This window comes from Cibotium barometz, chromosome 20 (assembly GCF_041138505.1).
Source record: "Cibotium barometz isolate CiBa-2024 chromosome 20, ASM4113850v1, whole genome shotgun sequence".
Classification (NCBI taxonomy): Eukaryota; Viridiplantae; Streptophyta; class Polypodiopsida; order Cyatheales; family Cibotiaceae; genus Cibotium; species Cibotium barometz.
The window spans coordinates 6561823-6694317 of NC_141065.1; the positions used below are offsets into that span (position 1 = coordinate 6561823).

Here is a 132495-nt window from a genome sequence, read left to right on the forward strand (position 1 = left end):
AGTGCAGCTTCTTCCGCCTTGGTGAGGTCTTGAGCAATAAAAACTGGTTTAGACTCCTCACCCGGATCTGCTAAGTCTATCTCCTTAACTACCGCAGGGCCATCGTAGACACTGCTACTCCCATTGGTAGGCGTTCGTTGGGCTTTTGTGTAGACTACTTTACGTTCCCCTGTGGTGAATGATTTGAAATGCTCGGGTGCGGGATGTAAGTCTACTGGTTCTTGTTGTGCCAGGCTTTTTTCTTTCAATTCCGCTTCCTTTTGTTGTTGAGCCAACTCTTGGTTTTGCCGCCTTCTTGCAGTACGACTTAGTTTCGGCTTCTCTTTGATTTCTAATTGGGCGACGTCATGAGGTTGTGGAATACACCACATGATACTTTGGAGGTATTGTCCCCAATTATCCGCTATCTTTCGATGAGCATCAATGGCTCCTACATAACTGAGCCATTCTGCAGTGGATCTTTCCTTATTTATTGCAGTTCGTACATTAGCTCGATAGCGTTGGCGCTTATGTCTCGTTTTCTTCTTACCAAGTTTTTGATTTTTGTTTCTATCAGATTCGGACTCACTTGGTTGATCTTCACTTTCGGATGAACTGCAGGAGGCCACTGTCCTAGGCCTTGAGCACCTTGCTTCCACATTTGGGTGAATATTTGATTTATCCCCCCCATCAGGCTCAGAGTCAGTTTCTTCTTGAGATTCATACTCAGAGTTGCATTGGTCTGAGTCTTCACTACCGTCAGTGTCAGTGGAGTTCGCCACTTTCTTGCCATCAGGAGTCAAGTGCATAACACCTATCATGTTTATTGGCACTAACGGTGGCATATCTTGCCCCTCAGGTGTTACCCAACTTGTGCCTCTATTTCCCCATGTGTCTATGGTTGCCGCTAGGTGTACCCAATCCACGTTATCCGACTCAGTCATACCCGGTAGGACATCCATATAAGGAGAATCTTTCCCATCATCAGTCTCTTTTTTGCATGTATAGCAATACCTTAATGGGGCGGAGTGAATAGTGGTATCCGATCGATTATCAATGATAACCTTGCTTCCTAAAGGATGTGCACGGCCATTCTCAAGATCAACTCGAATGACAGAGTCCTGGAATTGTAGGTAGACATGGTTTTTCGACCAGTCATGTACCATTTGTGCTTCCCTCATGAAAGGACGTCCTAAGATCATTTGATATGACATAGGATGCTTGGAGAAATCCATTACAATGAAGGTATGTTTTACCTTGTATCCCAGGACCTTGATCTTGAGGTCCCTTAACATTCCAATAGGTTTAGCTATGGTTCCGTTTGCCATCTTAACCACTATGTTTGTGACTTCAAGGTGAGGCCTTCCCATAGATTCCCAACAGTTTTTAGTCATAATGCTCACTCCAGCACCACCATCAAGGATTCCCTTTAGAGTTAATCCCTTGGTAGTAATGTGGGGAGGGTGGCATTAGATTCGTCCCCTTCAAAGTACTGTCCCAACTTGTTAACAGGTATTTCAACGACCGAATCTTCATCTAAGTTGGGTTGTAGATCCCAATGTTCCCCTTCATCTTGAAGCGTGTCGGGTCTATCCATATTTGCAAATTGTGGTAGCCCCGCCTTAAGTTCTCCATTGAGAAATGCCCGAAGAGCTAAGAATAGCTCAGGATCTCCGTATAATTTGGATATGATCGTGGTTCTGATTTCAGAGGACATGAAATCCATTAGCTTGGACACATTCAATGGTACTTTTCGAGATATCACCCCTTGACTAGGGACTGGTGAAGATGGAATCACTTCCTCTTCAATGGGGTCAGGCATTCCCTCACTAAACATTCTTTCCAGCAAGAAGGGTGTTTGCCCACTTCCGGATGTCCTATCCTCACTTTCTTCTCGAATGATACTCGGTATAGCTAACGGTTTATGGTTCCTGTGAGGCTGAACTTGCGTAGGAAACACTGTGTCTGGAATTTTGATTTTTCTCGGGTTTGGCTCCAGTTCTCTTTGTGTTTCTTCCACCAAACCCCTTAAGTGTTGCACTTGTTCAATCTCCTCAACTGGGTTTGGGTAAGTTCCAATCTTTTTCTTAAGGGTTTTTGGTCCACGTGGCTTGTCTTGGGGAGTCTCAGTCAGTTTGGGAGGTCGAGAGGGCATTAACTGACTTGGTTGTGGGGCCGAGGAAGTTTCCTTCTGTTTTCCCTTATTTATGTACTCGCTTGATTCTCCTTCGTTGAGCTCTTGAGTGGGTTCCTCCCTTAAGGTAGTGGCTTTGGTCCCCATGGTTTCTATTGAATCAGAATCATCTTCAGGATCATTCATATACACGGGGTCGTCTCCTGTCCCTATGTTAGTCTTTGAACTGGGCTTGGAGCTCGTGGCATTAAGCGATCTCTTTCGTCGTGTTTTCTTTTTCTTTGCCTGAGTGATTGATGCAGTATCCCTCTCTTCAAGAATGTAGTTTTGATTTTGAAGCATTGACCGTGTAACTACATTCGCGGGTACAACGGGTGTGGTTCTTCGTGCTTGGTTGGTGACCTCAACCAAATTCAATGGCGTAATCTTGGGGGCATTAGGATTATGTGGACATTGAGCGATCAAATGATCTATGCCACAACGATTACATGTAAGTACCGGCATTCCTGATGTGCTCCCTTGATTTGGTTGCATCTGAGTAGCGATCTTTTGTAGCCTATTAGGGCACTCCGCTATACGATGCGGTCCACCACACTCGTAACATTGAAGAGGTGGTCTCCTTGCCAAGGTATTAAGGTTTTGCCCTCTTGTGGCGAGAGCAGCCGCTTAATATACAGGCTTGACTTGCCCGAAATGATCCTCCATGTAGTACTGGGGAATCATTTCAAACGTATCAATTCCGTATGGAACAATGGGGTCTATCTCCTCTTCATAATCCCCACATGCACTATGTGACTCACAACCCATCTGGTTTACAGGGGTAATCCTTGGATGTGGAGGTTGTGGTCCTAGCACTGGCGGTGGTAACGGCACAGACTGGACTACATTCGGATTCCTTGGAACTATGTGATGTGACGGTTGCTCGATAGGTTGTGCAGGCATTAGCGCGGGTACTTGAGGTGTGTTTGACCAAGCTAGTGGTGCCTGGTTTGCCAACATTCGCTTAAGTGTTAGGCAATCTTTAGATTGATGGCCATACTTACCACATGCATTGCAATTCCCATTGAATTTGACTCTGAATGTGGGACATTCACTCGTGCTATGTGGTCCTAAGCACACCGAACACCATTGTTGCTCTCTTCTTGGGTACATATGGCTATTCTGAGGAGCTCGATTACCCCTAAAGTATTCTTGGAGAGCCTTAGTAAGGTCGGTCACAGACATTTCAGATATCTTGGGCTCCTTGGCAATAGGTTTCACCGTCATTGGCTCGTGCCCAGATACTTGCGAACTAACGGATCTTGTTTCTGAAGACACCTTTTTACCTGCAATCATCAAGTTGTCTTCTAACTGGATTGCATTGGCAGTGACTGCTTCCCACGTTGTAAGACCTCTAATGACTAGGCCATTGTAAATGTCCTCGTGGCGCAATCCTCGGATGAATCTATCGAGGAGTTGGTTGTTATTGAAGCGTTCATCGGGAGTGCAGCGAGAATTTAGATGCTTCAATCGACTTATAAAGTCTCTCACTGACTCCCCTTCCTCGCGTTCAGCTTTTTGGAGTTGAGATGCTACTCCCCAAAGCACACCCTCACGTATGTATTCTTTCAAGAACAATCTCTTGAGAGTGGGGTAGTGAGTGCGCTCTTCAACCCTTAAGGTTCGATACCAATCTCCGGCCTTCCCACTCAAGGTTAAGCCTAGGGCTTTACACTTATGCAGCTCATTGTGCTCTTCCAAGGAATCACACACGTGTTCAAAGACTTCAATGTGCTTCCTAACATCCTCGTTACCACTGAAGTTTTGAGTGAGCTTAGCCACTTGTACTGCCTTGCTTCTAGGTTCTCTCTCAGGAATACCCCGCATGTTTTCTGCAATGGATCGTCCGATCGTCTGAGCAAATGCTGCGAGATCACCTAAGTGAGCAGGCATAGTTGGTGGAGGCACTTCTGGGATAGCCTGGCTGATAGGAGTTGGCGTTGGTCTGAGTAGGTTGGCAAATGACGTAGGATATGATATGTGACTAGGCCTAGCTCCCCTTGGATAATGGTTATGATAAGGCAGTCTTGGAGCATACGCCATTGGCATACTAGGAGGCGTAGGAGCTACATGGGCATGAGTAGCAATAGGTACATAAGGCCGATAGGCACTACCATGCACTATTGTAGGTACTGTTCCACTAGGTAGTGGTGTCGTACTAACTACAGTGGTAACAGGTGCACTTTCTGTCATGCTCATCATTGGGGTAGGCATTGTGGATTCCCTAATGGAAAGTTGAGCCAAGGTTGGAAAGGTAAAGTTACTGCTCGTGGGCTCAACCTACATTGAGACTCCAGGCGAAACAACATATGAAGGGTCTATGGGACTCACCGAGGGGGTCTCCAATTGTGATAGGGTTGGTTGTTTGGCCTTGCCCATATCCAAAAACCTCATAGGGCCAGTGGAAACTAGGTCCACTCCCCTATTTTGCCTCTCAATTTGGATAATTCTATGAATAACATCACATATCATTTGCTGTTGCTCCTCTAGATTAGTGGCGCTAGATGTAGATCGTAGGACTTCTAACCAACCTACATGGTATGTGTAACCCGTGTATAGGTCCGTTAGAGTCTCTGTGTGTAGATCATATTCCCAATTTTCATTGAGAAATACCCCATCCAGACTTGGTGTGCCAAACGGTTCTCTTGAAGTGGACGCAATGTCACTTCTTATGGGTTGGCTTCTAGGGACCTCTACTTTAGGAAGAGCATCGGAAGTTGGTAGCTCAGTAGGGCCCTCATTAAACGAAGTGGGTAGAATATCCACATGGACACTCTTTGGGAGGGTAGGGTCTACATAAGATGTGAATGGTGAATCTACTACCCCTCCTTCTTCATTTACTTCGCTTGTCGCATGCTCAGAGCGTGTAGCTCTACTAAAGGTCTCTATTAGACGACTAAACATGCTAGATCCAGGTTGTGGGGCCCACATTGGCATGTTTTGGCTTGTCTCCTCAGGATTCTTGGTAGGGTGCCCTTCCATGGCTTCTGAGTCAGAGGACGAGTCACTATCCACTATTCGTGGATCTTGGGTTGCACTCCCTTGGGTTCCAGCCGAAGGCCAAGATGCCAACGTAGAGGGATGGTGTGAGCCTGCGTAAACTGAAACACTTTCTAGTGGTTCAGGCTCTAGCACCCGACCAGAACGTAGATGCATGTGACGTGGGTACCCTACGTGCGTTGTAACTACCCTTGAAACTCACACAAGTGGTTTCTTAGGTGTTTCGCACCCCATTTTTACTTGTTTTTGTGTTGTTTTTAACCCGTTTTTGACCCCCTTACTTACGGTCGAACTTGGGCTAGGACGTGTGATAGCTCGAAACGAGCGTATCGTTTAAAGGGTCCTAGTGTGCTTTACAGCACCGTGTTCGCCTATCTAGAGCTCCTGTAGTCCTCAAAATAGTCCGTTTCCTTTGGGGGGAAGGGGCAAAAGCCTATTTGCTTGTGGAGGAAAGGGTGAGGGCTTTATCCCACATGCTCACTTTACTCCTTGGGGAGTGGGCTACATATAGGGCACGACTTCCCATAAGCTCTCACTTGAGAGAAAGCTATGGAGGCTCACTCTCCTATATATATATATCAAAAGACCGAGACCGAGGCCGGGGCCGGGGCCGGGGTCGTGGTCGTGGTCGTGGGTCAATTGGGGTTCTTTCTTTTCAAATTTTTTTTCTCCAATTAGAAAATCTTTCCTCTCCACACGTTCGGTTCTTTCTTTGAAAATAAAATTTAATTTTTTATTTTTTATTTAATTTTTTATTTTTTATTTTCTGGTTTTTTTTTGTGAGATAAGTTTTCTATGGTTTCCTTAGGGTTCAGCCTTGGCCGCGGCGCAGTTCGCACACACAGCACAGATCTGGGGATTTAGAAATCCCTCTCGCACGCAGAAACCAGATAACAGAACGCACGCCCACACGCGGAGCGGAAATATAACAAAAGAAACAGAAATGCAGAAGACAAATTGCAGAAACAGATTGCAAAATACAGAAACACCTCAACAACAAACACACAGTCGCTTTCCTGCAGTGTAGATTAAACTTCACGCAGCAGCCAAGCTGCAAACTGGAGCTTGGTGCAGGGCAACTCCCCGGCAGCGGTGCCAAAAATGTGCGCTTTTGCCGCACAGGTCGTAGCTAGGGACTTGCCGGACACCGTATGCGAGCCACGAATGGCTGCAAGCATACAACCAGGAAGGCAAGCTCAAAACAGAATGCAAAAGGTGTGTCACTCACCGCTTAACCGCTGCCTTGAAGGATTCCCGCGTCGCAGCCGTCAAGGAGGAGCCGCCGTCGCCGCTCTACCGCCTCTCCGCCGCCTCGCCGTGCCGCTACACAGTGCGCTCGATCGCTCTCTCACTCTCTCTCTCTCTCTCTCTCTACACACACGCAGGAGAAGGAAACCAAGGAGGGCAAGAGCACTCTTGTATTCACAACACATGAGAATGAGGATTTTAGGGTTACATTTGACTCATATAGGTGACTTGGCCGTTCACACTTGGGCGCCCATACATGGCCGGCCGACCCTAACCCTTATCCTACTGATATCCAAGGTGCGCCTCTCATCGGCGATCACCCAATCCCTTCATCCTTAACATATGGTGCCGACAAGCCCGGCCCATGACTCAGAATATTTAAATTAATGACGTAAAATATAGTACGTCGCCATGTCCGCCATGGGTTAACACTGTGTTATCCTCACCTCCCAGTTTTCCTTTCAATCTATTGATATGAAAGACTGGATGAACTCTAACATGTGGAGGTAGTTTTAAGTTCAAACGCAACTGTGCCAATCCGATGTATAACTCAAAAATGGACCACAATATCTAGGAGATAAATTAGAGCATTTTCCCATTGACAAAGTCTGAAAATCTTTAGGAATATTAAAATAAACCAATGCTCCTAGTTAAAAAGACCGAGATGAGCGTCCCCTATCAGCATAAAATCGTGCCCTATCTTGAGCACTCCTGATAGAATCCCGAGCTTCGATCAGCATTTCCTACATATTACGCAAGAAATCCCTCGATGCATCAAGCTCGATGTCCTAAGACCGACATCAATAGGTGCCCTGGGTTGATACCCATACATAAGTATGCACGGACTAAAACCAATAGCCGTATATTTAAAACTGTTATAGGCAAATTCCATCATTGGAAGATATTTTTCTCAATATGATGATTTTCTAGAGACATATGCACGAAGCATATACACTATAATCTGATTCATACGCTCTGTTTGCCTATCAGACATGCCCATCAGACACTGCGGATGATCAGAGTAATTCACATTCAAAGTAACTTCCTCAGTGTAAACCATTCGGAATAAAGTAGGAAAACATGGCATTTTAATAGCAGAAACCAGGGATTCATCGGCGCCCCGATATACCCACATCTGCATATGGAATAATCGACGTCTCGAGTTACCCATATCAACATAGAGAGTCATCAGTGTCTCGATGAGTCACATATGTCCATCCGTAAACAATCAAGTTGACTATATAAATCACCTAAAGTACAGAACTAGAGAAAGAAATGCCAACAAAGGAAGAATCCAAATTTCCTTATCCGAACACAACAAGATAAACTTGTTTGAACTCTAAAGAAAGAGATTTCAACAAGTGAAAATGTCGATGAGATTACCCTCATCAAAACATGCAGGCTATAGATAAAAGAAATTTATCTAGAGAATGCCCACAATATAACTTCTAGTGAATTTAGAAAATAAGATTGTCTTTGAATGTTGAGGTCAATATGCCAAGTGATGTAAGCAAAGCAACAATCTTGAGCCCAAATTATCCCATAAGATAATATATGTGAGGGATCACTAGTGTCCCATACCACCATGATACCACCCATACATACCTTAACAATTTGAAAACTCCCTAGTATGCTATCTAGAAAATATGAATAAAATCCTGAATAAAAGGAATAAGATGGCCTTATCCAGACTTTCACATACTAAAACCTGTCTCTATATACCTGAGACTACATCAAAGAATAACTCCTTCTGAGTACATCATTAGAAAAGAAATTGAATTATTGGCGCCTTTCTAATGATAACTACCCAAAACACAATAAAGTTAGGGTAGAAAATAACTCACGTAGATATATAAGCAACTAGGTATCCGAGTTGGAATAACTCACCTAGATATATAAGCAACTAGGTATCTGAGTTGGAATATGTACAAGAGTACATATTCCGAGTTGGAATATGTACAAGAGTATAAGAAATATACTCCAAAATTACGTGCAAAAAACGAAGGCAAATGCTACCTTCAAAGCACATGTAATTATTCAAAAGATCAAAAGATCCTTTTATAAAACCATGGATAAAAACATAGAAGCTCCTTAAATCCAAAGAGACCATAGTTGATCATAAAAATCAATGCATACCATCTAATGGACATTAATCATGCCAAAAGAAGCATTAAAATTGGTGGCCAACTCATCATCCGGAGTATATGAACATTGTGTCGTTCAAGCAAAACTCTAAAGTAAGCAAGTGAAACACATGTGTGTAGCACTCAATAAGAAACCCCTAGACAAAGTGATCCAGGCAGAACCTGATGAGTCTATATAAAACTTGGAAAACATCCAATAAAAATCCACCAAAATAAACCGATCAACTAACCCATGATAGAATTTGTCTTAGGCTTAAGAAATTAAGCACAATCCACACTTAAATAAGTGCAAAATAAATTATCATGGAAAAGTGTCAAAGGTGAAACACACTTTGAACGCAAATTATAGCCATAAAAAGAAATTAAGGAACGTGTCCAAAAAGAATGGCTAAACAATGGTAAAAAATCATGAATACATCGTTTAGAATTAATCCAAACATAAATATCCATTAATACGAGATATAATCGTATTAATAATATGCGAATAACCTGCATCTATCTAATGTCAGCACAAGAAAATGTACTTCAACATTAAATAACGCTTAAAAATATTAAATTCTCGAGAAAAAGAATTACCATGATTTTTTCCTAATTTTCCCTAGTTTTCTAGGGCCTCAAAATATGATAATTTTGAATTCCACCAAACCTATCTTATAGCATTCCAAACCTATATTTTTCCAGAATATTTTTAGCAATTTAATTTGCCAAAATACCATTGATATTTTAAAAATATCAAATTTTTAAGATTTCTAAAAATAATATCTAGAATATTCCTAATTTTTCTTGAGAATCCCATCGTTCACGAAATTTCCAATTCCGCCCGACAATTCTCAAATCCAATGAAAATTTTTAATTTTAATGGATTTTTTAAATTTTTGGGTCAAAAAAAATATTTTAAAGGAATTTGAATGGTCACACAGGCGCCCGAATGGACACACCACGTGCCAAACACCAACCCCACATTTTTTCAAAATTCAAAATAACCTTTGTCTAATTTTTCACTAATTTTTAAGAATTTTTTGAAATTTTTAATCAACCCCGAACGCATTAGAATACGAACAGTCAAAAAATTTCCAAATTCCAACGGTTTTCCCAGAATACAGAAAGCCAAAAGTTTTGGGAAAATGAAAAGACAAAAAAAATCAGAATGTGAAAGGTCAAAAGTTCCCGGAATATGGAAGGTCAAAAGTTTTTCCGGAATTCGGAAAGCCAAAAGGTTTCGGGAAAACGGAAAGCCACAGGTTTTCCGGAAGATGAAAAGCCCCCCCATGGAGGTGATGGAGAGGAGAGGGAATCCTCCCTCTCCTCTGTCTCTCCTTTCTTTCTCCATCCAAAATACAATCCTCCTCTCCTATCTCTCCTCTGTTAACCACAAGGATATTAACTTTAATCTTTGATTAAAGTTTTTAATTAAACAATACTTAATCATAATCATTAATTATGATTAATGTTTAAAAAATCATTTTTAAGAGAATTTCTCACGAAAAAAAGAAGAAAAAATCAGATTTGAGAGGTGGAGAGAGTCCCATGCACACGGGAGAGCATTTCATGCATCAACACGCTGTCCCCTACTGAATTTAGATAGAAAATCGACAGAAATTTGATCGCATACCCGCGGAAAAGACCCGCAAAAATGTATATAAATACATTTTTAATCATAAAAATGCTCAAAAAATTTCTAAAAAATTAGAAAAAAATTCCTTAAAAATCCAGGAATTTAGGAAATCCACTCTACCAAAAATATCCACAATAAAATATGTGGTAATTTTGTAAAAATCTCCATTAATGCTTATTTTAATCCATAAAAAATAGAAAAAAATAGCATTAAACTCACGGAATTCCCCCGCAACGTCGATTCGTCCATTGAATTGAAGTAACACGCATTCCAATCGCCATATCGACGATCCACGTGTAATTCATCAACATAAATCAATAAAATAACATTTTTATTAGTAAATATTAAAATTTACTTAAAAAATCAACAATAATTAAATAGAGATTGCTCTGATACCACTGTTAAAACCCTAAGATCTCTTTAGATAATTGTTATGCATAAACATGCATAAATCAGGCATAAACTCAACCACCCAACCACCCCCGAGCCCAAGGGATGCACACATGAATCATAAATGAAATACATCATACCTCTACCTTGATGTCCCATATCATCAAGAGGTATAATTCCAATCCAATAGCATGTAGCTATAGTGTGAAATGGTAGATGAGTAGATATGGACCTCTACACAAGAGACCATAGCATAGGCCTCCATGTCCCCCAAGCCCTCTTGAGTGTGCCCCATGCCCCTATTATATAGGAGGGCCCTCAAGTAACTCTTGACTTTCCATTACCCATGTGTGACCCTTGGATGCCTGACCCTAACCTTAACCCTTAAGATTAGTCCTAACCCATGCTCCACTAGAGCTTGTTCCCATGCTCCCATGCTCACAAGCCTAATGTGGGTTAGCCTCCTAGTATATGCACACATAATGTGCATATAACATAGCACACATAATGTACATATAACACCTTTCCCAAGGTGAGCAGAGATCTCTCTCACGCATTACATTCCCCTCCCTTTCTGAAGGCAAGGGGAGATCCATTGAAGAGCACTAACTCTCATACCCAATAAACTCTAGATCGGAAGATCTTGCTTGTAATCATTATCATTGTAATATGGATATTGAGGTAGTTGGCAAGGTTGTAACCAATATATTATACATAGAGAGTGCATTGTAAAGAGTCGTCTCCCCCCCTAAGAGTAAGGGGTAGGATATTGTGTAGGTTACATCTCCTTTGTGAGAGAGAGGAAGATATTCTATGTATGTGGACCGTTTGTTTGCAAGCCTGAGATGATTCTTCTTTCAAGTATTTGTAGCACATTAGTGCAACATCCTCCAATAGAAACCTACACTTTCTACCTCATGTGTAGTACATGTATGTGTGCACTTGATATCCTCTAGCATAGAAATATATCTTTTAGTGAGTCTTGGCTTCTCATTAGTAGTTGACACAAGATCACTAACAAGGAGATAATACTTAGATTTAATAACCGATGAATGACCATGTGTAATCCTTTGAAATTTGAAAAGGGATTTTCATAGTAAGCAGAAGTTTTTGTTATTAGCTCAGCTAGATTAATCTTGGGATTGAATATTTCTTTGATAGCTAGAAATCTTTTGTTTGTCCCAACTTTGTAAAAGGAAACCGAATAGCTTCTCCCTAGAAATATCTTCTTCAACATCCTTTGACTGCATCGTGTGTAAAGCAATGTAGTAAACCTGCATTTAAATAAATTTTATATATTGTTAATATCTCTTTGTTGTTAAAGTAGGTGTCTTATCGTTCAAAAAGAAGAATTTCAAAGAACCCATGGGTCTTCTCTTTGCTGCAAGGTAGAGTACTAGGGTTATGCCTAGATGGATTAGAAGCACCTTGCATAAGTATAGAAAGTTGTATGCTCCTTTGTAGAGTAGAATGAGATCTAGTGCTTGAACCACTACTTCATCAGAGATTGCTGAGTTTGCTTGTCTTAGTTTGCTACATGATGTAAATGAACCTGAGTCTTTTGAAGAGACTCAAGGAGATCCAAATTGGGTGAAAGCCATGCAAGATGAAATTCATGTCATTTAGACAAATGGTACTTGGGATTTAGTGGATCTATCACTTGGCACTAAGTGGGTTTTCAAAGTCAAGAGAAAGGTAGATGGATTCGTTGATAGATTCAAGGCCAGACTTAACAAAAGGTTATGCCCAATAGAAAAAGGATTGATTATGATGAAACTTTCCCTCCCACTTTTTGTTTGACCACTATCCGATTTGTTATTGCTTTGATAGCCCATCTTGGATGAAAAGTGCATGAATTGGATATCAAAATAGCGCTCTTGAATGGTGACTTACATGAAGGAGTTTATGTGAGTCAACCAGCACGATTTGCCCAACCCGATCAAGAATAGCAGGTATGCAAGCTTAAATAAAGCTTTATGTGGTTTGAAACAAGCTTCGAAAGCTTGGTATCAGAAGATTCATGCCTATTTAACTAGATAGGGATGTCAAAACAGTTGTATGAAAAGCACTCTATATGTGAAAAAGGATGCGTAAGATTTGCTTGTTGTCATTCTCTATGTAGATATGACATGCTAGTGATAGTCACACCAATTAGGATTTCATTACAACCTTCAAGGTTGACCTTGCCTCAAATTTTGAGATATTAGATCTTGCTTTCTTTTGCACTATTATTTAGGTATGTAGTTTATCCAGCAAGATGATGGCATAGTCATTAAGTAGTCAAAGTACATCAAAGCATTACCCAAGAGGTTCAACATGGAAAGTTGCAAACCAGTTTCTACACCAATAGAACCTAGTGTAAAACTTAGTCTACAAGATGTTGGGAAACCATTCAACATAACCAAGATCTTGGATGCCTAATCTATTTGTGCAACTCGAGGCCAAACATCCAGCATGGTGTGTTACAACTTTTAAAGTTCATGCATTGCCTAGGTACTAAGCATTGGCATGTAGTTAAATCGTATCTTCAGATACTTAAAAGAAACTCAAGATCTTGGATTGTTCTATGCCAAGGGGGTGATTTAGAACTACAAGCCTTTAGTGATTTCAATTGGGCATATGCGAGGACAATCCACATTTGGAAAACTTCTTCTTTCTTTGAAATTGCATATCTTGGCTAAGCAAGAAGCAACCTATAGTGGTAGCATTGTCTTTTGAAGCTGAATATAGGGCAACATTCCCTGTGATAATTAAATATATATGGTTGATAAGATTGATGGAGGACCTTTGTGTCTCTGCAAATGCACCTCCTATTCTCAATGACAATCAGAGTGCTATCGCAGTTTTACAAAGAATCTTGTCTTTCATGCTAGGACCAAGCACATTAGAGTGCATTACCACTATGTCAGAGAGAGGCTTCATGTAGAAGAGATCAATCTTATCTATTGTAGCACACACGACAATTTGTCAGATATTTTCACTAAAGCTTTATCATGTGAAAAGTTTGAGGCCTTTTCTGTAAAGCTTTGGACCTCTTCCCTATCAGAGAGACTGATCTCCAATCTCTCTAAAATTCACGTGTACTATAGGGAGGTTTGTTAGATATTTGGTAGTACTACACTGTGAGGTCATGCACTCATGCCATGGGCACTTTTATCCCACTAGGTTTCCCCATGGTCATCTAGGTGTGAACGGGCACCTTAGGGTTAGCTAGTTTAGGTTTGCTTACTCATAGTTTAGGTTTGCTTACTCTTTATACATGTAGAGAGCTTCATCTCCCTCCTTTGAGCTTACCATTCTCACTCACACTATACACCCTTGTGTTCTTATCTTTGAGCATTATGTGTGTGTGAGTTCGGCTCTCCATTTTGTGTGAGCTAATAGGGTACTTATAGATGGCTAGGAAGGGTCAAAGGTTTCTTTGAGCCTTTAATGTAGCATTGTATGGATAAAAAAAGGGGCCATGGATGGTGCTCAAGTGTGGGCCCTGGTGGATTAGGGTTAGGGAAAGCCATAACCCTAGGTTTTTATATAAAAAGTCATTATGAAATGGAATGAATATCACTTTTTTTAGCCTCCACTTTTGTCTCTTCATTGTTAGCAATAATTAATATTAAGCTCTTATTATTTATTTAATATTAATTAGCATGCTTTATTGGCTATAAATTACATCTTTTCACATGGATTAGTACTTTTCTTAGTACAAATTTAATTATGTTTTTCATTCATTAAAGGAGAATTAAGGAGAGCATCATGTAAGGCTTTCTACATGGAGGAGAAGACACACGGGCAGACACCTTTGGCCCTCATAACCCATGCATCCTGCTTGCGTTACTCATAAGGGATTCGTACTTCACAAGAACATCTTGTATAACATAGACACTCATAATAGGTAATAGCACATGTGTCAAACCTCTTCTTCAATAGCCATCCATGTACATCCCTGATAGGGGGCCCATGGTGGGTGAAAGCTTGGTCCATGCCGTGAACCATCGCTTGAATTCTCTTCAAATTGGTTCTTTGATTGTGCTTCAATTGATTGGTTCTTTGATTGTGCTTCAATTGATTGGTTCTTTGATTGTGCTCTTTGATTCTGTAAGAACCTCTAAATATCTTCAAAGAAAATGTTAGAGGTCTCCATGGACCACAAATTACCTTCACCATGACAACAAAAACCTCACCACTAAAGATGCAACACATAATACATAATGAAGCAACCCAATCTCTAGTACCACCATGAGATTTGAGATTCATACCTCACTATGCTAAAGGATTTTAGACTACCATCATTAGTCTTAGCCAATCAAATGAAGGTGGTCTTAGTGCACGAATCCTCAAAGCAAAGCAATGGGTCCTCTTTTTTGTATGGGCCTAAACACTCAACCCCGGAGATGACATCGCATCAAGCATTTTTACACCCACATAACACCACATGGAGCCTTGAAATGCTTCCTAACTTAACCAAACTCTATCTCCAATAAGCCGCCCTAAAGCACGCTCTCTCTTGCTTGGTTGAATCTTTGCATAGCTTGATGGTTTGCTTGCTTAGATAGGATTGAGTGTAGGGTTTTCCCTTGCTTGAAATGAACTCCAAGTTCAGACAAGAACATATATCCCATCTACGACCAGTGTTGGAAAGATGCTGACTATACAGATTATGTTTGAACCCTAAAAAGTGCACATTCATGGTTATACAAGGTGTAATCTTAGGAAACGTGGTGTCTAAAAATGAAATCTCCATAGAAGACTTGAAATACCTAAAGCAGTCCAAAGATTCATGGGTCACACAGGGTATTATAGAGACTTCACATTTATGTATGAGCAGAGGTTACTAGACCATTGTATGCCCTGTTGGTATGTTCTGTGTGGACTGAAGGGTGTGAAGAATCATTCCATAAGTTTAAGGGGGCCCTGACAATGATAGCTCCAATTCTCAGAGCACCAAGGTGGGATGCCATCTTTCATGTATACATAGATGCATCAGCTTACGTTATAGGATGCATTTTAGCTCAACTTGGTGAAAAGAACATGGAATTTCCTATTAGATATGCAAATAGACAATTCAATGGCCCTAAAAATAATTATATAACCACAGAGAGGGAAGCCTTATTAATGGTTTATGTGGTTAAGAAGTTTCACCCATTATCTTTTGATAAAAAAATATATATTAAATGTAGACCATCAGGCTTCACTCTACCTTATGAACAAACCATGTGCCCCACAGGGTGAATTACTTGATGGTTATCACTTCTTGTTGAGTGCAATTTCACAGTGTCAGTTCGTAAAGGAATGTCGCATGTAGCTGATCACCTGTCTAGAATTTTCAAAATGGGGAGGTACCAGTAGGGATTGAGGACAATCTTCAAATAATCTTAGTGCTAAGGTGGAGTTATAAAACTATTGAATACTTGAGCAATGGGCTTTCCTTAGATGAGACTATGTCAAAAATACTAAATACTTCAAATGCATCTCTATTTCAAATAAGCTTAGTGCCAAGGTGGAGTTATGAAATTGTTGAATACTTGAGCAATGGGCTTCCCTTAGATGAGACCATGTCCCTAAGAAGAAAATGTGAGTTAGTGAAAGTAGTAGATGCTAGTTAGTGAAAGTAGCAACCTCATACACCCTCATTTCAGGATAACTTTATAGAAGAGGGAAAGATGATGTCCTAAGGCACTGCATATGTGAAGCCGAGTCCATGGATATTTTAGAAAAATCTTATGCAGAAGTTGTTCGAGATCACTTCAAAAGAGACATCCAAGCAAGAAAAGTCCTATATGTAAGACTACGGTGATCGACACTCTTTGGCAATGTAATGGAATATGTCAAACATTATGATGAGTGCCAGTACTCCTTGACAGTGGAGGCATCTAAGCAAATGGAATAAATTAACAAAGCAAAAGAGAAAAAAACGTGTTTCCATGCCAACATCAAAACCAAGAGGTTCAAGGAAGGAGACCTAGTCCTACTTTATACCCTCAAGAAAAATAAAAGTTGTGAGGGGACCTAGTCCTACTTTATAACCTTAAGAAAAAATTTAAAAAATTGAAGTTGAGAGGGATGGGTCCTTTTAGGATCTACAAACTCACGTGACTGGTGGGGTCACATGCCTGAAACCCCTGATTGAGTCTAGATGGAAGGAGTCCTCAATAGAAGTAAACTTAGAAAAAATACTATGGGCCGCTATCCTATGAACAACTTCAAGCCATTCACAAGGCTGAAGAAAAGAGAAAATAGGAGGTTGAGGACAAAGAGGCGAGCGCCTAAAACTTGGGCAAAAAAAAGGAAAAAAAAAGAGGTATTATACCTATCCACATGGCTGAAATGCATAATGATCATGAGGAGGATGGGGTCAAACCTGCAAGGATTTCCTTGTGAATAAACAAAACATAGCCAAACTTGCTTTATTAGATATAGGAGCAGGAAGAAACTTAATGTCATCATATGAGACTTGGGCCTCATTAAGAAAACCTTTACTTGAACCAACTTAAGCTATGCTCAATTATGGTGATTGGACCCTAGACCCTAGGGATTAGACCCTGGACCAACGATTTCACTTCATAGGTCGTCGACGATTAGACTTTTCAAAGAGCAATTTTTGCCTGTTTTTTCCTACACAGTTTTGCCTCTACTCTTTTTTTAAGGCTTTATTTATCTCTTATACCCCTTGTTGGATGGATCAAAGCTCTACTTGATTGCACAATCCTATCAATCAAGCATTAAACACCAAAAAAGTCAAGAATTGAAAGTTCCTAATTAGCCTAGTTAAGAAAAAATTGGATAAAATTGAAGTAATTGATGATGAAATTGGGTACCTAAGGAGGGACTTCAACCTAAGAACTTGGAGGTTTTCTCTTTTTTTTCTTCCATTACCCATTGATCAAAATCAAGAAAACAAGGAAAAAGAAGATGGTTAGAGTTAGCAAAAGTCACACAAAACTCCTACTTTAACCATATGTTCACCACATTAACCACTCTAAATATCACTCCAACTTAATCAATTTACCATAAGTTTTGCAACTCATGGGCAAACTAAAACAAACAATGGATTAATAAAATACTTCTATTTTACTCTAGCACTAGTTCTACTCCCTGGTAGCATGCCTCTTATTTAGGAAAGTTGTAGCTTCACAACAGGCATTGTCTACACCAAGTACAACCCATCTAGAGCATAGCATTGTCTACACTAAGTTGTAGCTTCATAACAAGCATTGTCTACACTAAGGAGTATAACCCGTCTAGATCATGAAAGCACATTGAATGCGGGAATGGAAACCTCAAGGCTGGTCATGCCCTCAAGCTCTACCAATCTAATGCTTGCACCGCTGTAATCTAATCACTCATAAGGGAGAAGCTAGCGAAATTTCTCTCTTCTCTCTCTCTCTCTCTCTCCCTCTCTCTCTCTCTCTCTCTCTCTCTCTCTCTCTCTCTCTCTCTCTCAATCAATCAATCAATCACATTCCACATCTAGTTAATTAACAAGCAAGAATCAAGCAAGCTTACCCTCAAGCACAAACGCACTCGAGCACTCACACATGCAAGAAAGCACTCAACAAGACTCCATAGCTAATGATAAACATAAACATGGAAGCATGCAAAATTTAGGAAAGGGACAAGATATGTAAGAAGGAAGAAGCTCCCAAGCTTGAACTCAATCATATATTGTATTATGAAAAGTGTCTTTACACTCCCATAAGTCACTTATATACAAGTAGGCTTTGCCCAGTGGCCCACACTGGTGGGGTGCCCAAAACATGTTCTCATTACATATACAAGCCTTATATAGACAACTTCATTACAACAATGGGCCTTTGGCTATGACAACTAGGGAGGAGATTACAAAGAACGTATGGAAAAAGGAGTGACACATAGTTTCACTTCCTTCAAAGATAGTACCCTAAAGCATGCCTCTCTTGCTTGGTTGAATCTTTGCATAGCTTGATAGTTTTCTTGCTTAGATAGGATTGAGTGTAGGTTTCTCCCTTGCTTTATATTCTCCTCTATCCCCCTCTTGTGAAAGAAAACATAGGCAAAGGTTATCCTCTTCTTGCCTCCATCTAAGCAAAGAGCACTAGATTCTACCTTCACTCTCATGGCCATGGAGTCTTGTCATTGGTGTAACAACAAGGAGAGGATATGAGTGACATGCTACTATAGCCACAAGGGAAGTTACATTTTTATCTATATGATGAAGTACTGAACAACTTTGCCATAGGCTAAGGTAAGCTCTTTACTTGAACATCAATAGAGCAGGAGCAGGTGATAAGAGCATGAGTTACCTAAAAATTCACACAGATAAAATAACAATTATTTTTGTGGCAAGAAACATGTGAAAATAACTAGGGGGAAGTCTATCAAGTATTTTTGTGGCAAGAAACACGTGAAAATAAATAGGGGTAAGTCCATTTTATATGTGCCTATGGAATTATGTGAGATCAAGAAACATATGAAAATGACTAGGGGAAGGTCCTTTTATAGGTGCCGATGGAATTATCCATGTTTAATAGGAAACACATGTGATTTAAATAGCATAAGATACATGCACTAATTAATGTCATACTGTCACACTTTACACACTATTTGTGAGAAATAATGCATGTTTAGATGAAAAATATGGAAGAGAGAGAAAGCTCTTAGACAACCCTTTTGGTGCAGATCTTGCTACATTCTAAGGTTTAACACTCAATACTCATATGGTTAGAACGACCACACCAACTCATGTCTAAGATATATATGCAATTGTCTTAACTGGTCTCATACAAGGCCAACATAGCCATTATTGTGTCAACTGCTACAAGCTATCCTACTAGGGACTTTTACTTGATTTGGAAGCAACAATGCTAAATGAGGGTTCCGATGTCCCTTCAAGTAATACGTGTGCATGAGTCTCTATAATTTGGAAGCAACAATGATAAATGAGGTTTCAGATGAAGGTCCCTTTAAGTAATATGTGTAAAAATGAGTCCCTATAAAGGTATCACATTAAAGTCAATTACACTCCTATATTTAAAGGACATATGTTTTGAGCATTTAAATGCATTGTGGAGCGTAATGTCACAAAGACCTTTCAAGAAATTATATGTTGGAAATCAATGCTCCACCCCATCATTGTTACTTATTGAGTGACGATTGAGTTGCTCTAATTTGTAAGGCCCATTATATGAGGACTAGTTGTTGTGTTGAGCACACCTAGGCACTCATAAACAAGTCCTCAGTTAAGACATTGGACGTTTTGGCCATGTGTGTTCGAATGGATAGGAGACAGCTTTTGTAGACTTGGCAGCATACCAAGTAGGGACTCAATGTAACCTCGAAACCTTTTAGCCCCAAAACATTTCACCTCAAAATGGGGCAAGAAACGTCGAAACATTTCACCCCTTGACAAGTGCTTATTGAAACATTGGACCAAAACGGCTATATATACACATACATATACATGTATACATACATACATACATATATATATACATGTATACATACATACATATATATATATAGATATATATATATATATATATATATATATATATAGATATATATATATAGATATATAGATATATAGATATATAGATATATAGATATATATATATATATATATATATATATATATATATATATATATATATATATAGTGTATGTGTGTGTGTGTGTGTGTGAGAGAGAGAGAGAGAGAGAGAGAGAGAGAGAGAGATGGAGAACACGAATGGTGTTTTAAGGTTTCACGAAACACAAAACATGTTTCAGCGTTTCAAGGTTTCAAGGCTATTGAAATGCGTTATATGGTGACCACCATGAGTAGGGTGCATGTTAGTGCAAGTGATTAAGCGAACTCTTGGGTAGAAGGATATCTTCTTAGGGATACCTAGTCCTCTAGTTGCAAGGCTCGTATGGGTGATATGGTTGGTTCAGTCCATACGGACCACTCCTAGGGTGGCTGGCTAACCGATGATACAACTAACCCTAAATACTATATATAGACTAGTTTGACAATCATCAAGAATTTTAGCATTACCTTTTGAAGGTAATGTTAAAATTTTAGCATTGCCTTTTGAAGGTGGGTAAATTTTTCATGACTATACATAGAATGTCATAGAAACCAATAGATTAAAACTCATATCCCTTGAAAATATTCATGAGCACAACATCGGTATTCCCTTTGAAAATTATAACCTTACAAGGCTTTTACTAATGATAAATAATACCAAGGGAGTGGAATTTGGATTTTCACCGTATGACTCAAGTTTGTTTGTGATACATTTTTTCATGATATTAACAAAAATATTAGGTTTATATCTCATGATCAAAAGTATGGTGTTTCCTTCACCTTGAAAAAATGTGAGCAAGAAACAATAGGTTTGGCATTATATTCGGAAACAACAGAGGAAGGGGTTTATGGAAAAGTAAAAGCGTATGGCATGTAGTTAAAACAAAAGGCATAGAATGCACTTTTGCCATATCATGTCCCAATCAAACTTGAGTGATCTCTTAGAAGAGCTTGTTGTTTGGGATCTTAAGGAGGAGAAGGTGGTAGTTTTGAAGACACCAAGCAAGGATATTGAGAGTGATGATAGGAAGCATTTTATGAAGTACATCTCAAGCTTGTTGAGATGATATCATAGACCCCTATATTAACTTTTATGTTGTGAGGTTTAACTATGAGTACTTTTGCTATTTTGTAATGATAGAGTTAGATTTTTCAGACACTGATTTTAGAATTTTGTGAAACTTTTGAGAGGTTATCTTGCTTCTTTTGTTCTTTGTCAATTACTTTTCTTGAGAAATTTCCAAATTGAATAATTAGCTTCCTTTAAATTACTTGAACCAACTATATAGTGAAGAATCCTAAGTGTCAAAACACTTAGGCAATTTTTGCTGAAGTCCATGCACACACATGCAACGGATGGGTGGTCATCGTTGCTTTACAGACAAGGGCTAGGTCCAGGGGTGAAAGAGAATTGATAATGCTTTTGATTTTAGGCTAGGTTGAGGACTAGAATGGCACTAAACTTCTCATCCTATTAAGAGAGAATCTTCCCAACTTTTGGGATTGGTGTGTATGTTAATCATAGAAGATAAGTCTTTGAGCGAAGACTCTTATTCTTAGCCATATTTGGTAGTGATGTGTGTCAACAGGACTAGCTAGGGTACTTTTTTCCTCTTTAGGAGATTTTTCCCCCCATGCTAGTATACACACATCTTAGAGTATGCTTATCATCTTTGTACATCACACATTCATTCTCTATCTATTATCTCATTGGATGCTCCCTTGAGCTTCTCTAGTGTGTGTGTGTGTGTGTGTGTGTGTGTGTGTGTGTGTGTACATTTCTACAACCCTGTTTCCAAGAACATTCTGTATTAGAGTATACGCTCCTCACCCTTGTTGTTGTTGATGCATGTTGGTTTAGTGGTTCAGTTTGTAGATGATAGATGTATTGTTCATAATCATAGTGATGGTAATATAATTGTTGCTTCTATTACTTTGTTTCATGCCTTTACAGGCTAGATGCATATGAAAGATAAAAGCATATTGTATGTACAGTTTCTACCACAAAGGAAATGGGTGATGCTAAGTTGTGGCACGTACACTTTGGTCACTTGAACTTTGGCAGTTTGATGTGTTTGCATAAGCATAACATGGTGTCTAAGCTGCCACATCTTGAAGCCCCTATCAAACAAGTTTCTGAGGGCTATATTCTTAGAAAAAAATAGCGAGCATAAGCATGACATGGTGTCTAAGCTGCCACATCTTGAAGCCCCTATAAAACATGTTTGTGAGGGCTATATTCTTAGAAAAATACAGCGGGCATCATTTCCCAAAGATGGTTCAACTAGAGCTGTCCAAAAAAATATAGTTTATAATACATAGTGATGTATGTGGTCCTATGAGGACACCATCTATTGGGCCTATCTCTATTTTATCACATTCATTGATGATTATTCTAGACATACTTGGGTATATCCATTGAAACAAAAATCGAGGTTTTTATGTGCTTTAAGGACTTTGTTACTTCAGTTGAAAATGTTTCTACATGTAAGATTGGTACCCGCATATTGATCAGGGGGGAGTATATGTCTAAGGAGTTTCATGCATACATGGGTGATCATGGGATAAAACATCACAATGTATTGTGCCCTATACACCTCAACAAAATGGTGTAGCTGGATATAAAAACAAGTCTCTCATGGAGATGGCACGTTGTATGGTCCAAAGTCAAGAGTTACCTCATGGTTTCCACCTAGAAGCAGTCATGTGTTTTGAATAGGTGTCCTATAAAGGCTTTGCATATAATTGCACCTTATGAAGCATGGAATGGTAGAAAGCCCTCTGTGGCTCTCACGCATTTTTGGTTGTCTTGCTTATGTACTTGTGCCTCAGCAAATTTTCAACAATCTTGACGATAAAGATGTTATATGTATTTTTGTGGGATATAGCTCTGAAAGTAAAGGGTACCATCTCTATCATCCTGCTACCAATAAGTGGATTCTTATAAAGTAAAGATGTTTTATTTATGGATGATACAATTATGTTCTTGCTTTCGTGTAAAAAATAGCAAGATGTATGTTCACATGACATATTTGACACTCCTTCCATTACTCACTGGCAGGACACATTGATGTAGAACATTTGGGTACTCAAAGGAATGTTGAAAATCAGCCCACACAAGTTAAGAATTAGCATGTTTTTAGCCCACATATTAGCCTATTGATGAGGCAAATATGGATGATACAATTGATGAGGAAATAAGGAAAATTAGGGAGTTAAAAAGTATACCAAATGGCTGGTGCAAACACTACATAACAATAAAATGGCTAGCAGAGCATGTGCACGCTCTCATCATACATCTCATGTTGACGTAGGAGGTCATGCTTTTGCCAGTTTATGTAATGAAGAGGAACCTATCTCCTTTGATGAAGCAAAGGAGTCAAAACAATGGATAAGTGCTATGCAATATGAATATGATACTTTACTAAAAAATGACACTTGGGAGTTGTCTAATTTGCCTCATGGTGGCAAGAAGGGCATTGGCACAAAATGGGTTTACAAGCTTAAGCGTAAAGCCGATAGTAATGTCAAGCAATATAAAAGCAAGTCTTGTTGCAAAGGGTTATGCATAGGAAAAAGGCATTGACTATGGTGGGACCTTTTCACCCACGTGTCGTATGACTACCATGTAGAGTATCATTGCATTAGCAGCACATAAAGGTTAGAATGTACGTCAATTGGACATCAAAACTACTTTTTTGAATGGATATTTGCATGAGGAGGTGTATGTATCTCAGCCTCATAGTTTTGTTTAGAAAGGTTGGAAATCAAAAGTATGCAGATTGAAAAAAGCTTTGTATGGTCTTGAGCAGGCTCTGAGAGCATGGTATGAGAAGATATATGCATACTTAGTTACATAAGGTTTTTACAACAGTCCTAATGATAGTACCCTCTACATTAAGACTAAGATTAATTTTTGGTCATTGTGCTATACGTTAATGATGCTGCTCACATGTCCTAATGCTGATCATATTTTAGGTTTTATTATTTATAGAGGTCTTTTGAAATGTCAGATCTTGGTCCGTTGCACAATTATTTAGGCATTAAGTTTCGCCAGCGTAATGATGGCATCGTTATGCTACAAACACAATACATAGAGACATTGTTAAAGAGGTTCAATCTTAGAGACTGCAAACCTGTTGCTACACCTATGGAACCCGGTCTGCAACTTAGTCTTGAAGATGCATGTGACCCTTTTAATGCTAGCCTGTATCAAGAAGCTGTTGGATGCCTTATCTTCTTATATAAAACTAGGCTTGCCATGCAATAGAAAGCTGGAATGACTCATCTACTCATCAAAATAAAGCAGTAATACACTTATAGTGCAAACCATACACTTGCTTATTGGTTAACTTCTTCTACTACCATATTGCCCATCATGGTGTATACTTATAGTGCATACCATACACTTGCTTATTGGTTAACTTCTTCTACTACCATATTGCCCATCATGGTGTATACTTATAGTGCATACCATACACTTGCTTATTGATTAACTACTTCTACTACCATATTGCCCATCCTGGTGTATGCTTTATGCTTTCATTTGCCACCCACTTCTATAGCCCGTCATTGCCCATAGTCCACCATGCAGCTAGTAGGCCAGCAGTAATACACTTATAGTGTGTAACTTCTACTACCATATTGCCCTTCATGGTGTATTCTTTATGCTTTCTTTAGCCACCCCACTTCTATAGCCTGATGTTGCCCAAAGTTCACCACATGCAACTAGGTAAGTTGGCATACCTTACCCATACATAGGGCACCCTCTTGTCTCACCGTCCTTTCACTTATAGCTGTAACTATCTCACTTTGTGTTTACAACCAATCATATAAATCACTGTGCAGATGATTGTAGCACTTTGGATATAGTTGCCCAAGTGTCACCATTTGCAGTTGTGAACTGGTGTGTAGGCAAGTTTCACACACACTATGGTCATCCTCATTCTATCATCTACACAAGGAGGGTCTCTCTAATTATCTATCTTGAAGGTCACATAGCCCAATCACCTATTTGTAACCAAAATATAGGAAATGGTGTCAAAAAATGGACATTAAGATCTATGTCATCCCACCTTTATATATAGGGCAATGTGATGTCTATGTTTTCCCATGCTCGAATGGCCTAGTTGCACACCTAAATCAAGCCCCTGAGCCACACTTTTCCACACAAGGAAGGTGTGGGTATATTTCATGAAAGACAAAAGTGAAGTGTTTACTTACTTTCAAAATTTTAGAATGTGTGATTGAAAAGCAAACAAGTTTACAGGTTAAGTGCCTAAGGTCAGATGTAGGGGGGAAGATTACTTCTTCAATGACTTCATTGTGAGTACTTGAGAAAGCATGGAATTCATAGGCGATTCACATGCAAGTACACTCCGCAACAAAATGGTGTTATTGAGAGAAATAATAGGTACATTGTAGAGGTTGCTCATGCATTGACGATGGCTGAGAAGAGCATGCCTCACCATTATTGGGCTAAGCCATTGGTGATTGTAGTTTACATTATGAACAGGACCCCCCACAGTGTGGAACTGCATGGTGTGACTCTCGAGGAGAAGTATACTGGTAGAAAACCATATTTGTCACGCTTGAAAGTGTTTAGATGCATTGTATATGTACACATTTCTGATGAGCTATGTAGTAAATTGGATCCAAAGGCTAAAAAATGTGTGTTCATTGGTTACTCCTTGAGAAAAAGAGGTACAAATATTATAACCCTGTCACACATGAGATGAGAGTGAGCATGGATGTTATCTTTGATGAGATGAGCAATTTGTATGCTACTGTAAAAGCCTCAATTAGGGTTGATGCATAGGATCAAATGGTTATGCAAAATATAGGTCAACAATCACGGTCATTGAGTGGAAGAATTAGTAGGTACAAGGCAAGATTGGTTGCCAAAGGATATGCTAAGACCTACAACATTGATTATCAGGAGACATTCAGTCTCGTTGCCAAGATGGCAACTGTGAGTTGTTATTATAGTGGCTACATCAAAAGGTTGGGTTTTGCATCATAGATGGATGTAAAGAATGCACTCTTGCATGGTGAGTTGCAAGAAGAAGTATATTTGGAACAGCCACTTAGTTATGAAAATTTGAGTCACCCAAACTATGTGTGCAGGCTACGTAAAGCCTTGTATAGCTTCAAGCAAGCCCTGAGAGCATGGCATGATAAGATTTCAAAGTATCTTATCATCATTGTCCTTCGTATGACAGATGATGATCATTCACTCTATGTGTGAAAGAGTGATAAGGGGATTGTGGTCATGACCATCTATGTGGATAACTTGATTGTTTGGTGTCACAATGAAGAGGAAGTTGAGAATGTAAAGGGTCTCCTCAAGAAGAAGGTTTGATATGAAGGATTTGAGTGAGATGAGATACTTTCTTGGCATTGAGATCATCAAGCTGCCTAAGGGAATATAGCTATCACAGAGACAGTATGCATTGGGTGGACATGTCCAAATACGGTATGGCTAGCTGTAAGCTCATTTTTGTACTATTGGATTAAAAAATGACAAGTTGAGTAAAAATACAGGTGAGATTTTGGAGAATGCCACTATGTACAGGAAGATCGTGGTGGGTAGCTTGATCTACATGACAATCACCAAGCTGGAGAGCTAGTTTACGCAGGTACCTTGGAAGCAGCATTTGGATAGTGTGAAGCACACACTATGCTACATGAGATCCATAATGGATTATGGCCTCTTATATGAGGCTAGTATACAGTTTGCAGGTGTATGGGTACACTGATGCAGGTTATTGGGCTAGAAGTGTCTTGGATAGAAGATCTACTAGTAGCGGGTTTATGCTCTCCTGTGAGAGTGATGATGGTACATGGATTATGGCCTCTTATATGAGGCTAGTATACAGTTTGCAGGTGTATGGGTACACTGATGCAGGTTATTGGGCTAGAAGTGTCTTGGATAGAAGATCTACTAGTAGCGGGTTTATGCTCTCCTGTGAGAGTGATGATGGTACATGGAGCAGTAAGACAGAGTACAAGGGTGTTGTGATGGGATCATTGGTTACGTAAGCTACTTGGAGATTTGGGGTTGCATGTGGATAGGCATGTTGTCATCTATTGTGACAACCTTAGTAGCATATATTTGGCCAGGAACCAAGTGTTTCATGCACGGACCAAACATATAGAGGTCCATTATCACTTCATCAGAGAGAAGGTCTTGGAAGGAGATATTAATCTTGTGTACATCAGCATAGAGGAGCAGGTAGCTGACATTTTTACCAAGGCCTTTAAAGTAGAGAATCTTCGCAGATTCTACACTATGCTTGGAGTCTTGAAGATGGAGTTGGTCTTAAGGGGGATTGTTGAGATGTCAAGCTCAACACGAGTTGACACTCATGACGTGCTTATGGATGATCGTTCCACCTTTATACCACTGGCGCATTTGGTAGCTAACATTATGGATCTTTGCCAGTGATTCTATAGTTGGACTACACCTACCTAGCCTAACCAAGTTATGGCATACTTATCTTGCTACCATCTCACCTACTTAACGAGTTCACACTATGGACTTATAGTACATAGTACTCTAGTAGTTATGTTTTTACTTAACTTTTGGAGACCTCTTTTGAGAGTAACAAGGAGAAGAAGATTTCAACCTTCCATCTTTGTGTGTGTCTTATCTATTGTTGTGTGAGTGTGTGTGCTTGCAAGAGCTCAATCTCTCTCTCCTCCCCCAATCCTTTCTTATACTTTTAGTGTGGTTCTAGAAGTAACTAATAAAGGTGGTAGTACTAGAGGTGGGTATGGTATTGGTGGAAATCTATACATACCCCTTAGTATAGGGTTCTAATAAATGGACACTAGTGGATTATCTGTCAATTACGAAGCATTTGGTATACATGATAAATGGACACTAGTGGATTATGTGTCAATTACGAAGCATTTGGTATACATGATAGAGTTAGTAGTTACTTTGGTACTAGAAGCATAGGTTATGGTGTCAAGTTTTCATAGGACCAATAATGAGTTATATTATTTCTCTCATGATGCTGGCAATGAGCACAATACTATTCTAGCCCTTAATAATGGACACTTCATTCTTGTATAGTTTTGATGGATAATTTTAAACCAAACCATACATCTCTATGGAAATAAATATGGGTGTCTTGCCTGAGGAACTTGCTCAGGCTAGCCTTGGGGTACCCTTGGGGCTAGCCCTACCACTACTGGCCTAAACGGTGGTTGAGTAGATTTTTTACCAACTCTTCCATGCTCATGTCCTTGACTAGGACTCTATCTAGTACTAATTGAGCACCCTTAGGCATTGAGTCTTTGGATGATATGTCCCATATCTCTTGGTTTGGGTAGATGACTTCTACATCCTTACCTTGTAGATTGTCTACTAGATCAATTGTCTCACGGATAATACTTATCAAAGATGAAGTGTCTAGACCTATAGAGATTGTCATGAATCCTCTCGCTCTCTTGAGCCCAATCATAAATTGATTGGTGATGGTGAGAATTAAGTCAACTAGTCTCTTGTAGGGGGTTGCATCTCATGTGGAGATACTTGGTTCTAACAATGTAGTCCTGCATTGTTTCACCCTCCTCTTTCTTAGATTTATATGATGGGGTTCTATCTAGCTTTATTAGGTAAGAATCCCACCAGGAATGTGTGTCTCAAGTTCTCATAGTAGTAGTTGGACTTTTCAATTAGGATGAGAGACCTAAACCACTAGCTTGCTTCGCCTCCAAGGCAAAGTCTAAACGAACATTTTTTTGTGAGATCGTCAATCCTTCCCATGGCTTGACAAATCTAAGCAAACTTCTCTAGATATTGAATGGGATCTCTAGATCCATCAAATTTAGTCATCATCCTTGAGATGTGGATCGGCTTTATTTTTCCCAACTCTGAGCCTCTAAATATTATGTTTGTGGAAACCCCCTTTTCCATTTTAAATGCCATCCTAAGCATGTATTCTTCACGTGGTGGTAGAACATAAGGGAGTGGTTGCACAAAAACCCTATGTTTTAGGGTTTGAGATTTTTGCCCCATGGGTTTGGCTGTGTGGTTTCCAATGGCACTTGTTCTCAATTGATCTGCTTTGACGTTGCAAGCCCCCACTCTGTTGGGACAGGGTGAGGACATGTTACGTGAATGCCCTTGTGGATCCCTTTGGTTTAAGGTAGTCCCGGACATTAGCTCTTCCCTGCATTTTGTGTTCCTCCTCCAAAACAGAGAAGAGCTAGAACTTGGTTCCATGATGAAGAAGCTTCTACAATGAGCTCCTGGAAAATGGGACTCCTACTTGTACTATGTGTGCTTGCTATTATGTATTTTGAAAAACAATTGTCTCTATTGGTACATTAAAGGACACATGTACTGATTGTCATAAGCTATGGTTGTTATGCTACTTATTGGTACAGTAAAGGAGACATGTACCGATTGCCATAAGCTATGGTTGTTATGCTACTTATTGGTCATTGTGTGAACTTGCAATAGTCCAAGTTACACCAACTGTTTGAAACATTGTGGTGCCCAACATGGTTTGACCACTTCCTAAGGAAGAAAACCTTAAGGTTCTTGATCTTGCTCCCACTTCGTCACTAAAACTTCGTCCAAAGATAGGACGATTTAGTTCCCTTTTTATGAAAGCCAGTTGGTGAATCTGGGGCTCAAAGGACTGTGGGGCAGCTCCTGTTTCCAGGGGTTCGAGTGTTCCTCTACTCAAATTTTTGTTTAGTTGGTTCATTTCATTCCAAATCTCTTCTTGTTGTTGTGTGGAGAGGTGGATCCGAAAGATTTTTGCCTTCTTAGCAAGAAAGTGCTCTTCTTAGCAAGAAAGTGCTCTATTGAGTGACGGTCGTTTGTTGGGACTAAAGGTTGGTGTACACGGACAAGCTGCCTTCATTATCGGTGCACTTCACACCGTTACTCAGCAGTCTTCTTTGGCTACCGCCGCTTTCACACCAACTCTCACCGATCAAGCTGTATCTCCTCCCTCCACACCACCTACGTATGGGCTCAACCGCTACAGATCCCTCTCACCTCTCTCTTGCGCTTATCCACCACACTATCACCCCCACCTTGCCCATATCACCGGCTTCTCGCCCTATCACCCCCTACCACACCCTTGCCTTCTACCAGCCACACCCACTGAGAGTTGATGACAAGCCCAGGTCCGAATTGCAGTTTGCTTGCCTGCTGTTGCAGTTTTGCAGGTTGCACACTGTTACAGAGCCGAATCCGCCATTGCCAATTGAGTTCCCCCCGAGGTAGCCACAAGCGAGGACCAGTGGACAATGTTGTGTTCATCGGGTGGGTGTACGTTAACACAGCCAGGATTCCACCCAGCGCAAGTTCTTAATTCCAGGAATTTGTAAAGACCACCACTCACCCATTCAACAGATTTTGAGGTGAAAAAGAAACAGTTTTTCAGCACACAGCTCCAAAAAGTTGAAATTTGGTAAGGCAAGCCAAAGGCAGGTTGGGGAGGAGGTTGCTGGTACCAAGGAAGAGTGCTTGCCCCGCAATGGAGTGTCTCAGCGACACCTTCTCTTGAACAAGGACATCGGGCTTTCAATGGCTTCTTGGGTGAAATTTCATGTATTCATTTATGTAGCTTTTCATTCGTGTGTTTGAGGTTTGACGTTATGTGGATGGGTTTATCCCAAAGTCAATCATCTATGTATGGAAGTAGTAGGAGCCATGTGTGGCATGGTGCATCAGAGTAGGAGCCAAGGGGGCAGAGGGCTTGACCCGCCCTTGGTGCAATAGGGGGGACGGTTTGGTCTGTGGTGATGCAATCCTGACCCCACCTTCTATTTCTTTAGTTTGGCATTCAGTTCAGCTATACAATTGGGTGGATCTGAGGAAATGTAGTTTGATGTACTATAGTCGACTGTATTGTTGTTTCCAATAATCAGTTCAAATCGGGTTTGCATCAAGGGTTTAACTCAGGTGAAATGATCTCTAGAAGCTTGGAATGGACAGATGAAAAGAGTTAAGCCTTAGGCTAGACCCCATCGGCGGTGGTACCAAATATGCTCAAGTCAAGAGCCTTGTGGAACCATGTGATCTCGGTCCTTGCCTTCAAGCCGCAAATGCAACTTCTTGGTGGTGGTGCGCTAGTTCATCTGTTGCATCCTCACACCAAAATGCTCCTTGCCCCAATGGGGTGAAGAGAGCTATCTTCGCCGATGGAGGCAAATAGAGATGGTCCTTCATGATGGTTCTCTCTCACACAAAGAGAGGGAAGAAGAAGAAGCTAATGCAAGAGAAAAACCTACAAGTAAACCTATTCAAGTGTGCATCCATCTAACTGCATGAATTTAATAAGATATGTTCAAGTCAAGGGATTACTTTAGCCTTGCCTGAATGTGTCTTTGGGTATTGCCTTCTAGCAGCGAATGCAACTTCCCATTGTTGGATACACTAGCTCGTACATCACATCCTCACTTTATTGTCACATTGGAATGCTCCTAAGAGAGCTTAGCAATACCTAGATGGAGGCAAGAAGATATGATCCTTTACACGATGGTTCTCTCTCACAAAAAGGGGGGGAAGAAGAAGCTAATCGAAGAGGGAAGCCTACAATCAAACATATTCAAGTATGCATCCAAATTCAAAAGCATACAAGCAAGCAAGAAGAGGGAAGGAAGAGATCTCACAAGAAAACTATTGTAATCATTGTGTATTTATTATTTTCAAAAATGACTCATATACAAGTGACTAGTTTTCACACTAGGTCAGCCAAACTTAAAAATGGTCCGACCTCTATTACTAGTCTTAAGCAACTATGTAGACTAAGTCCATAGAATTTCCCTACCTGACATTAAGCACATATTAAGGCCACTATATATGTTCCAAGGCCGTCTTAATTATCCATTCTTGTGTGGATAAGATAGCAAAGTGCCTTAAGATAGGTTGAGCAGGCAAAACCATGTTAACCAATGAAGTGGTTAACATACCCCCTCATGTCACCCAAGTTGGTGGTAAAGCTGATGCAAAGTAGTAGATGGTGTGGATGGTCTACGATATACCATAGAGTTGGTGGTTGAGGTCAAGTGGTTAGTTCAGGATCGATCCATAGCCAGATGATAAGGCAAAGTGATGGGAATCTTTGCGGTACCACCATGATGTGGCAGACACCTTGTCAAGGCAGCATGGAAAGTGATACGTAATGTAGAGATACATCATGCTGATCTCTATTGGTTGTGAAAGTGGTGCGGACCCCTCAACATGAGATAGCTAGTAGAAGCGGTCTTTGTACCCTGTGTGATTGGCGGAAGGAGTACAAGGAGCCCATGGAATGATGAGCATGGGTAGATAAAGGTTCAAAAGTCTTGGTGTGGCAAGGTATTGTGCCTAGATCTCATAGCATGATGCATAGAGATGGGGCATTTGCTTGATGAATACGTCGACCAGGCGAGGTTTTGTTAGCGGTGATTAAGGTCAGAGTAGAGGATATAGGCATGGAAGCTCGAGGGAGGTGCCGACAAGGACGAGGAGGGGCTAGGCTTACGATGCTCCTCCCATCCATAGATATGCCTAGAGGGTGGACGAGGTTAGTTAAACAGGTGTATGTGTTTGAGAGTGCCATGAGATGCGAGAAGTGAAAAAAGTTGTGATGCACATTGTGCAATATGTAGGTGACATGCATGGGCAATGGGCAAAAAGGTGGGCCCATGTAAAAGCTTCTTCTGGTGAAAACTGCAACATAAGGACTTCTCCAACACAACTACTTTCTTCAGCCTTTTTTGCTGCTTTCTTCAACATTTACGTAACATCCCTTTTCTTGGGGAGTGAAGAGCATTAGCTTGTGATAGGCATGGCAGCAGATTTACGCATAGTAGTGCCCACAACTATGCAAGGGAGTTGTGGCTCAATGGACTTGGCATTGTCGAGTATGTGTGGAGTTGTTGAAGATGAGGGTCCTACTATTTGTAGGAAGGTCCAGGGGCGATGGGTCATTACCATGGGCTAGGCTTGCGCCCCGCATCCAGAAATGTATGTGGACATTTGTCGACGATAAAGCTCAATGCAAGTCCATGAAGGAACAATACCTATGTGTCTATTACATGAAGAGCCTATGGATATATTACAGGTGGCGTGCATAGACATTGGGAAAAAGGTGGGCCTGTCCGTATAGAAGCTAGTTTGGTGAAAACTCCAACACTCTACTTCCTTTTATAGTTATTTATCTTCTTTCTTCAACTCTATTGGAATGCCAGACACTACTGACCTTGGTATGCGATGTTGTTTTAACCTTTTTTGGGAAACTTGACCTCACTAGATTAGCATGGATGGAGGTAAATGCTGTGGCTTGGAGAGAGATGAAAAGCGTGCTTGATGGAATAACTATTCAATGTGAAGATCTCCATTTGGATGCATGGATCCGACAACTCCATAGACCACAATTGGGATGCCCCTTTGATTGGTCAAGATGGAGGATTCTCCAGTGGCATTCTCACGTAGTCTCAACGATGCCAATTAAGGCTACCCATGTAACTAGGTGGTCCTTTTGGGGAAACTCTAACTCAAGGCAAGCATGTTCCATTGCTAGTTTTGTCTCGAATGTATCTTGCGAGCACGAACAAGGATATGATTTAGTCACTATCCAATCGTGCAAACCTTATCCCAATCTTCCGTGGAAGAGTGTCCATGGTTGCAAGAATTCAAATCTAGTCCTCGAAGTCGACAGGCTCCGAGAGAGGCTCATATTCGTGGTCCTCTTATCTTCACCATCCAATATCTTGTTACAAGAAAAGAAAATATCGTCTCAAGCGGTCCGAGCACTTGTGTTTGACTTATTGGTAAGAATGCCTCGTCCCATGGGATGAGTCTTCCTTGTTCTCAAGTTTATCTTCAAGGACTGGTTGCCTTTGTGTATGTAGATGCGATTGCTTCTCTCATGTAAGGCCTTCTGAGGATCATGCTATATGACTCTTCTTTGAAATCCATCACCACAAATGTCTCGTGAAAACTTAATCCACAGGTCTTAATCTTTGCATCCTGAAGGAGGTCCAAAGCATTAGCTATGTTCCCATCGGTAAGCTTGACCATGAGACTCATGCCTACGAGTGGTGGACTTCCCCAGGGCTCCCAGCAATCCTTGGTAATTATACTGACACCAGCATCACCATCCAAGATTACGGAGACCCCGTTCCTTAATGTCTTGGGTATGAAAGGAGAGCACTCACTGTGGCACAAGTCATCCTCCTCTTCTTCATGTTTAAGCTCACCTATGTGGGCTCTTAAATTCCCATTCATCCAATCAATTAAGTCTCTCCAAAGTTGAGAATTCCTTTGTAAAATAGAACTTATCGAGACTCGGAGTTCCAAGGATAAGAAGGTTGCGAGGCCTGCTATGTCCCTTGTGCGATATTCATGCTCACTTAGCCCTTACTCACTCAGAGGTGGGCTAAGACATGCCAATGTGTAGGGATGTACATTGATCCTCCCCTAGGGGGTGTTTTCTCTGATGGGATCAAAATAAAGTCATCACCTATCACATCTAAAAAAAATATTATAGTGATTGGGATAACCCATGGAAGGCCAACTTTCCCCTCCCACCAGTGAGAAATCCTTCATTGCATCTAGCGATGCAAAATCTGGTCAGATTGGCTCCAGACTCACAGCTCACATGTCTAGGCCTACAACTCATGTCTTCAAGCTCACAGCTCACCTCATGGCTCATGGTGCATGTGTCCAAAATCACGTTTTTTTGCACGGGACTATGGAGTCACGTCGCCTACCTAAGAGCTGGTTTGGCTTGTTTTTTATGATTTTTGTGATTTCTAGAACTTATAACATGTGTTTAGTATTTTTAATCTTAATTAACAATTGTGATAAAATTAATTAAGTAAATTTATATTATTTTTAGATGATTTAACATGCTTCTACTATACCAATTTATGAAAAAATATAAAATTCATGACCTAAAATTGACTTCTTGATCTTAATTCAACCTAATGGAGTTCAATACTCATGTTTTTAGAGTGGATTCCACTCCTAATACACTAATTGTGGAATCAAAGCAAATAAATCTAAACTTCTTGGACTCCAATTTCATGCAAACCACCAAAAAACTAAGATTTTACCTTATCAATAGATGAAATAAAATACCCTAATGTAAAAATAAACCCAAAATCAAAATAAAACACAACAAATAAGCACATTAGTAACCTCCTAATCAACACCGCACAATATTGGGTGATCCTAATACCATGGAGGAATGGACGAAAAAAGGAGCCAAGTCCTGGACTAATCCCCGACAGAGCCGTGCCAAATATCAAGAAGTTGAGAACGCGACAGATGAGCTAGCACACCCACAAAGACATTGAGAGCTCTCTTTAATCTTTTTGCAAAGGAGCATTCCAGTGTGACAATTGAGTGACGACACGATGGACGAGGTAACGTATCCACAATGGAAAGTTGTATTTATGGCTCGAAGGCAAGACCCAACGACACATGCTTCAACAAGGCTAAGGTACTCCCTTATCAGTCTGGAATGCTTGTTTTGCCAAATGAGTGAAAGGAGAGCTCTCAATGCCTAGATGGAGAGAAAAAGAGATGGTCCTTTGCAATAGTTCTCTCACAAAAGCGAGGAAAGAAGCAACTAATCGAAGAGGTAAATTTACATTCAAGCATCCATCTAGCAAGCATAAATTTAAAAGCATATAATTAAGCAAGATGAGGAAGGGAAGAGAGCTCACAAGAAAACTAGTACAAGGAAATGATTGTGTATTGCTTATTGTAAAAAGTAACTTAAAAATGGTCCAACCACTATTACTAGTCTTAAACAACAATGTACACTCGTAGACTGTCCCTATTTGACATTAAGCACATAATACAACTTTACATGTTCCAACACCGTCTTACATACGTCAAGCGAACGAAACCATGTTAAGCAACGGAATGGTTACCAACATACCAGGAAGCAAAAGTCGAGAAGAAGAAGAGCTCACAAGTATTCTAATGCAAGGGAATGATTGTGTATTGCTTATTGTCAAAAATCACACATATGCAAGTAACTAGTTTCTACACTAGACCAACCAAACTTAAAGATGGTCTTACCTCTATTACTAGTCTTAACCTAAGTAGAAATGTTGGAGTTGATGATGCCAAAGCATCTAGGTAAATCACTAATGTGCTTACAAAAAAAGTTTGATTGCTATTGATCATCCAATGTGTTCTACTCAATACCATGGATTGTGCCGTTAAGCTGTAGATGTATCTTCTAGAGGTAAAACGTGCTATTGACTTGCTTGGAGTGCTAATGCTTTTGAGACTGATGGTCATAAAATAACGACAATGGAGGAGTGCAGATCTCTTTCATGTCTCCCCCAAAGATTGAAATGAAACTCATTCCTTTCCACTCACACAAACACAAAAGACGCTCTTTGCCCCAAATCCACCACTCAAATAGCGCCAATGGAGGAGTGCAGATCTCTTTCATGTCCCTCCCAAAGATTAAAATGAAGCTCAATCCTATCGACTTACACACAAAAATATGCTCTCTTTCCTCTCCCTAAGTTAAACCATAAGCCCTAAATCCACCACTAATCTCCACATTAATCTCCTCCATCCCACTAAATAGGAGTTGTCAGGATACCATGTGTAAAGTCATGGTGGATCAAAGCTAATCATAAGCAACTCCATAATAAACCGAATAAGGTAATTAATCAAGAAGAGAACTGAAGACATGAGCATAACTTTCTTTGATGTGCCTAGATATTAATGGCTGCCGTGGATGAGTTTCGTATGAACAATAAACTTATAGTCAACGTGCAAAAGACCCAAAAAAACGGCACTGTGCTGGGCCTAGAACGTTATCAAACGAGAGAGGTCAACGATGTGTCTTACCTAAGAAAGATGAATGAAAACGCACATACTATATACACATCTAACCAAGTTGAAATTAAATTGGCTTCGTAAGTACATACCGGGATACCATCTCAATGTCTACTTGGCTCAAGATTGAAACAATTCACAAGAAATTTCGCACAAACTTCTACGAAGTAACAAATTAACTGCTCACTTCTTCAAGTTGAATCGAGGAGCTTAACCCATTGAGATCCTCACAAAACAAAGGATGGTTAGTACATTAACGAATCTTCAACATAAAACCTCAACAAGGCCACCTCAGATTTCATGGGGCAAGGTTTGGAAGTCGCACAAATGTGGACTCTCGAGCTTGAGGTGGATGATGGATAAAAATCGACAGTGTGCTAAATGGGATGCCCGACGCATTCTTACTGATCCTTCCAAAGACCCTTCTCAGATTCCATGGGTAAGTCACTTGCAAGGTTCAAAAAACACACAAATGTAAACCCTAAAACTCGAAGTGGATGATGGATTTAAAAAACAACTGTTAGCTACATGGGATGCCAAAGCATCTTATTCATCCTGCCAAAGACCTTCTTCTCAATGAAGCACTGGGAAAGACAATGTTTGTTTAGAACCAGCTATACACCTCACACATAAGCCTATCACACAAATTCTCCTTTGCAAAAAGAGATTGTAGAGCACCCCACTGCTGGATAGAACCAATGCCACAATATGCATATGCAATCCATACCTTAGCTACCATCCAACTAAGCATAAAACTTTTGCTACTATTTGCACATGCATCCCTCGCACCCTTGAGCATGTCTTTCACTGGAGGACCATTGCCATTGCTGCTTTATCAAGTGTTGCATCACAGCAAAATACTCACAGGAGAAGACAATCACACAACCTTTTTTTTCCCATTTTCCTAGAGACATGTACTCGCATGATTGGGTCTATACTCCTCTCTCTCTCTCTCTCTCTCTCCTGTGAGCGCTACATGTACCCATGTACCTCAAGAAAACACGTCTGCTAATGTTTGGTGAAGCAAAAACTTACACTGGTATCTTTTAATCAAAATGGAGAAGTTTTTCTTTCTTCCTATACCTGGCTATATACCAGCTTGCATGCTTCAACAGCCCAAGAGCAACTGAGGTTTTGAGTGTGACCAGAAAAAGGTATGTCATGATAACATAAAGAAGCATAAATAAAAGCCGCCACAAGAATGCTCCCGGAAGATAGGCTGCATACAGAGGGATCAATACTCGAATAACCTGCAAAAAGAAACCCAACTTTTAGTGTGACCACCAGTTCCAGTACCTTGTGCAAATTAGTGAGCCCATATATCTCTAGTCACATTCTACTTAATATAATTCTGTAATTCTGGTGCATGACAGAAGCTTTGAAACTTGTTGAAGTCATGCGCATTCTAAGCCTCAAAAAGCAGACACTTCCATGCTATATACAAAAGCGTGGCAGTTTCTAAGATGTTATCTGGCTTTCCAGCTTGAATGCCCTTTGCATCGCACAGCAAATTGGACAAAATCACAGCTCTTCGCTCCAGTCCATATGCTTTGCTTTGCATTTCTGATAGCTAGCACGCATGAAGACATGCTAACCAAAGCATATGGACTGGAGGGAAGAAGAGTATGGTTCCTAAAACCTTGGAGAGACATATATTCAACCAGTACCAATGGTAAGAGCCTTTCAAAATCCCTGAGGTTGAGAAGTTTGTATGTTTCATTCTCTTTAGCTACATTACAAAATCCCTGAGGTTGCCAAATTTCTATGTTTCATTGTCCTTAGGCACTAACCACATTGATACACCATTAGAAGCTCACCTACCAGTCTAGCTTCAATGTCGTTACTGATCACATTGTACTTGGGAAGGAACACTTACCACACAAGCAGGTGCAAAGGGGACAAATGACATTGTCTTATGAACCTCATGTGACTGCGAGTTCAATGTCTGCAACACAAAAAACCTAAGTGTAAATTTAGCTGTAAAAATCTTATATGCAAAAAAAGCATAGACTTCTCACGAAAATAAAAAGCAATGGGAAGACAAGACAAGCCTAATAGTAGCCAATAACTTCCTTGTGCCACAATGATGGCCCTCATTCACCTTTCAACATCAGTGTGATTCCCATCACAAGAAAAATCATTGCTACAGAATGGACCCCTCTCTTGCTGACATCATCTATTTGTCATTGGTATTCAGCCTAAATTGTCTTTGTTGAAAGTACAGTTGTTGAAACCTCCCAAGTAAAGAAATGGCAGCCCCCAAACGTTCTAAAAAATACAGGAAATGAGAAGGAAAACGTCAAAAGGAAATAAAAAGGGAAAAGTCATTGAAATATGAAGGAAAAAGTCATAGGGCTAATAAGATTCCAAACCTCACCGAGCCAACGGCATAAGCAGGACCAAGATGATGAGTGTGCAAGGCTGTAAAACGAGTACGAGATAGGTGAAGGGACAACGTAATGGCAAAGACATAATCGGAGTTACAGTATTGACTGGCTTCTCATCATAGTTGGCTTCCCAGGCCTCCGAAGGGCATATATGCCCCTCCAACAGTCGATTGGTCAATCGATTGGACAAGTTCTGGAACCCCCCCAGACGGCCGCCTCCGTGGTGGCCAGGACAGCTGGGTTTCCCCATCAGAGTATGCATTATCCCCCCAAAGGCTCTCTTGTAGGTCATCCTGTTGTCTAGCCTCCTTCAAGAGGTGCCGATTCTACAGCGCATGGAGTATTCAGGTCTCCTCCCCCGGCAATAATGCATTTGCTGACAAATGGGACACCTCGCTAGAGCCTACCCTCGGCGTCAAGTCCGCAAAGGTCGCCCTGCAGACCCGCACCCAAACCCACTCTGAGTCCCGCAGATAAGAGCAGAATAGCCCAGCTGCCCAGTGGCCAACTCTGCCCCTCTCCTCAGCCAGATGTACATGTGCCTCTGGACAGGTGCCTGGCTACGCAGACCTGGTGTCCCACCACCAGAGCCTCCCCACGAACAGGCCCAACACACAGAGGACACGCCGCTAGCAGCAAACAGCCTGCCGGCTGCAATGGCAGAACTAACCCCCCCCCCCCCCCCCCCCATTGGGTGGCGGCAACCAGAGGGCCACGCTGGCGGGACCCCAGGCAATGGTACCTATTGGTAATGTTATGAGCATTAACCTCGAGAGCAAGATCTAGATGGCGAGGCGGCCCCACCAACCTTGCAGAAGGTTCAAGATTCCTCTGTCCAGATGCCGTTTCTCCTCATGTCGTTGATATATACACACCCCCCCCCCCCCCCCCCCCCCCCCCCGCAGCTATTGAGATCCCCCCTCCCTCCTCCTCGCTCATAGACCCACGGGGTCTTGTGAAGACATTTGATATAACTTTCTTTCTCCCTCCACGACCCCACCGGCCCCATTCCCTCTTCTCCACCTTCCCCCCGCAGTCCTCCCCCCTACTCTCACGCTCTCCCACAGCGCCTGATCCTTCCCGGCAAAGGCAGCCCTGCTCTATGTGCCACCTGATTCACCCTGATTCACCAGTCCTCTGACCAAGTGGAGATGACAATCACAGCGCCCCACTGGCTGCCTTGCTGCGGAGGTCGCCTTGCAGACCCACACCCAGATCCACTCTAAGTCCCGCCGACAGGAGCGGAAGAGCCCAGCGGCTAACCTCGCCCCTCTCCTCAGCCACAATGACACGTGCCTGGCCAAGCAGACCCAGCGTTTGGCCACCAGCCTCCCCACCGAGGCAGACCCTACACACAGAGGACACGGCCGCTACTAACTACAGCCCAGCGGCCCACGACGGCAGAACTATCTCCCCAGATTGGGTGGTGGCAACCAGAGGGCCAAGCTGGTGGGACCCCCAAGGCAATGGTACCTACTCGCAACCGTTATGAACATTAACCTGGAGACTAGGATCTCCACGGCAAGGTGGCCCCACCCACCCTGCAGGAGGTTCAAGACTCCTCTGTCCAGCTGCCACTTCTTCTCAAGTTGTTGATAAAAGGTCCCTCCCTACCACCCTTGCGCACATTCCCCCCATTGTTGCCCCTAGCACACATGGAGCTAGGAGGGTCAAGGCACCGGAACTACGACGGATCCCTCGCCTCCTCAAGTCCAGAGGTGGTCTTGTTTCTCTATCTGCATGTATCTGTGGCGGTCCCCCTTACGTCCGCCTATCACTACCTTTATTGTAATGGATGGAGCCCCAAGTATGCATACCTCAAGACAAAAGACAAGGGGATCTTCATGGAAGGCCAGATCAAGACTCACCTAGCTCACCTTTTACCATGGACAGAGAGCGACTACTCCCCCTCAAAACCGTCCCCAAAGACCCTCCATGTGTAACAGACCTTTGCAAGGGTTGTGCCATGTGTACCTAGCTTATCTTCAAGAAAGCGATAAATTCACGCATAAAACCATGAGAAAATCTGAAAATAAACAAAAGAGAGAGAGTAGAGACAGAAGACACCACACTATGGGTCGGAATAGAGTTGCCCCCACCCACCCCCCCCTCTCTATGAGTTATATTTGATAAAACCACTTGGAGGAGTCTTGAGTTCAAGTTCTTAGAGCTAGAGAGCTCTCTTATCTTTTTGCATGTCTCAACAATGAGAGAATAGCTGAATTTATAGTTCTTGCCCAAAAGCACTTGAGAAAAGCGCCTTAAAACTCACTTATAGCCCGAAAAGCATCTTTTTAATAATAAAAGCTCGTCTCTTTTTAGTATTTAAAAAGCTTTTAATCTTTTTCTTTCCAAAAAGCTGGTCGAATCATTCCAAGCCTGTAAGGTTGCCCTACGTTGCCATCCGACCATGTGGTAGCACCATGTCATTAGTGCCACATCAGCACTGCCACATCACCAACACCACTCTTTTTTTAAAACCTTTTTTTTTGTTTTTTTGGCTGCATTGCATTTTTACACATCAGCCACCTGTATTTTGATGCTTAGTTGACATCGCCCCCACTTATTAAGCATTTGTCCTCGACTAATAGGTCTAGCTTTGTCTTAGCTTTTCCTTGCTTATCTCTACTTTTTCTTGCTATGGCCTAGCTCCTCTCTCTGTGGCTCTTGAGACATGGTTCTTCATGCGGAATGTCCTCCTCTTCTCTTACCCACAGAAGGGGTGTTCCCACACGCGCAAGAGATAATTTGATGGAAAACTGCGATGAGAGATAGAAAATATGCCTTCGGGGAACATCTTGTCCTCACAATTTTCACCCTTCACATCAAGTGACATTGGGATTGACCTCTCTAGCAAATTTTCCCACCCCTTGCACCTCTAGGGTCGCCCTTGGTTAGGAATTTCCAAGCATGATTCTCTTCTTGTCAAGATCAACACACACCTGAAGACACAAACACGTGCACACATGCTCGTCCTTGGGTTTAATCGGGCGTCCCCAACCCTTGGCACACATACACAAATATGCTCACAAGCATAAATTAAGTGCACAAACAATTCCTTGGTTTTGACACCAAATTCTTGGCAAATTCAGCCATATTGGATTTGTTTAAGTGCTATGTGGCAGAACAGAAAACGGAGTGTGAGAAGTATAAGGGTCCCGAACCTTTGGAACCAGTGAGCGAGGGATTTACCAGAAGTTGAAGAGCTAGAGGAAGTTCTTCAACTAGAGCAAATTGCCTTTTATAAGGAAAGAAGGGGATCGCATGGCAAGATTACTAGAAAGTACCTTCTCAAGTTTAAGAATTATTGGACTATGGATGCCAAGTGGGTGGATGAGAACTTCTTTGCGGAGTATCCACAAGTTTTACAAGCATACCAAGAAGCTTTTTAGTTGAGAACAACTGATTAGAAGCCGAGGGGATGTCACTGGCCTTTGTATTTTGACATCCAAGAAATCAGGAACAAAAGAGAATGCTAAAGGTTTATATTCCACTGCTGGGAATTGAGTATTCTAGAACTCGAGGGTTGTTGTCCAAGTTGTATCCAAAAGAAGCACCTATGAGATTGAAACACACTAAATCTTTTGTACAAGAGTAATGGGACTAGCCATCTCATGGAGGCATTGTTTATTAGTGAAGGAAATCAGAATTGAGTACATGGATATGAATACTATTAGTCTACCATAGTTAAACATTGATATGGGTAGTTGTACTACAGTGGAAACTGGTGTAAAAGGCCATGAGACATATGTGGGAAGTACTTCGTGGATGTAGTGTTTGGATGCATTGAGTGCTTTCATATGCTCATGTTGTACCATCAGTCATGGGTCCTGCGGGATGCCCATGGGCGTAAGGCTTGCGAGCAGCCCTTAGACTGTTACTTTGGAGTAGGTAGAGCATTTTGAGGAGCATATTGTTTGCGAATGCATATATGTGCCATATGTAGAATGATGCATGATTTTGTTTTTGGTTAACACAGTTAACGTGTTTCCATTTGGTTTTAGACTTTTGCTGTAGGTTCTGAAGGAACAAGCAAGAGGTGTTTGTCACTTTGGCGTGACAGTGTGGCCTATTGTGCAAGATGATTGTTTTATCACTCAGATGCATTGGAGGGCCATTGTTTTTGTCATATGGGGAGCCTTTGCTCATAAGATGCCTTATTGTGCCATTGAGTGCAATCGAGGACGCTTGCCATTTTTCAAGAGGGGGGTATGTCACGACCCTGTGTTTTCTCTGGACAGTATGCGGGTGTGCACGGGGACATGGTGGACAGTGTGAATGGCATCAAATTGGAGTTAAAAAGGAAGCCCATGTGTGGACAACCCCAAGTGTGAAAGGGCCAAAGATACTTTAATTTAAAAAGGTTTTATAACCTTTGGTGGGCAAAAAAATTAAAGATATAAAGGTTTTAAAACCTTGGGAGGCCTATTGAGGCTGCTCCACTTTTGGAGGCCCACGACTCTCTTCTTCCTCTCTCTCTCTTGCTTTTGGGGAGGAGGCGTGCAAGCTCGCTGTGTGGATGAGAAGGGAACCACACCTGCGTAGAGAGTACCCATATATTGAACTGCTGGTCGTACAGAACAGGCTGTTGAGAACTGTACGGAACAGGCGGCTGCATGCTTACTGGCGGCTGGATCTACAGGCGGAGCTGACGACCAGGGTACGGGTGCTGCAGGACGCCTACTGTGCAGGTTTTGGCTGACGGCTGGTACAGGCAGTAACTGCAAGCCTGTACAGACAGCAGGTACAGTCAAGTACGGAGGCTGTACGACAGCTGATCCAAGTGGCAGCTGCACACTATTTGGTATGGGTGGCTGCAGGTGTTGACCTGTACGGAGAGGTGGTGCAGGTGCATCGTACAGGTGGCTGCAGGTTGAGTACTGTGCGGGCAGCGCATCGTATAGGCGGCAGTGCATCTCACAGGCGGCCAGGTGTGTACTTTTTGGAGGATGCCGTGTTTTTGCAGAAAGGAGGGGCTGGTTTTTCATGAACATAGACATCATGTCGATGGCGTTCAACTGATGGAATTTTCAGCTTCTCTTTGCTTTGGGTTCGGGACTGTTTTGAGATCAGTTTAAGGACTGTTCATGGGCTGTTTTTGTTTGGTAGCAAATTCAGCTATATGCTTGGGTTTCTGGCTGCAAGTACAAGTCACTTGGTTATGTTTCTTGGCATGGGAGTGATGCAAGCTCACATGGCTGTGTGCTCATGGAGTAGATTGTTTTCTTCCTGCTAGAAAGGAACAGAAGGACCTACAGATATGGGCATCTCTATGTTGCCAGATGTTTCATGAGGGAACAGGTAACTAGATGTATGTTGTTGTTGGCACTGTTGTTGAATGGTGCCATGAATGGTTCTGTATGGAAACAGGACAGAAGTTTCAAAGGGAAACAAGCCTAAGGGTTTCATGTGGAAACTGGTCGTAGGTTTCTCGAGGAAACGTGTTTTTGGGTTTCTCCAGGAGATAGGTCACATGCAGGCAGAATGTACAGGAATGGACACATGTTTGGTACAGCCTTGCTACTGATTGGGCAGGGGACAGGGAATCCATAACAGAGATGGATAGTACCCTTGGAAGCTAGAGAGGGTTGGTACAGGTGTGTCGAGTGTATGGAATGTTGTGCTATGATACGAGATCTCTTTTGAGAGACAGTTTGGGAGTCTGTGTTGTGATGCAGAAGCACTGGATGTGTCAGGGTGTGATGCTGTTCATAGTGTGAGAGGCTATGGATGGTTGTGGTAGCCCTGATCATGGGAGAAAGCTTCTGTATGCAAACTAAATGTGAGAGAGTCTTTTGATGTGAACAATGGTTGGATTTGTTTGTGGATGCCGAGTGGACAAGAAGCCATGATGCAGGTTCTTTGCAGGCTTCGGGAGTTCTACTATGACGGCTGAGTTCCCAGCCTTATTGTAATCAAAGCCCTTATAATCAATTAAAGAAATACCGCTTTGCAGAAAATTAAAGGGGAGCCATATCTATAAATATAGATATATATTCTCCTCTTCTTTAAAATTGCGTTGCTTAGGAGCACTCTAGCTCCCCCTGTTTGTTTTCCTTTTCTAGGTCCTCAATGGCGTTGAAGTGTTCTATGTGCGAGTGTTTGTTTCACCGCCCGTCAGGCCGGTTTCAAACCATGCCTGTCGGCAAGTGGCAGGTAGTCAAACGGGTGAGTTTTTTTTCTCTTCTTCTTCGTTGTTCTTCACAGGTGACGGGCGTGTTGTAGTCGATAGGTGGCTGGCAGTTCTGAGTACGCTGCTTTTTTAAGCCCACGTTTTTTTTAGCCTTGAGATTAGAGCTCCTCCGCCAATTTTAGCTCCCACTGGTGCTTTTTAGGTCCAGATGGGAGCGCCTACTTAAAGGAGGCCCAAATAATATATATATATATATATATATATATATATATATACCTAGATGAATCCAGGAACATGCCCAAATTCACCTTTTAGTAACGTGCATGTTATATACTCATGGTAGTCAACCCACAAGACTATATAACTATCAACTCCATTATGCATAGTATGGACTAGATACTACAACATCCCCACTAACGTCATCAGTGCCCAATAGTGGGTGTAGAACTCTGTATCAAGATATGCTCTCACATACGGACTCCACACGCGCACACACACACACACATAAGAGCATATATTCACACAAAGCCCTTTGTACTGAGTTTCTATCAAACCTGCGGAGATGCAGGGCAGACTCAGTCATAATGAAGCCTAACACTAAGGGAAGTAGCAAATAGAAAGAATTAGTATAGCAAATAAGTAGTTGATAGGGGAAATGCACCGCTAAAGATAGAAAGAATAAGCACAATATCAACTGGCCGCAGCTTGGACGAAAACTTCACAATGTGAAATCTGCATGTCCACTAATAATGTCCAGTGCCCAGCTTTTGGCCGCCACGTGTATTAAATAAGTCCTGCTCAATGTGTACTCACTTATAAGTTGTCCGGTCACTTATAAGTGAGTGTGAACCTGCACCAATAATTATTAGCATGTAAACTCATAAAGCTGTAAATTGAGTTTTTGGGAATACTTACCACCTGCAAAACACATGTAGACCACCTGTCAGTCCCAAACAGGTGTGCACATACACATCCACAGGGTGCCCAGGCATCCCCGGCCCCATGGACAACGCAGGCAGAAATCTCAAGCATTGTCCAGGCAAACAAGACAAGTCATCCAAACATAAAATCAAGCGAGACTGGAAGAAACACCCATATGCTCAGTTATATCTGATAACATGTCTAGGCCTCATGATCCTTCCGGAACCTTCCCAGAACATAAATACAAAAGTTGTCCAAGATAGCTAGTCCCAGAGAATTTCATCATGTCAGGCTCCATGGGCCATACATGTACACCATGTCAAGCCCCACAAACCACACATGTACTATCATGTCACGCTACACTCGCCATACATGTAGTGTCATGTCAGGCTCCATATGCCACACAGACACACCATGTCAGGCTACACCAGCCATACATGTATGTCATGTCAAGCTCCACATGCCACAACTAAAAAAAGCTGTATGGAATTTTGTGACATCCCCCCCGGCTTCTAAGCAATTGACCGCAACTAAAAAGCTTCCAAGTAGGCCTTCAGAAGTTCTAGATAATCTGCAAAATAATCCTCGTCCATCCATTTTGCATCCATAGCCGAATAGTTTTTAAACTTCACAAGATACTTGCGCACTAGCTTGCCACCTGCATGCTTGCGCTCTTTATGAAAAACTATCTGCTAAGGTTGCAATACCTCAAGTTCATCCACTTCTGGTGGATCTTCCAAAATTGGTTCCATAGGAGGTGGTCCCACATAAGGCCTCAGCAAACTGACATGAAAGGCATTGTGTATTTTCCAGTGATCGGGCAATACCAATCTATATGCCACTTCATTTATTTTCTACAAAATTTGGAATGGCCCATAAAACCTGTTTGAGCGCTTAGGAAACTGGCCTTCCTTACCTGGCCGCTTCCGAAGACGTGCTTTCTCAAACTTAAGTAATACCCAATCACCTTCCTTGAAAACCACCTCTCGCCTGTGTTTGTCAACTGCCTTTTTCTACTTAGCTTGAGATCTTTCTATGGCTGTCCGAACTTGTACAAACGCAGTATCCAAATCACAGACATACTCATCTACTGCAAATATTTCATCTTTTGTTCGTAAGATAGGTGGAAGCACCACCTTGCCATAGACTATCTCAAATGGAGCCTTATTAGTTGAAGAATGCACTATGTTATCATATGCAAACTCAACCAATGGCAAATACTTTTCCCAATCTGACTTCTGCTCAGATACATAACACTTGCGCAAGTCAAGCATAGCTGAATTTGCAATTTCACTCTGAGGATGATAGGCTGATGAAAAACTCAATTTTGTGCCCATATTATCAAACAATGCCTGCCAACATAAACTGGTAGTCCGAGGATCTCGATCCCCCATGAATGGGAGATTAAAGAGTTAGGGTTTCATTAGGTTTTCATGTGGGAGACATACACACAAAGAAGAAGGGAGAGAGAGAGAGAATTGTGGGGATAAGTCAACTCATGAGAATGATGAGTGTGTGACTCCCCTATCACACATGTATATTGCACTAGTACACATAGTGCACTTAGTACATTAAAAGTACTAAGTGTACTATGTACTATAACTTATGGACTTGTACACACTATAAGGGTGGGCATAATGCCTTTACCCCAACAACCTCCCACTTAAAGGCAAAGTGCCCTTAAATGAAGGAAAAGAAAAATCAGCATGTACATGATAATATACAAGGCCACTTAAAGGCAAAGTGCCCTTAAATGAAGGAAAAGAAAAATCAGCATGTACATGATAATATACAAGGCCATATCATATCAAGGCTGAAACTGGCCTCATCCAATGCCCATCAAGTGTCTGCAATGAGCAAACCGCTCCGGAGGCAAACTCTTTGTCAACAGATCAGCCGGGTTGTCATCCGTGTGAATCTTAACAAGCTGACTTTGCTTGTTCTCTATCACCTCTCTAATGAAGTGATACTTCACATCCACATGCTTCGTCTTTGCATGAAAGACAGGGTTCTTTGCCAACTGGATAGCACTCTGACTGTCACAATGCAACAATGGAATATCCCCTGTATAACCCAAATCAACCACTAACCGAGATAGCCATAATGCCTCCTTGCAAGCCTCTGTGGCTGCAATATACTCGGCCTCTGTAGTAGATAAGGCAGTGCACTTCTGCATCCTGGATATCCATGACACAGCACCTCCTGTGAATGTAAACACATAACTGGTAGTAGACTTCCGGTTATCTGGATGACCGGCATAATCCGAATCCGTGTAACCATGCACTAATGCATCCTGTTTGCCAAAGCAAATGCACATATCTTGTGTGCCCTTCAGGTATCTCATGACACCTTTCACTGCTTCCCAATGCTTCTTGCCAGGTTTGGCCATGTATCTAGAAACCACTCCCACTGCAAATGCAATGTCCGGCCCTGTCACTATCCGACTGTGGGCTGTCCATAGCACTGAGTTTCACATATGGAGGCAAAGGAGTACTAGTCTTCTTCCCCCCGTCCATATTGAACCTCTGCAAGACTTTGCCAATGTATTCCTTCTGAGACAAATACAACACATGTTGATTTCTGTCCCGAAGTATCCGCATACCCAAAATGTGATTTGCATCACCCAAATCCTTCATATCAAAGGTTTGATGCAGCCTCTTCTTCAAGGCATCCATCTCTTTACGAGATTTCCCGACAATCAACATATCATCAACATACAAGATGAGGATCAATAGACTGCCATCCAAAGCTTTCTTGGTGTATAAGCAGTGATCTATGTCACTTCTCCTGAAATCCTGGGATTTCATGAATGTATCAAATTTATGATACCATTCCCTTGGTGCCTGTTTGAGCCCATAAAGACTCTTTTTCAGCTTGCATACAAGCTTCTCCTTTCCACTCACTGCATAACCCTCTGGCTGTTGCATATATATCTCCTCATGGAGATCACCGTGAAGAACACTGAGAATGTATCACTCTTCAAACGAAGAGGATAAACCCACACCTTACGTGTGGCATCATCAATAAATGACACAAAATATTTTGCCCCTCCCAAAGAAAGCTGAGGCATCTCACATACATCTGTATGCACAAGCTCTAACTGAGCATCTTTCTGTTCAAGAGCTTTCTTGTGGGGGCACTGGAGTTGCCTGTCATATATGCAATGCTCACAAAACTGAAAACTTGAAAACTTTAGAGAAGGCAAGTAACCCAAACGAGACAATTGCTCCATTCCTTTGACACTCATGTGTCCCAACCGGCTATGCCACGTAGAGATTTCCGGCAGCTCGGTTGCATTTACATTAGCATGGTGACAAACACCAGCATGCATGAAATAAAGAGTGTCCACCTTAGAGCCTCTGGCAACAACCAGTGAGCCCTTACTAATCTTCCACTTTCCACGACCAAATGTGGTAACATAATCAGCATCATCAAGCTGTCGAGTAGAAAGCAGGTTCTTGACCTCAGGCACATGCCTGACATCATGGAGCGTAAGCTGTGAGCCATCTGAAAACACAAGCCTCACATCACCTCTGCCAAGAATCTTGCATGCATGGTTGTCACCCAAATAAACTACTCCTTCATTGCCAGCAGTATACCTGACAAACAAGTCTCTGCAACCTGTGACATGAAAGGAGGCACCTGAATCAATGATCCATGAGTGCATACCATGACCATCTCCTGCAAGAAGTGAATGGGCATCAAGTGAAGACGTGAATAGGACCTCATCCTCACTGTCACCTGCATGTGACACATTGACTTCTTCAATCTTGACTCCACTTTTGCCCTTTGGCTTTACATCTTTGGCTTCATCTTTGTCTTTGTCCTTTCCTTTGCCCTTTTCCTTTTGATCATTCTTCCATTTGTAGCATTGCTTTTTGATGTGTCCCTTCTTGCCACAATAATGGCATTCCAAGTCCTTTTTGGAGCGGGACTTGCTCCTTCCCCGTTCTTGGCTTTTACTCCTTTGCTGGGATCTCCCACGTGCATTCATTGCATTGGACTTTCCAACAGAGTTGTTTTTCCTGTTCACCTCCTCTTGAAGGAGAGCACCCTCAACATCTGCATATGACAGCATAGCATTCGAATTGCTAGTGGCTGTCCTGAATGTGTCCCAACTCTCTGGCAAAGTGCATAAGAGAAAGGTGGCTTTGAACTCATCGTCCATTGCCAACTTTTGATTTATAACTTGGCTGACAATACCATTAAACTCATTTAGATGGGCTGCCATAGACGCCCCTTCCTTCATATGAAGACCTATGAGTTTCTTCAACCAATACACTTTGCTTGAGGCACTTTGCTGGGCATACAAGTCCTGCAATCTTTGCCACATTCCCCAAGCTGTTTTCTCTTCACGAATGCTGAAAAGTAAAGAGTCCGACACAGACAACATGATAGTAGATCTTGCCAGCTCATCCATATCTTCCCACTCTTCAGCAGTAAGAGAAGCGGGCATTACACCCCTTTCTTTGATAGGCTTGTGCTGCTTCTTCTGGAGCAACACATTATAGCACTGGGTTTGCCAAATATCATAGTTATGTGAGCCTTCAAGCTTCTTGATGTGAAGCAATGAAGAGCTCTCACCTGTGGTTGCCATAGCAATATGCAACCTGTCAATGCCTAACTCCCTGCAAAATGTGCAAACACTGCACCAAAAGCACACAAAGTGCTCACAGTTGTTCTCCCAAAGTTTATCTCCCACTCCGGAAGCACAAATGCAACTCTACTCCCACTGTATGTGATGAAATCACCAAAATCTGGTTGCTGCAGATTTAGGACAGCACCTTAAATGTGCTCTGTTGCCCTTCCAAAGTACTCTACAGCAGTACTGAGTGTTCACCAATGATGTACCAAACCTGTACCGGCAAGTACAGCAGCTGAAAATGAGCCTTTTCCTCACTCAAATCAATGTGCAGCCATGCCAAAACTTGAACAAAGCTGTACCAAATCTGTACCAGTAAGTACAGTAGCAATAAATGCTCTCCTGGCTGTCCAAATGAGTGAAAATCAGACTTTTACAGTCCCGACCACTACATACAACACTCCCGAACAGAAATTGGGCAAAAGCCCCTTGACTGCAAGCTGATTTCTGAGGATTCAAGGCATAAAAGTCTTGCCTGCTGCTTTGCCAAGCTCAACAAGCATAAAATCTTGAAAAGCCCTTTGATTTAAGATCAATTGCTGATCATACATGGTACATTGACGCACATGAAGGCATCCAGAGTCTTCACAATGCTTTCCCCTGGCCACATATACATCCAGTACATAAAAGCCCCTTGATTTACAGGCACATTGAGTGCTTGACAAGCATCAACACATTGCCCAAAGCATCAAATGCGAGTGCCTGCATGCAAATCAACCCAATTGGCACAAAAGCCCTTTGATTTGCACTGCAATTTCCTGCAATTTTGCCCAAATGTAAAATTTCTCACATCATACAGCATGTATGAATGCTTAATTGCACAATTACATCAAAAGCCCCAAATTGCGACATCCAATTTCCTGCAAATTGATCCTGAATGTGACCAATGTCACCCAATTTTGCCAATTTTGCTCAAAAATTGAGCAATTTGGCACCTGTACCTGCTCAATTGATAATTGTACTTGCTCAATTGCAAATCCCAAAAAAAAATTGAAGCATGTACCTCTGAAATTTCTGATTGCAGAAAAGGGGGGGTCGAATTTGCTCTGATGAGGTGCTGCTGCAGAAAAACTGTGTAGATGGAGGGCTCTTCAGGCGTACTACAGAAGACTAAGCCAATGGAGTGCTTCTGTTTGCAGCAGCTGTGGAGAGAAGTGGTCGAGATGCCACTTCACGGTCAAGCACAAAGGATTAGACAGCGCTGGTAAGGGCTGGTCGAAGGCGTGGGCCCTGTTTGGGCACTAGGCGCACAGACTGGTGTAGCGATGGCCACTAGGCGCACAGACTGCGCCCAGCACACGAGGACCAGCACACAAACCAGCTCGCGGGTGAATTTGCCCGTCACTTCAATCCAGCGCGCAGTCCGGCAAACAGTCTACGCGCAGCTCCGCTGATAACTACCGCGTTTGCCTCACGGAAGGGCGACGATAGTGTTGCAAACTCTGTAGCCGCCCGTTATTCTTCCGTTTGAGGTCCTGTCGCCCACGAGGCGGCGTCTAACGCTCAACACGTTTGCTGCAAGCGCACGAGTTCAGCTACGGTGACTTCCTGCCTCGCTTCTTTGTTACGCCTTGTGACCACCAACGCCTTGCTTTGCTCACACTGCCTACGACTGGTTCAACAGCTCTGCGCACAGGCGACTTTTATCGCTGCAATTCTGCCCGTAGCTCTTCCAGGTTCGCTGGCCCACTGTGCAGCTACAGGCAGGATTTTACAAGCAAACACAAGCAATTCTGTCCATCCACAAAGCAAAGATAGAAGACAGGTCTACACAACACTGTCGATCTGCTCCCGCGAGCTCCGCCTCATCCCCCTCCCGTCTACCTTCCCCGTGCTGCTTCTCGCCGTCGCGCGCCCCCCTCTTCCCCCCCCGCTTGTCCCCCGCCATCTCCTCCGCCTCTCCCCCCCATCTCCTTCCTCGCTTCCTCCCCCGCCATCTCTCCCCCCCCGCCTTCTCCTCCCCCGCCTCCTTCCTCGCTTCCTCCCCCGCCATCTCTCCCCCCCCGGCCTCCTTCCTCGCTTCCTCCCCCGCCATCTCTCCCCCCCTGCCTTCTCCTCCGCTTCGCGGCTCTTCCCCCCGCCTTCTCCCTCACCTCCCCCTCCGTCTCGCCCCTCCTCCCACCGCTAGCTCCCCCGCCTCAGCTCCCCCCCCCCCCCCCCCCGCCTCCGCCCCCGCTATCCTCTCTCCTTCCGCCTCTCCGTTTCCTCGTAGGGCTGTGTCCCTCCCGTTGGTGACCCCGGTCTTTGGCCCTTTCCCTCTGGAGGACTCCATGGAAGCCGCTCCGACTACCCCTCCCGATTCCGGTCTCCGTCTAGAGTTCACAGATGCAGATCATCAATTGTTTGTTTCCACAGTATCCGCTCTTGAGGCCTCCTCCTTGGTCTGCAAGATGGTGGGTAGCCGTCCGATGCAGAGAGAGCTTCGCGACCTTCTGCAAGGCAGCCTCGTTGGCGTGCCTGCCAAGATCGTCAGCGTCGATTTTTTGGGACGTGGCTACTACCAGGTGGATTTCGAGTCCCCCCAGGCAGCTCAGACGGTGCTGGCTCGGAGCCCCATTGCCCTCCGCTCATCCCGGGCGTTCCTGGCGCGATGGACTCACGGTTTCGACCCCGCCTCTGACCCGCTAGCAGGCGCGACAGGTTTCCCCATCACTATCTGCTTTCCTGGACTCCGCAGGGAGTACTTGCCCCTCTTGTCATCCATTGGCAAGGCGTTCGGGCAGGTGGTGGAGACGCCTCAGACAGCGGCCTCAGTGATAGCTCGGGCAGCCGGACTCCCGGCCATTCGTGTTGTGGTTCCATCACCGGAGTCCCTCCCGAAGACGATCCGCCTCCCTTGTCTTTCTGGAGGACATCTGATACAGCGCGTGGAGTATTCGGGCCTCCCCGGCCAGTGCTACATCTGTCGGGAGATGGGCCACCTCGCACGCGCCTGTCCCCACAAGGGGGTTCATCCTTCACGCTCTGCCGCCTCTGGACCCCCTTCAGGAGGCCAGAGGGGTGGCCATCCACCTCAGAGACCGGACATCCCTGGCTCGTCTCAGCACGCGCCATCATCTGACGAGCAGGCCCCGGCGGAGGATGCCGGGCAGACCCAGGAGGCTGGCGGATGGCAGGAGGTTCGCCGGTGGAAACGCCCGGCCCGCAGGGACCGTTGCAGACGCCAGCAGGCAGCACAGGCTGGCGGACAGGCGACTCCGGCTGGCGTCCAGGCACCTACCCGCACTTATGCTCCAGTCAGGGATAGGCGGCCAGCAGGTCCCACCCCGATGGACGAGGATTCAGTCTCAGTGCCCGTTGAGGCCGCCGGTGGAGCCCCCCACGTGGAGACCCCGCTCCCGCCTCCCCCCGCGGGGGGCCCCGCCCCCTCCATGGAGCATATTCCTGAGGATCCCAGGCCGCACTCTGCGACCCCCGGCCCCTCTTCCCCTCACTCGGAGAGCACTCCTTCCACCCTCCCCTCTCCCCCCCAGCCCCCCCCTCCCGCCTCCCCGGCGGCCCCCCCTGACACCTCTCCTCTGGCAGATGCCTCTCCATCCTCTCCTCGCTCTCCCCCCTCCTCTCCGCGAGCCACCATCCCTCCCTCGGCCTCTCCAGACCACCCACTGCCCCGGGGCAGCGCAGCTGGGTAGGCCAGAGTTCAGTTCAGCGGCTGTTCCACCGCCACTCCGGGCCGGTGGAGATGGCGATCCTAGCTTCGCCCGCCACAGAGTTCTCTCCAGCCTCCCCTGGGGGCCCCCGCGAGTGATGGGGCTCCCAGTGGACTACGGTTTTTTCAGGTGTCTTCAGCTGGATGCTGGCCCGTTCGAGACACTGGTCGCGCCCTTGCGAGTTTGCGTGGTGTGCCATCCCTCTCGTTCTCCTTCAGTGGTGAGCAGCATGGTGGCCTTCTCCTTTCCTCTCAGTGTTGCACCAGAAACAGCATGGGACTGCAACTCTGTAGAGGAAGTTTTGCGTGATCAGATACTGGAGTTTTCTCACCACTTCAGTGACTTGGGGCTTACGGACCTATTGCAGACCCGATTACACTCAGCCCACATGAGCTTGTTTGGTATAGGAGATTGGCGGGCGGATCCGGTCCACACCTCAGTGGAGGCGGTGCTACTGATTCTCCTCCACGCCGCCCCGAGGATGCAGCCTACCTTTAGAATCTAGATACATATATGCAGAGGATTGGTCTCACGCCTATGCCCTGGACAGGGCGAAGGTGGAGTGGGGCTGGACACAGAGACAGGTCACCCGCTTTTTGGAGAGACTCCGCACCCGGACAGACAGTGACTATTCTCCCTCCAAGCCGGCGCCCAAGACTCACAAAGTGGAGGGCAGCTCATCCGGGCCGGCTGAGAGGGGTGAGCCAGCGGCGGCTGCTTCACTTGCCATAGCTCATCCATGAGGATCCTCTCATGGAACATCCAGGGTCTTGGTGGACCTCGCTGCTACATTGGTCGGGGCAGACTTCGCCAGGAGATCCAGAGGGGTCTCGTTGGAGGACCCATAGATATCCTTTTCATCCAGGAGCACCACCTTTCTGCCGGGCGTACCCGCACCTGCGGGAAGATCTTGCCAGGCAGGAGTCACACTTTTTGGTCACCGGCATATGGCTCCCAGGGGAACCAGGGTGGAGTATGCATCTCAGTCAGCGAGCAGCTTCTATCCGAGGTTGTGGATTCTGGCACTCTGGTCCAGGGTCGAGCGCAGTGGATCATCCTTCGGGTTGGGGAAGACCGCATTGGCTTCCTCAACTTCTACGCCCCTAATGGGGCGACCGGGAGAACTGAGTTGTGGAGCACCATTAGGCAGTCCCTCCCCATGGCAGACCATTGGTGCCTAGGGGGGGATTGCAACATGCTGGAGGATGCAGAGAGGACAGGATGGGGGGCAGCCAGGAGACCATTCATGGGCCGGAGCTCGTTGCCTGGGAGGAACTAGTGCTGCAGGTGAGAGGCCAGGATCTGTGGGCTCTCTCAGAGTTTGGCAGGTTGCAGGGGAGTTTATCTTTCTCGCGCTCGGATAGACGGGCCACAGGAGTTAACCTTTCCCGCATCGACAGGTTTTACATTGATGAGTGGGCTTGCGATAGAGGTGGCACTGTGGGTATATACTTGCAGGCTCCTCGTTTTCAGACCACTTTCCAGTGCTTCTCCAGATCGAGGACCCTACGAGAGGAGAGCGAGGCCAGAGCGTCCGGATTCCAGATTGTCTCATAGAGGAGCCCGAGATTGCGACCAGAGTTGAGCAGGTCTGGCAGGAGCTTCAGTTCAGGAGAGGATCGGCAGCCAGCGATCTTGACAGGGGTTTGCAGGAGATCAGTAGGATACTCAGACAGGCTGCCCTGGACCGTCTGGAGGCTTTCAGAGAGCAGGAGAGGAGCCTACGGAGGAGTCTAGCTTCCCTTCAGAGACTTCAGGAGAGGGATCCTACGAGCCCTTGGATTTCAGAGCAGTTGGAGTCAGCTCGCACAGAGATCAGATCCATCGAGGAGAGGAGGGTGGAGTTCCGATTCCATGCTCGGGCTTCTTTTTGGACACAGGCTGGAGACAGAGTGACTCGAGATTTCTTTGAGGCGACAGGGCCTCGCTTCAGACGAGAGGGTCTCAGGCGTCTTCGGCAGGCTGATGGCCAGGTAGTGGTGGATCCCCCCAGGGTTCGGGCGATCGCCACAGATTTTTACAGGGATCTGCTCTCTGCTGAGCCAGCAGATGACAGGGTGAGAGAGGCTCGGGAGGCAATCTGGAGCTTCACGAGACCGGTTGTGCTGGCCCATTTGCAGCACTCCCTTCTCTCCCCCTTCTCGGATACGGAACTGGAGGCGGCTCTTCAGGCACTTCCTCGGGGCAAATGCCCAGGAGAGGACGGTCTCTCAGTGGCTTTCTTCCAGAGGTACCGGGGTCTCTTGCATAGGGGTTTTAGATTGGCATTCCAGGAGATCATGGAGTCGGGAGACATGCCGGACAGCATGGCAGAGGGGTTGATTCACTTGATCCCCAAAGAGGGAGGAGACAGACTGGAGATTAGACAGTGGAGACCGATCACCTTGCTAGGCACGGCCTACAAGGTCCTAGCTAAGGCGATCAGCAAGCGGCTTCAGCCTCACCTTCCGGACATCATCCACTCCACGCAGACAGGCTTTATCCAGGATAGGAGCATCCTGGATAACATCTTCTCTTTCTGGGAGGCTACGGCTTTTCGGCAGGAGGATCTGGCAGTGCTCCTTCTCGATTTCGAGAAGGCATATGATCGGGTGGACTGGGCCTTCTTGGAAGGCACTATGGAGAGGATGGGCTTCCCCCCTCAGTGGATCCGTGGGGTCTCTGCACTCTACACATCGGCTCATAGCCAGGTGCTGATACAGGGCGTGCGCGGAGAGAGGTTCCAGCTCTCGCGCTCGGTGCGGCAGGGGTGCCCCTTGGTGCCCTTTCTTTTTCTTTTTGTGGCGGAGGCCATGAGCACTTTCTTGACGGCACAGGATACAGGTTTGCGGGGCCTCCAGCTCCCCATCCGCACCTCGGAGGAGCTCCTAGACTCGGAGTTTGCGGATGACACTGCTGTCTATCTTCAGGGAGGGGAGGAGAACCTCCGCTGCTTCGCCTCAGCCATGGATAGGTTTTGCAGAGCTTCGGGCGCTTTGATCAACTGGCACAAGTTGTGTGGGTTGTGGGTCAGTTCTGTGCCCCCCCCCCCCCCCCCCCCCCCCCCCGACTTGGAGGCCAGTTGATGGGTTTCAGTGACTGCCCCCCGGCACTACAGTGCGCTATTTGGGATGCTATGTGGGCATTGACATATCTCCGGAGCAGCAGATAGCCCCCCTTCTTCTGAGCATTCGGAAGAAGCTTCTGTATTGGAGTACCGCTCGTTTATCTCTGGCTGGCTGAGTGGTTGTGGCCAACCAGGTTCTGCTTGCTACCATGTGGTACATCACTTCTTGCTGGGCCTTCTCTCGGGCGTGCATTGGCCAGGTGCAGAGGCTCATTAGGAACTTTCTTTGGTCCGGTGGCGACGGGCGGCCCACCAGGGCCAAGGTGGCATGGGCTGTGATCACTCAGCCGAGGGAGAGAGGCGGTGTAACTCGTAGCAGCGGTGCCCGGGGGACTAGGGCCTTTGACACACTTGTTGATACCATCAATGCATATTAAAACATTTAAACATGGCCACAGCCTTAACACATATCCATCATCACTTTGCATAAAACATAAAGCAGGACAAAACATCCACAAATGCTGAAAATGGAGCTTGCACGTGTGACACCGCATAGAGACCGGAATGGGCCGACCCCCCCCCCCCCTTGGAGTATTTTATTACCCAAGGAGAATAATATCATGTACAAGCTTTGAGGGCCTTACTCTCCCCACGGGAGATGCCGGATTATCCCTATACAAATGCCATAGCACAGCCCAACACAAGGCTACCAAGCCAAAACATAGGCTGTAGAAATGCCGAGCCATCAATGTAATCCATATACCTCCGTGTGGGTACTGATTCTTCCCCAAAAACCACGGGTCTTCATGCAATAGAGCTAGTACAGCAAGTACAACTCTCCATTCAGCCGGTACAGCAGGTACAATGGCTGGTACAACAAGTACAATGGCTTGTACAGCAGGTACAGTGGCTGGTACAGTAGGTACGGTGGCTGGTACAGCAGGTACAGCAAGTACAAAAGCTGGTACAGCAAGTACAGTGGCTGGTACAGCAGGTACAGTGGCTGGTACAGCCGGTATGGTACAGCAAGTACAACAAGTACAGAAGCTGGTACAACAAGTACAGAAGCTGGTACAGCAAGTACAATGGCTGGTACAGCAGGTATAGTGGCTGGTACAGCAGATACAGCAAGTACAAATGCTGGTACAACACATACAATGGCTAGAAATCATAATAAATGATTGAATACCCTTGCCTTCAGTATTTCTTCGCGATGGAAGCCTCCAAAACAGTCCCCAACAGCCGGTATTCTTCATGGGCAGCCTTCAAGAGAGAGAGAAAGAGAGTAGCCATCATTAGGGCAGCCTTCAACGGTGGTAGAGGCTAGTGTGCAGGAAGAGAGCCTCCATTAATGAAGAGAGAGCTCTCCAATTTATAGATTTGGGCCTACCATGAGCTAAAATGGCAAGAGAAGGCTACAATGACAAGTGGAGAGCCACACAATAGCTGAAGTGACAAGTGTGAGGCCACTTGTCTCATTTTGATCCATTTTCTAACAAGTGTCAGGCCACTTGTCTCACTTTGGTCCACTTTCTTGCCACATGTCCCAATCTAAGAGATGGGTCCTTCCATAATCTTTACCTCTAAAAATATCCCAACTGGTAGACATTCTGTCATAGGCACTTTGCCAACTCTTGGTATCTGCTCAATTCCACATGTAATGACGCGAACAGAATTTCCATCAGAGCGGGCCAAAAATAGCAACTCTCCTAAATTTTAGGAGTGTGGTCCTTTGTATTCTAGGATAATCTCCCATTCCCAAAGCTTGTACTTTCCAAATATTTAAACATCCTGGAGTCCACCAGACCCCTTTCAGACTGGGAAATGTCCAGGCTGGTGACATCCTCCCCAACTTCTTAAAAGTTGTCCGCAACTTTAAGCTTCAAGCCATATATTCAAGATATAATCATGTCCCATCGATTGGGCGAGACGAGACAGTCTCAAAAATCCAATATAACTGAAGAATCCATGTTCCAAAGAAATGGGCGAGACTAAATAAGTCTCCATAATACCAATATCAAAATCATGTCCCAAGATAAATGGGTGAGACAAAACAGTCCCATAAGTCCAGATAGCATAATCCATGCCAATGCATATGAAATTCAACATTTAGAAAACAATGGTATGTCGATGTAGATCACCAAGGAACTGCCTTGACGCCCGGCCCGACTTCAGTGTCCATATTCTCTACCATTGGCTCTATGGTCTACCAAGCAAGGTAGCAACATCTTGAAAAGCACTTAGGTCAAGAGAAATACTACACAGGGCGGCTAAACAAGGAGTCCTGAAAACAATCACTCGCAGGCATAGATAACCTGGTGTTTCATACGCATTTCTGCTACACATAGTTTATAGGCATTTCGGCCACCAACTCACACTACCCTCTCAAGTGCCCATGTTCCCTTCCATCTGCTCTCTATTGTTCCACCCACACATGGTAGAAACAATCTTCAAGAGAGCACGTAGGACAAGAGAACACTACACAGGGTATGTTGTGCTTGTCACTACCCTTTGAAGTGCCCATGTTCCCTTCCATCTGCTCTCTATTGTTCCACCCTCACATGGTAGAAACAATCTTCAAGAGAGCACGTAGGACAAGAGAACACTACACAAGGTAGGTGAACCATGAGTTCCATAAGTCCAATGCATCCCAAATAAAGGGAGCCAAAAAGAATAATCCATCCCAGTAAAAGGGAGCCTTAAACATAATCCATAAACCTGAGGATGGATCCAAATTCCTAGAAAAGAAGTCCAGGAATCCATACACCTGTATACCATAATCCTTGTATACCATAACTCTTACCACATACTCCGTGCTATCCACACACCTTGGAGTAGAGGTGGACTTTATCCATAAAAGCATCATATCCATGAGATAACCAAAGATTTCTTCTCTATAAACTCGAACAGATTCGTCCATAGAAATTGCCTGTTAAGCCCAATATCTATATAAATCTCGACAAGAAAGAAATCTCCATAGATATATTCCATCCCAATAAAGGGAGCCATGAAAAGAATTCATCCCATTAAAGGGAGCCATAAACAATGTTTCCCTGAAACCATCTCAAGGCAAACAACAACACCTTTCTCCTTGCATAGCTATACAAGGGTTAGTGAACATCAAAAACACTTCATAGTAAATAGCAAAAGCACCAACTTTACAAACTCAAAGTATACTTAGCTTTTCTTTGCCAGGTTGGTCATGAAGCCAAAATATCTCGTCACCATATCCTTAAGATATCCTGAGATATATCTCCATATAGCTTGCCTATAAGCTTGATAATATAATCCACAATATCCATATGGAAAGAGTGCTAAACGTGTGCACATAAAGCCAACTTCACACTTCCACGATAAAATTCTGTGAATTCATAAATCCTTAGATCAACAAGCTGTCTACTGCTCATGCTCTTGCTTCATAAGCTATGAAGCGGCTGGCCATGCTTAACAGCAATGATGGTAAGTGTGGTCCCCACTTGAGATCTTTTCTCTTTCTTATTGATAGAAGGAAGCCTCTGCTTCCAAGAAAGCCTATGCTCTGATACCAATGTAACTCGTAGCAGCGGTGCCCGGGGGACTAGGGCCTTTGACACACTTGTTGATACCATCAATGCATATTAAAACATTTAAACATGGCCACAGCCTTAACACATATCCATCATCACTTTGCATAAAACATAAAGCAGGACAAAACATCCACAAATGCTGAAAATGGAGCTTGCACGTGTGACACCGCGTAGAGGCCGGAATGGGCCGACCCCCCCCCCCCCCCCCCCCCTTGGAGTATTTTATTACCCAAGGAGAATAATATCATGTACAAGCTTTGAGGGCCTTACTCTCCCCACGGGAGATGCCGGATTATCCCTATACAAATGCCATAGCACAGCCCAACACAAGGCTACCAAGCCGGAACATAGGCTGTAGAAATGCCGAGCCATCAATGTAATCCATATACCTCCGTGTGGGTACTGATTCTTCCCCAAAAACCACGGGTCTTCATGCAATAGAGCTAGTACAGCAAGTACAACTCTCCATTCAGCCGGTACAGCAGGTACAATGGCTGGTACAGCAAGTACAATGGCTGGTACAGCCGGTACGGTGGCTGGTACAGCAAGTACAGTGGCTGGTACAGCAGGTATAGTGGCTGGTACAGCCGGTATGGTGGGCGGTACAGTAGGTACAGCAAGTACAGAAGCTGGTACAGCAGGTACAATGGCTGGTACAGCAAATACAGCAAGTACAAATGCTGGTACAACACATACAATGGCTAGAAATCATAATAAATGATTGAAAACCCTTGCCTTCAGTATTTCTTCGCGATGGAAGCCTCCAAAACAGTCCCCAACAGCCGGTATTCTTCATGGGCAGCCTTCAAGAGAGAGAGAAAGAGAGTAGCCATCATTAGGGCAGCCTTCAACGGTGGTAGAGGCTAGTGTGCAGGAAGAGAGCCTCCATTAATGAAGAGAGAGCTCTCCAATTTATAGAGTTGGGCCTCCCATGAGCTAAAATGGCAAGAGAAGGCTACAATGACAAGTGGAGAGCCACACAATAGCTGGAGTGACAAGTGTGAGGCCACTTGTCTCATTTTGATCCATTTTCTAACAAGTGTCAGGCCACTTGTCTCACTTTGGTCCACTTTCTTGCCACATGTCCCAATCTAAGAGATGGGTCCTTCCATAATCTTTACCTCTAAAAATATCCCAACTGGTAGACATTCTGTCATAGGCACTTTGCCAACTCTTGGTATCTGCTCAATTCCACATGTAATGACGCGAACAGAATTTCCATCGGAGCGGGCCAAAAATAGCAACTCTCCTAAATTTTAGGAGTGTGGTCCTTTGTATTCTAGGATAATCCCCCATTCCCAAAGCTTGTACTTTCCAAATATTTAAACATCCTGGAGTCCACCAGACCCCTTTCAGACTGGGAAATGTCCAGGCTGGTGACAGGCGGCCTGGGCATAGTTGATCCTATTTGTCAGAGCCGAGCTTTGCTTGGCAAGTTGGTGGTTCGTGGCCTCCTACCAGGCGCTGAGCCGTGGAAGGAGTTTCTTGTTTCCAGGATTCTCAGCCGCACTCCTTCTCTTAGCGGCCCCTGGACCCCTTGCATCAGGTGGATCTTTACAGAGAAGCGATCCAAAGGAGTGGGCCTTGGCTTCGAGGAGCGTTTTGCAGCTAGCCTTCTGAGGGCCTGGGAGCATCTGAGGCCGTCACTCTTCCAGACTCCCCCGGGCGCCGATGAGGAGCGCCTGAGGAAGCCATTGATCTGGAACCCCTTGATCCGACTTCCCAGTGGTCATATGGTTGGATCGCGATCTCACGTGTCGTGGGGCCCGTTGAGCTCCGGCCCAGCCCAGTCCCTAGACGACTGGATATGTTTTCAGCAGCTGCCTCTAGAGGTTCAGGAGAGGAGACTCAGCGGGATGAGGGGCAGAGAGTTGATGAGGCAAGACATTGAGGCGGCCATCCCCCGGGAGTGGCGGACTCCAGTACAGGACCCTCCACCTCCACAGTGGATGGGTGTCTTTACTCGGCATGAGATCCTTCTAGCGGTCTGCGGCTCAGCAGAGAGAGTCGCCCCACTCACCTTCGAGGTGGGAGAGGGAGGCCAGCTTCAGAGGACCCGACTAGATTTGGATGAGTTCCAGGGTTGTATCTTTCAAAGGGTGCGGGTGGTCGGCTTTCATCAGAGACAGTGGCATGTAGACCCCTCACCGGCCTCGATAGGGGAGGACTATTCTTGGAGATTATGGGCTTGGGACAGCAGGCCTCTTATTCGCCTTCAGTGGGATCCAGGCGAGTGGCTTGGTGGCGAGATCCCTACTCGGCCCCTACCAGCCCAGGCACCCCCTTTTTTCAGTACACAGCGAGGCTGGGGCGGCGGATCCAGAGGCACAGGATAGCGGGCACCCCGGCGGTGGCCGAGCATTGGCGGCGACAAGGGCTCTCCCCTGCCTTCCTTAGGGACTTCTGGCAGCGCCTTTGGGCCAGCTTCCGGCCCCGGAAGGTGACGCTTTTTCTCTGGCTTACAGCGCATAGAGGACTGGCTGCGGGGGCTTGGCTAGCTTTTGGCAGACACCCAGCGTCCTGCCCTCGGTGCGGCCATGCGCAGGAGTCGCAGCGGCACTGCTTATGGGATTGCCCACAGGCACAACAGGTCTGGCAGCGCGCTCTCAGGATGGTTTTTGCAGGCTCGCCAGGTGAGATGATGGTGACGTGGGGTGCGGTGGCTTGGGCCACGGACAGCGGCCCGGCCCTTAGATATGAGGACATCCCTGGCAGTGTGACCATCCAGGTCTCTGACAGGGCGATGGCGGTGGTTCCGACGCCAGACTTCTCTTCGGCAGTCTCCCAGGAGGGGGACGGGCACAGATGGGAGATGATCAGCAGCATGACGGCTTGGCACATATGGAGAGCCCGATGCAGGGAGGCCATAGACCGCCAGGCGACTCCACCGGCGGAGGTCATACAGGCCCTCTGGGTGGACATCATTCACACCTTGAGAGGACACTGGGGGAAACTTCAGGGCGACTCGGATCGCATGAGAGATCGCCGCAAGGCGTTCCTCCGCACTTGGCAGCCTGGCCCTTTCCTCATCGCGAGGGGCGAGGATGTCACTTGGCACTACAGGCCTCCAGTTTGGCTCTTCTCACCTCCCGCGTGTACTACTAGGTAGCCCCCCCCCAGAGAGCGGCCAGCCACGGGGGTGGAGCTCCGGTGTTCACTGTGTTTATTATCCCTCCTTGTGAGGTGAGCTTTGTAGCCTTATGGCGTTTTCTCATTAACTAATAGAAGGATCGTTTTTCCCAAAAAAAAAAAAAGTCTGTCCATCCACAGTAGCTTGAAGGCGGGCAGGTCCAGGCAATTTAGCTCTGATACCAGTTGAATGGGAGATTAAAGAGTTAGGGTTTCATTAGGTTTTCATGTGGGAGACATACACACAGAGAAGAAGGGAGAGAGAGAGAGTTGTGGGGATAAGTCAACTCATGAGAATGATGAGTGTGTGACTCCCCTATCACACATGTATATTGCACTAGTACACAGTGCACTTAGTACATTAAAAGTACTAAGTGTACTATGTACTATAACTTATGGGCTTGTACACACTATAAGGGTGGGCATAATGCCTTTACCCCAACACCCCACAATAGACTTGGGCATGCCATGATGTTTGAAAATCTGAGCTAAGAACAACTTTGCCATGTGCTCTGGCTTGATTGTTTTCCTCACAGAATAAAGTGTGCATGTTTGCTAAAACGATCTATAATAGTCCATAAAGCATCATTTCCATGTGCCAATTTTGAGAGTTCCATAATGAAATCCATAGCAATGCTTTTCCATGGTTCTTGTGGAATGGGTAAGGGTTGAAGCAAACCAGGTGTCTTGTGTCTATCAAACTTGACTTTCTGACACACTATGCACTCTCACACATAAGCTTCAATATCCCTGCGTAGAGCTGGCCAAAAGAAATATCTTTCCAAAGCCTGTGTAGTAACCAAAATACCACGATGACCAGCATATGGTGAAGCATGACACTCTTCCATAACCTTTTGGCGTGATTCACGCACTACACAAATACGATTCTGCATCATCAGAAACCCATCTCTAATCGAATAAGATGGGACAGTAGTACCATGATTCAAATCAGCCCAAATAAGCTGAAAATCTGTCTCCAACATACATATCTCGCATCCCTGATAAGTCCTGATGGTAGGCGGTAGTTACGGCATGCACTTGTGGCCTGCGTGACAAAGCATCCGCCACCAAATTTTTCTTGCCTGGGGTATGCAAAATCTAAAAAAAGAAACATGGACAAGAAGTTTGCCCACCTTAGATGCTTTTTCGAGAGTTTAGGTTGTGTAAGAAAGTGTCGTAAACTCTGGTGGTATGTCTTTACCATAAATTTAGCCCCCAAAAGATAATGCTTCCATGTTTGAAGGGCATGAATAACGACTAACAACTCTTTCTCATAAACCTGCAAATACAATTCCGTATTTGCAGGCGTCGGCTTTCAAAAGCCACTGCATGTCTCTCTTGGTTCAAAACAGCCCCCAAACAATCTCCACATGCATCACACTCGACCACAAAAGGTCTATGCAAATCTGGAATAATAAGAACTGGCCTTGATATGATGGCATCCTTCAACTTCTGAAAAGCTGTCTTTTCGGGTTCCGACCAACGGATTGCTACTTTCTTCTTCGTTAGATCATGTAACGATAAAGCTAAGAAAGCAAAGTGTCGAATAAATCAACGATAATAAGAGCATAAACCAATAAAGCTCCTAACTTGATGTTCTGGCCAATCCTTGATTGCTTGAATCTTTGCGGGATCCATGCGTACTCCATCCTTGGAAACAATATGCCCTAAATAGTGAATTTCTAACAACAAGAATTCACTCTTCTTCCCATTGATGAAAAGCTTATGTTTCCTTAGCTCTTCAAAAACAATGGCAAGATGCTCTTTATGTTCAGCCTCGCTCTTGGAAAAAAAAGGTCTAAAAATTATGTCCTTCATTCTATTGAAAGTAGCGGGAGCATTCGTAAGTCCAAATGGCACAACCAAATACTCATATAATCCAAATGATGTTCGAAAAGCCGTTTTGTGCACATTTTGACGTACCACTCGCATCTGATGGTAACCACTCTTAAGATCAATGCGACTAAAACAAGCAGCTCCCTCAAGTTTATCAAGAATATCATCGATTCGAGGAATCGGAAACTTGTTCTTGATAGTAATCTTGTTAAGGGCCCTATAATCAACACATTTTATGTCCCATCTTTTTTCTGCACAAGTAAAACTGGAGAACAATAAGGCAAAGAACTTGGCCCTATCAACCCCTTCTCAAGTAAATCATTTACTTGAGTCATGATTTCCTTCTTGGGTAGCACTCACCCTATAAAGAGGTCAGTTAGGAGGAGAGCTCTCAGGGATTATGTCAATACAATGATCCTCTGGCCTCTCTGGGGGTAGCTGTCCTGGTAGTGCATCGGCAAAACAATCAGCATATTCACTTAAGAAATCAATCTTATCTTGATCTACGGGAGTTACAGCATCATGCTCAACATTATCACATACAAAGACCAAGTAAGAACAAGCTGATTTCTTTATTGCCTTTGAAATAGATATATGGCTTACAACAAGTATGGTACTCCTAGTAGTACCCGCATCAATACAAACTTGCCTACCCGTACGAGTAAACATAACTTTCTTTTCTTTGTGCAAAATCTTGGGATCCAAACGATAATGCCAAGGCATCCCAAGTATCACATCACATCCTGTAAGTGGTGCCACGAGGAAGTCTTCATGATCTAAATATCCCTGTATTTGCATGCGAAGCTTCCCAATGATGGGAGTGACCTTAACTTCCTTGCCCTCAAAGGCAGCATCTGCAGGAAAGTCCATGCCCAATTCCTCGGGCTTTAACCCAAGAGCAGCAACCATCTGTATGGATATGAAGTTATCTGTTAAGGCATTATCAAAAAGGAATAAAGTTATTTGGTCCTTTAACTTGCCCCAAGCTTTGCATAAGACTCTGCTCTTTGGTTCATGTGCAGTGCTACCCTAAACATCGGGTATAACATTCACACTCGGTTTGACATCCTGCACATTATTCTTTTTGAGATTCTGGGGGCATTGAGCTTTCATGTGATCTTTCCTCCCACATGTGAAGCACTTCCCCTCTCTCATGCAATCAAAGATATGTTGTCTGGACAGTTTAGGATCATCCTTTTTACCCCTCGACTTCTTTTTTGAGCCCCCTTTTGCATCCTTGGCCTCATGAGGCATAAACTTAGGTGGCTGTCCACCCTTTTTCTACTCATTTCCAGCTCTAAATTTTCCCTTGCCCCTAACTTGAACTCTTTGGCCTTCTTGCTATGACGGGCATCCCAACGCTCTAATACATCATCCTCCTCGTCATGCCTACAATGGCGACGATGCCCAGAACTAGGGCTGATTTCCCGCGTAACACCTTCCACTCTGGATGGAACTTTAGGAGCAGGAACATACCTAGAAGGTGGAGACACCACCGACAATGCATGAAGATCTTCTGCATCTCTCAAATGGACTGAAAACCCCTCATCATCCCCACGAGCTACATGTCGATGTACATCATCCCCTCGGACTGCCCCGTCATATCTGTTGCATGAGCTGCAAGCCCCCTCAAAACACTTGCTCGGGCTGCATGCCCACTTACATCACTTGCTCGGGCTGCATGCCCTCTTACATCACTGGTGCGGTTTGCATGCCCTCTCACAACATCATCGAAGGTCCCTTCACGGAATAGCCTGCAAGGCTGCCGTGTGAAGACCCACTTGCCCTCATCATCGGAAACAACATCACCACGGCTTTTTAAATAAGCAACAGCCAACTCTCGAGGTTTGTCGATTCCCATCTATTGGGCAATTGCATCAAAAGTGACCGCATCGGCCTTCACATGAGACTTTGATTCAATGACCCTCTGTACATCATGATCTCTTTGCAAAGCATGGAGTCAAGGCATCAACACCCTGCTGATCCTCAGCCCTGGCGCAGACAACGCTGGATCGTTATCCGCCAAAGCCCCAACACGATCCCTGTCTCTATCTTCTTCCCGCATGCGGCGAGTACAGGTGATAGAGTCCTCCACAGAATGATCTGATTGGCTGGCCATAATTGTATCTTCCAGCTTTTCAAAAAGAAAAGAATTTTCCGTGCCCCGAAATCGCTCTCTACCAGTTCCCCATGTATGATACCGAATAGACTGCAAGGGTGCAACAGTGCCCCTACACGGACAGGAGAGCCACGAGGTCTTTCCACACGCTCACTGCCGCTTAAACCAAAGGTAACCTCTTTCGAGGTGCAACAATAAGACGAGGGCTACCTCAGAATCCCAACCTTCTCTCATGGATAATGACTCCTTACAGCCATATCCAGCATCATATAAGGCACAACTGTGGAGAAAGCCAAGCTCTGATACCAATGTAAAACGGAAGGACAACTAAACACACAAAATCTAATCAATCATGAAATCTGAAAATACACATAAGCATGCCAGATAAAACAAGATGACAAATCTGCACAGTACACCACACTCGGGGCCAGAAGATGGGCTGACACCCCCCCACCCCTTCCCCCCTTTATGGTTAGATTACCAAAAAGGAGTCTGCATAAACTGAATTTCCTGACAATTCTCAGCACAAGTGAGCATTCTTGGCATCAAGCACATGCAAGACAACTATGGACAGCCCATAGCACTCCCACATCAGCCCGGGACAACTCAACATCATCGTCTTCTTCCTGTCTGGCTCATAGAGCAAGTCGACCAGCCCTCAAAGGCTGTTTTCAGCAATCAACCAGCCCTCAGTAGCCTCAGAAGAAATCAACCAACAGTTGTACACAAGCCTGCAAGCCCCCGGTCAGAAAAAAAATGTCCAGATCCCGACGACCAGCTCTTCCTCCCTATTTTTATCCTCTGTCCAGCAACTGTTCAAGCTGGAAATCAGCCAGCCAGCACTGGAGAACATGCAGAAAGGGTCAGCCAGCACTTCCCATGCACCTGTTAGGTTTTTGTCACAATAGAAGGCTGTAAACAGCTTGTAGAAGTAGTCGACCAGCTCTCATGCACCCGGAAAAGCAAGCGCCTCACATAACACTGGAGTCTTACTCAAGATTAGAGCTCCTCCGCAAGTTTTATCTCCCACATGTGCTTTTTAGGCTGCTCAACGTGTACTCACTTATAAGTTGTCCGGTCACTTATAAGTGAGTGTGAACCTGCACCAATAATTATTAGCATGTGAACTTATAAAGCTGTAAATTGAGTTTTTGGGAATACTTACCACCTGCAAAACACATGTAGACCACCTGTCAGTCCCAAACACGTGTTCACATACACGTCCACAGGGTGCCCAGGCGTCCCCGGCCCCATGGACAACGCAAGCAAAAATTTCAAGCATTGTCCACGCAAACAAGACAAGTCATCCAAAGATAAAATCAAAGTCATGCACACATGAGTGCAGCTAGACTGGAAGAAACACCCATCTGCTCAGTTGTATCCAATAAAATGTCCAGGGCTCATGATCCTTCAGGAACCTTCCCACAACATAAATTCCAAAGTTCTCAAAGATAGCTAGTCCATGTCAAGCCCCGCAAGCCACACATGTACTATCATGTCAGGCTACACCAGCCATACATGTACTCTCATGTCATGCTCTATATGCCACACAGACACACCATGTCAAGCTACACCAGCCATACATGTATGTCATATCAGGCTCCACATGCCACACATGAACAGTAGAAAAATAGAAGCTGTAAGGAATTTTGTGACACAAGAATCCGAGATGGAGCCTGTTCTCAGACACGAAGACCTGCCCGCCACTGAGGCTACCGACGGCGATCTTTTCGAAGATTTCGTGACTAAATCTGATTTTCAGGAGTTTCAGGTTAGTTTTGAGGCTTCTTTCGTAGAGCGTCAGGCACAGGTCGCCGCACATATGCAGACTTTACGAAATTCCATCTCTTTATTGACCACTACCTTGTCTAATCTCTCGGGCATGGATACCTTGGCGTCTGCTTCAGGCCCCAATATCACTCCGGAGCAATTTGGGGGCGAGCAAAAGCAGTGTACCAAGGAGATTGTGGACACATGGCTACATAAGTGGCAAGTCCACTTCCAGTTTCATCAATATGGCGATGACAAAAAGATTCAATTGGCAACAAGTTTCCTCTCGAGCAAGGCTTTGCTCTGAGGAAAAAACTCAAACCTAAACCAACATCCTGGGCGTAGTTGAAGAAGTCTTCACGGAAGAGTTTCTCAAGGAGGATGACTAAGATATAGTTGCTCAGTTTGCCAATTTGGCCATGACCTTGCAGAACCTCACTTATGAGGTCTACCTCTAGAAATTTAGAGACTTGCAGATGAAAGCTACAAAGATGGATTCTACTACTCTATTGGGTTTCTTCGTAGCAAGATTACCCGACTCGTACCGTTTACAGGTCAAGAATAACAAGTGCAAAACTTTGGACGAGGCCATTCACTCTGCGCGTATTTATGATGATACGATGGTCTCTTCCAAAACCAAGCCCGTAACCGAGCAGGGAAACAAGCACAAAAGGAAGTTCTCCTCACCGATGACTAGCACAACAGAAGAAAAGTCTTTGGACCAACTTTCAAAGAATTCTCACTCAACTCCAGCGAAGAAAAACCATCTCCTCAAGGCTTTGAAGCTCAAGAAGAAGGGGTGTTGCTTCATTTGCGAAGAAAAAGGACACGTGCCCGAAGAAGAAGGGTGCTAAGAACAATGCAGGACCCAAGACGAAGGCAACCAACCAATTGTCTTTGACAGGTAGTTTAGCCAATGTACTTTCTAGTTTTGAATTAATAGAGCACTTAGTTTTTATCCTTCTAAGGTCGATTTCTAGTTTAACGCTTGATTAGACCACTAATTGGGCTAATCAATTTCTCAACATACACTAACCAAGGGCTTAATTATTCCTAATCTACCCATCCATTTTAGTTCACCTTTTTAGTAGAGATTAGCCTCACCTAGGAGATAATTATAGGACCAAATATCGAGAGAAAAAAACATCTACTAATTTTCTCAAGAAGAGGACCTAATTATACAAAGTCTACTTATTAAACAACAAGATTAAAACTTAATTAACCAAACCATTACGGCAAAGTTCACCATACTCGAGACTACATAAAAATGTTTCTCACCCAATCCAGCTTTCCCACATCTTCTATCATCAAATCAAGGCTATGTGCAGCACAAGGTGTCCATACAATCTTGGGGAACTCTTCTTCAAGCATCCTTCCCATGGAAACACAACTCGATCCATTGTCTGTTATCACCTGCACAATGTTGTCTGGGCCAATCTCTTATATAGCCTGGCGTATATGCCTGAAGATGAACTCCCCTGTCACCATTGTCCCAACCACAAAGGCATCTATGACATGAATAAACATAGTGCCTTTGTATGAGGAGACCAGAATGTTATAAACACTCCTCTTCTTCACATCAGACCAACCATCACACATCAAAGTTCACCCATACTTTACGCAAGTAGCCTTAAGAGGCTCCATCTCTGTAGTACGCAAGGCCTCACAGGAGGGACCATCCCACTCACAACCTATGCGTCAAATTGCTCAAATTGTTGTCCTCCATGGAGGAGTCCGCAAAATATTGAAAAGCAATGCACACTCAACAAAAAGCTTGGTTATCTCTCTTGTTGTCTCCTTCATGGCAGCCTTTTGAAACCCTACCTTCACATGCCCTTTCTTCAACAAAGGTAAAGTGGTCCTCTTTGCTCGAGGTGCTAAGCTAGAGCTACCCCCAACAGTAAAAGTGTAATGATGCTGACTTTGCATGTCACCTATTGTAGAATCTTGCTCTTCCACAGTGATGGCAAGCTCTCTTAAATGCTCAAGATCCACGATCTCCTCGACAGGAAGACCTAGTTCCTTAGCCTTCCAAGCCTTAAGGCTTTCATAAACGTGCCTTGGTACAGCCTTACAAGGTCCCACCCCATGGCCCTTTGAATGTGTCAAGTGTGCCTTCCAACCGTGTAATGCTATTAGGATGCACCTTTGCACAAAAATTGCACCTCCATTTTCTTGAGCCTGGCCCTACATACTTGCTCTCCCATGTGACATTGCTCCACAACGGATCTTGTGAAAGGCATCTTGCAAAGTTGCAAGAGAAATACCATGTTGCCTGCAGTCTGAGACCCTGCATAGGTTATGGGAAAAAAACCCCATTTTAGTTGTAGGGAAAAAAGCCTGATTTTACACTCTAATAACTATTGCCAACAAGGTACACCCATACTATTTATGGGGGCATAGGCTATAGTTGCACATGCTCCACATTGCAACCTATAGAAGCATATGCCAAAAAAAAAAAGAACAGAAGGCTGCGAGCAGCAAGCTATAGCAGCCTATATAGTATAGAAGCATATGCAAAAAGAAGATAAAAATACCCTGACTCAAGGTAGGCTTACCTTGGCACTTTCACCCGTGACCCGACAGCTTCACAGTTGGCCATGTACACAGTCGAGACAGATGCGCACATATGCAAAAAGAGAGCCTCGAAACGTGTGCCAAAAAATAAAAAATCGACGCAGCAATAAGACGGATTTTTTTCCCAAAAAAATCCGTGATGATAAAAAACGTGTTTCAATAAACGAAACGTTTTCAAAACATTTCGGTCCGTTTCGTACGGTCTGAAACGTGTTTCAAAGCTACTATGCACACACCCCCTCTCAAGCCAAAAGGGGACCATGAGAGAAGATGAAGAAAATGTTAAGTGGATGAAGAGGAACATGATGAAGTATTTGGCATTAGGTAGGTTTAGTTGTTGAGGGTGTAGATCATATGTTCTTCTCTTCGTCTTTTGTAGATTCTTTTGAGTTTGGGCCCGTATTGGATCAATGCAACATGCAAAGGGTTTTCACATGCATGAAGGCACATATGGGTTTTCGTTCACACATGCGTCCCAAACACAAAAAATAGAATGCAATGCAAAGGGTATGCAAGATGGTAAATGCTATGCATAGGGTTTTCACATGAGCAATGCCCTCACTGGGTTTTCACTTACTCATGCGCCCTTTACAACAATGATAGATAATACAAATGGTGAGGATGGTCCCCCTCTCAAGACGTTGAGAGTGATGGTGAAGGACCGATGCCGATCTGCTCGCAAAGACGCTCGAGGATAGGCCGATTGACAGACTTTGTAAGAATGTCGGCATGGTTGCCTGTCGTAGGAATGTACTGGAACCTGATGCTACCAAGCTTAACCTGTTCCCTGGTAAAGTGAAAATGAATACTAACATACTTGGTACGGTTAGAAAAAATAGGATTGCCAACTAGGGCAATCGCACTTTGATTGTCGACATAGATTGTAGTAGCGGTGTCCATGGGAATGCACTTCTCCTCAAGAAGCTGACGGAGATACAAAGCCGCAGTGGTGGCATCATAGAGGGCCCGGTACTCGGCCTCGGCTAAGGAACCTACAACAGTGTCCTGCTTCTTGCTAGACCAAGAGAAAGGACCATATCCAAGTGAGTACAAATAACCACCATGTGAGCGCCAGGAATTTATATAACCGGCCCAATCGAAGTCCGTGTAACCACGCAGGGTGAATCCACGACTGTAGTGAAGTCCGAACATAGAGGTACCCGCTAGATAGTGAACAACCCTCATCATTGAACTCCAATGTTGCTCCTTTGGAGCATGGAAATACTGACTTAATATGGATGTGCAATAAGAAATGTCAAGTCTAGAGTTAGTGAGTCGTATGAGTTTCCCAACCACTTGACGGTAGGCTCGCTCTTCATGTGGCAGTGAGTCCGCTTCCTTTGTAAGTTTGATGGTTGGATCCAGTGGGATGGCCACAAGGACAGCACCATCAAGAAAATAGGAATTAATGAGTTGAAGACAGTACTTTTGTTGTGACACAAAAATACCACCAAGATGCTGGACCACCTCCATGCCAAGGAAATACGAGAGAAGACCGAGATTAGTCATCTCAAACGTATGTCTCAGCTGTGCCATGATATCAACCACTTTGACTTGATTTGAACCAGTTATGATGTCCTTGTCAGCCTGCACCTGAATTCGCCTGACTCTGCAGCACCCGTATGACTGTACCTGCTGTCGTACAGCAACCGTCACATGTACCACCAATACGAAACTGTACCTGCTGTCTGTACTCTGCCAGCGTCGCCTAAACCAGTCGCCGATAGGCCTGCAGCCGCCTGCTCTGTACGGCCTGCAGCCACGTGGTCTGTACGGCCTGTATACAGTACGGCCTGCTCTCTTCACAACAAATCCAGCAGTCCACTACTATGCAGCTAGTCGACAGAGTTTCTCTTCTCCTCCACGCAGGTAACTTGCACGATTTCCCAAAAGCAAGAGAGAGAGAGAGATGAGAGAGGAGTGTAACTCCCAAAGTGGAGTTGCCCCTTTTTTCCCAAAAAAATCCTAGTGCCCCTTTCTCAAGTTTATTAAACTTCCTAAGGGTCACTTATGCCTAGGGGCCACCCAAGGTTAAAACATTAAAAATATTAATGTCCTTGGTCTTCCTTCACATTTGAAGATGTCCACCATATTTCTATTTGTCCAGGAACCCAAATGTGAATCATTAAATATTTATCTTGCTCCCACACTTGTGCTGTTCCACTTTCACAGGATCATGACAGGATGTGTATTTGAACTGAGTTTGAAACCATGTTCATGGAACAGCCAGATGTGTGCTCAAGGCTGCCCTGCTGAATTGTCTTGTTTGATTAGAGGGAAGCATAGTGTGTTGCTTTTGTGGGACACAGATCTGTGTGTGAATCCTCTATGCTAAGAGGTCTTGAGGGCTGCCAGATTGGACATGCAGGTTTACTTTCCTGAACTAGCTTTGTTGTACTCAATCATACATTTCATTGAATTTGAATAAAGAAATACCGAAAGGGGCGCCAAGCTTTGGGGCCAACAGGTGTCGATTTCCTTTCAGTTTTGGAGCATTCTAGCTCCTGTTAATTTGTTATTTATTTGGACTACAATTGGAAGGGTGACTGCTAGTCTACCGCACTTTGGTTTCTTTCAGAGGCCGGTTTCAACAGGATTGTGTCTTTGCCTATATGAGGTGAAAAGAAAAAGCTAAAGATAAAGCTCACGAGAAATGACGCCAAAGAGAAGACGCTTGGGCCAAGAACAAGAAGCAGTTGAAGTGTTATGGTGCAAAAGATGGGTTGAAGGCTATGGCTTTCGACGGTTTGTCACCGGTGGAATCTTCATAGAGGCTTCATGGGTTCGGAAGGCAGCTTCTTTCTATGCTTAGAAGTGGTGATCTACTATGCTTCATCGGGGACTTGCGCTTACCACTTGTTTTGGGTGCCTGAGGATATTGTTGATGAGCAAAAACCAGTAGGGAAGAGCTAGAGGAAGTTCATATGCTGGTACAGATATTGGCACTACAGGATAGGAAAAGTAAGAGGCAAAGTTTCACATCATTATCTGGTGATGTTTATGGATTATTCACCTATAGATGCGAAGTGACAAGAGGAGGTGACTTTGCAGATTCACCTAGGGATTTCAACTTTGTCTTGAAGCTTTTCGGTTGGAGCGACCATTATAAAAGGCTCATTCAAGTTCAACAGAGCTGAGGTCTAGAGCATTGCCTAATGCTCAAGAGGGGGGTAGCACCTCTGCTGCCTTGTTACAGACAAGCTCGGATGTCATCTAGAGGTCGCTTGGTGCAGCTTTTCTCTCACCCGAAGGTACTGATAGCTGACAGTACATCTGCTTATGGGACTTCTATGATATTGTGTACTAGTCACATGAGATGGTAAAGTTGTGTATGGTTCACAGTCGGCCGCACCATGAGCTATAGTTGCAACTATGGATAACTCTGTCTACACCTATGGTTAACAGAGATGATTTTTGTCTTTGGAACTAATGTATGACTGAGGAAGATTGAGACGTTGATCATCTTTGTCATATGGTTCTCGTTGTTCTTGACCACAACGTTGGTTGATTGAATATTGAGATGGATGCTATTTGTAGAGCTGGTCTCCTTTGGAATGACATGGTTTGGTTGAGCTCAAAGTTTGCAGCAGCCTGAGCTAACACTTCCAGACTCTAAGGAGGGCATAAGTCTTGCGAGCAGTCCTAGAGTTGGTTTGGTTCATGGATATATGGATCGAACTCTACTTGTGCATGTATTCGTACACTTTCTAAGATATTATTGTATTCTGGTGCCATTGGATCCTGGTACCCTTGCCTAGAGAAACCAACAACCTGTTCACATGAATCCAAAGACATGTTCCCTCATGAAACCAAAGACTTGTTTCCACTTGAAACCAAAGTCCTGTATCCCATACAACATAGGCCTGTTTCCCCGAAACTAGAGTCATGTTTTATCTCGAAAACCAATGTCGTGCTTCCGTGAGAAACCCACAGATACACCATCCGAGCACGGTGCCAAAACCAAGGCTGTTTGCCCACAGCATGTGCTTTTTCCATAACTAAGAGAGAGAAAGAAGCCTGTTCAGCCTTGCGCCTCCTGCAGTCTTCCATCCCCTTCCAAAAGAGAGAGAGAGATAGAACAGTCCCTTGGCTGAGCGCCTGCATGTGATTCCTGCACCAAATAAGTTGAGGCCCAAGTTAGGAACTAGTGTAACTATTTGGTTCTCCTAGATCTATTTCACATGATGAAACCCATGCCCGAACACCTGACAGGTGGAAGAAGACATGGGGACAGGGTCCATAAAGTTTGATTAAGAAAAACCAACATTGTTGGTCAAAAAGCAACAAAAAGCAAAAAGTCAAACAGGGTTGACCGCGAGCCAAGGACACCATTTGAAAGAGGAGACTAAGCCGGACCAAAAAGTAAAAAGACGCTTTCTCAAAAAGCAGCTCTAAGGCCTTAAAGCCAGAAAAGCGAAGCACCAAAAGTTGAATAATATTTTATTAATAAAAGTAAGGAGAGCAAAAGCAAAGGGAAAAAGAGAAAAGCAAAGCATAAAAAAGCAAAGCAAAAGCATGAAGGCTTTTTGGCACAAAGCAAGGTCTCTTACCAGTATAAAAAGGATTGGACTTCTCTTGTAGTACTATGAACAAGATCATTGAAGCAAGAGTTCCTCTTGAAGGGGCATCCTCAAGGACAAGACGTGAAGATCTTTAAACAAGGCTAGGGGTTTTCCTTCATCGTCAACATCAAGGGGGTGGCCTCTATCGTAGAAGGGAGAAGCTCATCGCCATCTCCATCATCAAGTAACATGGAGTCTCTTCATCGCCACCTTACTGGCCGCCATCTGCCAGTGCTACTCCTTGCCTGGCTGTCACCACCTTTGCACCACCTCTGATGTCGGCAGAACTACTGTCTACGCCTCCATCACCGCCACCCGCCAGCTGTTGCTCAGCCGCCTGCACTGGTTGCGCCACCCGCCATCACCGCCCTGTTTCGCAGCCTGTGCCGCCAGCACCATCACCGCCCGTTGCACCTGGCTGCACAGCCATCTGCCCATCTGAACCATCATCTGCGTGCTGCCCCACTGCCGCCAGCCAGCACTACTGTTCCAGCCAGCATTGCCATCTCCAGTTTTTGGCTGTGGCTGCCTGTGCGCTACGGTACCCTCACTGCCGTACTGCCTTACCTGTGCGCCACCTTCAGAACAGCGCCAAACTACTGCAGCGCTGCAGCCACCTGCGTCAGTTGCTTCCAGCGCTGTACGATCTCTTGTGCCACCTCCACGACCTGCTGCATACTGTTGTGTGCTGCCAGCACTCCCAAGATGCTGTTCAGAACCTTCTGTGCTGCCGACTGAACCTCTGTTGCCACCTACTTGGCTGCCACCACCAGTTAACTATACGATACAGTCACATAGACCTACTTTGGTTCATACAAGCCTACTCAGGGCTGTTTCTATTCCGGATTTGCGCAACAGATTCTACTGCTGGTCAACCTATACTTTGTCTTCTACACGTGTCACCTGTGTACCTCGTGTGTACTTGAGGTTCCTTGGACTTGGGACTAGAGCTTGGACATGAAGCATAGACATGGAACTTGGACATATAGCTTGGGCATGAAGCTTGGACATAAACATGGAACTTGGACATATAGTTTGGGCATGAAGCTTGGACATGAACATGGAACTTGAGGTTTCCTTGGACTTGAACTTGGATCGAGACTTGGATTTGGATCTAAACTTGGATTTGGACTTGGATCTGGACTTGAAATTATTGGATTTGGATATTGGATCTGGTACTAGCCCGGTGAGAGATACTTGTGGGTCATTCCTGTGGTGTGCTCGGCATCAGAGATCTTGTGCCTCGACATCCACATCGACGACGACTTGGATATCCTGCATTGGCATATCTGTTTGTTTTGTATTCATTGATTGTATTGATCTTGGCCAGCGTGCCCATGGATTGTTCCTAAATAAATTCCCAAAAGGAGGCAGGGCCTGTTCCCCGCTCACTGTGGTGTATTGTGCAAGATCCCCATTCCCTTTTCTCTCTCCCCTCTCTTTATATCTTTATCTCTTGGACACATGGTTGAGTCTGTCCTCACTGCACACCCCGCTGGGCTTACAAAACTAGGTAGACATTGTCCAAGGTTGCCTAGTTGGGGCTTGTGGTAGAGTCAAATAATACAGTGCCAATAGCTTTGATGGGCATCAGTGAATTGTTGCCACATCAAACTTCACCCTTAGCAAGACGCTAAGAGATGAAAATCAGTGTGACAAAAGTAAAGAAACCAGGTGGCAACTTGTTCAATAATGTGAAGACTTGGTCTTCCTGAGACTTGGAGGAGCCAGTGGTGGCGTGCTCCGCGTTAAGGCGTCGGTACTCGGCGACCTTGACTTTCAGGTCATCCCCCTCTTTTATAGTGCATTTTTGGATTTGATGCTTGAGATCAATGCGACGTGTGCAATCGCGTGTTGCATCTCTCTCTACAAGTTGTGCCCATCTGTCAGAGACATAGGGGAACTGTTGGAGCTACGAATGAAGCTCCGGTAGTAGGCCTTGCATGAGCTCCACTATGGCAGTGGCATTCCTAGCTTCCCAATAGCTGATGACCTCAAGAGGTGCTAGTGAGGGGTGGGGTTTCGGTTCAAGTCCCTTCACCAAGTTCCAAGAACCTTGGGAAGTGAAGACCTATTCCATAAGGTTAGCCTAGGTGGTGTAATTAGATCCATTGAAACGAGTCTTTTCTGTAAAAGCATTATTGGACATAGATACATGGAGGGAAGGAGATGGTGGGGTCCAAGATGGCTAGTACCCATAGCTAGAGGGTTAGGTGTTACTCCAGAATAACCACTAATACCCAACAAATGAAGGACCTGGCAAGGGTACTCCATAAGATGGGATAGAAAGTTGGGCACTCTACGCAGGTGGAATGCCTCGTTGAGGCACAAATCCTTGGATAGGCACATAAGCTCGTACGGGTGCAGTCCCTGTGATTGATTGGTAAACTACCTAATACCCCGGAATGCTAGGTGGCGACGCAGTACTGATGGGCATAGTGCCAAGAGATCCCTCTGTTGGTTAAAACCCATATGCAAGTCCCTAAGGAGGTGTGGCCGGTAATGGCTGCATGCCAACGCCAACATGCAACATGGGTTGGGTGGGAGGGTTCTGTGCTTAAGGTAGTGCAGTATTCCAAAACACATTAGGAGCAGAAATACAAGGTGAACCAGAAGAGAAAACAATGTTACCTCCTTGTACACCAGTAGTCTGAGACCGTATGCTGCTCCTAGACCCTCCTCTATTCGGGTTCACATTTCTCCAGGGTTCGAGGGTAGCAATAAGTACAATATGTTGAGCCTATGCTGCAATGGGAGACACCCAGGTACTGTTAGGCACTTAAGCACTCCATGGTACACACACAAACTTGACACGGACTCCGATCGAGTGATGGATCTCCAGACGACCATGTTGGTTCCTATCCTCCTTGAGAGAATGACCCAAACTGAAGTCCGGGCTGTCGGCTAGACTACGCAGCAGGGCTCTCCAGATAAGGTTGGATACTCGGGTCCAGTACTGGCCCACTAGCTGTAGGTGTGTATCCCCCTCTGGAAGCGAAGTTTGGTAAGCTCGGAGAGGAGTGTCGTGATGTCAAAGGTGTAGAAGGTGAGTAAGTGTCGACAGGCTGGTCGACTCCCAATGTCAGACCTCAAACGGGGCTCTCCAATGAGAAAGAAGTCCCATCCTCCATGTAGTCTCGATCTAAGTAAGGAGAATCAACTTTTGGTGACAAAGGCTGGTCCACCTTAAACCGGCCTCTGATAGAAACCACAGTGCGGTAGACTAGCAGCCACCCGTCCACTTGTAGTCTAGATATGAAAACAGAAAAGATTGGGGCTAGAGTGCCCAAATCTGAAAACAAAGCGACACCTGTTGGCCCCAAAGCTTGGCGCCCCTTGCGGTATTTCTTTATTCAATTCCAAAAGTATGAAAGGCTGAGTACAACCAAAATCAGCCAAGAGATTACACCTGTATGTCCAATCTGACGGCCCACAATACCTCTTAGCACAGAGGATCCACGCACACAGATCTGTGTCTCAAAGCAACACACTGTGCCTCCCTCTGATCAGCCAAGACCACTAAGCAAGGCAGCCATGAGCATACATCTGGCATAACTCAAGCACATGATTCAACATCTCAGCTCATACATACATGTACTGTTCAACCTCTGTCTCCACCCTTTTCAATCTGCCATACCCCTCCTCTCACAAGGGGCCAGATAGCTCAAATCTGCAACAGACATAAAGCAGTAGAAAGAGAGATAGATGAACAGATGCGGAGCTTACCAAAATCAGCCCGTGGATCTGCACTGGAGGAAGTAACGGTACCAATCTGTACTTGCAAGCACTTGTTTCCACAACCCTGCTTCACACGTGTGTATGTACTTGTCTGTACCTTCCTCTTTGCATCCAACTTTGTGTTGTACCTGTCTGTACAGTCCTGAAAAACAGCACTGTACCAGTCTGTACTGCCTCGGAACACGTGCCAGAAGCTGTCCTTGCATACGCCGCCTGCAGCCAGTATCTGTACACGACTGTACCTGAAGGTACAGTTCTGTACCTGCTGTACGGCCACCTGTCAGCAGTCGTACAGGTGACTGTGCCTGCTGTACGGCCTCTGTCAGAGTGCTTCTGCCCTGTCCGTACAGCTGTACCTGGAACAAAGCCTGCAACAGCAGTTCTGCACTTGTGCGCAGCCTGTACCAGCAGATATACCCGCAGCAGTTCCTGTGCGCCGCCTGTACCAGAGCATGTACCTGCAACAGCCTGTCCGTACAGAGCTGTACGGCTGGTTTGCACAGAGAAAACAGCAGCAGCACACCTTCTTTCAGTCGACTCCTTCTCCTCTTGCTTTCCATGCTTCCCCACAAGAGCACCTATGCTCCACGTTTCTTTTTCCCAAAAAGAAGAGAGAGAGAGAGAGGAGAGAGAAGCTTACACTCCAAAAGTGGAGTGGCCCCCTCCCCATAATAATCCTAGGGCCCCAACTTTAAAAGTTATTAAAGTTCCCTAGCCACTAAGGCCTAGGGGCAACTTTCAATAAAACATTAAAATTCTAATGTTCTAGTTCCCCCCTTCACACCTAGGGATGTCCACACATCATTAACTCTGTCCGGGCACCCCCCATGTGAATCATTCAATATTTTGACTCAGCAACCACCATGCCCACACTTGTGCTGTTCCATTTTCAGAGGGCCATGACATACCCCCCTCTTGAAGAATGGCAAGCATCCTCGATTGCATTCTAGTGATACAGCAAAATATCCAAAGTGAAATATACAATATGGCAAGATCAGCGTCCCAATCTCTCTAAGCCATGCACATGTATCAACATCATTCACTGCAAAACAATGGCGTAGTAATAGTCCAAGTTGTATACCACTGTGAACCATACATATCCACAAAATCCCATGTGACTAGTACACATATATTAGAAGTCCCATAAACAGATGTACTGTCAGCCTCAGTACCTTCGGGTGAGATAAAAACTGCACCAAGCGACCTCTAGATGTCATCTGAGCCTGTCTGTATCAAGGGAGTGGAGGTGCTACCCCCCCTCTTGAGCATCAGGTAATGCTCCAGACCCATGCTCTGCTGAACCTGAATGAGCCACAATAAGAGTCGGCTCTAACTCAAAGGCATCGAGATAAAGCTGCAAAACCTGAGGTGAATCTGTTAAGTCACCTTCCTCCATCCACTTCGCATCCATCGGTGAATAGTTCTTGAACTTCACAAGATAGCGACGGGAAACTTTACCTCGTACCTTCCTTTCTTTATGTGCCAGTATCTGCTCTGGAATCAGAACCTCATCAAGTTCCTCAACTTCCGGCTGAGCCTCATCTGATACATCCTCAGGCACATCCCCACGGAAAGGTCTAAGAAGACTCACGTGAAAAGCATTGTGAATCTTCCAGTGATCTGGTAGCTTCAAGCGATAGGCTACCTCACCAATCTTTTCCAAAACCTGAAAAGGCCCATAATAACGCATGCTCAATTTAGGGAATAAGCACTCTTTACCCTTCATCTTCTTGAGTCTAGCCTTTTCAAAGCGCAAAAGAACCCAATCACCCAATGCAAACTGTACATCACGTCTGTGACGGTCTGCGGCTTTCTTTTGCTTCTGCTGAGTTTTCTAGAGTGCCAACTTAACCCTCCGATAAGCTTCATCCAAACTCTCCACATACTGATCAGCCTCAAAGATCTTATCCTTTGTATGCAAAATGGGTGGTACCTTCTTCCCTCCTACAATCTCAAAAGGCGCCTTGCCTGTCGAGGTATGTACAGTGTTGTTATATGCAAACTCCACCAAAGGAAGATATTTTTTCCATTGTTGCTTGTGCTCTGACACATAACACTTGAGAAGATCCAACACTGTAGAGTTAGCCTCTTCTGACTGACCATCTGTCTGTGGATGAAATGACGATGAAAACTTGAGAGTTGTACCCATGTTGTCAAACAACCCTCTCCAGAACAAACTCGTCATCCGTGGATCACGGTCACTAATGATAGACGTAGGCAAGCCATGATACTTGAAGATGTTCGCCATGAACAACTTCACCATATGATCCACTTTGATCGTCTTACGCACGGGAATGAAATGAGCCTGCTTACTGAACCTGCATATGATAGTCTAGATGCCATCATTTCCCGTTTGTGTCCGTGGAAGATCAAATATAAAATCCATGGCAATGCTCTCCCAATGTCTATCTGGAATAGGTAAAGGCTATAATAACCCTGGTGTCTTCTGACGATCAAACTTTACCTTCTGACATACGATGCATTGCCTCACAAAGGCATCAACATCTCTTCTCAAGGTTGGCCAATAAAAGAAAGTCTCCACTGCTTTTACCGTGGCGTCAATACCTCTATGACCTCCATACGGTGGAGCATGACTTTCAATCATAACCTTGAGTCGCAATGGCCTGGTAACACACAGTCTGCCATGCATCAATAAAAATCCATCCCTGAGAATATAATGCTCATGCCGCTGACCCTCAGACATCTGATCATACAACCTTTCAAAGTCCTCATCATGGGCATACTGCTCTTTCATTTCATCAAGCTCATGATGATAAGCAAGTGAAACTGCAGAGACCTATGGCTTGCGTGACAAAGCATCTCCCACAACATTCTTTTTGCCTTCCACATGCACAATCTGGAAGTGAAACATTGACAAAAAGTTTGCCCAACGCATATGCTTGTCTGAAAGCTTAGTTTGCGTGAGGAAATAACGCAAGGTCCGATGATCTGTCTGTACAATGAAATCAGCCCCAAGCAAGTAGTGTTTCCATGTAGAAAGAGCACGAATTACAGCCAACATCTCTTTCTCATAAACCTGTAAATGCTTCTCAGCATCTTGCAATATTCTACTCTCATAGGCTATCACATGTCCCTCTTGCATGAGAACTGCACCAATGCTACTTCCACATGCATCACACTGGACAACAAAAGCCTTTCGGAGGTCCGGTAACACCAATACTGGATCCGAAGTAAGCTTTTCTTTGAGCTTTTTGAATGCTGTAATTTCCCGATCAGCCCATCTAAACGGAGTTGCCTTCTTCGTCAAAGCATGAAGAGGCGAAGCAATTTCAGCAAAGTACCGTATGTAACACCTGTAATAGGAACACAATCCTAGAAAGCTGCGTACATCATGCACGGTCCACAAATCTGGCCAATTAAGAATTGCTTCCACCTTTGCTGGATCCATACGGACTCCATGCGCAGACACAATATGCCCCAAGAAATGTATCTCTTGCAAAAAGAACTCACTCTTCTTGCCATTAATAACCAACCTATGGTTCCTGAGTTCTGCAAACACAATGGCCAAATGCCTTCTATGCTCTTCCTCAGTTTGTGAATGCACAATCATATCATCAAAGAATGTGCCCACAAACTCTCTATGAGGCCTGAAAATCCTGTCCATCATTCTGTTAAATGTGGCAGGCGCATTTGTCAAACCAAAGGGCATAACCAAGAACTCATACAACCCAAACGTGGTTCGGAATGCTGTCTTATGCACATTCTCGGGTCTAATGCGTATCTGATGATACCCGCTTTTCAAGTCAATACGACTAAAGACTGTGGAGCCCTGTAAGCGGTCCAAAATGTCATCGATCCTCGGTATGGAGAATCGATTCTTGATGGTATTCTTGTTCAGCACCCTGTAATCAATACACATGCGCCAAGAACCATCCTTCTTCTGCACTAAGAGCACAGGTGAGCAAAAGGGTGATGAGCTAGGCTGTATCAACCCTTTATTCAAAAGCTCCTGCACCTGACTCATAATCTCCTCCTGTTGGGCTGCACTAACACGGTACGGCGGTCTATTCGGTGGAGTACTACCAGGAATCACATCAATGGCATGATCTTCTGGCCTCTCAGGAGGAAGTTCTCCTGGCAATGACTCGGAAAAACAATCTTGAAACCCACATAAGAAATCAGTCCTGTCCTTATCTAACATAGACAAATTAGACTTAGACTCATCATCCTGTGCATCCTTTACATAAATCAAGTACGCGGAAAGATGCTTTTTCATTACTAATGAAATCGCCGAAGCGGATACAATAGGAACAGATTCTCCTTTGAGTTTTACATCCAATACATGTTCTTTTTCTCTATGAGTCAGAGTGATTTTCCTATTGTAAGTATCCACCACCGCATGTACCCTGTGGCACCATGGCATCCCCAACAAAACATCACAGCCATCAAGTGGCATGATAAAGAACTCTTCGCTGTCCACATAACCCTGCAAATGAAGCCGAAGCTTCCCAATGATAGAAGTAACGGGTTCTGCATACCCTGGACAAGCCGTATTAGCCTCATGTAACGGCCCCATCTCCTCTGCGCGAATCCCCAATCGGCCAGCCAAATCTGGTGAAATGAAGTTGGCTCTAGCACCTGTGTCAAAGAAGATCTAGGCATTCTAATCTCTCACTTTGCCCCATGCCCTGCACAACTCTGTTGCTTCACCACCTGGCTGTTCCCCCACAAGATCAGGAACTAAGCCTGCAGAAGGTTTTGGTTCCTTTGACTTGGGCTCTCCTTTATTGTCAGAGTCCTTTTGGGACTTTCTTTTGGGACAATTGAATGACATATGCCCCTCTTCAGTAGAGTAAAAACACTTATGAGCATCTCTCAAAGCCTGTCTTGCCTCAGAAGTCCTCTTGGGCATTGGCAACTTCTTATACTTCATCTCTGAAGACCCTTTAGCATCACGAGAAGCATGCCCAGATTTTTCAGCTTTCTTGCTCAAGTTCTTACTGCCTTTAAACCCAGATGATCCTCCAGTGAGTAACGCATTAGCTGTCATAGCATTTTCAATCATCTGTGACATGTTCGTTACTCTTGTCTTGATACAATAATCTCGCACCTCTTTGGGCAGCCCACAACAATACTTCTCTACCTGCTCAGACAATGGCACTACACGATAAGAAGTCACTGGGAGTAAAGCTTCCCAAAACTTCTTGTTATAATCCTCCAAATTCTCACATTTTGAAGCATCCAATTTGTGCCATGCGGTCATAACATCCACCTCAAATGTAGATGTGAGCCATACGGAAGAGAAAACCTATTTAAATTGTACCCAAGTGGTGGGTGCTATGCCTTGCAAAAGAAGAGTAGACCACCACTGCAAAGCATTGCCCTTGAGAAAAGTGGCAGCTTTCCTCACCTTAGAGGACTCTGTGTAATTCCCACCAGAAAAAGCAGCATCAAACTGCTGTAAAAAGGTAAGTGCTTTCAATTTATCTTTGGCCCCACTGAATGTATCAAACTTCAGTGCAGCTCCCCCTTCCTTGTAATCCTTCGCCTTTCCCATAGGCGTTAGATTATCATATGGAAGTGGCTTCGCAAGATTGCTGCCCCCAACATTCATGCCCATCATTGGGTCGACATTTCCCATTCCCACACCTGGCATACCATATATCCCAGCCATGTTTCCCAACATTCCATTATGCATACCTGGCTGCATACCACCAAACATATTGCCTTGCATTCCAGGTTGCATGCCCCCAAACATATTTCCTTGCATACCGGACTGCATACCACCATACATATTCCCCTACATACCAGGCTGAAAATTAGCTCCAAAAGGCCCGTGCATATCCATGCCTCCCTGAGGATAACCCCCCGTCATAGATTGGAACACCGAGCCACCACCAAAATAACCTGGATGCATATTCTGCTGAGGAATTGATGGCTGTCCAAAGAAGGAACTCTGTGAGTTTGCTCCATAAGCATGCTGCATGTTCGGAAACTGGCCAAGAGATGGTTCCTGTGAGATGGCACCACTATGACCCTGTGGAAGATTCTTAGAACGAACCTTCTCCTTCCTTTTCTCGGGCTCTGTACGGGATCTCATAAATTCAGCAAATCTCTCACTCTGTGTGAGCTGCATAAATACATCCATAACACTAGCCAAACGATCTTTGAACCGAGCATCATCATCCTCTTTACCATGTACATCCTCTGGCTGTGTTACATCCTCATAATGCTCATCATCTGCAGCCTGTTCTCCTGCAAGATTATCCTCAGATACATCTCTCTCAGGAGAAGTCTCTTGCTCTTCCTCTTCATGATAGAAGTACTCATCCTCTGTATCAAACATGTTTGCTGAATTTTTCAGCGATGGCTTTCTTCGAGGCAACCACGAGCTCACCCCCTTCAAAAAGTTGATGATTGGTCCCGGCAACGGAACCTTGAAACCGGCCTCTGATAGAAACCAGAGTGCGGTAGACTAGCAGTCACCCGTCCACTTGTAGTCTAGATATGAAAACAGAAAAGATTGGGGCTAGAGTGCCCAAATCTGAAAACAAAGCGACACCTGTTGGCCCCAAAGCTTGGCGCCCCTTGCGGTATTTCTTTATTCAATTCCAAAAGTATGAAAGGCTGAGTACAACCAAAATCAGCCAAGAGATTACACCTGTATGTCCAATCTGACGGCCCACAATACCTCTTAGCACAGAGGATCCACGCACACAGATCTGTGTCTCAAAGCAACACACTGTGCCTCCCTCTGATCAGCCAAGACCACTAAGCAGGGCAGCCATGAGCATACATCTGGCATAACTCAAGCACATGATTCAACATCTCAGCTCATACATACATGTACTGTTCAACCTCTGTCTCCACCCTTTTCAATCTGCCATACCCCTCCTCTCACAAGGGGCCAGATAGCTCAAATCTGCAACAGACATAAAGCAGTAGAAAGAGAGATAGATGAACAGATGCGGAGCTTACCAAAATCAGCCCGTGGATCTGCACTGGAGGAAGTAACGGTACCAATTTGTACTTGCAGGCACTTGTTTCCACAACCCTGCTTCACACGTGTGTATGTACTTGTCTGTACCTTCCTCTTTGCATCCAACTTTGTGTTGTACCTGTCTGTACAGTCCTGAAAAACAGCACTGTACCAGTCTGTATTGCCTCGGAACACGTGCCAAAAGCTGTCCTTGCATACGCCGCCTGCAGTCAGTATCTGTACACGACTGTACCTGAAGGTACAGTTCTGTACCTGCTGTACGGCCACCTGTCAGCAGTCGTACAGGTGACTGTACTTGCTGTACGGCCTCTGTCAGAGTGCGTCTGCCCTGTCCGTACAGCTGTACCTGGAACAAAGCCTGCAGCAGCAGTTCTGCACTTGTGCGCAGCCTGTACCAACAGATATACCCGTAGCAGTTCCTGTGCGCCGCCTGTACCAGAGCATGTACCTGCAGCAGCAGCCTGTTCGTACAGAGCTGTACGGCTGGTTTGCACAGAGAAAACAGCAACAGCACACCTTCTTTCAGTCGACTCCTTCTCCTCTTGCTTTCCACGCTTCCCCACAAGAGCACCTATGCTCCACGTTTCTTTTTCCCAAAAAGAAGAGAGAGAGAAAGAAAGAAAGAAAGAAAGAAAGTTATATTAACGTCCACGGGAGGCCGAATCCGACCTATGGGACAGATCAGGTACATCCATTTACATTCCACTCTGGGTATCGATGCCAAAGAGGCATAAAACTGAAAAAAAAATAACTCAAAATGAACTCTTAAGACTCTTAAGAGTTTAAGTTACAATGGGTTCTATTGCATCTAGTTCGAGATTGAGGTTCAAAATAGAAATAGCTATATTTCATCCATGGATGGATTTGCTCTTGAGGGGGGTGGGGTACGGAATTCTTTAATGATTGCTTGTCCTCCTCTGTATATTGCCCATTTGCCATTCTTTCTTGCTTCTTTAACTTTATTCAGCTCTGCCGATTTGTTCTTGAGTTGTAGCGGGGTGAGTTCATCAGCTATCCATACCTTTGTCCCTTGGAGAGACCTTGTTTGCTTCATCACTGCTATTTTCTCATTGTTGTCCATATAGGAGACTTTTGCTTGTGTACCCTTTACTATAATAGAGATAGGGTCTCCTAAGTCCACGAAGGGGACTACTTTGCTCAGTTGTTCTGTAAGTACATCTGTATCTAATATGTAGTCTTCTCGAAGCTCTTGAGCTATGTCTACCCTATCCCAACCTTGAGAAAGACCACCGACTCTGATTACCTTTTTGTTACTTTCCATTCGTTCCTTTTCTTTGACCGCTGATATGACTTCAAAGAAAAGGAGAGAGAAGCTTACACTCCAAAAGTGGAGTGGCTCCCTCCCCATAATAATCCTAGGGCCCCAACTTTAAAAGTTATTAAAGTTCCCTAGGGGCCACTAAGACACTTTCAATAAAACATTAAAATTCTAATGTTCTAGTTCCCCCCTTCACACCTAGGGATGTCCACACATCATTAACTCTGTCCGGGCACCCCCCATGTGAATCATTCAATATTTTGACTTAGCAACCACCATGCCCACACTTGTGCTGTTCCATTTTCACAGGGCCATGACACCACCGGAATCGCAGGTAGTCGATCCATGCTGGTGCTCTCAAGGTCTTCGTTCCCTTTGCTCATGATAGCTCTGATACCATGTGAGGGCAAAAGGACAAAAGAACCTGATGTGCGAGAGATCAAAGCAAACGCAAGTGTGGTGCAACTCTTCATCAAGCCCAAGTAGCCAAGAGGACTGCTTTCGGTTCAACCACAAAGGAGGGTTGAGGCATGGCATCTCTACTTCCTAATGGGTTCTTAGAGCCAAGCAAGTTGGATAGATCCAACTATCCACTGTGGAAAGTAAAGATCCGCAATCAACTTTTTGCCCGCAAGCTATGGAAAATTGTTGAAGGCAACGAGTTGAAACCAGGAGGGCCAGAGAAGAGTCTCACATCCAGGTTGAGAAGGAAATTTATAATTGAGGATGAAGAAGATGCTATTGATGAAGAAGAAGTAGTTGACCCATAGTTGATTGCAGATTGGGAGGAGCGTGATGCTCAAGCCTTTGCCTTAATTATCACGACCACATCGAATTCAATGATTCCGCTCATTCAAATGACGGAATCATCTGTGCTGAGGCATGGAGGATTTTGCAAGGACAGTTTGAGACGAAGAGCCTCACCAAAGTGATCAATTTGGAAAGTCAGCTATATGGTTTCTCTCTTAATGAAGGTGACTTTGTCATTTCTTACATTACTCAGGTAAAGGACTTCCATGACAAATTGGTGGCCATTGACTCCAAAGTTGACTGGAAACACTTGACACATACGCTCTTGAGCAAGTTGCCTCCTCGTTATCGTAGTCTTGTCACTTCTTTGCCAGTTGGGCATAGGGATAAGCCTCTTGATTTTGAGGAGGTCTCAACACTATTACTTGAAGAAGAGATGAAGAACAAAAGGTTTGAGCAGGTAGGTAAAGGTGAGGAGCAGGCTTTTGCTGCACCATTCGGCGCAAAGAAAGAAGAGAAGGGTAAGTCAAAGTCAAAGGTGAAGCATCAGTATTGTGTGATAAGAAGGGCCACACCATGAAGGTCTGTGAGGTGAAGAAAAAGGACAACGCCCAGCGTAAAGAAAAGAAGGTAATATCTAGTTCTTCATCAGATGACGATACCAAGGCTTCAGAGGTGGCTCCTACACTACACACATAACAACATGCCTACCCTCATGTACAAACTCAAGTCTATAAACTAGTTAAGTGAAATAACCATATGGCCTTGAGTTAGGTGCATAATCTAAAAATTTACCCAGTTGCAAAATCCATGCATATCTATTGTTGGCACATCTAAAGTCATTAAGTCCAAAGTCTAAACGATTTTGGTTATGAGAGTATAATAATAATCGTTTTTAAAAAATAATTATTTCTTTCTTTCTCTTCTTGTTTTTCTTCTTCTTTCTTCTTTCTTCTTCTCCTTCTTCTTTCTTTTCTTCTTCTCCTTCTTTTATTCCTCTTCCTCTTCTTCTTCTTCTTCTTCTTCTTCTTCTCCATTTTTCTCCTCCTCCTCCTTCTTCTTCTTCCTTTTCTTCTTCTTCTTCTTCTTTTTCTTCTTCTTCTTCTTCTTCTCTCTGCTCCTCTTCTTCTTCTTCTTCTTCTTTTCCTTCTCTCTGCTCCTCCTCTTCTTCTTCTTCTCTTTCTTCTCTCTCCTCTTTTGCAACTCATCATACGCTGCCACACAGCTCTCAGTTTAGCTCATTCCTACGTGCAATCAACCTGATGCAAGTTCCCTTGTGCTCTATCTTTCTCTCTTGTGCAAGAGTGTGTGTGTTCATGTAATCAAGTGTTTCTCTCTCTCCTCTTCTCTCCCATTGACTCTGCGTTTTCTAACAATATTTGTGGGTGCTCGATCTCCAATTTGACGAGATTCTCCATATTTAAGAAAAGCCCCAAAAATTGCAAGTTGCAGAAGCTTTAATTTAATTTGTATCTAATACCACCTTTGAAGGTGTATGTGTTTGCTTGACTGCTGAATGAGAATGGTGAGAATGGACTGATCTGTGGGTTGATTCCCCGCCCTCAAGACTCACGATTTGGGTTCATGGATACACCACGGGGCTGCCTCTGACCTGGACAGCTCCTCTCATGCTTGCGTTGAACTTTGTAGGCACCTCCAGGCTGCGTTTTCCACACGCAGCAGGTCACCTAGTTCATACAGGTGGAATGAACTAGGTCATTCCAACTAGGCTACATCAGAGCTGGTTATCTAGGCAGCAGCTTTGAACCTTGTGTTTGGACATGACAGGGGCTGCCCGGGAACTGCTGGATCTGGCCGCCCTTTCTGGTTGCTGGTTGAACTGCTTGATGCCTTACGTTAACCTCCAGAAGGGATGAAGAGATGGCTGCATTGATGAGAAGAATGCATAGTTCAGAAAAAAACTCAGCAATGAAGGCGGCAGCAAAAAAAAGGCAGAGAGCTCATGAAAAAAAAATGCTGAGTTAAATAAAAGAAAAAAAAACGCAGTTGTGAAGGCGGGGCAGCAAAAAACACAGAGAGGCATGATGAATGCTCTGATACCATGTAGGTGAACATGGTTTCAACCATGAGAGAGTGAGTGAAAGGAGAGATGGAGAGATCAAGCCATGGTGACTTGGTGCATAGACATGGATGCACGGAAGAGAGAGAGAGAGAGAGCTATTGCACAGCAAATACTTACACCATGTACAATGCTTTATATAGGCACCAAGGCCCTATCTTATGTTTTCTTAATTAGAGGGTGTTCACACACCACTAAACACTTCCTAGACTCCAAAATATCCAAGTGACACCATGTGGACATGCTTCCTACTTGCAGCCGCCTCCGAAATATCCGAAAGTGACACCATAAGGACATGCTTCCTACTTGCAGCCGCCTCCAAAATATCTTATGTTTTCTTAATTAGAGGGTGTTCACACGCCATTGGACACTTACTAGACTCCGAAATATCCAAGTGACACAATGTGGACATGCTTCTTACTTGCAGCCGCCTCAAGGGCAAGATTCGAGGAAAAGGGCAGAAAATGAACAGGTTTTGTGACCTTTTTTATGAAACTTTATGACCTGAAAATGGATGGTTAACCTGAATACAACTAGCCATCAGATCCCAACATAAAGGGAGATCAAAGGTCATTCTTGTGCATTCAAAGATAGAGGTTGCAAAGCCAAGACCAAGGGTTAGAGAGCCAAGACCAAGGGCAGCCACAGCCAAGGCAGATTACCAAAGAAGCTGTGAATATAGCAAGACGCCTTTTGATATGCATGGCATGCACGAGTAGAATGTAAGTCGAATCCAAGAACCATTGTATATATAATCATCTTTTGCAATATACACTAGATTAGGGCTACATCCCTTTCTCTCTCCCTTCTCCTATGGATTAGCATGAATCTAGTTTGCTGATCTAAATTAAGTCTTCCGCTCCTAGGTAAATTAAGGTTTTCAAGAGATGCTAGCAAACAATAAGGGTTTGTGTTTTACCCTTTGGAGCAAATTTTGCATGTGTGTTACGTCACCTACAGGAGCTTTTTGCATGCACTTTAAGTCCTTCAACTGGATCCACGCAATAGCGTTTGCAGTGCCCAACTTGCATTTAGGCTGCATTCAGGGTTTGCAACCACCTTTCGCACTAGATCTATGTGAGTTGGGGTTTTGGCAACCAAGTCTCGCACAGATTTGCATGAGTCTTACATGTGGCGTTAGTTTGCATGTAGTTAGGTCGAGCCTAGGTAGGCAAAATTTCTACATCAGGAAGATGAACGCCTAGCTCAATACGATTGAGAATTTGCCATATGCAAAGCTAAGTAATGCCGCGAAAGTATGAAGAGCAGATCGCCCAGTACAAATGGCAACAACCGAAATATAAAGCATTGCGTGATGAAGCACCTGAGGTAAAGTGACGAAATGGAGTCACCTAGGGTTAAGGAGCAACCCAAGACCGACAGTGTTGATTCAAGTGAGGGAGAGCTTCAAGGCAGGAGCAGCTCCTAGGTGATGCTATTATAGATGGGAGATTCCAACAAAGGTTTCATTCTTCACATTGCCAAAGCCAGAACCCGAACCTGAACTAAAAATCCAGCATGTAGATCTCCCTGAATCTCGAAAGGAGGAGGATGGGATCAGCCTTTGAGTTTTGGAGGAGTTTCAAGAGAATCTCTCCAAGTCTGATGAGGAGGATGAGGCTACATCTGATGCCGAAGATCATTATAATAGAGCTAGATAGCTTGGAGATCAAGCCAATGGATATGGCATGGAGACTATTGATGGTGGACAGAAACAGAAGTGGAGCAAAGGTGCATGATTTGCCCCAACACTCTGAGTTTAGCCAGAGGGGGTGTCACATGCATCACCCATGTGAGTGCCACATGGCCATGCTTCCTACTTGCAGCTGCCTCAAGGCAAGAATCAAGGAAAACTACGGGCCGATTGGGGAAGTTTTCACAGCCCTATAGGCTCCCAGTGCCCAGGACATGCACCAACGGTTGGGACATTTATTGGGCACAATATGGACTAGTTTTATGGTCTTTTTAATGATGTTTTATGACCTGAAAATGGATGGCTTCCCTTAATACAACTTGCCATCATATCCCTACACAAAGGGAGATCAAAGGTCAATATTGGGCATTCAGAGATAGAGGTTGCAAAGCCAAGACCAAGGGTTAGAGAGCCAAGACCAAGGGCATCAACAAACAAGACATCTGGATCACCAGAGAAACTGTGAATTCAGTAAGACACCTTTTGGTATGCATTAGCAGATAGGCATGCATGAGTAGGATTCAAGTTCACATCCAAGAACCATTATTTATATGAGCATCTTTTTCAATATACAGTAGATGAGGACTACATCTCTTGTCTCTCCCTTCTCCTATGTGTTTGATAGATCATGTAGATTACAGTTGATCTAGGATTAAGTCTTCCATTGTTAGCACTCATGTGACACCTACACTTTATTTGAAAATACATAAGCCAGCATTTTGAAATGTTTGGCATCAATTTCTTAAGAGGGGATTTTGCAACTCAAAACACATTTGATGTCGACTAATGTCTTAAAAGATGTGGCAAGAATTCATCGGCATATTGAGGCAATTCACATTTTGTGGAGCACACGTAGGCTTACTTTATCAACAGGAAAACAAGATGCAAAAATCCAGAGTCTAAGCAGTTATGTTTTTGCAGAAAAAAGTTGTTACCTGCTTGCAAAGGGCTAGAAGAAATTCAGAATAAGCTGCTGGCTTTATCTCGTTAAACTTGGCAAGAAAAGCATGTTTGATGATGTCCACAAGAATCTCACACAAAAAAACCATGCCTGCATTCTGCACAGTCACAGATACATGTCATGTTTGAGTAGTCTACTCTTGACGATTACGTCAAGAGGTTAACACACAATTTCAAATGATACAGTAGTAAAAAGAATACAATTGCTGCCAACTAATGGCAGTCGACATGACATGACAATCATGGTCCAAACCTCTTGTGTTACTACAAAGATTCAAAATGGAATGCAAACATGAAGGATCGGCTTTTCCCTTGCAGACTACTTACACAAGCAAAGGCAAGTAGCCAAGGCTCGTTTGCTGCCAAAAGATTCTGTGCCAAGACAAAAAAAAGGTGTGCTATGATATGAAATCTTTCCACAGTATCTGCATTCAAAATCACATAGTTATATCATTAAAAAAGTATGACTTCACTGATTGATATATTGAGACTGTTTTAGATCATACCAAGATACGCTAGCTTGTGAAGATTGTCTTTAGCTAGCCTTTTGAAAACATTGCTCTTGATCTCAGCAAAATTGTTGGAGATTAGGAGAGTCAACAGAGCATTGTTGTGAGATCGTATAGCTGCTGACACAGTAATGGACTGTGCCAAGATTATGAACGAATGGACAAGTGAGGACAGTTAAGGGACACAAGTAATTACTCAGTCTTCACAACAAATATTTGATTTAATGGCACCAGCATTGTCGTATCCTACCATCAGATTTACAAACAAGGGAAGGATATCAAAAGAAACAACAGCTATGCACTGGTCCAACGCAAATTGGAATGCCTCCGACAGCAGAGCAGCGCTTGGGCAAGTTGCCACATTCTCTGCAGAGTTCAACACCACTTGGAGCACATCACTACCAAATGACTGGCATAGCTTGTCAAAAATCTGTAGCACATAAGTTAAACGATTTAGTCCGAAACAACGCATAATGTTTTTAGAGATAAGGATCACATCTGAGAAAAAACAAGGAACCCTTACCTCCAACACATTGTACACAACATACAACTTTATAGTGGCCTGGCTCCTTATCATGTGATATATGTAGCTGATATCTGATACGAAAGATCACAATGCACGTCAGCCTCAACTTCTGAAGTTGTCACCATGCAAGAACTTGACGTTGGCCAATTAAACTAAGGGTCTTGGCAGACAGATCACCCACCCATCCGACAGGTAGGGATCGGATAGCGCAGGGGCGGGTGAGATCTCCCCTTTTCACAGGTGGAGCTTATGTCTATAAGCCCCTAACATGGCATGAAGGAATAAGACAATTCACTGACATGCAAGAACGTGAAATCAAAAAAAAAACAATCCCTGACCCTCAGAATGAAACCCAGGCAGCACCTGCTTGCTGCAATAAAGTCACTCCAGCCACTAGTACAAGCAGAGATCCCAAATCAGAGAGCTCATCTGCACGCAGCCTTCGAAACTGCCTGCCAATGGATCATCAGAAGAGCACTACAATGGACATGAAAAAACTACTGGTAATACCAACTTTTTGTGGAACTACAGATTTGTGGGACTAAATGGAGTTATCTTGTCAAGCATCCAGCCAAATTTAACTTGGAGGCCACAGGCATTGATAGAATGAACTTACCTCCTCTTGGCAAATAACCTCCACAGAAATATGATGATCCTTGCAGGCATCACTGTCAATAATGACAAGAAAGAATCGAAGCAGACAAAGAATCCCACAACAATGAGCTGCCATGCACAGAGAGGGTTAGGCAACTTAATAAAGCTTCCTTTCAGGACCTAGTAATAACACATACTCAAAACAGAATCAAGAAAAGCACCAAAAAAAAAGGGGAAAGCAGAGAAGCGAATTCTGCATTCAAAAATGGGTTGATGATTGAGTACCTCAAAGCTAGTGTCAGCAGCTAGACCGTAATCCCCGAAATCCATGGCTACGATGTGTTCATACAGCATACATGGGAATTGTGTCTATGATTTATCATAGAGATCACATGGTGAGAAAAAAAAAAGGGGGAAAACAGAGAAGGGAATTCTGCATTCAAAAATGGGTTCACATCATTGAGTACCTCAATGCTACTGTCAGCAGCAGCTAGAACATAATCCCCGAAATCCATCGCTATGATGTGTTCATAAAGACAACATGGGAATTGTGTCTTTGATTTATCATAGAGATCACATGGTGAACTCACATTTGATAGAATGTGCAGCGGAAGAAGGGAAAGTGGAAACACAGCAGTGAGAGTAACAGTGAGAGATGGAGAGGAAACACAGGTGAGAACCTGCTCTCAATACAATCATCAAAAGGAATACATGTCCCGAGCAAGAGGGGAGAACCTCGTATGTGAGGGACTGCAGTTGACAAGCTACGCACGCAATGAGATATGAGGGAGGCATGCCAGCTATATATACACCTACATGAAGGCAGCCGACTGGAGATAAAGTGCCTCCACAACTACGAAAATACCCAATGGGGAATAAATATGGGTAAAATATATGTGAGGGGTGACCAGCCCCTCTGACTAACATGGTCAGCCCTAGAGGCTAAAATAGGACAAAATAGGAAGCCAGCAAGTAGGGGATGATGTCTAACACCCCCTCTCAGCACCAGATGCTAAGTGAACTCCAAGAAGCCAGAGACGCCGTCCTCGATCAAAGATGAAAGACTGCAGAAACATGTACCAAGAAAGCTCCACAAGTAATCTCCTCAGCAACTCAGCTACAAAAGCAACTAAACAAGCTGCCAGGTACACTGCTCCTCTGGAAGAAAACAACCATGTAGACTGCGATGTGCTGCTCCAAATAATGGTTCCAAACCCAAGTGTAAGAACACTCATAACCAACCAAGATCAGATCTTGTATATAATCAATCTTGGGACTCAGAATACTGTACGGATTTTTTTAGGGAAAAAAAAGTTTGCACAAATATTTTTCCCCAAAAAAAAAATCCCAAAAAAAATCAATTGTTTTGGTAGGTAATGGTCTTTCTTTTTCTTATCTATGGCTATTTGAGCTTCCTTTGTACTATGATGCTTCCCTCCTTTCTAAAATACTCCATATCTCGACTTGGAAATACCTAAGTTTATAAGTATTTTTTTAAAACACCATATTTTATCGTACGACAAGAAAAAAAATTATATCGTACCGTATTTTCCCGTGCGGTATCGTATTGTACGAACCGTACAATATCATACCTGACAACTATGCCTGGGAGAAGCAAATTGCTCCTCTCTGGAACCCTCAAAAGAAATAGAGTCAATCTGCTCCAACTCTGTACCAAGAGTAGCCAAATGCTATATAAAAGCATCCTCGGAAAAGGTCGGCATCGCAAGATGTAAAGACTCTGTAGAAAAGATGGGGTCCATCTGCTCAAACTCCATAACATGAGTTGCCCAATGCTGTACATAAGTACACACCACTGAGGTGGGCATCGCAAGATGAAAGGACTCCACATCCCCCTCTGAAAAAAGATATCGTCGGACTGATGTAAGTCCAACATGATTCTGATCCAAATCCAAAAAACTCTGGAAGCACCACTGTGCCCCAGGCACGGTTAGCAACCACAGATCCAAAGCATCCCACTCGGTCCAAAAAACCATCCTCCAAAATAACAAACTTGCAAAGCTGGCAGAAGGAGGGGCATCCTCAGAAGCATCACAAAGAGAGGCAGACATAAACTCCTCACAATGAGGAAGGGAAGCAGGAATATAAACTGCAGTGCTAACAAAGTCCTCAAAAGCATCACAGGTAGCAAAAGAATGTTCCAGAAGTAGAACCAAATTCCAAGAATCAGCAACAAATAAAGGATCCATGTGAAAGGATCACACCGCATGGGACAGGCAAAAGAGGAGCCGAGTGAGCTCAAAGAACAGAGCAAAGCATGGGCAAGCCCAAACAGGCTAGAAACGCAGCCTGTTGGGACAGCAATGTTGCTGCCCAGACCTGAAAAAAAAAAGTCGCCTGAGAACCCTGGAAGGTGCTACCAGAAGGGCAGGTATGCTGTCCTGAAAAAAACGCCCCTATCAGGCTGCCTAGAGGCTGCCAACTGACGCCCTGATGAAGAGGGACTGCAGCCCACTGAATTGGGGAAGAGTCGGCCCTTGAAGAACTGAAACGCAAGCTTCAATGCATGGAAAAATGCAGACCTGTCCATAGGCAGAAAAACGCAGAACTGAAGAGGTAGAGGAGGGAGCATCCAACGCTGACGATCACCGGCGCTTTGATACCATGATAGAATGTGCAGCGGAAGAAGGGAAAGTGGAAACACAGGAGAGAGAGTGAGAGTGAGAGATGGAGAGGAAACACAAGTGAGAACCTGCTCTCAATATCATCACCAAAAGGAATACATGTCCCGAGCAAGAGGGGAGAATTTCGTATGTGAGGGACTGCAGCTAGACAAGCTAGGCAAGCAATGAGATATGAGGGAGGCATGCCAGCTATATATACACCTACATGAAGGCAACCGACTGGAGATAAAGTGCCTCCACAACGGGGAAAATACCCAGGACCATAAAATGGGGAATAAATATGGGTAAAATATATGTGAGGGGTGACCAGCCCCTCTGACTAACATGGTCAGCCCTAGAGGCTAAAATAGGACACAAAATAGGAAGCCAACAAGTAGGGGATGATGTCTAACAACATTTTGGACATGCTTGGATTCCGGAGAGGCACACTTGGGCTCACACCTGTGCCTAAATCCAAAGCACTTGGTGAAAAATGGAAGTTTGTGCCAACTGTACATTTTGCATTAAAAGCCTGGCATAGGTTTGCACATGTGGACTTGCTTTTTTGGCATGGACATTGCCTTGTTTTAAGGCTTGGGATCGTTCCGGTGTTAGGGATGCCTAACAGCCATGTGGACGTGTATGCATGGAATCGTTTGGGCCGAACACATTGTGATTTGTGGGTTTTGTAAGTGGTCTGTATGTTTGAATTTATAAGGTTTTATAGGCAAATGTGTATATAATAGACTACATTGGCATACTCATTTAAAAAGATGCCAAACAACCGGACTCAAATTGGTGGTGGTGGTGGTAGGGCAGCTAAACCAATAGGTGGCTCTGTAAAAGGGGGTTGGGATCACCCAACCACCTAGCGTGGACGTACCCAACACTTAACACACCCTAAATGGGTGGTGGGGTGCTCAAGGTGACCAATCACCCCTTCCAAAAGACTCTCTTCTCCTCTCCTTTTTTGTATTTTTTTGTAACATGGGTGCTTGCGAAAGTGTGTTTATGATTGATTGAGTGTGATTAGAACCTAATCAGAGACTTAAACTCATGCAACAAATGGCTTCTTCCTCATGCTCAATACACAGTAGAGAGAGAGGACCTAATCTACCATGTATTATTAACATAAAGTATATACAATGCTCAATAGAGATACTCAATGGGAGCTCTCAATGACTCAATGGGAGCTCTCAATAGAGATACTCAATGGGAGCTCTCAATGACTCAATAGAGATACTCAATGGGAGCTCTCAATGACTCAATGATGACTGACTAATCAATGAATGAACAATACTAAGGCCTAGACTCCTATTTATAGTGTCTAATTGTTGTGAGTTGACTACCAACCCTACACACCCAAATAATAATGTCCAACTAAGTGTGTTCACACAATAATCCAATAACTCTGTCCACAATTGGTTGCACATTGGGAGTCTCGACAATATTAAAATGAACTGGCACAATAGTCCTTACAAACATATGAAATCCAGCCATATACTCGACCTCTGAGTTGGTCAATGGATAGAAGCATGTCCACATCACACTCCGGAGAGTGTGCACATGACATCCTTTTGCTTAACTTGGAGCACAACTGCAAATGATGCTCCATGGCTCCAAGCCGGTACGGATCTTCCGGCAAACTCGTTCTTTGCTCCACACATCAATCCGAGCTCCAATATCATGGCTACCGGACCTGTTGTCTCCAATGATTGTTGGTTCAAGGTTGAAGGATCAGAAAGGATTACCTATGGTGGATGGAAGATGTCCATGGTGTGTGTAAAGAGAGAGAGAGAGAGAGAGAGAGTTGAAAGAGATAGAGTATTGCATCATTCAATGATTTTATTAGATTATTTAGTAACCTTCACCAAGTACATGCTTTCATGGGCTTGCAGCCTAATCTTTTGACCCGTACAAATTACACACACAATTAAGTGTATGCCACATGGCACACTTACCTTACCCACTCATAAGTGTGTGAATACACACTACAAGCACAATTAAGTGAATGCCACCCACTCATAACTGTGTGAACACACACTACAAACACAATAACCCTTTTAGGGGTTGTTCACACACACATTGGATTTATATGGCAAGGAATGGTGATAGCATGTGTAGAGTGAAGGAGAGAAGGGGAGACAGCCTGGAACTATAATGGGACTTTGTGGTCAGATGGCTTCCGAGAGACATTTACTAGACAGGATATTGTCTTCTATACAGAGACACACCAGTGGAGAGGGGATTGCCTCGTGTCACTGGATACCAGTGGGAGTCGACTTACCGTGGGCACACCCATAGGAGGAGTACGAGGGTCAAGAAGAGTAGTAGTCCTATTTAGGTCGCACCTTCAGGGTATGATCAGCATAGTTAGGGGCGATGAGGATGCCACATACATGTGGGTTAGGCTACAACTTACACCCACCAGATACATACAGATGCCACATACATGGGGGTTAGGCTACAACTTACACCCACCCAATACATACATGTGGTGGTTTGATACTTTGCACCACATACTTCGCGATATGCTATACATGATAGTCCGGATAGCCTAACCAATCATGCAGAGGAGAGGAAGGAGTCCTCTTATGCATCACAATGAAAAAACTGCAGATAGCAAAGTTGCAGGACCCAATAATGATTGTGATTATATTATATTTTGAAACTTCCCCAAGTACATGCTTATAACCCAATGAAATCACACATAAACACTAAGTTGATGACAAGTCTCACTTATCCTATCTACTCATAAGAGGATGTTCACACCTAGGAAGCGATCACACCTACTCACACACAAGCAATGATACCTACAAACTCCAAGTCCTAACAAACCCTTCCGAGCGAAGGTGGAGATGCTTGGATGGCCTTCAATAGTCTCTACTCCAACACTGGTAAAGAAACAGACGTGTTCTTTGCTTCGACTCAGAGGCTAGGAAGCATGGCTCGGAGGCTATATATAAGCATGGCTCAAAGGATTACCAAAGCATGGTCTTTGCAAAAGACTCAAAGGTCGAGTCTTGTGATAAGGAAGGCAGAGGGAGCCAGCGCAAAAGCACGAGTAGGGTAGAAACAGGGCAGCGGCAGATGGTACAATAGCGCGCAGGGCGGGCAGCAGCTGGAGGTGCACAAGTGCAAGCAAGGCAAAAACAGGGCGACGGCAGAAGGTACACTAGCGCGCAAGGCAACCAAGGCATCGCGCAGGGCAAAAACAGGGTGGCACCAAGGTAGAAGGTACAACAGGTTACAGTGCGCAGGGCAACCAAGGCTAGCAGCAGCAGCTAGAGGGCGACAGTAGAGAGAGAGAGAGAGAGAGAGAGAGAGAGAGAGAGAGAGAGAGAGAGAGATTAAGCGTCCACTAAAGACCTAACGGGCCTATGAGACCAGAGTGATACAATAATGTCCATGGCATATCTCATCATGGAATGGAAAATAAAACAGAAAGAAAACATAAACATAGCTATCTCACTAGGGTGATACAAAACTGTCCATGGAAACTCACCATGGAATACTAAGAACATAGAAACATGAGAGCAGCATCAGCTCTAAGTAGATGGTATACCACTCTCCAAAATATCAAGCATGGGGCTAATGAGTATGGCCGTTAGGTCTCCCTCAGCTATGTCACATGGAAAGGTTGCTCAATGGAGGTGGAGCATGTCCTGGATCTGGAGCTGATCGTGTCCGATGGTCGGGGGCGCCGGAAACGTTGAAGTGCGGAGGCTCGGTCCGAGGTAACTCCTCTCGGGCGAGGTAGGTCCGGAGTAGCTCGTGGAGGGTCCACAAGATCCACTATATCGGTGTCCAGCACCTCCTGGGTCCGGAAGAAACTCGTGATGGTTGGCTGGCGAGGGAGGGGGCGGGTGGGCTGGGCCCGAAGCTCTCTCAAGAAGGTGTCCCTGTGTCTGCAGAGCTCACCCAGGAAGAGGCCTAGGCAACGCTAGTCCTCGAAGTCAATGACCTTGGAGAGTGGACCAAACCCCTCACGAAATAGACAGTGAAACCTCCCGCGGATCTCATAGTATACTAGGCAGCGGCATATGTAATGCTCCTCTATCTCAACCTCTGTGTGGCATAATCGGCAGATCCTCTCCTCTTGGGGTCTCCGTATGAGCTTCCCAGCTCTGAAGATGCACTCAACTCTACCTCTCTCCACTCTCAGGCGGTGGGATGAAACCCGTATCTGGCCAATCGCAATCCGCATGGCATGGGACATGTGAACACTCAAGTAGCCCGGCTGCTAGATGAATCCATCCTCAGTGAGTGTGAGGAAGTGATCTCTATAGAAGTGCATCTTCGTGCAGAGCTCCAAAGGTGTGATCCATGTGCAATGGGTGTAGAGGCTGAGAACTAACCGGATAACCCGATTGCTATCCTCGCAAGAGAGCCGGAGAAAAAGGGAGTCCAAACTGTACTAAAGGGGGCGTAGGCGGTCCATGCGGAGCCCATATATTGAGAACCAAGTGGAAACTGGTGCATACCATACTCCAAAGTGGCCCTCAAGTGCTAGTTGTCTTGAGGACTCCAAGGCAAGCCTCGGGTACCTGTGGGGATCCATGTGACTGATGCGATGGAGGTATGTGACTGTCTGGAAGAGTGCATCCACTAGCATCGGGGCTGTAGCAAACTCTGCCTGGATAATTTGGTGTGCAGCGGATCATATGGGAGAATATCATGACCTGGGGCCTCTCAGCTCGCTGCCAATCCTCATAGGATAAATCTGGCCCCCAAAAGGCTGCTCCATACATCAAGGCTGGTATGATGAGGGTGTCAAAAAACCAGCCCTTCGTCCTGGGCTCCTGGAAATGTGCCTAGAAGCACTACCGTTCAAGTAAGCTCAAGGCTGCATATCCCCGTGTCACTTTGGCATGTGCTCTAGGAAGCATGGTGAAGCATAGGCCACTGCAAGTGACCAAGGTAGACGTAGGATGAGACAATCTCCACAAGATCCCCTCTATATGTGAAGCTCAATCTCGATGTGAAGGGGCGAGAGATATTGAAGACCATTACCTTGGTTTTACCAAGGTTAACAAAGAGGTCCTGCTGAGTGCAAAAGTCCTATAAGGCATCCAACTGTCTCTAAAGCCCCTCGACTGAGTTTGAGAGGAGGACGATGTCATCTGCATAAAGTAGTATGGGGATCAATATGCCTGCCAGTGTGGGACCAGCCCCACCTAATCCGTCAATGAAGCTCGAGATCTCATCAATGTAGAGGCCGAAAAGAGTGGGTGAGGGCAGCCCTGTTTCACCCCAATGGTGCTAGAAATCTCATGTGATGTACCTCCTAGGGCTCTCACTCGTCTGGTGATAGACTCATAGAGAGCGATGATGCTCCAAACCATGTCGGATGGGACTCCTATCTCTTGTAGACGGTGTAGGAGACAGGCTCGGGGTACACTGTCAAAAGCTTCGCGGAAATCCACAAAGCAGCAGTAAATCCTCTGATGTCATGCTCTACCTCCCTCGATGATAGCACGGAGGGTGAAGATGTGGTCAAGGTAGAGTAGCTCCTCCAAAAGCCAGCCTATCCTAAGGCTCTGCATCGTTGGCTCTCTGCGAATGAACTGAGCTCCGCCTCTAGCCCTGATCCATAGAGTTTGGCCAATGTGTGGCAAATCATGATCGTCTTGTAATTATTAGCATCAAGTGGATCTCTGGCTTTGAGGAAGGGAGTGATGGAGTTGGTGTTGGTGAACTAAGAGGGTGGAAATCCTTCACAAAGGGCTCTTTTGAACATGTAGGCTAGCAGGGGCGCTAGGGTATCATCGGCATGCAAGATGTACTCGACAGTGAGTCTTGATAGAAAGCACAGCAGAAGAAGGAAAAGTGGAAACACATGAGAGAGAGAGAGAGAGAGAGAGAGAGAGAGAGAGAGGAAACACACGTATAGACCTGCTCTCAATATCATCAACCAAGAATACATGTCAGGAGCAAGAGGGGAGAAGACCTCATATGTGAGGGACTACAGCAAACAATGCTAAGCAATGAAAAAGAGTGGGGCTATGCTCAGTTATGTATATGCCCAGATTGATAGAATGTGCAGCGGAAGAAGGGAAAGTGGAAACACAGGAGAGAGAGTGAGAGAGAGAGAGAGAGAGAGATGGAGAGGAAACACAGGTGAGAACCTGCTCTCAATATCATCATCAAAAGGAATACATGTCCCGAGCAAGAGGGGAGAAAACCTCGTATGTGAGGGACTGCAGCAAACAATGCTAAGCAAGCAATGAAGAATGAGGGAGGCAAACCAGCTATACATATACCCATATGTAGGAAGCCGACTAGGGAATAAATCCTCCACGGCTGGGAAAAATACCCAAGACTCCATAAAATGGGGAATAATATGGGAAAACATATGTGAGGTGTGACCAGCCCCTCTAGCTAACTTGGTCAACCCTAGAGGCAAAAATAGGACACCAAACAGGAAGCCAGCAAGAAGGGGATGATGTCTAACACCCCCTCTCAACACCGGATGCTAAGTGAACTCCAAGAAGCCAGAGACGCCGTCCTCGATCAAAGATGAAAGACTGCAGAAACAGGTACCAAGAAAGCTCCACAAGCAATCTCCTCAGCAACTCAGCTACAAAAGCAACAAAACAAGCTGCCAGGTACACCGCTCCTCTGGAAGAAAACAACCATGTAGATTGCGACGTGCTGCTCCAAATAGAGGTTCCAAACCCAAGTGTAAGAACACTCCCCGAAGTCAAATGTCGTGTATCCAGCCTAGAGAAGGTATGAAAAACCTCAAGACCAACCAAGATCAGATCCTGTAGATAATCAATCCTGGGAGAAGTAAGATGCTCCTCACTAGATTCCTCAAAAGAAATAGAGTCAATCTGCTCCAACTCTGTACCAAGAGTAGCCAAATGCTGTACAAAAGCATCCTCTGAAAAAGTCGGCATCCCAAGATGTAAAGACTCTGTAGAAAGATGGGGTCCATCTCCTCAAACTCCGTACCATGAGTTGCCCAATGCTGTACATAAGCACACACAACTAAGGTGGGCATCGCAAGATGAAAGGACTCCACATCCCACTCTGAAAACTGATGTCATCGGACTGGTACAAGCCCAACTTGATTCTGATCCAAATCCAAGAAACTCTGGAAGTACCACTGTGTCCCATGCACAGTTAGCAACCACAGATCCAAAGCATCCCACTCGGTCCAAAAAACCATCCTCCAAAACAACAACCTGCAGAACTGGCACGGGGAAGGGCATCCTCAGAAGCATCACAAAGAGAGGCACAGGTAGACTCCTCACAATGAGGAAGGGAAGCAGGAATATAAACTACAGTGGTAACAAAGTCCTCAAAAGCATCACTGAGAGCAAAAGACTGTTGATCTATGTGAGAGAATCACACCTCAAGGGCAAAACACCCTCCTTGTTCTGCAAACACTGCAAAGAACACAAGCTCGGACAAAATAAACTCTGCTCAGGATCTCTGAGAAGATCACTGCTCTCCTCCAAAATCTGTAAACTCCTGTCACAGAAGAAAGTCTCCACAGAAACAAAACAACTCCCGAAACTGATCCTCAAGTGAAGTAGCGAGAGATAGCTCCCCCCCCCCCCCCCCCCCCCCCCCCCCCGCGGCCCCCCCGCGCGAGTGTAGAAAACTCCTTTGGGAAGTAAAAAGCAGCCAAAACACTACTGTCCAGCAAAAAATAGCACTCCACCACCAACAAAAGGCAAGGAACATGAAGAAACCGGAAAACCGTGTAGGCCAGGAACAAAACACAAGTATAGATACTCCAAAATCAGCAAAACGCTACAAAACGCTGACTGAAATCTGAAATTCAGAATCCTCCTCAAGTACCAAACTGCCTCCAAAGCCACAATCCAAATAAGAAACCCCCTCTGCAAGTGATCTGTGTCCACTGGAGAAGAAAACGAAGCCAAACAAGGGCTACAAACCTGAAAATTCAGGTCAACCAGTGTCCACACCTCCTATGAGGAAAAACGTTGAAGAGAAGGTACCTTCGGGTCCAACGGATGAAACCCAGGTGAAGGTAGGAGCTACCAGCAAGAATCAATTCAAAAAAACGCAGCAACCATGGCTGTAAATCTGAAAACGCAGAGGTACTCGGGGCAATAGAAAGGGCTGAATCTGGAAAAGCAAAAGAAATAGGTACACCCAAGCCTCAGATCAGCAAATCAGCATCAGAAACCTGTAGAAGAAAAAAAGCAGCAAACATGCTGCTGCAAGCCTGTACAAAACAGGCAACCAGCACTAAGGGGGGGTATGAAATACTAAGAAGGAAGTCTCAGGAGATCAAACCGACTATGGATCCAAGATGACCACGGGTTGCTGAGAAGAAACGCCTGGAAGAAGAGGCAGACGACCAGCAGCAATGCTAAGAAAAAACGCAGATCTGTCCACCTTGCTGAAAACACAAAAACGCAAGAGGGAGAGGAGGGACCATCCAACACTGAAGATCACCGGCGCTCTGATACCATGGACATTTTTGCACTTGAGTAGATCCTTATGGAGTTGCAATGTAGTACCCGCAAAGAGGCAGTTTAGTCTTCGTGCTCAAAGGCATTGCAACTACCAACGGGCTGCTGCAGGGATTTGAACTTGAGGCCTCCAATCCCCACATCACAAGCCCACACTGCTGGGCTAAACACCTGTTAGCTGGGGTCTCTCCTCTCTCGCATCCACATGATATCCATACTACAGCTCATGCACCTACCTTGTGCCTGGCTGAACCCATGACCAGCCACTACCGTACAAGTGCCTTGCTGATGTACCTACAAGTTGTTACCATTTGCCCACTGCCCGTACTTCCAATTGCCACCACAACTGCACACAGGGCTGGCCTGATAAATACAGGGAAAGTGCAGTCGGTACAGGCGTACGGACAGCCGTCGTTGCATCCGTGCTTGTTTACTCTCCAGAAACATTGGTTTCTAAAGTGAATTCATGCCCCTGGGCTGTGAAGACTCCACATCAACAAAATGTTTGAGCTTGTTTTCATTGTCAAATTGTATTTGGGTGAACTGGTGATCTTGCATCGCCCCAATCCTGTGCAAATCTATTTCTCCTTTTGGCAGTACATTATGGGGAAGAAGAAAGGAGGAGGGGAAAAAGGGGGGAGGGGGTGGGGGTCGGGGTGGGGGTGGGAGGGGGGGGGGTGCAGTGTTGATTGTTGTTTGGTTTAATCATTCGTGTTTATTGTGTATTTAATCATTCGTGTTTATTGTGTATTTAATTAAATCAATGGTTCACTGCTCTGAGATCTTTGCTCCTGGTTAAAGATCGCCCAAATTTCTAAGCACTTGAAAAAGTCTAGCAACTAGAACTTCCAAAATGGCAGACCACGAGTTCAGTTTGCTTACCAATTCACATCTCCATGGGACATGAAACATTGTGTTATAAACATGTTGGCGTTTCTTGTCAGTCTCCGCTGATTGTGTTTCCTGTAAGGTCGACGGTGGCCGAAGAACTTCACCAACAAAATACTCGAATGGGGATGTAATTGCAGGCTCAGAACCTGGTTTTCAAAATAGAGAGATGTAAGTAATATCTTCACAAATGATTCTTTACAGAAAGTGCAGACAGCCAACTCTGAGAACAATGCTCATCCAAGGTAGAGGTTATATGCAAACAAGCAGTTGTATCGATATGCATTAGACTCTGTTGTAGCTTACTTTTTTCATACATCATGTTCTAAAGATTCAAGCTGTTGAAAAGATTGAAATATTGTGATACTTTGAAGCTGGTTTACACACAAATACAGCTACTTTTGCATGGCTAACCAACCGTTCCTCCATTCCTCCCTCCATCATCAGATACTGAGCCAAATCCCCCCGCTTGCCCCCACCTGCACATCTCAAGGCATTTGCACCTGGGGCCTGCACCGACTTGCAGCTTGACAGCACTATTCTACATTGGAATGAAGCTCGACATTCTGCACGCCGAATCTATTCTGTCACCTGTAGCTACTGCTTGCCAAGGTTCCTACCCATGAGCCTGCCTAATCTCTGTCCATTGAGTAGATCCTTCTGTAACAACTTAAGTGCCCACCTGAAGGTGGCTTGGTCTCCCACCCAAAGGTGGTACAATTATGGCCGCAAATGGCCCTTATGCCACCCGGGAGCCTGCGGGGATTTGAACCCAGGACCTCCCCCTTCCCTGTCACAAACCCACGCTGCTAGGCTACACACCCACCAGCGGGTGCTGCCGGCTGCAACAGACCAGCTAGTGGGCAAGAGGGAACATCTGGGAAATCACCCTATACAAAGGGATTGCCCCGCAGCATCCGTACACTTTTATCAGAAGCAGTGAGAGCATGTCTGTAGCAGCTAAAGCGGTGTAGTCTGTGAGCCACAACATCTGGGCAGTCACCCTGTACAAAGGGATGTCCCCTCAACATCTGTACACTTTTGTCAGAAGTAGTAAGAGCATGTGTAGCAGCTAAAGCAGTGTAGTCTGTGAGCCACTGAGCCTACAAGAATTCTCCAACTTGCTCCAAGAGTATTGTGTTTAGCTGTTGTCATACTTCAATACAAGACCTTTTATTGTACTTTTCAGCATTATATAACGTTGTACCTTGGATATTTGCTGTTTTGAAAAGAGGTCATGTGTGTCTTCCATTCTTTTTTCAGCTAGGAGCGCAGTAGCCTAAAACGCCTGTAATGGTACTAAATAATTTTGCCATCATAGACTGTTAGTTGGCCCAATTCAAATTTTCAATAAGTGAATAACTCCTGTTGCATGGCGAAATAAGCACCTCTCAATATATCTGTCTACAGGCTTCCTTTGCCCCTATCCTTACATCCTCAATCCAAAAATGTGAAACCACCAAGCTGTGTGTATCAACATTGGCAGGAATTTGCTCAGCTCCAGCATGTACTTATGATATCCTTGCATGCTCGAATATACACTGTAGAACTTTTTCCTTTATCCCTTTAGGGTACTACTATTAAGCCAGCAATATTATAACTTCAGTGAATGCACATATATATGACGACGAATGGTTTCATAAATATGCACAACATGCAAGATAAGCAAGCTGCATGCTATGAAACTATAAGCATAATTACAAGGTTTTAATTTGAGCAGTTCGGGCAGATTGTGGTAAGTTATGGAAAGGTACAGTGTTTTCCATAAATATGGTACTAACAGCCCTTCCGAGCAAATGGGAAGATGAAACAAAGAAACCTTCAATAGACATTTTCGGCTGGCCTCCAAACTGCACACTACTAGTGCCAACACCCGGACCTCTGGTCAACAAGACATGATGAAGGAGCTCCACACTGAAACATGACAGCCTACATCGACTCCCCCCCCCGGCCCCCCCCCCCTCTTTGACCAAAACAAGGAATGCCATGACAAAGGAACCTTTTATAACATCAAGACCCTTTTACACAGCAATCTGACACACACAAGATAATTACATCTCATTTTCACGGACACACAACCCTTGATACTCACACATAAACCAAAAATGGAAAGTCTTAACACCTTCCCGCGTGTTTGTTAAAACATCGTCTAGATAAATAATCACGAACTTGTGTAGAAATGATCGGAAAAGGTCATTCATGAGACTCATAAAAGTTGTCGGGCTTTGGTTAACCCGAAAGGCATGACCAAGTACTCATAATGTCTATACTTCATGCAGAAGGCGGTCTTGTGCTCATCACCTTCACAAAATACTGATCTAACAACATCCAGACTTATGAATCTTGGAAAATACTTTGACATGAAGTAACTAATCAAATAATTCATCAATCCGAGGGAGAGGATATTTATAATTGGTAGTGAGTTTGTTAAAGGCACGATAATCAATGCAAAGTCAAATCGACTTATCTTTCTTTTTCACAAGCAGAATTCGTGCACCAAAGGGACTCTTACTAGGACAAATATGCCCTTTATCCAAGAGCTCTATTAACTGGCATTGAATTTCTCATGCTTCAATAAAAGATATTGCGTCGGTGGCAAATTACCAAGACGTAGATCACTTGGATGATCCACTCATCATCGAGGAGGCAAAACTAGGCAAGAAAAAGATCCAAATGTAGGGCAAAGAAAGGTTGAGCCACATACGCCACTTGTTGGAGTATGCACATGCGGAAGCGTAGACAAAAAAAGAGAGAGACGGAGCAAAGGAGATGTCATGTGCAAGCATTGCCATGAACATTCTCAATAGCTAGTCCAGAAGGGGCAGCCAGAAAAAGAGTATTAGAACCAGAAGTTGGAGCATAAGTTGCCGACAGGCGCATTCACATCTATGAATTCATGACCAGTCGGCCAGCACTCCAATGGTTCAAAGGGTCAGATCCTGTCCATCATCTTTGCTACACCAAAGATGACCATGTCTTGCCAAATTTTTAATGCTTGAAACTCTGACTCACGGTTCCTATGCACTAGATAATGGAGCTGCTAACAACCCCCTCTCCCACCCACAAGCCTCCTCTGGCTAGAAGCGCATGGGGGAAACTGCATGTATACTAGAGAAGTACACCATCGTAGATGTGTTATTGGAAGTATCTGAGTCACTACCCTGTGTCTTGTCTTTGCCCTTCTTCTGAGATACAGACTTGCCCTTGGTCTTGTCTTTCTTCTTGGACAAACAATCCTTGGACAGATGTCCTCTCTTCCCACATGAGAAGCAACGACTCCGTCCTTTCTTCTGAATTGAAGTCAATGCCTGATCAGAACTGTTAAGAAACATGTTGATCTTACTTTGAGAAACAAGGACGGACTCTTCTTCCAAGAGAAGAGAGCTAAGGTCATCAAAATCCAATTGAGTGGTTGTGACCTGGCACCTCAAAGCTCCAGAAACCACATCATACTCCGAGGAAAGCTTGGTGAGGATAAGTACAGCCAACTGAGCAGAGGACAAAGCAGCACCCATTGCCAACTGGTCATGGATAACCTTGGCCTTCATGAGGAATGACTGCATAGAACTGTAGCAGGAAATAACACACCGTAGAGTTGCCCTTGCAAAGTAACTGCCCGCATCAATGAATCTCGAGCAAAGAGATCCTCCAATTTGGACCATACTTGATGAACACTAGTAAGAGTTTACACGGCCGGTGAGACCTTTGTAATGGTCCGCACAAGCACTGAATGCGCCTTTGAATCACGATTCTCCCAATCTTGTAATTCCGCAAGAAATTCATCCTCTTGATCTTGGGTCCACCACCTCGAGTTCTGAGGATGCCCGGGCTTCTTCTCGGTGCCCTGAACAATCTCCCATAAACCCTTATGGATGACCCAGATACACATATTCAGCTTCCAATGGGCATAGTTGGTTCCGTCCAACATGTCATCCTTGTTCGTACAAGGGGGAGCCATATCCAAAGCAACAAAGTACACAAATCTCAACACACCAAGACTCCTCTCGAGCACTTTCCAACGAAGCGAGGCACCACGACCAATCAGCCCCTCGCAAATCTGAGAGAGAAAGAGGCTGGACAGCAGCAAAATAGTCCACCATAACGCACCGGAAACACCCAACCGGAGGAAGGGGAAGCCGGGAAAGAAGCAGAGATGTTGCTGCCGCTTGTCGGGATGCACCACACGCGAAGAAACACCTTCCACTGCAGTCCACGCTGTAAAAACAGCCTTCAGATCTCACACAACTGCTGTAAATGCATGTAGAAGTAAAAACGCAGCCAACCGAAGCTTGCAACTGATGCTTGGTAACCAAGCACAGGAGCAGGGCAGCCTGAAGAGGAAAATGCAGATGTGAGAAGCCTCTAGGAGAAATAAAACGCAGCTATGATGAGAAAACACAGCCACTGTTTTGATCTCCAGAAAATGCAGCAACTGTTTTATCTCCAGAAAACACAGCCATTGTTTTGAGCTCCAGAAAACGCAGCCACTGTTGTGAACTCCAGAAACGCAGCAGAGGGAAGGATCAAAACCGCAATGTAGAAGGCAGCCAGGTACCTAAGCAATTGATACCATGTTGGAGTATGCACAGGCGGAAGCGCAGACAAAACAAGAGAGAGAAGGAGCAAAGGAGATAGAGAGCTTGTGGACAAGATCACCTTTTATAACAGCATGAAGCTTTGCAATGGCAATAGCCAGCAAGAAGTGTTGCCCTTGTACTTGGATTGGATTAGCTCAAGTGAATAATGGGAGACCCCTTTTATAGTGATGTGAGGGAGCTGGCCGACTACTCCACGACTTGCTAAAATAGAAGAAAAATATAAAATACCCAATAAATAGGTATTCCCAAAAATACACTGAGGTGCACAAATTCTAACACCCCCTTGGAGTTATGGTCGAGTATCGTCTCTTTACTAGAATAAACCATTGAAAGTGTTGAAGAATAACCTGCCTTTCGAACACACTGCTTTGCTTGTAATGCGGACAAGGTTGGTGTAGAAGATTAATCACGAATGCCTTAATCTTGGTGGCCAGAACGTGTGCACCAATCAAAGCTGTTAAACTTGGTGGTTGGTGTAGAAGGTTGCTCGCAACGCCTTGGAGATCAATGATGGCAACTAGTGAATTGGAGCCTAGTGGTTGGCACTTGGCTGGCCATAGGAGGTAGGCCAACAGGCTGAAACAAGGTTTAATGTCCAGCTTCTTAGTTTTAGATGCTTATAAAAGGCGATAAATAAGCTTTAAGTCATTGGCCTCTTACCTATGGGAGTATAATGTCGGTGTCCAGAAGACGTGCGTGGATTGAAGCCATTAAACTTGCAAGTGGAGAGTGACGTGACTACATATGTTGCATCTGCATCTGTGAAGTAAGAGTCTCCAAAGTCTTCTCGAATTGAGTTTGCATTGCCGCCATCTGGGTTTGTATCTCTTGTTGCCATTGAGAGAGAACCAGTTCGTCTTCAAGAATTGATTTATCCGCCATGGTAGGAGATGGAACCTGCTCGCATTGCTACAACTCCTAGAGACGTTGCTGCGCCCTAGTGAGAACCATCATTGGAAGGGCGAGTCGAGGTCATCGTGGAATAAATTCGGGGCAAGGCTATCAAGGGAGGAGCAGCACTAGACCACCCAATGTACCGTGGGGAATCAGCAAGGATTGCACACCTAGTGTTTTAATGAAAACAGGCTAACTATTGTGAGAACCAGCTAATGATTAGGCTTGCACGAAGGAGCCCGTCACTTGTTCTGCAAAGGGGAAGATCACGGCTAAATTGAGCAAGCATGAAGGGGAGGGAGGCTTGGTCATGTTTGTGATAGCCAAGAAGCACATGCTTCTTTTGCTTGTATAGAGGTCGTTGATGTGCACAGGCAGCCTGACTGCATGCGGAATTCCAAATGACGTATAGAGGCTAGTTTTTTTTGTCATTTATGCACTGGTCCGTTGCAAAGCTGGCATCAATAGCCCTAGGCATTTTTGTTGTGTGCATGGGAGCTGCCCCTAGCCGTAAAAATAAAGGCCCGTCTTTTTAAATGTTGTGAGGCTATATGCCTTAATGTAATAAGCATTGGCTTTTAAAAAAAATTAACATGGCCAAAAGTCGTGACTTTATCAACGAAGGGTGGCAACTCTTCATATATGTGACAATTCAACTTGAAGGGTGCGATCTTCTTGAGAGGCTTCAAACCAAGCAACTCGGGCATATGATCAAAGCAACACAAGTGTCTTCTACCTCAATTTGGGGGTTTCTGATTTTTTTGCTGATTTCCGCCGAGTAGAGAAAAATTAGGGTAAATATGCAAAATTGGCTTGGGCATTCTCTCTTGCTCTTCCATACAAACCCTGCTAAACCTAATTCTAGGGTTAGGGTTTTGTTGTGCGCATATTGCACGTAGGAGCTTGTTTGCTCGAATACCACTGTAAAATTAGGCTTAGGGTTAGCAGAGCCAACAGCTATGGAGGCTTGAAGATATCCATGGTGGTGTGTGTAGTAGAGAGAGAGAAAGAGAGAGATTAAGCATCTACTAAAGACCCAATGGGCCTATGAGAACAAAGTGATACAATAATGTCCATGGCATATCTCATCATGGAATGGAAAATAAAATAGAAACAAAACACAGCTATCTCATTAGGGTGATACAATACTGTCCATGGAAACTCATCATGGAATACCAGGAAAATGGAACATGAAAGGAGCATCAGCTCCCAATAGATGGTATACCACTCTCCAAAATATCAAGCATGGGGCTGATGAGTATGGCCGAGAGGTCTCCCTTAGCTACGTCACGTGGAAAGGTAGCTCGATGGTAGTGGAACATGTCCTGGATCTGGAACTGATGAGGGGATCGTGGCCGACGTCCAGGGGGGCGGGGGTGTCGGGCACGCTGGAATGCGGAGGCCCTGTCCGAGGTAACTCCTCTCGGGCGAGGTGGGTCCACAAGATCCACTGTATGGGTACCTCCTTGTTCCGAAAAAAACTGGTGATGGTTAGTTGGCAAGGGAGGGATCAGGGTGTGGCTGGGGCTAAAGATCTCTCAAGAAAGTGTCCCTGTGTTTGTGGAGCTAAAGCAGGAAGAGGCCAAGGCAACGCTGGTCCAGGAAGTCAATGATCCTAGAGAGTGAGACCAAATCCCTCACGAAACAGACAATGAAACCTCCCACGGTTCTCATAGTATACTGGGCAGCAACATATGTAATGCTCCTCTATCTCCACCTCTGTGTGGCATAATCGGCAAATCCTCTCCTCTCTGGGTCTCCATATGAGCTCCCCAACTCTAAAGACGCACTCAACTCTACCTCTCTCCACTCTTAGGTGGTGGGATGAAACCCGTATCTGGCCAATCGCAATCCACATGGCATGGGACATGTGAACGCTCAAGCAGCCCGGCTGCTGGATGAATCCATCCTCAGTGAGCGTGAGGAAGTGATCTTTGTAGAAGTGCATCTTTGTTGGGAGCTCCAAAGGTGTGATTCGTGTGCAATGGGTGTAGAGGCTGAGAAGATCTAATTGGATAACCCGTTGGTGTCCTCATGAGAGAGCCGGAGAAAAGGGGCGTCGAGATTGTAGTGAAGGGGTGGTACGCGGTCCATGCGGAGCCCGTATACTAAGAACCAAGTGGAAACTAAGGCATAACATATTCCAAAATGGCCCTCAAGTGCTAGCTGTCTCAAGAACTCCAGGGCAAGCCTCGAGTACCTATGGGGATCCATGTGACTAATGCGATGGAGGTATGTGACTATCTAGAAGAGTGCATCCACTACCATCGGGGTTGCAGCAAACTCTGCCTGGATAATCTGGTGTGGGACAAATGGTTTGATGCGGATCATACAAAAGAACATCATGACCTGGGGCCTCTCAACTTGCTACTAATCCTCATCGGAGGAATCTAGCCTCAAAAGGCTACTCCATACATCAAGACTAGTGTGACGAGGGTGTCAAAAAGCCAACCCTTCGTGTCATGGGCTCCTGAAAATGTGCCTGGAAGCACTGCCGCTCAAGTAAGCTCAAGGCTACATATCCCCGTGTCACTCTGGTATGTGCTGCGAGAAGCATGGTGAAGCGTGGGCCACTGAAAGTGACACCAAGGTAGACATAGGATGAGACGATCTCCACAGGATCCCGTCTGTACGTGAAGCTCAATCTGGATGTGAAGGGGCATGTGGTATTGAAGACCATTTGCACTTAGTAGGACCTCTATGTTAACCTTGGTAAAACCAATTGTCTTTGAAGCCCCTCGGCTCAATCTCAGGGGGGACGACAAGGTCATCTGCATAAAGTAGTATGGGGATCAATATGTCTGCCACTGTGGGACCAGCCCCGCCTAATCCATAAATGAAGCTCGAGATCTCATCAATGTAGAGGACAAAAAGAGTGGGTGATAGAGGGCAGCCTTGTTTCACCCCAATAGTGCTGGAAATCTCCTACGATGTACCTCCTCGGGCTCTAACTCGTTCGGTGATGGACTCATAGAGGGCAATGATGCTCCAAACCATGTCAAATGGGACTCCTATCTCCTATGGACGGTGTAGGGGGCGGGCTCGGGGTACAGTATCAAAAGCTTTGCGGAAATCCACAAAGCAACTAATGTCATGCTCTACCCACCTTGATGATGGCATGGAGGGTGAAGATGTGGTCAAGGGTAGAGTAGCTCCTCCGAAAGCTTGCCTGTCCTAAGGCTCAGCATCCCTCTCTCTCTGCAAATGAACTGAGCTCCGCCTCTAGCATTGATCCATAGAGTTTGGCCAATGTGTGGCCTGTAATTATTAGGATCAAGTGGATCTCCCGCTTTGAGGATAGGAGTGATGGTGTTAGTGGACCAAGAGAGTGGAAATCCTTCACAAAGGGCTCTATTGAACATGTGGGCTAGTACAGTGGCTACCTGACATCAGGTGGACCTTCCCTACAACACTTCGCAAGCTTGGCCATTCTTTTAGAGACAAGTTTGTTGCGAGCCTCTTTCGAGCCTGGGGGGCCTTTCGTCCCTCCCTCTTCAAGAAGCAACCTTTGTGCAAGGAGTGTCGTTTTCGCCAACCTCTCTTGTGGAATGCTTTACTTGCCTCCCCTCTTGTCACTACCTCAGAGCCTGTTCACACATAGCATGGAGCCGCCTATGCTGAGTGCCAACCCAAACAATGGGCACTTGGCTCCACTTCCAAGAGCCCCCCCCCTCCTTCCTTTACAACAAGAACGCTTGTCTGGGGTCCATGGGTGGACACACTTGAGCCCATTGGATTAGCAAGCTCCCTTAGCCTCTCCACCAAATCAAGAGTGGTTAGCCTTTTACTCGCAGCATAATGTCCCCCTAGCGGTATTTGACATGCATGGAGTGTCACCATTTGGTCCCTTCACCAGTCCTGATCAATGTTTCACACACTGAACGCAACCAAGGTGTGAACAGGGATTTTGCGCAAGAACATGACCATAACAAGATGTGCCCAAATTGTCCACACCTCTCCGGACTAGGGGCACCTAGCTGCCCACTATCCCAGTGCACAAAACGTTGCCCTCTTGGTCCAAACACGCCCCTAGAACTTGCCAATAGGCAGCAGCAAGGGAAAATCATGTCCATGTGCAACTCCTCCTTTGTCTAGAAACCTCAAAACCTAGAGGATTTTTTTCATCATCATACTATGTTTTAAGGTGGCTTTTACATGTTTTTTATTATTTATAATTAATAAAAAAATATAGATTTTTTCAAAACCTCAAAACCTTGAGGCTGAGGGATGAAACCTTTCGAAACAAAACCTCAAAAACCTCGAAACGTTTCTTGTGACTATAGTGTGGATAATAACGGTCGTGCCCAACTAGCCAAGTGTGTGGACATTAGCATTAGGTTTATTTCACTGTGAACTTATCATTATGTAGATGTGTTGTGTTTTGTGGAAGACAATGAAGGAAGTTATGGAGCTTCACTACTAGGTGTGGGATGATGAGCACCCTGCAACTTGCAGTCAATACATAATTATCTATTGCAAGGCGGCCCCCACAGTGCAATCGGTGTGGAGAGCGCCCCCCCCCCCCCCCCCCCCCCCCCAAGAGTCTGAGAGATGCTGCATTTGGGATTGTCCACAGGCACCTGTCAATTCACTTCAGAGGCCAGCACCCTCCTCTTCTTCGCATGGCAGACACTGGCCCTAGGTGACTAAGGCACAGAAGGCGCTACACTATGAGGGGCATGACCCTGGCCTTGCCCTTAGGCTCTCACACTTTCCGATCACAACCATCTCAGCTTCAACCGTACCAGCATCCCACTCGCCCCCAAAGAACCGGGTATACCAGCGTTGGGAGCTCTTCATTAACATCTCCGCTTGGCATATGTGGCATGCCAAATGTTGCGAGGCTATTGACCGTTCTCTTTTCCCCCAGCTCGCCCGCCCAGAGACCGTCCGGCACATTTGGACAGAAATCATACACTCTCTTTGAGGGAGATGGGAGCGCCGCCTCATTAGTGACTCTGACAGAATGCAACAGAGGTATGCAGCTTTCCTCCACGCATGGAAACGGAGCCCATTTCTCGCCATGGCCCGGAGCACCCATCATGGCACCCATTTCTCACCATGGCCCCGGAGCACCCATCATGGGATTACAGGCCCTAGTGTGTCTTCGCTACCCCCCCCCCCCCCCCCCAAAAAAAAAAAGATGGACTCCCTCCGAGAGCGGCCAGCTGGAGAGCGAGTCCCCCCTCTTATTTTTTTTGTTGCACCTCATTCAAGGTTTGTACATATTGCTCCACTTGAGAGCTGCTTTCTAGTCCGCTTCGGTGGATTTCTTTCTTTCATGAATAATGCAGGATCTTTTCATGGGAAAAACTGTTACAAATTCTCTTTTTTCCTCCCTCTCGTCTGCACCTGCACACTTGCATTCATAAAAAGCATTGTATCCTAATAAAATTTACTGTATTGCATGAAAACTCACAAGAACAGTTAGCTGCTCACACAAAGAGTTAGCTGACATCAGCTGCTCCCAGTCCAGAAGCTGAGGGGTTTCTGCATGCATGACTTGAACATGAGTGAGCTTGTCTGGAGTTTGATGATAATGGCCAGCTCCATGACTATCTCTACTCTCATCCCTTGTGCCACATTCAGAAACAGTTGCACTTGAAGCTTGATTTTCCTTGTTCTGAAGATGAGCTTCAACTTCATAATGGCTTACAGATTGCAAAGAATCTTTAGCCAAACTATGTGTGGTACGCTGTCTCAGCTCTGCTCTGGACAACTGACTTGACCAAGAAGCGCTGCCATCATCCACGAAAACTTCCACTTCTGAAATTACACCTGAACACAAAGGGCAGAGAGTCAATAATAAAGCTCTAAACTGTGTTCCTTCTCAGCTACGAAACTATTTTGTAAAAGAAAATCTTTACAGTTTCCAGAAAAGGAAGAGAAACAACTACCTGATGACACCAGGTCTTCCTTGATTGATTTGAAAGTGCTGGATACATGTCCATCATCAGCACTGCAGCTCGAACTTGGATGAATCTTAGAGAATGCTGGAGAAGAATGATCAGCACCTTCAGAAACCCCGGACTCAGCTGAGGTAGTCTCCACGCTTCCACTTTGGCCTTGTTGTCTTTCCACCATAGCTAGATCATCACACTCTTTATCCTTTTTTGTCAATGCCTGAACCAAAAAAGTGGAATTAGGGTGGCAAGAATTCTCCCTACCATGCCTTTCCTCCATTGAATGCTGGCCAGAAATTGCATCCTTCACATAAGTGTACACCAAGACTCCATTAGAAGTGGAATCGGGATTGCATGCAATGCTGGAGGCTTGCATTTGTCCCTTCGAATCCACTTTTGGCATGCCATTATATGCAACATGTGTGCCATTAACAAGCTCCTCCACATTGTGAGAAGGGGATGGCAAAGAGCAATTGGAAAACTGTGATCTACATGCAGCCAAATCCGTTGAAACACAACTGTTTGAACCAGAAGCCATCATGTCCCACTGTAGAGTGCGAGACCTATGATCATCAGAATCCATGAATCCTCCCGGAGTAGAAACTGCAGACCTGGCTCCTCCATCAAATGCCCCCCCTGCTAACAAACATGGCCCTAACCCTAGCTCAACATGATACAGGTTTCTCTTCTTGTTCCTGTTCCTGCGACGCCTGCGATGACCATCTCCTGCTAAGCTCTTATCGTCGGTCGGAGAGGGGAGAAGCTCGCCATCACCAGGGCTGTCCCGTGGTAAAAGGTGGAAAGAAGAGCTTCTTCTGTTCATTGCCGGAGCCATGGATGCACACATGCACTGGTTAGGGTTCTAGCAGGATACCTTCACCAACAGAGAAGTAACGCAAACATGATCTGCATACCCTAAAACCTGCAGATACAGCGCTTACTATGAGATGGGAGCCTTGACCATGTTTTATTCCTTACTACTTAGGCCTAAGAAGTCGGCAGATCCATCAAATGTCGTTCGCCTCTGCCAAAGTGTGTTTTTTTATCTTTGTGTAGGTTTATCTAGTCTATTAATTTTTTTAGATTATTAGGATTTAATCCTTCCACTTTCTCTACCAAATGGTTGGGTCCCAGCTCAGATTCCATTCTTTTGTTAGCATGCTTTGACATTCAGCACAGTTTTGACCAATGCATGATAGATTGAGGCCTCAACAAGGGGGTTGTCCTCGACTAAGTTGAGAACCAGGATCCAACATTCACTAAGGTAGATTGGAAGATGTTGTATTCACGCTCGAATGGTGACCGTCAATTCTCTATCAACCCTGGCAACCCCAAACATTATACATATTGATGTTTATCCCTCACCCAAGTAGAGGCCGGCCCATTCCAAAGATCAAATAAGTGAGATAACCCTTTATTATTTAGCCTCTTGCCAGCTTTTGGATCTAGATTGGCAAGGGGAGGATTAAAAGCATGAGACCACCAAGTGTGGTAAGATAACAAATAATTCCTAGTGACCCTAGTGGAGCCATTCCCCACTCTAGGGTCCCCAACATAGATTTCTAGCTACCACAATGAGGAAGAAAACAAAGGGGACTATTTTACACTTCAAAGGAGCAAAAGAAAAAAGATTGTCCACCCACCTTTCTATTTCCCATGGCTGCAGACGCTCTACTCAACATCTCCTTAATCGTGATGGACCGACCTCTTTTTTTTAATGCACTTTGCGAACATTGTGGCTATCCTGGCCTTAGCATGGATGTGTAGATTAATAATTCCCAAACTTCCAAACTCCCAAACTCTTTTGGAAGGTAAACCTTCTCCCATGCCAACCACTAGTGCTAGTGACTTAAGCCATTAATACTTTTTAAGTTCAACAACAAAGCGAAAAAGTGAAGGTAGGCAAGAAGAATGGTATTGATGACAGCTATCCTACCTTGAAAGAAAGGTGATTTTGAAGCTAGCACCCATTCCCACAAACTGCTTAGCGGAAAGTAGCTTATTGGTGGATCCTAGCCTCAACATGGATGTGTAGATTAATAATTCCCAAACTCTCAAACTCTTTTGGAAGGCAAACCTTCTCCCATGCCTAGTGCCAGTGACTTAAGCCATTAACACTTCTTAAAGTTCAACAACAAAGCTAAAGAAGTGAAGGTAAGCAAGAAGAATGGTATTTATCCTAGCTTGAAAAAAAAGTGTGTTTAGCACCCATTCCACAAGTTGGATACACCCACTCCAATAGGGTAACCAAGATGTCTAAAGATACTACCTTTTTTTATAACTTGACAACCCCCACCTATGTAGGTTAAAGGCCTCATCTTTATCATCCTAGACTTGGCTATATATTGCATTTGGACCATGAAGCATCACTAATGTCAACGTTCTTCTTACCACCTCACTATCAGCTTGCAAAAATAGCAAAGAGTCATTTGCAAAACATTTCACCATGTCTCCCATTCAGAAGCCTTAGCCCCACAATCCTAAGTAGCCAACTCCAAGGCTTCAATGACGGAGTGGGTTGTTGCAATGGAGAGCATAAGAGGAGAGCAATAGGGGCAGCCTTGACCACCTCATTATCAACTTGCAAAAATAGCAGAGAGTTATCTACAAAACATTTCACCATCTGCCTCCCATTCAGATGCCTTAGATCCACAATCTTCCCTTCTTGAGCAGCCAGCTCCAAAGCTTCAATGATGTTGAGATGTTGCAGGCATTGATGACCTACCTCAATGATAGCTTCACACTCATGCCACTGTCAAATTATGGTTGATATGCCGCCAGTGGATGACATGTGTGATAGTTATATTTGGATTATTTGAATATGGCATAGTTATAGCACCAGTTCATATAGTCGGATTCACACTTTGGACCAATTGTATGTTATAGTAAGAGAGTACTTTCCCTTATCGTATGTACCCTTATCTCTTTAGTATATGGTTGTATGTTATGGACCGACATTGTATATTATAGTGAGAAAGTACTTTCCCTTATATTATGTACTCTTATCTCTTTAGTTTATGGTTGTAGAGAAGAAGATAGAAGAAAATTCAACCATCCATCTCTCTCTCTTTTTTGTGTGTTTTTGCTTTCCCTTATCCTATATACTCTTATCTCTTTACTTTATGGTGAGAAGAAGATAGAAGAAATTTCAGCCATCCATCTCTCTCTTGTGTGTGTTTCTTTGCTTGTAAGGAACTCAAGCTCTCCCTCTCCCCCGCATTCTCTTTATATGGTATCAGAGTTGCAGTTTGTTTGAGAGCTAAGGAGGCAAGCAAGAGGAAAGAACAAGGTAAGCAAGGAAGCTTGAAAAATAATTATGTTTAGCACCCATTCCATAAGCTGGATACACCCTTTCCAATAAGGTAACCAAGATGTCTAAAGATACTACCTTTTTTTATAACTTGACAACCCCCACCTATGTAGGTTAAAGGCCTCATCTTTATCATCCTAGACTTGGCTATATATTGCATTTGGACCATGAAGCATCACTAATGTCAGTGTTCTTCTTACCACCTCATTATCAGCTTGCAAAAATAGCAAAGAGTCATTTGCAAAACATTTCACCATATGTCTCCTATTCAAAAGCCTTAGTCCCACAACCCTAAGTAGCTAAGTCCAAGGCTTCAATGACGGAGTGGGTTGTTGCAATGGAGAGCATAAGAGGAGAGCAATAGGGGTAGCCTTGATCACCTCATTATCAACTTGCAAAAATAGTAGAGAGTCATCTACAAAACATTTCACCATCTGCCTCCCATTCAGATGCCTTCAATCCACAATCTTCCCTTCTTGAGCAGCCAGCTCCAAGGCTTTAACGATGTTAAGATGTTGCAGATATTGATGACTTGCCTCAATGATAACTTCACACTTATGCCACTATCAAATTATGGTTGATATGCCGCCAGTGTGGATGACATGTGTGATAGTTATATTTGGATTATTAGAATATGGCATAGTTATAGCACCAGCTCGTATAGTCGGATTCACACTTTAGACCAACATTGTAAGAGAGTACTTTTCCTTATAGTATATACTCTTATCTCTTTGGTATATGGTTGTTTGTTATGGACCAACATTGTATGTTATAGTGAGAGAGTACTTTCCCTTATATTATGTACTCTTATCTCTTTAGTTTATGGTTGTAGAAAAGAAGATAGAAGAAAATTCCACCATCCATCTCTCTCTCTTTTGTGTGTGTGTTTTTGCTTTCCCTTATCCTATATACTCTTATCTCTTTAGTTTATGGTGAGAAGAAGATAGAAGAAATTTCAGCCATCCATCTCTCTCTTGTGTTTGTTTTTTTGCTTGCAAAAAGGAACTCAAGCTTTCCCTCTCCCCCACATTCTCTTTATGGTATCAGAGTTGCAATTTGTTTGAGAGCTAAGGAGGCAAGCAAGAGGAAAGAATAAGGTAAGCAAGGAAGCAATACACGAGTAAGGATATTTCCATCGCTTTCCCTCTTTGATTTTGGAGCAACACCTTTGGTGGCTGCTATGAGAGCTACACGCAAACAAGGAACCAAATTGAGGCATCCTCATGGGTGAAGGAACATATTGTGTGCAGTTAACTTTGTTACCTACTTTTTTTGTCTCGGTAAGTTATCTCGCTATGTATAAGTGTCAATATTGACTGTTTATGCCCAATTTTTGGTTTGGTGCAAAGTTGCAGCAGAAATTTAGTTAAGACAATCTGTGTAGAGAATCTAAGAGTTACAGGTGTGGATGGATGTATGTTTATGCGGACAGTTATAGTATAATAAGTTTACACTGTGTTGGAGATTGCAAGTTTGTTGCTGTAAGTGCATAAGTTTTTTAAAAGCACTACTTGGTAAGTTGTTGTAGGTAATCATTTCTGCTAGTCTATCCCATATTGTGAGTGAAAAGCTGAACAATAATAACTTCCAAGTATGAAAGATCAAGATGATTAATTTCTTATGGGAAAAAGATATTAGGAGTTCATTATAGGTGATAATAAGGAGCCAAAGATTACTGAAGAAAATCCCACCCCACAATAAGTGTATACATATAAAGCATGGCATGAAAGAGCCATAAAAGTAATGTATCTAGTGTGACAGATTCTATGATTGTGTATATACAAGATGCACAAACACCTAAGGATGCTTTGGACACCTTGGTGAAGATATACAGCACAAACACTCAAAGCTCAGAAGATGTAGCCAAAGCAAGAGCTGCATAATATGACCACAGGGAAATTGAGCATGAATGATTACTTAGTGAAGGTTAGAGATGCCCTTACTTCTATTAGATCACCAGTAGATAATCATGATATAGTTTCGGTAACCTTGGATGATCTTGGCAAGGAATACAGCCAGTTTCAGTCCTCCACTAGAGTTTAAAAGAACTTTCTTAATTTTAGGAATTGATTGTTCTCCTCATCTGTGTGAGAAGATAAATATTGGGAGAGCTTCATCCTCTAGAAATTCACACGAGAAGGCCTTTTACTTAGATACAGATAGACGCAGGGGCAAATCATCATCTAAAGGCTGATGTAGCATATGCTCGGTTCCATAACAGTATATGTGTCAAGATCATGAGATATTTGGTATATGGATTTTGGTGCCTCTAACCACATGACTAGTTATGGTGATACATATGTAGAAACAATGGGAAAAATTGAGGTGTTTGCTCGTTTTCATAGATTTAAAGCCTTGGGCAAAAAAAAAAGGCATGTAAATAAAATGTATGAGATCAGATAGTGGGGGAGAGTATTTTTCCAATGAGTTTAGTGATTTCTTGAGAAAGTAGAGAATCAAGAAATAGTTTGTATATACAGATACAGTCCACAACAGAATGGTGTTGTAGAAAGGAAAAATAGGTACATTGCAGAAGTGGCCTTGATGTCTAAAAAGTATATGCTATAATATTTTTAGGCTAAAGCAGTAGCAACTACTATTTTCATAATAAACAGGACCCCCACACTAGTTGTTCATGGCATGACACCTGAGCAAAAGTTAATAAGCATAAAACTAGATGTGTCTCACTTGAAACTGTTTGGATGCATTGCGCATGTGCATGTTCCTGATAAAGTGAGAACAAAGTTAGATCCAAAGGCATTTGAAACAGAAAGGTTATATATGTTATAATCCTACCACTCATGAAATGTAAGAAAGTAGAGATGTCTCATGAGATGCGAGACAAAGATAATTAAAGATAGAGAAGTAATGATGATGCCATACATGTAGAGCAGCAGGCATAGGTATTTAGTGGACCTAGAGAGTCCTCTAGCAGTGGATCTAGTGTTAGTCCATGGTTAGGCACGTTGAGGACAAATGTAGGTACACATGTATCATGCAAAGGGAAGAAGAAAAACGTAGATCAACCTTTTATGCGCTTGATCTATCTAGCATGTCACTCATATGTGGATGTTGAGTGGCTTCGAGCAGAGCCTTGATGAGGAGGTTGGCATCCCGTCACTCCTAGTGTAAGAAGAACCAGGACTAATTTGAGGACACATGGCAGTGGTCTAGGTGTACGTAGGTCTACGAGGACTATATACCTTGTTGATAATAGGTTGAGATATGATGGATATAGAGCCCATAATTATGCTTACATGGTTAAAACAATACAGGAATTGGAGCCCAACTGTTTTGAGCAGGCACTTACAAATAAAAAATTTGAAGATGCCTTGAATGAGGAGATGGCAGCATTGGATGAAAATGCAACATGGGAGCTAGTGCCATTAAGAGCTCTTCTTCCATACCCAAGATAAAAGGATAGTTAAAAGTGTCCATGAACAAGCTGCGATGCTATTTTAAAAGCGATGAAATGAATGATGCGTTACCTATCATTTATAAAGGCATGATGGTCTTTGAAATCTTGGATGACGACGAGGAAATGCCCCTAGCCACGCGCAAATCAGGGCGTAAACGTAAAGGCAGAAGGCAAAGCCGTGTGTGTAACCGACATGTCGCTTGCCTAGTCGGTGTGGGAGACCTCGGCGCGGCGGGCGCGGGGTCGTGCACCGGATGCATAGCTTACCAAAACGTCATAGGATAGATGGGGAGAACGCATCTACAAAAGGGCAAGTGAGGGGGTACCGCTAGGATCTCATGGTGTTGGAAGCCTACTTGGGAAAGCCCACCGCTCGTAGGCATAAGCCTTGTGGTCAAAGCTTGCCTATGAGAACACAATGAAACTTTTGGGCATACTTCATGATATCCTTCAGGATATAAAGTTTAAGAACTTTGGGCTAAGTTTCCACCACTCATTTGTGGTGATGGATTTTCAGAGAAGAGGGTTATACACCATGATCCTCAAAAGGCCTTACATAAGTTGCTTTGTGGGAAGTCAATCATATTTATATAGCAAGGGTAACTAGTCCTTGAAAATAAACTTGCAAACAAGGAAGACTCATTTGATGGGTCGAGGCATACAACTACTCGAACGACATCAATTGATTTTTATAGAACTTGGGACAAGATGTTGGATGGTAAAGATGAGGACCAAGAATAGGAGCCTCTCTCAGAGTGTGCTGACTTTGAGGATTAGATTCACATTTTGGTGACCACCATGGACACTCTCCACAAAAGCTTAGGACAAGGTTTGCACAATTAGATGGTGTCAAAGTCACATCCCCATTTGTGCTCGATCTATTTAAATAGAACCAACAATGGAACCTACTCATCTTGAGCTAGAGTTCCCTCAAAAATACCACCTAGCTACATGGCCTACCTTAGTTGATATTGAGGCTAGAAATAACATGTTATCTTGGGAGACGTGGACCTCATTAGGGCAACCAACCCCCTCACACCATTTGTAGCAATCATTACTGTAGTATGCAATTCCTAATCCATGACTCTTGGTTGTTTTGAAAAGCTGAATTTTATATTGAAACTAAACCTGTGTCTTGAAAGTTTTATGTGATCATGGGGAGATATCATCATGATCACATGAAACATAGAATCATCATGGGGAGATATCATCATTGAGAGGGGATTAATTGTAGTCACTAATTGTGTCATTAGTTGGTGAAAAAGAATCACAACACTTAAGCTTTCCCATGGAATTGGTACCATACTCTTAGTGGTCTTAGTGGATAAGGGCACCTTGAATCTATCAGCATCCCAAGCCTCATCCTCCACTTATAAGCCATCACCTCAGGTAACCCCTTAAAAAAATGAATTAAACATGATTCCTCTAAGTAAGTATTTCGTTCACAATTCCCATAAAGTAGGACCCATCAGGCTGCTCCCTAACACAATGGCCTAACTCCTTATTTATGAAGGAAACCATTCTACCATAATTTGCTAAGTCCTAATTTCTATTTTCCCCAAGCATTTATTTAATGGTCAACCACCCCCTCAAACCATTATGGATACCCAAAACCTTGTTGGCAAAGACAACCCTTTAGGGAGGTTACAAAGGAGTGGGTACCCACCAAGAGTATCCTAGCTAGCCAAGGAAAGTACGATGCCCAAGAAAAGACCTGGTAGCTAGAAGCCTACCCTTGAGCAGAGTGGGAGCCCCATGTAATAGAGTTTTACCCAAATCGTGAGCTCTGTTGGATCCCCACCAGAATGTTAGAAGCTCTAGGTTTGTTTGATGGAAACCCTTCTATTTGGGTCCCAAAAACCTCTCGAGCCACACCCCATTATCCACAGCCAAATAGAGTATGATGGTGGCTTTGAACGATCTCAACAATCAACATTCCATTGAGTTCCCAACTAGGGTGTTAGAAGCACAAGGCTTCTATGAAGGGAACCCCTACATTTGGATACTGAAGTCTAGAAAAATTGCATTACAACCACATCTTTAAACACCATATATGTATGTACAAACATATATACATACATACATTTATATGTATATATGTATGTATCTACATACATATATATGTATGTATGTATGTATGTATGTTCATGTGTATAAATATACTCATACATATAATATGTGTGTATATATATGTATGTATGTATGTATGTATACACATATATATGTATGTACAAACATATATACATACATACATTTATATGTATGTATGTATGTATCTACATACATATATATATATATATATATATATGTATGTTCATGTGTATAAATATACTCATACATATAATATGTGTGTATATATAGCACACATCTATTTACATATACACATACACACACACACACACACACACACACACACACACACACACACACACACACACGTGCATGTGTGTGGATTTTTTGAGAAAAAACTTTTGAGCATTCAAGCTTGGTGAAATCATCCGTTCAGGATTATCTTCCTTATTTATTTAGTTTCTCAAAGAAATATACACAACGTATGTTCAAATACAAAATAAAGACTCAAAATTATAACTTTCCTCATAATGTTCTTAATAGCCTCTTTATCTCTTTTCAAAACCTTTTTTTTGGTGAAAAATAGGTTTTGTGAATTCCTTAAAACTATTTCTTCTCATTTTTTTAGCTTTCTTAAAATAATGTACACTGCATGTTTTTTTATAGTAAACAATGCCAAAATAATACCTTTTCCCAAAAAAAAATTGACCTCTTCTCAAACCTTATTTTTTGTGGGAAAACAAATAACAATAACTCCTACATCTAGTGTTCAAATATAGCCATTCAACCACTCAAATCCAAGGGAAAAAGCCATTTGGAGACATTAAAGAGATTAAATTTTATAAATCTCATATTTTACAATAATATTTTTTAAAATAAATAATTTAAGAAATTTTTTGTAAAGGTGTAAACCTTATATTATTGTATGTGTGTACTTATATTTATATGTATACATATATTCATATATATACACATACATATATTCATATATGTATGCATATATTCATATATATACACATACATATGCGTGTGTGTGTTTACACACACACACACACACACACACGTGTATGTATGTATGTTTAAGTATATGTATATATATGCATATACTTATACATATATATGTGTGTGTGTGTGTGTGTGTGTGTGTGTGTGTGTGTGTGTTTATATATATATGTATGTATGTATGTATGTATACATGTGTGTGTTAACACACACACACATTTTTGTATGTATACATACATACATATATATGTGTATGTATATTTTTATATTTATATGTATGTATGCATGTATATACATACATACATGCATGCATGCATACATACATACATACATACATACATACATACATATATATATATATATATATATATATATATATATATATATATATATATATATATATGTGCATATATGCACACATACATACATATGTACATATAGCACACATACATACATATATTATTTGAGAAACTAAATAAATAAAGAAGATAATCCTTAATGGATAATTTCACCAAGCAGCAGGGATACTCAAAAGTTTTTACTTGGAAAATGCTTGTCCCCCCTCCCCCCCCACACACACACATATATATTTTATGTGTACCTGTATATGTACACACACACATGTGTGTGTGTACATACATACATACATACATACATACATATATATATATATATATATATATATATATATATATATATATATATATATATATATAATGTACATGTGTTTGTACATATACACACACATGCACACACACACACACACCCATATGTATGTATATCTATATATATATACACACATACACACACCCATACATACATACATATATACATACATGTATACATACATACATGCATACATACATACATATACAAATACATATTTAGAACCACTCATACAAATTTTTTAACTAGGACATCTATAAATGAACTACGGTCATATACTAAAACACATTCAGAAGTCATAAATAAGTTATAAACATGTGCCATGTAAATAATTATAATTGAATGTCGTTATGAATCAGAACTCGAAGAGACTATTCAAGCCCAGGTAAACATATTTAAACCTTCTACACCTAATGAAGCTATTTCTTTAGCTTATGATGCAGAACGCAAAAGACGTATATACAAAACCACTCGATACTTCAATGCTTTTTTTATCCAACAATTGACAAACTTTAGGTTTTAATAGCAATCAACAACCAATGCCTCGTCATTATGGTATTCCCACTGGGCCACGTTCTTTTAACAATTTTAATGCAAATAGAAAGCCTTGGGTAGCACCTAGCAATACATGCACAAATACCACTCAAAATGTAAAGACTAGTAATCATCAAAGTGTTGAGATATTGAGCTCGTCTAGTAAGGCGGTGGACACTGATGACCCGCCTACACCACTGGCATGGTTGGTGAGATCATGGGTGATATGCGGCCAGTGGGATGACAGGCGTGACAGCCATTCTAGAGACTGGCATAGTTATAGCGCCAGCTCATTTAGTTGGGTTCACACTATAGAGAACCCTTGTATGTATTTGGTTGAGTACCTTTCATATTGTGTGTACTCTTATCTTGTATATGGTGTGTTGAGTGTTGAGGAGAGAAGAAGAAGATTTTCAGCCTCTCACCTTGTGTGTTCTCTATTAGGATTTTGTGAGTGTGTGTGTGCTTGCAAGAGCTCAAGCTCTCTTCCCCCCTGCATCTTTTCATGGTATCAGAGCCTGGTTCGTGCTAAGGGCTGAGCTGCAAGCAAGAGAAGCACATGAAGCAGTACGAGGGTAAGAGCTTCAACTACTCTTCCCTATTTGTGTTGGTGACTACACCCTTGTCGGGAGCTCTACGGGAGGCACCGGCAACAAACGATCTCTGATTGAGGAGCTTTCTTCGCGGGAGTAAAGCTATAGGGCAACTATATTGTCCTATTGAAAAAATTTTCGGGCCGAAAACACGTTTGGGGCGCGTCTGGACCTCCGTTTTTCAGAAAGCAGGCGATTTCGAGCACTGTGGGTAAGTCATCGATTCTCTGTAGAACTTTGTTTTAAGAACTCCAGGTAGACAGATTGCTGTGCAGACACAGTGGGTGCTGCAAAGAGTTCAACAGTTGCCATTGGGTGTATGTATGCACATTGAGATCACTGGTTGACATTTGAGAGTACTACAATACTGCTGCAGAAATATAGCAGTTTGTGCAAGACAAACCAGAGTGCTGTTTCTGGTAAAATTGTGAGTCTGTCAAGATGTCAAATGATGGCATAACACAGATTGTGGCTGAGAAGCTTGATAAGAATAACTTCCATGCTTGGAGGTTCAGGTTGACGAATTTCCTGATGGGAAAGGGCAATTGGGACTACATAGAAGGTGAGCATAAAGAGGCACTAGAGATACCGGACATAAATCCAACTGCTGCAGATGTGAAAGAGTTTAAAGACTGGAACCAAGGAGCCAGGAAAGTTATGTATTGGCTCTCCATTAGTATACAGGACACCATGATTGGGCACATTCAGGATGCCAAGTCCCCCAAGGAGGCGTGGGACACCTTGGTAAAACTCTATGGAACAAATACCAAGGCATGTAAGATACAGTTGAAGAATGAACTTCATACTGTGGAGAAAAAGAGCATGTCTATGAATGACTATGCATTGAAGATAAAGAGTATTGTGGAATGAACTTCATACTGTGGAGAAAAAGAGCATGTCTATGAATGACTATGCATTGAAGATAAAGAGTATTGTGGAATCCCTTGCATCTATTGGTGTGTCAGTAGATGATGATAAGGTGGAAGTCTGTCTACGTGGTCTCAGGCCACAATACAAGGCGTTCAAGACGTCTATTCAGACTCGGGAAAACATTCCCAACTTTACAGATTTGGTGTCTATGCTGATTATAGAAGAGAAGAGCTAAGGTGAAGACCAACAGTCTTCACAAAACAAAAACAGTTCAGAGCAACAGGCCTTCTACACAAGTTCAGGTAGAGGACGAGGTAGAGGAG

General features: G+C 44.1%; 2 protein-coding genes across 3 annotated transcripts; both read right to left on the bottom strand.

Moving 5' to 3' along the window:
• Positions 1-37394: 37394 nt before the first annotated feature.
• POD1 (POLLEN DEFECTIVE IN GUIDANCE-like protein) lies at positions 37395-120745 on the bottom strand. Of its 2 annotated transcripts, none has more exons than XR_015268250.1 (12): positions 119704-120745; positions 119246-119584; positions 108309-108463; positions 96372-96478; positions 96119-96207; positions 95753-95826; positions 95509-95659; positions 95227-95394; positions 95048-95092; positions 94696-94818; positions 38798-38866; positions 37395-38171 (listed from the first exon to the last, which is right to left on the bottom strand). XR_015268250.1 is itself a non-coding variant. In XM_086814401.1 (12 exons), exons 1-12 carry the CDS (start codon positions 120554-120556, stop codon positions 37968-37970), a joined length of 2430 nt encoding a protein of 809 aa, XP_086670527.1. In that variant the 5' UTR covers positions 120557-120745; the 3' UTR covers positions 37395-37967. The 2 variants fall into 2 exon arrangements, 1 of the variants encoding a protein (XP_086670527.1); XM_086814401.1 differs by having other exon boundaries at positions 95048-95145.
• LOC147627490 (uncharacterized) lies at positions 82113-83745 on the bottom strand. Its single transcript, XM_086815080.1, has 2 exons — positions 82361-83745; positions 82113-82326 (listed from the first exon to the last, which is right to left on the bottom strand). The coding sequence occupies exons 1-2, from the start codon at positions 82721-82723 to the stop codon at positions 82204-82206; spliced, it is 486 nt and encodes a 161-aa protein (XP_086671206.1). The 5' UTR covers positions 82724-83745; the 3' UTR covers positions 82113-82203.
• Positions 120746-132495: the final 11750 nt, after the last annotated feature.

What these genes read in the sequence shown, in the direction of transcription:
- LOC147627490 (XM_086815080.1), bottom strand. Translation starts at nt 82,723, where the DNA reads ATGAAGGGTAAAGAGTGCTTATTCCCTAAATTGAGCATGCGTTATTAT. An exon ending in ACTTAACAGATTCACCTCAG is followed by an intron (nt 82,327 to 82,360) that starts GTTTTGCAGCTT and finishes CCTTTGAGTTAG; the next exon opens with AGCCGACTCTTATTGTGGCT.
- POD1 (XM_086814401.1), bottom strand. Translation starts at nt 120,556, where the DNA reads ATGTGTGCATCCATGGCTCCGGCAATGAACAGAAGAAGCTCTTCTTTC. An exon ending in TTGTGTACAATGTGTTGGAG is followed by an intron (nt 95,660 to 95,752) that starts GTAAGGGTTCCT and finishes TATGTGCTACAG; the next exon opens with ATTTTTGACAAGCTATGCCA. An exon ending in TCACAAGCTAGCGTATCTTG is followed by an intron (nt 95,146 to 95,226) that starts GTATGATCTAAA and finishes TTTTGAATGCAG; the next exon opens with ATACTGTGGAAAGATTTCAT.